Source organism: Cornus florida, unplaced genomic scaffold, assembly GCF_030987335.1.
Source record: "Cornus florida cultivar Cherokee Brave unplaced genomic scaffold, ASM3098733v1 CherokeeBrave_3.0.0_Hap2_Chr04, whole genome shotgun sequence".
Taxonomy (NCBI): Eukaryota; Viridiplantae; Streptophyta; class Magnoliopsida; order Cornales; family Cornaceae; genus Cornus; species Cornus florida.
Genome location: NW_026775574.1, coordinates 24,972,150 through 25,116,328, shown reverse-complemented (window position 1 = coordinate 25,116,328; position 144,179 = coordinate 24,972,150). Strand labels below are relative to the sequence as shown.

The 144,179-nt window shown below is 34.4% G+C and overlaps 5 protein-coding genes across 5 annotated transcripts; 2 read left to right on the top strand and 3 right to left on the bottom strand.

The window, feature by feature from the left end:
• The first annotated feature begins 21,193 nt into the window (after positions 1-21,193).
• Positions 21,194-22,417, top strand: LOC132304851 (uncharacterized). The gene has a single exon (XM_059802560.1). It carries the CDS (start codon positions 21,194-21,196, stop codon positions 22,415-22,417), a length of 1,224 nt encoding a protein of 407 aa, XP_059658543.1.
• Positions 22,418-85,262: 62,845 nt separating this feature from the next.
• On the top strand, positions 85,263-87,411 carry LOC132304850 (WAT1-related protein At3g28050-like). The gene is made up of 7 exons (XM_059802559.1): positions 85,263-85,444; positions 85,592-85,654; positions 86,009-86,122; positions 86,286-86,517; positions 86,631-86,789; positions 86,934-87,085; positions 87,258-87,411. Exons 1-7 carry the CDS (start codon positions 85,263-85,265, stop codon positions 87,409-87,411), a joined length of 1,056 nt encoding a protein of 351 aa, XP_059658542.1.
• Positions 87,412-90,728: 3,317 nt separating this feature from the next.
• Positions 90,729-93,431, bottom strand: LOC132303015 (GCN5-related N-acetyltransferase 5, chloroplastic). Its single transcript, XM_059800029.1, has 2 exons — positions 92,705-93,431; positions 90,729-91,297 (listed from the first exon to the last, which is right to left on the bottom strand). The coding sequence occupies exons 1-2, from the start codon at positions 93,370-93,372 to the stop codon at positions 91,027-91,029; spliced, it is 939 nt and encodes a 312-aa protein (XP_059656012.1). The 5' UTR covers positions 93,373-93,431; the 3' UTR covers positions 90,729-91,026.
• Positions 93,432-104,186: 10,755 nt separating this feature from the next.
• On the bottom strand, positions 104,187-116,302 carry LOC132303014 (wall-associated receptor kinase 5-like). The gene is made up of 3 exons (XM_059800028.1): positions 115,019-116,302; positions 105,689-105,862; positions 104,187-105,615 (listed from the first exon to the last, which is right to left on the bottom strand). The coding sequence occupies exons 1-3, from the start codon at positions 115,983-115,985 to the stop codon at positions 105,566-105,568; spliced, it is 1,191 nt and encodes a 396-aa protein (XP_059656011.1). The 5' UTR covers positions 115,986-116,302; the 3' UTR covers positions 104,187-105,565.
• Positions 104,759-105,349, bottom strand: LOC132304849 (wall-associated receptor kinase-like 1). The gene has a single exon (XM_059802557.1). It carries the CDS (start codon positions 105,347-105,349, stop codon positions 104,759-104,761), a length of 591 nt encoding a protein of 196 aa, XP_059658540.1.
• Positions 116,303-144,179: the final 27,877 nt, after the last annotated feature.

Here is a 144,179-nt window from a genome sequence, read left to right as displayed (position 1 = left end):
TAGATAAAGGTACTAGAATGGTTAAGCTTAACGGGTTTAAATGCGCACTTTTCGGTGCTCATCAGACCTCAAACCCGAACTCAAAATTTGGCCAAAAACGAGTTCTAATAAGGGTGAAAGATGCGCGTCGTCAAGACAAACATTAAACGCTAAGGCACTACGATGTTTCAACAAAAGGAGGTGGCCGGAAAATGAAGAATGTAACTGCCCGGTCATTTACCTTCCTTTCATTTTTTCCGAAAATTTAACGGATAAATTTTTTTCGTTTAATTTTCTTTTTTGAGCTCTGTTTCTTGTCACTTAGTGTCGTCTCGAGTGCTCAAAAATGGTTTCTGAGACTCTTTCATGTGAATTGACAACTTCCTTTGAGGACCGAGTCATTTCTGCATTTTCACTTTTCGAACACTATGCACTATTTTGTCCTTTTCCCTATTCTGTCTTATCTCTATTTGCCAGTTTTTGGCACAACCTCACTTTTCATGCTCGGAGTTAGTTTTTAACTTCACGTGTCTTCATCTTGAGTGGTTTTCTCAAAATACGTATCTTTACGTTTGCAAGAAAGTACTCTGGTTGCTCCCGGTATCCATAGGGGCATGGATGCACAATTCTTTAAAATCTTTTTCTTTTCTTGGGGTGTTTTTCATAAATATCTTTTGAAGATATTTTATTTTAGGGATATCTAAGAAAATATCTTTTGGAAGATATTTTCATTCTGGGGCAGTTTCGTAGTTAACCCTTTTTGTAGGAGCCATTGTGCAATTAACGAAACATATTACAAAATGCCTCGTCTAGAGCCTGGATCCTCGTACGGGATTCATTTTCACATTTTGTCAAGTCGTGTACTCTTCGAATTTCCTTCTGCTCGTTTTTTCTCCAGTTTCAGAGTTTCTAGACCCGGTTACCACCAAACTTGTTTGGGGCATATCTCTCTGCTCGGGACTCAATTTTTGACTCCATTTCTTCCGTTGTTCATATTTTCTTATTTTGAATCTTTTTCACTCATAGAGTTTTTCTGTTTGAGTGCGTTTGCTCAAATTTCACTTTTCCGGACACGGCAGGGCCCTTTCCGTGCACTTTTTGAGACTTACTATAAATAGAAAGTCACAAAGTGAAAAATTACTTTTCACTTCATCTTCCTCCCTCTTTGGCCGGCACCCATGGGAGATTCTTGGGCTGCCACCCTTTCTCCTTCTCCTCTGCTTGATTTCCTAAGTGAAAACTCTTCGGCCTTTACGTTTATTGTTCCCCTCGACGTGTTCTATCTTCCCCCTTTACTAGAATTCATTTCTGACCATTTCCTGAGTTCAGGTTTGAAGTCAAGTCGTGATTTTCATGGGACTTCTTGGGGATTCATATAGATCGTGTTGTCCCCGACAAAACCTAGGAGTTTTAGCGAATTCGGAACACTTTTCTTCCGGTGGGGATTTGAGATTTTCATCTCAAATTGAGGTAGGGGGTGTTATAATTTACTTTCTTGTTATATTACATGCTTGTGACGTTTATACAACTTGATTACATGCTTGAATCACAAAATCTAGAGATTTTATTATTTATTTTTCTTGTGAAGGATTTAATTTTATAGGTAGTCCATAGTTTTGTTTAAACATATGGCATGACAAAATATTACCCCTTGACATGTTCATTGACATATATTAAATTTAGAACATTTGGACATGCATTGAAGATTTTATTTAAAATTTATCTTGAACAAAATATTAAATCATGTGGTCTTAACTAGCTTGAAATCAATATGTGTTAACATATTATATTAGGTCTTAGCATGCTCTTCAACATAGGTGAAATTGAGAGTAATCGGAAGTGTTTTGAAATCTAGTAATATTTAATTAATTAGATTAATTAAATTGCTCCAAGTGCACTATTCACCTCATCGGATTTCTGACTTGATATTCTTGATATGCATGCCATGTAGTTTAACATATATTTAATCTAGAATATTTGATTAGGTTTTGAAACCTAACATTTATTATTTTTCTAGTATTAAGGCTTAATACTCATGGCCGTTCCTTGCATGAAATATACTTGTATTGTATTCTTAAATCAAGTTATGACATGTTGTATAACATATATTAAACTGAGGTCATTTTGATGACTTTCAAAATCTTGAGATTTTAATTAAATGAAATAATTAAAATCCATTCAATGGTTTTATGCACTTGATTAAGTTTCTAACCTTGTATTTATGATTTCCTTGACAAGTTCCTTCACGTGCATCAATTGTTTTATAGAGTATCCCATCCTTGTTCATTGCATAGATTTTATGCTTCATTCATAATTTCATTCCTTAAATGTCAAGTGTTGCATTTCTTGAAGATTTAAGAATCCTTTCGTGTTTTATGAAATGATCCAACTTAGTTTCATTGCATAGATATTATGCCTTGTTCTTGATTTCATGTGTAACTCTTTTCATGTTTCATGGAATGTTTTGTCTTTGTTTAGTTGCATAGATATTATGCCTAGTCCCTGATTTCATGTATCCTTTTATCGTGTTCTTGGATTATACCAATCTTGACTTGTTTCATATATATATATATATATATATATATATATATATATATATATATATCATGATTTTTGTTGCTTATACTCTATGGTAGCTTAAGATGTTCCCTGAGTCTCATCTTGACATAGACGTTAGGTGGCATGACTCTTTTGAACTGTATCATGTTAGTCTAAAAATCTGGAAGAAATCGAGTCGATGCATGCTCATTCTCTACGAGTAAACTTGTTTACTCACCCCGAAGTTACGGGGGTTTTGATCAGGTACGAAGTCTTGGTTCGTGATTCTTATCATGCTTGGATGATTTGTAGACTTGAAGATTTCAATTCTTGTAAAGGTCGACTTGAAATACCATTTGTAGCCATTTTGTCAAATGTGTATATTTGATTCCAAACTTATATTATGTGCTTAAGCACACTTTTTGGTATTCATTCTATGTATATGGTATGTGGCCAAGGGCCAAACTTCATTTGTAATCCATGTATATTAAAAAATGTAGAATTTTGCCTTTAACGGGAAAAACATGAAAACTTGGGTTTCAGTATGTCATTTTCGCACCGACGTGTGCATTGTGTACGTAATTCATCCTTTAGCATTCATTCGCCATATGTGAGGTGTGGCCAAGGGCCAAACACCATTTAGTATTCATTTTTTCATTTTAGTTCACATATTGCATTTTTGGGCTAAAATAGTAGAAATCGATCCTTTAAGGGTTCATTTTCAAATTGGGTTGTGTAAAGTGTATTCTGGCACCTCTACTAGGTCTCATTAATCTTGTATGAAGTGTGGCCAAGGGCCAAATGGTCATTTGAAAGCATTTTATAATTTTAGTTTTCAAATTTCCCTTTTCTTGTTCATTTTCGCCTTTTTGGGCGTCGGGGGGTCGAATTTTGCATCGGCAGTATTTTTAAGCCGTAGATTATTGTAGCACATCCTAATAGGTAAGTTACATCCGCGTGCATAATCGTTTCTGGGAAAAACCCTTTCGTTTGCGTTTTGAGCTTCTTACGGACTCATTTCACCTTTTTATTGAAAAATCTTGCTTAACGGCATTTTGGGAATGTCCTTTGGGAAATAAATTCCGTTCTTAACTCCGTCACATAGAAAATGTGATTTTAGGGGGAGTTTCTTCACGACATTTTTCGGGAAAATGTCATCTTGGTCACGAAAACCATGTTGCAAACTCATTTTTTTGCTTTTTGCATTGTTTCTGTAATTTTTGAGGTTCCATCCCACACCACTGCCCCATTTGGCTGGCCCCTGTAGCCATTTGGCGGGTGCTCGTGGGTTTCTGCGGCATTTGGCGGGCCCTCGCAGCTTTTGGGCGGGCCCCTGCTGGAACAGTTCCTACTCCAGACATTTTTCTTTAACGGGCCATATCTCACTCGTTTTAACTCCGAATTGGTCCGTTCTTGAGTCTAAACTGACCGTGTCAAAATAAGCTTTTCAATGCTACCAATTAGAGCTTCAGAATCCATTTGTAACTCAAGATAGTCAAGTTTTAGTAATATAGTGTCATGATTTGGTTCGAACCGAGATAAGGTTTCCCTTTCTTTGACTTCAGGACTTGATATCTTTTCCGTCCGGACTCCGAATCATGCAATTCTTGAGTCCATCCTTGTTAATTTTTCATTGGCTATCCAATGGTGTACACGGGGGTATTCAATTCAGTTTGGAATTACCATTTTACCCGTTTAGCCTTAAGTGCTCGTTTTTCTTCGTCTTGCCGTTTCTCCTTCGTCCGGACTCCGAATCTTGTGATTCTTGAGTCCATCTTGATTAGTTTTTCATTGTATTTCCAGTAGTGTGCTCAATGGCACCCGAACCTTTATTCTCATAAATGACTATTTTGCCCCTAGGGGCTTAATTGTTACCTTTCTGATCTCTTGCTTCTGCACTTATCCCTTTGGGTTCCATGACCTCATGGAAGGTCATTTTAGGGTCTTAGAGGTATGTTGTACCTTGGGAGACCGTTGTATTGTTTCTAGCTTCCGCATCTTGGATCAAGTTCGGGTCATCACAGGACACTGGGTTAAAAAAAATCTAGGGTCGTTACAAGTGGTATCAGAGCGTTCGGGTTTGAATACCTTGGACGATGGGTTTTGGGTGCACATCATGCTCACGTTGTTTTGCTTTGATATGTCATTTGTATCTTGATAACATGTCTTGTATGATAACATGTTCATGTGCTCAGGTGTTTTGAGACATTTATTATTTGTTAAGCATACTTTTTGTGCATATATGCTTCCTGATAACATGATCTGGGTCGCTATCATGTCTTGGTGTGATATCATGTCTGCGTGCTTATGTTAATATGACCGTATGCAACGTATGTCGGCATACCTTACGTTTTTCATTCATGTGTATCGTTGTACCATGTATATACGTGCTTCTTGATAACATATTTTGATTTGATAACATGTCTGGTTGCTTATGTGGCACCTTGAGTAAGTAATCTGTTGCTATGTTGCATGCTAGCTATCTACTTTCATGTCTGGTTTTGGCATTATCACTTGGGGTTTGTCGTCTCCCTTGGATGCGTTCTTGTTTTACGAGTTTCTTCCTTGGATAGGAGGAATTCATTCCGTAAGGACTCATGTAGGGAACCTTCAGGTATGTTTTCTTGGTTGGGTGTTTCGCGACCTTAGTCTGATGGTTGATGCGAGTAAGGCTCATGCTAGCGTAGAGGACTGCGATTCATTTCCTTTTCCTTGTCTCATGGAGTGAGACGTGTGCTAGGGAGGCCCTGTTTCATTTCCTTTTCCTTCGTGGCTTATAGATCTAAGGCCTTAAGCGTAGCGGTGCCTATGACATTGTTGTCAGAGTTTTGGGATTAGCTACCCCAAGTCTCGCAGATGTCTGGTTTCCGTAGTGCTTTTGGTAATGATCATTTTTGACATTGATGTCATCTGTATTAGGTTTCTCAGAGTTGACCTTATTCGAGGCATGTTATGAACTAGTGCCTTATACTGTCATGTTACCTTGCTGACGAGCAAGTGTGGGCGGGTTTTGGTCACTGTTTGTACTGCCTTATCACTCTCTTCTTCTATCATGTATAAACGTTTCGTTGTCTTGGGATTCTCTCGGTAGTTGATGTTGAGTTAACGTGTTGATTCGTATGAGGTGTTGTCTCGATTCGTGGTTTCGCGTTCCTTCAGTAGATCTTGAGACTTCTAGAGTTGTCCTTCAGTGCTTTATGAGCTGTCCTTCATTTGACCTTTTGTTCTGTCCCTGTTCTATTCTTTCCTATATGTTTCAAATTTCGGGGACGAAATTCCTTTAAGGAGGGTAGGTTGTAACGACCCGGTCATTTACCTTCCTTTCTTTTTTTCCTGAAATTTTATAGATAAATTTTTTCCGTTTAATTTTCTTTTCTGAGCTCTGTTTCTTGTCACTTAGTGTCATCTCGAGTGCTTGGAAATGGTTTCTGAGACTCTTTCATGTGGATTGACAACTTCCTTTGAGGACCGATTCATTTCTGCATTTTCACTTTTCGAACACTATGCACTATTTTGTCCTTTTCCCTATTCTGTCTTATCTCTGTTTGCCAGTTTTGGCACAACCTCACTTTTCATGCTCGGAGTTAGTTTTTGACTTCACATGCCTTCATCTTGAGTGGTTTTCTCGAAATACGTATATTTACTTTTGCAAGAAAGTATTTTGGTTGCTCCCGGTGTCCATAGGGGCATGGATGCACAATTCTTTAGAATCTTTTTCTTTTCTTGGGGTGTTTTTCATAAATATATTTTTAAGATATTTTATTTCAGGGGTATCTAAGAAAATATCTTTTGGTTTCGTAGTTCACCCTTTTTGTAGGGGCCATTGTGCAATTAAGGAAAGTTATTACAAAATGCCTTGTTTGGAGCCTGGATCCTCGTACGGGATTCATTTTCATATTTCATCGAGTCGTTTACTCTTAGAATTTTCTTCTGATCGTTTTTCTCCAGTTTCAGAGTTTCTGGACCAGGTTGCCGCCGAACTTGTTCGGGGCATATCTCTCTGCTCGGGACTTAGTTTTTGACACCGTTGCTTCCGTTGTTCATATTTTCTCATTTTGAATCTTTTTTGTTCACAGAGTTTTTCTGTTTGAGCGCATTTGCTCAAATTTCACTTTTCCGGACCTGGCGGGGCCCTTTTGGGGCACTTTTTAAGACTTATTATAAATAAAAAGTCATAAAGTGAAAAATCACTTTTCACTTCATCTTCCTCCCTCTTTGGCCAGCAACCATGGGAGATCCTTGGGCTGCCACCTTTTCTCCTTCTCTTCCACTTGATTTCCTAAGTGAAAACTCTTCGGCCTTTACGTTTATTGTTCCCCTCGACGTGTTCTATCTTTCCCCCTTACTAGAATTCATTTCTGACTATTTCCTGAGTTCAGGTTTAAAGTCAAGTTGTGGTTTTCATGGGACTTCTTGGGGATTCATATAGATCGTGTTGTCCTCGACAAAACTTAGGAGTTTCGGCAAATTCGGAACACTTTTCTTCCAGTGGGGATTTGAGATTTTCATCTCAAATTGAGGTAGGGGGTGTTATAATTTACTTTCTTCTTATATTACATGCTTGTGACGTTTATACAACTTGATTACATGCTTGAATCGCAAAATCTAGAGATTTTATTATTTATTTTTCTTGCGAAGGATTTAATTTTCCCGGTAGTCCATAGCTTTGTTTAAATATGTGGCATGATAGAATATTACCCCTTAACATGTTCATTGACATATATTAAATTTAGAACATTTGGACATGCATTGAAGATTTTATTTAATATTTATCTTGAATAAAATATTAAATCATGTGGCCTTAACTAGCTTGAAATCAATATGTGTTAGCATATTATATTAGGCCTTAGCATGCTCTTCAACATAGGTGAAATTGAGAGTAATCGGAAGTGTTTTGAAATCTAGTAATATTTAATTAATTAGATTAATTAAATTGCTCTAAGTGCACTATTCACCTCATCGGATTTCTGACTTGATATTCTTGATGTGCATGCCATGTAGTTTCACATATATTTAATGTAGAATATTTGATTAGGTTTTGAAACCGAACATTTATTATTTTTTTAGTATTAAGGTTTAATACTCATGGTCGTACCTTGTATGAAATGTACTTCTATTGTGTTCTTAAATCAAGTTATGACATGTTGTATAACATATATTAAACTGAGGTCATTTGGATGACTTTCAAAATCTAGAGATTTTAATTAAATGAAATAATTAAAATCCATTCAATGGTTCTATGCACTTGTTTAAGTCTCTAACCTTGTATTTATGATTTCCTTGATAAGTTCCTTCACGTGCATCAATTGAGAATAATCGGATAAGTTTTGAAACTTATATTTAATTATTTATCATTTATGGAACTTAACTCACATGGTCGCGTTTTGTATGAGATGAACTTGCAACTTGGTGTTAAACTTTTTTTCGATATGATCTTTGACATGCCTTGATCGTAGAACATATGGACTTGCTTTGAAATCTTGATAATTTAATCCTGTAGGTAGATTAAATTCCCTTTTATGTCTCCCTCGAGCTAATCATGCCTTGATATCATGTATCTAGACTTCTTGTATCTTGATTTCATTAATGTGTTTAATGAATATGTTCATTTGTCTTGGAATGGTTTATGTACACATGTGTTGTTTAGTATGCAATTGATATCATGTACCTTATACTTGTGGTATATTTGCTTCGATGGATTCCATGTGCTATTTATCTTGGTTGTGGTCTATAAAAATGCACACTTTGATTTCTTGACATTTCACATGCCATCATAGTTGAGAGCTTATGGCATGACTTGTGTGTTCCAAAATCTTGATTGTGCATGATATGTGGTTAATGCATTTCTTGTATTTTGATACAGTCTTGACTTGCACAACTTGTTAATTTTGGAACTTGTGATATCAATCAAGAATTGACATGGCTAGGACTTGGTTCTAGTACGGGGGAATGTCCTCTTACACTATAGTGCGCACTAGGGGAAAGGTACCCATGGGTTAGTAGCCCTAAAGTGATCTCAAGAGTACGGTTTTAATCCGGGCGATATCCGAGTTTTCCACATTGGTTAATTTCACTCTTTAAATTTTAAGTTGCTATTCCTTGAAGATTTAAACTTGTAGTGTATGTGAAATGCTCCAATCCTGTTTCATTGCATAGATATTATGCATTATCCTTGATTTCATGTATTCTCCTTTTCGTGTTTTATGGAGTATCCCATCCTTGTTCATTGCATAGATTTTATGCTTCATTCGTGATTTCATTCTTTAAATGTCAAGTGTTGCATTTCTTGAAGATTTAAGAATCCTTTCGTGTTTTATGAAATGATCCAACTTAGTTTCATTGCATAGATATTATACCTTGTTCTTGATTTCATTTATAACTCTTTTCATGTTTCATGGAATGTTCCGTCCTTGTTTAGTTGTGTAGATATTATGCCTAGTCCCTGATTTCATATATCCTTTTATCGTGTTCTTGGATTATCCCAATCTTGACTTGTTTCATATATGTATATATATATATATCATGATTCTTGTTGCTTATACTCTAAGGTAGCTTAGGATGCTCCCTGAGTCTTATCTTGACATAGACGTTAGGTGGCATGACCATTTTGAACTGTATCATGTTAGTCTAAAAATCTGAAAGAAATCGAGTCGATGCATGCTCATTCTCTATGAGTAAACTTGTTTACTCATCCCGAAATTACTGGGGGTTTTGATCAGGTACGAAGACTTGGTTCGTGATTCTTATTATGCTTGGATGATTTGTAGACTTGAAGATTTCAATTCTTATAAAGGTCGACTTGAAATGCCATTTGTAGCCATTTTGCCAAATGTGTATATTTGATTCCAAACTTGTATTATGCGCCTAAGCACACTTTTTGGTATTCATTTTATGTATATGATATGTGGCAAGGACCAAACTTCATTTGTAATCCATGTATATTGAAAAATGTAGAATTTTGCCTTTAACGAGAAAAGCATGAAAACTTGAGTTTCAATATGTCATTTTCGCACCGGTGTGTGCATTATGTATGTAATTCATCCTTTAGCATTCATTCGTCATATGTGAGGTGTGGCCAAGGGCCAAACACCATTTAGTGTTCATTTTTGCATTTTAGTTCACATATTGCATTTTTAGGCTAAAATAGTAGAAACCGAACCTTTAAGGGTTCATTTTCAAATCGGGTTGTGTAAAGTGTGTTCCGGCACCTCTACTTGGTCTCATTAATCTTGTATGAAGTGTGGCCAAGGGCCAAATGGTCATTTGAAAGCATTTTATAATTTTAGTTTTCAAATTTCACTTTTCTTGTTCATTTTCGCCTTTTTGGCCGTCGGGGGGTCGAATTTTGCATCGGCGGTATTTTTAAGCTGTAGATCATTGTAGCACATCCTAATAAGTAAGTTATATCCGCGTACATGATCGTTTCTAAGAAAAACCCTTTTGTTTGCGTTTTGAGCCTCCTACGGACTCATTTCACCTTTTTATTGAAAAATCTTTCTTAAGGGCATTTTGGGAATTTTCTTTGGGAAATAAATTCTGTTCTCAACTAAGTCACATATAAAATGTGATTTTAGGGGGAGTTTCTTCACGACATTTTTACGGAAAATGTCGTCTTGGTCACGAAAACCATGTTGCAAACTCATTTTTTTGCTTTTTGCATTGTTTCTACAATTTTTAAGGTTCCAGCCCACACCACTGCCCCATTTGGTGGGCCCCGTAGCCATTTGGTGGGCGCCCGCGGGTTTCTGCAGCATTTGGTGGGCCCCCGCAGCTTTTGGGCTGGCCCCTGCGAGAACAGCTCCTACTCTAGACAACTTTCTTCAACGGGCCATATCTCACTCGTTTTAACTCCAAATTGGTCCGTTCTTGAGTCTAAACTGACCGTGTCAAAATAAGCTTTCCAATGGTACCAATTAGAGCTTCAGATTCCATTTGTAACTCAAGATAGTCAAGTTCTAGTAAGATAATGTCATGATTTGGTTCGAACCGAGATAAGGTTTCCCTTTCTTCGACTTCAGGACTTGATATCTTTTCCGTCCGGACTCCGAATCATGCGATTCTTGAGTCCATACTTGTTAATTTTTCATTGTCTATCCAATGGTGTACACGAGGGTCAATTCAGTTTGGAATTACCATTTTACCCTTTTAGCCTTAAGTGCTCGTTTTTCTTCGTCTTGCCGTTTATCCTTCGTCCGAACTCTGAATCATGTGATTCTTGAGTCCATCTTGATTAGTTTTTCATTGTATTTCTAGTGGTGTGCTCAGTGGCACCCGAATCTTTATTCTCAGAAATGACTATTTTGCCCCTAGGGGCATAATTGTTACCTTTCCGATCTCTTGCTTCCGCCTTTATCCCTTTGGGTTCCATGACCTCATGGAAGGTCATATTAGGGTCTTAGAGGTGTGTTGTACCTTGGGAGACCGTTGTATTGTTTCTAGCTTCCGCATCTTGGATCCAGCTTGGGTCATCACAGGACACCGGGTTGAAAAAAATCAAGGGTCGTTACAAAGAAGAATGGTGGTAGCCCCTTGGCTGCCATGGCTGCAGGTGAAGAGAGAGGAGAGAGAGAAAATTTTGATTTTTCATCTTTAAGTCCCCTATTTATAGAAAAACCCTAAAAGTGCCCCGGAAGGGTCCCGCTTGGTCTGGAAAAGTGGAATTTGAGCAAACACGCTCAAACGGCAAAACTCCGTGAATGAAAAAGATTCAAAATGAGAAAATATGAACAACGGAATGTCATATTATGGTCTTAGAGGTGTGTTGTACCTTGGGAGACCGTTGTATTGTTTCTAGCTTCCGCATCTTGGATCCAGTTTGGGTCATCACAAGACACTAGGTTGAAAAAAATCAAGGGTCATTACCTTGGGAGACCATTGTATTGTTTTTAGCTTCCGCATCTTGGATCCAGTTTGGGTCATCATAGGACACTGGGTTGAAAAAAATCAAGGGTTGTTACAAAGAAGAAGGGTGGTAGCCCCTTGGCTGCCATGGCTGCAGGCGAAGAGAGAGGAGAGAGAGAAAATTTTGATTTTTCATCTTTAAGTCCCCTATTTATAGAAAAACACTAAAACTGCCCCGGAAGGGTCCCGCCTGGTCCGGAAAAGTGGAATTTGAGCAAATACGCTCAAACGGCAAAACTCCCTGAATGAAAAAGATTCAAAATGAGAAAATATGAACAACGAAACAAACAACGTCAAAAACTGAGTCCCAAGCACAGAGATATGCCCCAAACAAGTTTAGCAGAAACCGAGGCCAGAAACCCTGAAACTGGAGAAAAATAACCAGAAGGAAATTTTATTAGTGCGCGACTGGACGAAAAGTGAAAATGAATCCCGTACGAGGATTCAGGCTTAAAACGAGACATTTTTGTAATAACTTTCGTTAATTGCACAATGGCCCCTCCAAAAAGGAAAAATTGCACTAATGACTCAGAATGAAAATATATTCTAAAAATATTTTCTTAAAAACCCCTGAAATAAAATATCTCTAAAAGATATTTATGAAAAACATCCTAAGAAATAAAAATATATCTGAAGAACTATGCATCCATGCCCTATGGACACGGGGAATAACCAGAGTACTTTCTTGCAAAAGTAAAGATACATATTTCGTGGAAACCACTTAGGATGAAGGTACATGAAGTCAAAAACCAACTCCGTACACAAGAGTGAGGTTATGCCAACAAAGTCACAAACGGGAAAAAGACAAAATAGGGAAAAGGACGAAAAGTGAATAGTGTCGAAAAACGAAAAATGTGGAAATGACTTGATCCTCAAAGGATGTTGTCAATCCAAGGGAAAAAGTCTCAGAAACAATTTCCGAGCACTCGAGACGACACTAAGTGACAAGAAACCGAACTCAGAAAAGAAATTTCAACGAAAAAAAAATTCATCTACAAAATTCTGAGGAAAAAGGAAAGGAAGGAAATGACCGGTTCATTACACATCTTTTCCTTTTTCGGGATATTTATTTCTTTATTTATTATTATTATTATTTAATTTTTTTTTCGTTTCTTGTCACTTTAGGACTTTTAGAGGACCCGAGGTAGGATTTAGCGTCCGAGATTGATTTTTGACACTTCATGCATTTAATTTAGTTGATTTTATCGTTAATGTATAATTTAATTATGTGGCAAAGCATGCTTATTTTATTATATTTCCATAGGGGTATATGTGCATTATTTCTTCGGGGACATTTTTATTTTTGGGGGTCTTTGTGCGATTAGCTTTTGGAGATATTTTGTTTAGGGACCTTTGTGTAAATATTTTTGGGAGATATTTAGTAGAAGGACTTTTGTGCAATTTGGAAAAAGTTGAGTTAAGTGACTCTTTTTCATTAGACCATGTGTTGGCACTTGATTGGTGACATATGGAGGGCTTGGATTTATCACTTTTGTTCTTATTTGATTTATCTTGTATATAGGAATGCTTCTATGTATAAGTCATCTTGAGCATTGATGTAATTCTATTTCAAGTATATTGTATCTTGGAAAACATTTGAGTAATGTAATGAGGTTAAGGGCCATTTTATTTCAATGTTCAATTTTGTTACTTCAATGTACCCATGTAGGTATTTATCTAATTCCATGCTTCATTTCATTTGAGATTAACCTTAGAAGCCTTAGGGATCAGTTTTGAGCAAAAGGAAACAATGTACAAAAATTGAGTTTTCTTTTTTAGCAATTTTGGTTACGGTTACTATTCATCGATTTATTTTTGACAACCTTACTGACCACTTCGGGACATCCGGGGGTCATTTGGGTGTATTTGAACAACGCCTATTCAATGTAGGCCTTGGGAAACCTTTTCGGCTACCTACTTTTTGTCCTTGGGCAAAACACAATGTTACTGTTCATATTACTGCTCATGCATTTGACATATTTTTCACCTGATATTACAACAATCATATCTCCCTCATTCCAGATCCAAATTAGGTCATTATTGAGTCTAAGTTCAAGGATTTTGAGTTAGCCTTCCAATGGAACCAATCTAATTTTTAGATTCCATTCATACTGAGAGATATTCTTGTTTTAGTGGGAGAATGTTGAAAAATCACTTAACCGGGAGGGTTTTTTTTTTTTTTTTGAGGAAACCATGACTAAAGGTTTTAAAACCTCTTGGGATGTTATGAATTGAATATATTGGATTGAGTATACTTCATTTGACTTGTTTTGAGTCAAATATCTCCACCACTGGGTAAAATGACCATTTTACAATGACCATTTTACCCCTAGTTCCGTATTTTGTCCGTTTTGACCCTTTTACCCTTTTGACCTTAGCTTCCGCATTTGTTTTCTACTTGAGTCTCGTGACTTCTTAGAAGGTCACTTTGTTGTCTTAGAGATAGTTTCTATTTGTAGAGACCTTCTTTCTTTTCTTGCTTTCACGTTTCGAACTCGTTATCGGGTCAGTTTTCGGGTTACTCGCTTATGCTCCGGGTTATAGAAATTTGGGCCGTCACAAGTGGTATCAAAGCATCAGGGTTTAAATACCTTAGAACAACGGGTTTGGGTTTTCTTCATGCTTCTTATTTGCTTAGCATTTGTATACTTATGTGCTTAAGTGTTTAAAGCTATTATTACATGACTTAATATGATTTAAGTACTTATGTGTTTTGTCATGTAGGGTTTATCGATGCATTCATTTGGTGGGTTGCATTGGTTCATGAGAACTTGAATTTGATGAATGACTCACATTTGTGTTAATCTATTTTCTTAGTCCTCATTTGTCTTTGACTTAGACGAATTAGTGGGGTGTGAGAGGGGTATGTGAGCTTCTCAATTGTTAGTCTTTATGCATTGTTAAGTGCATTTTGTAAAACAACATGCTAGTCGGTACTTTTATATGCTATGTGCGTATGCTATTTGTCTCGCGTCTTTCAATTTTAATGTAATGAGCATGGCATATGATGTATGATTTATTGGACTTATATATGCATGATTATTGTAACATACTTGGCATGACATGGGATTGGTCATTGAAGGCATGAGTTGAGGTTGAGTTGCATGGTGAGTTAGACAATTGGTGTTGTAACGGATGTGTTTAGTTATTGCTTCGGCACTTTTCCTTGAGGTTTGATTGTGATTATTGTCACGGTTTCGTGGTGGTATAGGTTGTTGTTGATCTAGTATTGGTTTTAGGTTAGGTAGAGAGACACCTTTTGTTAGGCTCTTGTGACATGATTCTCTTGTCTTAGTTGTAGTACTTTTTGGATTGTTTATGAGATTGATGGTTTTGGACTCTCGGTATCAAGATGGATTTGTTGGTTTCGGGCCATGGTGAGGTTATGGACCTCTTAGTCCTCTGAAATTGTAGTTTTTGTGGGTGGGTATGTTTGTGGGCAGGTCTATGGCACTGGCATGTTATCGTACTGGCTAGCTACGAGTGCAATTTGGATTGAATAAGTGTTGGCTTTTGTTTTGATAGGTATAATCCTTTTGATCGATGATGATGACGATATGAGTTTGAGATTGTTAGAGGTGCAGGGTCTCTTGAGTTTTGTTTCAAGCATCTTGTGTTGGGACGGTGATTGATGGTTATTTTGATGTCAGCCGTAATGATTGATTTGTTTATTGGATGGTATGGCTAGGGTTTCCATTTCTTTTAAGTTCTTCTTGCATGACGACGCTATTAGAATTAAGTCGATTGATTGATGTTTCAGGTAGTGAAAGCATTGCATTGCTAGTATCACTTATAGTGTCACCTTGAGGTTTAGAGATGGATTGTTTGGGTATTACCATTGTGGTAAGGACTCACGTTTGTTTTGAGACATGTTGTTGATATGTTGGTCATTGGAGTTGGATCATGATTAGGACTAATCTTCCTTTTTACTTACACACATTAGGACACGATGTCCTTAGGGTTTATTTGTTGCATCCTTTTTTGTAGTTTTCATTTATTACTATGTTAGTAGTTATAATTGTGATATCATGAACTATGATATATGTGAATGTGGAAGTATGTCTACATTTATTATTTTTTTTCCCTCTATGTGTAGGTAGATTTAATTATTGTTTTATTTTTTTTATAGTTGCATTCTGTTGTTATCTGCATTGATTGCCATGTCTACTGTTACAAGTGTTTCATTATCGCATGATATATGGTATATAGGCGGAGTTCCTTTTTGGTTCATTTTGGGAGAGCACGAGCTGGGTGTCGTGTTCCTTTTGTTGCGCGTAGCGTGCAAACGGGTTTTTGTAGTTGGTTACATTGTGGAATTCCTTGCGAAGGAGTTGCCACACATTATTTTGTCATGGGCTGTCCACTTCTCTAAGGTGAGGAGAATGTTTCATTTATTGTGATACCTCTTGACTTCGAGACATAGGTTGATCAGGCCCAAGCCCAAACCCGAAAGAATATCAAACAATTAAAGCATTTAAACGAACATAGAATACAAAATGAAATAAGAATAAAGAATAATGCTGAAAGAATACTAAATAATAAATCCTCATTAATTAATCCAATAATAAACATCTAATAACAAAATCCTCTGATACCAGTAATTAATTAAAATTACAACTTGAAAGTCCATCATGTGGACCCCTAATCCAAAATCCAACTGAAATAAAATAATATCTGACTAAAACAATAATAAAGAAATCCTATGTTAAGACGGAGGAGTGATTAGATTGTCTCTGCTCAGCACGAACAATTCCTAAGCCTAGAACTGGCGAACACTTGAAAAATAATGGTGGGTCAGGCCCACAAACAAGTTCTAATATACTACATCCCAAACAGAGACTCAGAACTCATATATATCCTAGTCAATCCAACAATAACTACATAGTCCGTATATATATAGATACACACTAAAGGAATCTCACTAGACTATAGGGTTGTCTCAACCTGAATAATAAGCAACATGCAAAATGCACATATTGTGGGCATGAGTACCTAGACCTACTAGGGTACACAACTGCACTATATCTAGCTACACATCCTTGGCAATATACACACCCTAACCATGATCCTGAGACTCAAGCTCATATCATGGCATATAATATATATATATATATATATATATATATATATAATCCATCCTATCCAAACATAAAACAAATATCCGGTATATCATCCAACTGATTCAGTTGACCTGACATGAAAATATGTATGATCTAACATTTTAGTTAATCCATTCCGTTATACATGAATAGGTAGGACTTAACGTTTTTAGTTAATCCGTCCCTAATATACCACAATCCCATACTGGTGCATATAATGCATACTATCCATAAATAATGCTACAGTTAGGATATCATGTCAAATAAATCCATACATAACATAATATAAATCATATAGATATTCATTTGCATTTAATTAAGCAAAATATAACAATTCTAAGTAGCATGCATTGAATTTATCTCATAAAAATTAACATGCATCTCAAATAATTTTACTCCTCCACAATTTGATCAAATTTATTTAAAACCAAATAATTGATTAAAATAATTTAATCCAACCATATTTAATTAATTTAAATTAAATTAATTAAATTTCATACTTAACATGAGTACTTAAATCATGTTTTTAAAATCCTCCATAATCTAATTTAACAATTTAAAAATCATTAAAACCGATTAAACAATATATATACACACACCGTATACAAAAACCCACTACATAAATTATATACACTGTAATTTCAGAGTTTATCATGCAAATAGGTTCAATGAATTAAATTAAATATCCTAGAATTAATCTAGGTCTGTACAGAATATGAATCAAAGGGGAAAAGAAGAAAAGAACTTGCCTCAAGGATTTTGATAAAAAACTCTAAGTGAAGGGCATTGTTGTATTTTGAAGTTAATAAGTCAATGGTAGTTTTGCAATTCTACAATAGTCAATAAGGTTAAAAATATCATTTCAAGGATTAGAAGGGCAAAATTGACCTTCTATCCATTTTTCCTGCTGTCATCAGCATAAACTATCAGTTGCTTAACGGCAAGGGATAACTTGATACATAAACCCAACCTCAAGGGAGGTATAGGTGGAATTATGAAACGTAGAGGGGGTGCAAGTGAAATATTGACAAACCTCAAGGGGTGTAAGTGGAATTAACCTTTTTTATTTTATAGAAAGGCTATCTTCTTCTTCTTCTCTTTTTTTTATATTTTATATTATATATATATATATATATCCTAGTAAACAGCCTAACGGCACTTACAAAGAAACAGTACAAACATCCACTACAACCCACAGAGGGAGAATCAACATATCCAAACAAGCCAAACCCCCCAGACAACCACCCCCAACTAGGGCTGCAACTCGGGCGGGTTGGGCGGGCTGGAGACTTAATTCGGGCTCAGCCCATGTACAAAATCTTCTGCCCAAGCCCGCCTAAAGCCCACTCCCAGTCACCCAAGCTAGCCCATAGTTAACTTCTCCTGCCCAAGCCCGCCCATGAGCCCACGCCTCTGTATTCAGAATGTAAAAAATAAGAAATTTATGTAGCTACAAGGACTCGAGCAACATTCCTCCAAGAAAAATCCCAAACACACTACCAACTAGGCTATTATACACTTGTGAAATAACATAGTTTTAAAATAAATATACCCTTTCCGGACTCGGGCTGGGCTTCGGGCTTTATATAATATCAACCCAAGCTCTGCCCAAATTTAATTCGGGCTCAGAATATCTAGCCCAAGCCCAGACCTATAACAGAAAAACATTGCCCAAGCCTTGAAAATTTCGGACTGAGCTCGGGTAAATTCAGGCTGGCCCAGCCCGAGTTACAGCCCTACCCCCAACACCAAGCTAATCAAAGCTTTTAAAAGTGTTAGGAAATCTGGGTTGGCTAGCCCCCACTATGAGTGCAATTTGATTATCAAAGGACTTAGGAAGTTTAGACTTAAGGACCCACAACTCCATCGAAGACGACCTTAGAAATGGTAAAACGAGGAGCCACATACCCCAAGGTAGTAAGGTGGACATCATTCAGAGCATCATACAATAGTTGTGGGCCCCCATATGAAGAACCGCCTTGCCGTGCAACTTCTTCCATACTCACCTGCAGAAGATCAAATACATATATTCAACCCAACAACATCCTTTGCATGAAAAATGCAAAATCTCAAAAAGTTGCAAACACTTCTGTTTGATCAAGTTATGTTTGCTAGTATTAATTTCTAACAAGCCTCCTTTGCCGTAAAGTCTCTCTCTCTCAACTGGAAAAATGCAACCAAATCAGTCTAAAACCCATTCCAAAACATCTACAATCATCTAAACCAATCCAAGACTCCCTCGTTAAAAAATCCCATCCCAAACCATTTGAAACCACCTTTCATTCCCAAGCAAAACTCAACACAGACATACCAAAGAAGAATTGTTCAAACCACCTCTAAGCCACAAGCAAGCATCTTACAAACAAAAATCTTTCACCCTCCAATCCCATCATCTTATTCTGGTAAACCACATGTACATTTTCCTTCATCTACAACTAGTCTAGTCCGGGTTCAAAGCAAAGTCATTTCAGGCACAAATGTCATCCCTAAATCACCAAATAAATCCTCACAATGCACGGCAGTAGCTTCCCCAAAACCTTACCCACCCAAGAACTTCAACCCCCTCTTGTACAGCTCTCCAGGCCACCAAATTGAAAGACTTCAAGAACAGCTCGAGTGGAAGGACGAAAACCTAGGGAAAGCAATGGATATGTACAAAGAACAGAAGAAGCTTGTTTCAGAATTGAGAAAAGATCTAGCTAAGGCCAAAAAACAACTGGAACAATGCAACCAGCTATCACCAATGAGTGAGCCTACTGCAGCAAGGCCACATGCAGCAAGTGAAAAGGCTCCACATTATCAGCATCAACAAGTAAGTCCTCCACCACCAGTCCCAGCCATCACCACCACCACTACCACCACCACCCCAGCACATAGACAACCTGCACAGGAAGCACCAGAAACAGGTTTGAATTTGAATTCAAATTTAAATGATAGTCCATTGGTCAATAAAGTGCACGAACACACTACCACCCCTATACACCAAAATGGCAAAAACTCAGACTGCTTTCTCCCACACACCCTACACTTCCAACAGAGCTCACCAAATAGTGCTCAACCCCTCCTACTATCAAACCTAACCCATCACATCACTGAAAAAGCTATACCTACCAAGTCAAATGAGCCAACCAAGTCAAATGAGCTAACTAAGCCATATGAACCTACCAAGTCAACTAAGCCATATGAACCTACCAAGTCAAATGAGCTTACCAAGTCAAAGAAATGGTCTGAAGTAGTCTCCCAACAAACCAACTTGATGGTCTTAGATTACATTAAACCATCTTCCTCTTACGGTAAGTCTGTCATTAAACCTCCAAAGGAAGTGGCAATGGAAGGCATAAGGTTTTGGCAGGAAACCCACCTCATTGGACTACCCACACACAAAAGACTTCCTTTCAAAGTCATTCAATCTTCAGTAACTAAGATATGGAACTCCTATGGACTCACTAACACAATACTTGGAGACAATGGTTCCTACATTTTTAGATTTCGCACCAGCCATGAAGCTGAAAATGTCCTCACAAATGGCCCTTGGAACTTAGCTGGGCATCCCTTCTCCCTCAAGAAATGGAGCCTTCAGCCTCCACCATACCACAGCACAGCCTCTTGTATCCCAATTTGGGTTAAATTCTTCAATATACCTACCCATTACTGGACTGCAACAGGTCTTAGTCACATAGCTAGCTCAGTAGGGGTCCCCCTTTATGCAGATCAAGCAACAGCGAGCAGAACTAAACTCAAATATGCAAGAATTTGTGTTGATATTGACATCTCGCAGCCCCTTTAACTGAAGTTGAACTCATAATGGAGGATGATACAATTGAAAGAATTGGTATTGAGTACCAATGGCTACCCAAAATATGCAAAAGGTGCAACAAGCTCAACCACACAGAGTTCTCATGCCCACTGAATGTCACTGAACACACCCCTGCAAGGGATAATAGCCCAGCCACCAAAAGCCCCTCAAATGATTGGATTACTGTCAGGAAGAAAAGAAGGCAGACTGGGAATAAAGCTCCAGCAAATGATTCTCACACTAATAATCGATTCTCCCCTCTTCTACAAGCCAACCATGACACCAATCCACACCAATCCTCACAACACTCCCCATCACATGTATCTCCAACCCCTCCATCTTTACCTTCCAATCCCTCTACCCACTCTAAGCTGCAAGACAATGGCAATGTATCAAAATCACCTCAAAGATCAGCATCTCAAAATCCTAAAGTCCTAGTGAGAACACAACCCTCACCTTCATGCTGTAAAAAGCTATGCTACTCAAACCATAATAGCCCCACATCAAACCCTGCATCCTCATCTACTATCCCAACTTCACCAACAGCCACACATATGAAGGTTCACACAATCCCAAGGAACTAAGATCATCACAGTGCTCCTGAGCTTATTCCAAAAACATACACAACCACCACATCACCAATTACAACACCTGCACAGTTTCATTCTGGTTCAAGAGATCATGATCATCACAGTGCTCCAAGTATAACCCCAAGAAGATCCACAGTCAGACTTATGAAGTCTCAAGCAAGAAGAAACAAAAGCCTTAGCCCAGGCTTGATATCTTATGAGTCCCATGGGATTCAAAGGTATCCAGATCCCTCACTTCCCACCACTCCCCAATGATTTCCATCCTAGCATGGAATATTAGGGGGCTAAACATGCCCTCTAGACAGGCTGAGATCAAGAAGATGATCTCTGAGAAGAAACTGGATATACTATCTATTATAGAAACTAAAGTCTCCCCAGTTAATGTGGATGCAATCCATAATAAAATTGCAGCTCACTGGCACCTTGTCCACAACTACTCTTTCTCCCAGCTTGGCAGAATATGGGTTATGTGGAATCCCAATACCATTGATCTTGATGTTGTATGTACAACTAAGCAATCCATCCACTGCTCTATATCCATCATCGACCAAAATATCACCTTTTACTCCTCTTTCATTTATGCTTCTAACTTTGCTGCAGAAAGGCTCTCCCTATGGAAGGATATCAACCACCATTCTACTCTATTTGGCAACTCCCCTTGGCTGGTTATGGGTGATTTCAATATCATCTCTAATTCAGCTGAGAAGAATGGTGGTTCTGTTAGATGGAATCCAGCCATTAATGCCTTCTGTGAATGCTTACAACAAGCTGAACTTGAGGATCTTAGGTACACTGGCATCTTATACACCTGGAACAACAAAAGCTTTGGCTCAGCCTGCATTACCAAAAAGCTTGATAGGGCCCTCATCAACAAACAATGGAACACCTCATTTCCAAGATCAGAGTGCACCTTTCTTACCCCTGGAGTATCTGACCACAGCCCCATTTTAGTTACAATTGATACTAACTCCCACACAAGATGTTTACCTTTCAAGTTCTTCAATGCATGGTGCTCTCACCCTCTCTTTCTACCATCAGTTCAGAGTACTTGGAACCATTATATTCCTAGGACAGCTATGTTCCAAGTGGTTAAAAAGCTGAAATCTCTAAAGCACATCCTCAAAACCAACTGCAAGGTGGACTTCTTAAATGTTGATTCCAAGCTACAGGCAGTTAAAATGGAGCTAGATACATGTCAAAAGGATCTTGATCTCTCCCCAAGTGATACTCAACTCAGACTGCTTGATCTCTCTCTTACTAAGGAGTACACAAGACTTTCAGATCTTCAAGAATGTATGCTCAAGCAAAAATCCAGAATGGTGTGGCTTAAGCTTGGGGACTACAACTCATCCTACTTCCATAAATCAATTGCCTCTAGAGTTAACAGGAAGAAGATTTGTAGCTTAACCAATGCAAATGGAATTCGACTTGATAATGCAGATGGAATTATTCATGAAATTGTCTCATACTTTCAGAATCTGTTTGGTATAAGCCCTCCAACTACCCACACTTAAGCTGAACTCTCAAGAGTCATCACCAAGGCAGTTCCCTCACATCTTCACCAGATTTTGGATTCTATCCCATCTTCACATGAGATTCAATCTTGCATGTTATCTCTAAATAAGGACAAAGCTCCAGGCCCTGATGGCTACAATGCCATGTTCTTCCACCAAGCATGGAGCATTGTAGGTAATTCAACAATTAAGGCCATCTCTGAGTTTTTCAGGAATGGTAAGCTGCTAGGTGAAGCTAACTCTACATACATTTCCCTTGTCCCAAAGTGTCAAAACCCCTCCACCATCAATGATTACAGACCTATCTCATGCTGCAACACCATCTACAAATGTATCTCAAAGCTTTTAGCTAATAAGCTACAACTGGCTCTCCCTCACATCATTGATCACACCCAATCAGCCTTTGTTCAAGGCAGGAAGATTACTGACTCAGTATTACTCACTCATGAGCTATTAAGAGGTTATCACAGAGACATTCCCCCCCCCCCCCCAAGGTGTGCTATCAAGATTGATCTTAAGAAGGCTTTCGACTCAGTTAAATGGGAGTTTACACTGGACTGTCTTTCCCATCTCAACTTCCCTCCAAGATTCATCAAGCTAATCCAAGCATGCATCACATCCCCATCCTTCACTATTGCTATTAATGGAGAATTCAAGGGGTTTTTCAAAGGGAAAAGAGGCTTAAGACAAGGTGATCCTATTTCCCCATTCCTATTTGTCATTATCATGGATATTTTTACTTAAACTGTTAAGAATATTATCTCTAGAACCCCTAGATTCAGATACCATTGGAGGTGCAAAGAGCTGGGTATCACCCATCTCTCATTTGCAGATGATCTTTTTCTCTTTTGCCATGGTGACATTACATCTGTATCCATCCTAAAATCAGCCTTGGACCACTTCTGCACCATGTCAGGACTCTCCATCAACCTGTCCAAAAGCTCAATATTCCTCTCAGGGGTAGATCCCTCTACTGAAGCAACTATTTTAAGCCTACTAGGAATTAATAAAGGTTATCTCCCTATTAGACACTTGGGGGTTCCTCTAATCTCAACCTGTTTAAGGGCAGCTGACTGTAGGCCTCTCATTGAAAGGATCACCCACAGGATAATTCATTGGACCTCAAGGTCACTATCCTATACAGGTAGGCTACAATTGATTAAATCTGTCCTAGTCTCTACCCAAGTCTACTGGTCAAGTATATTCATCCTTCCTAAAGGGGTTTTTGATGAGATCAATAGAATTCTCATGGCATTCCTTTGGTCTAGCATTGAAATGAAGTCCACAAGTGCTAAGATTGCTTGGATGGATATTTGTAAACCTAAGGAGGTAGGAGGTTTGGATATCCCTAACTTGGTTATTTCAAACCAAGCTGCAGTTATTAGATATATATGGGATCTTCTAACAGACATGTCAGATAGAGTTTGGATTAAATGGTGTAAGACTTACCTCATCAAAGGCAAGAACTTGTGGGCTTTAGCAATTCCTCAATCCTGTTCCTGGAGTTGGAGGAAACTCCTTCAATAGAGGCACCATGCAAGAAACTTCATTAAGCACCAAGTTGGAAATGGCATGTCTACTTGTTTCTGGTACGATAATTGGCTTCCTGCTGGACCATTGAGCACTCGTTTCCCTTCCCAAATCCTCACTGCAGCTGGTCTAGACCTTTCAACCACAGTAAGCCACTTCATTTCTGGTGGAACTTGGAATTTCCCTGCATCAATCTCTTCGGCAATCCCAGAACTCCTTGCACTTGGAGCTCCAAATAATTCAGGGAATGACAAATTGATTTGGGCAGCCTCACCATCTGGAAGTTTCAGCCACAAGCATACTGCAGCTCTCTTATCACCTTCTTCTCCATTGGTTTCATGGTACAACTTGGTTTGGAAATCTCCAGCTATACCACGAATGAAATTCATTATGTGGCTAGCTGTTCAAGGTCGCCTCCCTACTTTGGATAGAAGATCAATGGCTAGATTTGACAATGTATGTGCTCTGTGCAATGTCAACCCAGAATCTCATTCTCATCTGTTCTTCTCATGCGAGTATACTTCCCCAATTTGGACTTTCTTCAAGGCGAAATGCAAGATTTCTATTACAGCTCTGACATGGCTGGAAATTGCTTCAATCTTCAGTATCCAGTGCTCTTCTCCATCACCATGGAATCTACTTAGAAAGCTCTGCCTCGCGACTTTGGTATATCACATTTGGGAGGAGAGAAATACCCGTATCTTCCGTGGATCAAAGCTATCACAGAATTCAATTCGGGCAAGGATTTCCCACTCCATCACCTCTATCATGAAATTAGGGATCTTCAGGGATTCCATTGCTGCGCATCACATTCTCAAGGACTGGGATCTTTCGCCGTCTTGTTGCCGGCCGCCGCCGCGTCCACCTGATTGAAGATTTGAAGCCTTAAGCTTCAATCGTTGCAAAAGCCAGTCACCGGATATGTATCAAACCACCATTAACGGCTAATTAGCCGTTATTTGATGCTCTGTTGTTTATTTCATTGGGCCTAGCCCTTGTAGCCTTGGGGCTTTGGTTTCCATCATGTATGGGTTGTTTGGGCCAAAGGCCTCATATGTACAGCTCCTTTAATTATTATAATATTAGCTTCATTCTCCGAAAAAAAAAAAAAAAGAAAAAAAAAAAAGAAAAAAAGATCAAATACATATGGTCTACAGTTTGACTCATCGCAGTAGCACACGGAACTTGAGGACGACTTTGGTGCGTTAGAGGAACAAACAAAGGGCAACAAGATATCGCCGGCAAACCACCATCACCAAGCCGATGACAACAGAAGAAACAGAAAACCACTCCCAAACATAGAGAGCAACAAAAACACCACGCTGCGGATTCAGACCATCAAGACCACTTATTCCAGCAACATCGGTCTACAGTTTGACTCATCGCAGTAGCACACGGAACTTGAGGACGACTTTGGTGCGTTAGAGGAACAAACAAAGGGCAACAAGATATCGCCGGCAAACCACCATCACCAAGCCGATGACAACAGAAGAAACAGAAAACCACTCCCAAACATAGAGAGCAACAAAAACACCACGCTGCGGATTCAGACCATCAAGACCACTTATTCCAGCAACATCCAGCCACGACCCAAAGTCAGTGGCTACCGGAATAGACGCAGCGCTGACCAGACAAACAATGGTTACTGTAGAAATCCGCCTAACTCGTGAAATCTGTAATTGTACCCCCAGCGGTGACACACCCCCAAACAACAAAGTGCATGCCCAGGCCAACAGATTGCACCCACCGGACGAAGAAAATCGGCAACACCAAACCTTATCCTATATTCCATGGTGACCGACGGAATCCCAGCACTAACAATCGATGAATCTGCCATGGAAAACCAAAACAACCCAGAGAAAAGACATTATCCAAACCAACCCCCAAATAATTGTAGAACGATAGGATACACGAAGGAAACCAACACAATACCTAGGTCAAAAGTTAAGATCGATGGATATGAATATGGACCCAACAGATTTCCACCGAGCAAAACTCTAGTTCCAACAGATCGCGTAAGCCATGAACCCATCCAGTTCGACCCCCTACAGAAATAACGAACCTGAGACTGGAGGGTAGAAAACCCCATCGGAAATAGCATGGAAACTCTGATAAACAGATAAACCTCTACGGGGAGAGGAAAAACACAACTCTGATGAACAAAGAACAACCAAAAGATAGAAGCAAGAGAGCATTGGGAAGAGTTTGGCCGAAAAAGGGCAAGATCAGATTGGAACGTGATGTTTCTCTCTCTAGAAGTTAGAGAGAGAAAGTCCCTCAATTTGGATATGAATTATAGAAAGACTATCCAAAGAGAACTCTCATGACAAAAAAAAAAAAAAAACATATTAGTGTACTAAATATTGAGGAGTGAATTAAGACAGAGATGTGAGATAAAAAATAAATAAATAGATGAATCTATTAATACGTCAATCTATTTGACCATTAACAACAACCTCGTAATTTTTGTCGTCAGAAATATCTCTTGAAAAATTTATCAGTATTCCAATTAAATCGACTATGTAGTACTTCTGACTCTGATAGATAGTTATTTCCTATTATTTTAAAAATTATTGAATATCCATGGTCAAACACACTATATCGCCACCCAATATTTTTTTGGTTCTCCTAATAACTCTTTAATGTAAGGTGTTTTGGCATGTTTAATTATTATAACAAATCCATTTTAAATCAAGAAACTTGATGATGTGATTTGTGCACGAATTTTATATTATAAGCTTAATAAGTATTAATGATTGATATTGAAGAGTATTAGTAAATGAATTGAGATTTTAGATTTTAGAAGGCTTTTATCACGGGTTAGGAGGATGAGTCGGATGATACCTCAATAGATCCGCTTATTTAGAATTAAACCTTTTTGTAGTTTTGCCAAGTGGATATAATTTATTAGATGAAACTGAAAAAATACATATCATACAAGATTCCTTTGGATTTGATGAATGATACACCTAGTCAACAGTGAACAACTATCAAGTCAGTAACTGACATGGTATTTTGATATATATATATATATAGTAATCTGGACGTCGAATGCTGAATTGTTAATGCTAGTACTAGTATCATTTTAATTTTTATTGATAGTTTGATGTGTGCTCTCTCTCTCTCTCTCTCTCTCTCTCTCTCTATATATATATATATATATATATATAAAAGTGGAATTGACTCATGTTTATCCTAAATATTAGTTTACATTAAAAGCATCTTACTTAGCTTATTGAGGAAACTCCTAACTTAGCTTACAGATGAAACCCTTATTAGCTTAGAGAAGAAGTTTTTTACATAGCTTTCAGAAGCCTGTTTTTGAAGCTATATGTATATATATATATATACACACTTTTATGGATGTACTTGACAAAAGAAAGCTTTTTACTTCACTACTTTGTGTTTCATTATTATTATTATTATTTTTTATCTTTGTTTAAAAAGCTCTCATCTTGGTATATCTATAACACGCTATCATCAGGAATTGCTCACCCGCTGAGGAGATCAAGGGTATTGTAAGTACATATGTAAGAAATATTATTATTTTCGTTTTTATTAAGTATGTATTTATTTGATTTTTTAAAAAGAGAGAATAAATAGTGTTATTTCCATCGAGAATGCAAATTTCTAGGAACGAGACGTAATCAAGAATTAAATAGCAAAACTTTCTGGTTGGGCTCAAAGGATTTTGTAAGAATAGATTTGTCATGAAACACTTTAGTCCGATCTTTATAATTCTTGGCATTCTCATATGCCTCATTACGAATTTCTTCTAACTTATTAAGTTGCAGTTTACGGTGTAGCCCAACCTTGTGCATATCAAAATTGAATGTTTTGATAGCCCTATAAGCACAATGTTCTAATTCCACAGGCAAGCTTTGCCAAAGACAAGTCTATAGGGGAACATTCCAATCGGGGTCTTAAATGCGGTCCAATAAGCCCAAAGAGCATCATTTAAACGTTTTAACCAATCCTTGCGATCGGGTCGAACTGTTTTCTCCAAAATGTTTTTAATCTCTCAATTGGAAACTTCTATTTATCCACTTGTTTATGGATGATAAGCGGTGGCAACTTTATGAGTGAGGAGTACTTTTTCATGACTGACTCAAATGGCTTATTGCAAAAATGAGCACCACCATCACTTATAATTGCACGAGGTGTACCAAAACGAGAAAAAATATTATCTTTCAAGAATTGGACGACGACCCTATGATCATTTTTCCTACAAGGTACAGCCTCGACCCATTTGGAAACATAGTCAACAACGACAAAGATGTAAAGGTAACTAAATGATGGAGTAAATGAACCCATGAAATCAATGCCCCAAACATCAAATATCTCAATAATAAGAATGTGAATGAGTGGCATCATGTTCCTACAAGAAATACTACCCATACATTGACACCTATCACACGTGGAGCAGAATACGTGGGTATATGTGGGTGTCACGAAAAAGAGTAGGCCAATAGAATCCGTATTGCAAAATCTTTGTAGCAGTCTTTTTAGAACCAAAATAACTACCACATGCATGGTTATGACAAAAGGAGATGATACTATAAAACTCACTCTAGGGAGCACACCTCTTAATGATTTAATCAAGACAGAACTTAAACAAATATGGATCATCCCAAAAGAAATTTTTAACCTCAGCAAGAAACCTAAATCTATCATGTTTGGTCCAATGACTAGGGAGTTGACCGGTAACAAGATAATTGACGATATCTGGAAACCAAGGTAATTGGGAGACAACTAGAAATTATTCATGAGGAAAGGATTCATTCAAGGGCATTGAATCCTTATCAGGCTCTATGATAATTCTAGACAAGTGGTTAGCTACAACATTCTCACACCCTTTTTTTATCCCGAATCTCAATATCAAATTCTTGTAACAATAGGATCCAATGAATCAAACGAGGTTTAGCATCTTTCTTCGAAAATAGACACCTCATAGCGGCATAGTCAGAGAATAATATAACCTTAGATCCTAGGAGGTATGATCGAAACTTGTCTATAACAAATACTACAGCCAACAACTCTTTCTCGGTGCTTCTACTATTTCTTGTATCATTGGTAACAATGCAATTAAGAAAGCTATCCTTAACTTAAGAGCTAGTGTTAATCTTCTTCCTTACTTGGTATACTTGTAATTGGGCTTGGGAGAACTTAAAACCATGTCAGTTGTGCTTCAACTTGCTAATCATTCTATGAAGCAACCACGCAGGATCATTAAAGATGTTCTTATACAAGTTGATAAGTTCTACTTCCCACTAGACTTCATCATTCTTGACACAAAACTCGCCCATGATCCTTAGAGACGCATACCCATAATCTCTGGCTGTCCTTTCTTAGCTTCAGTGAATGCCTGCATTAACTGTAGGACCGGGGCTATGGATATCACTTTTGGGAACATGCAAGTCAATTTGAACATCTTCAATGCCACTTCACAATTCTCTTATGAGAATGAGTGTTTTTTCCTTGATTCACTCTCAGTTCTTCTATCGAAAAACCCTCTTCCATTGATCTCAAGCATTCCTCCTCATTCTTCTCGTAAGTCTATAAACAAACTTGAGCCTAAGCCACCACCAGATAAGCTTAAGTACTCTTCCTTGGGTCTTAATGGAACCACACCAGTTCATATTGTTTCAGATTCTGCAAGTACCCAAAGGATTAAGTTTGCAATGATAGAGGTAAAAGAGTTGTTGGATACGGGATAAGGAGAGACATTTTGTCTACTAGAGATGTTAAACTTAGCATCCTATGGGGGTACATCATGTTTCCTTTGTATTTGTAGGAATTAGATTTTTTTTTTTTTTTTTTTGCTTTCATTTTGAAAAATAAAAAATAAAATTTCATAACTGATGAGTGCTAAATATTGCATATTCGAGCCCCTAAATATACATATGTAAGACCTAAAGTAATACTTCTATCCATTATTAGACTGATTTATATTTATTATGTGTTTACAGGTACTTTCCCAGAGAAACGGTTAAAACCGAGATTTTATGATGAAAAGACTGATATCGAAGCTTACAGAGTCGTTGGGGTCATTCAAAGCAAGCCGAGAGCTTAAATGGTGAAGTTTGGAAGAATTCAAGTACCAAAGCTCAAGCTTAAGTTCTGAGGCTCGAGCTGTAACGTCTCGAACCCGTAGGTCCAAACCGTTAGCCGGGTCCTTACCCGAACCTGAGGTTACCTAGGTCAATCCTATCAAATCTAGTGTTATGACCTCATCATTACATCCTAATTATAACCTATGCAGGCATCAAATGACCTTCCAAGACTCGAGATTAACTCCACCAAGAGAAGAGGACAAGGTGCACAAACAGTAGCTAAACCGGTCGACTGAAGTGGTGCTTCGGCAATCGAAATAGCACCTGTACTGGTCGACTGAAGTGCTCATTCCAGTCGACTGGTTCTGATCTGGGTAGTAAATGAAGTCTCTGGACAATTCGGTCGACCGAAGTGCTCATTTCGGTCGACCGAAACAATACATGCGAGCCATAATTTTTAGAGAATATAACAAGGACTTGGGAATGAACAAAGGTCTATCATGGAGGCTTAAAACTGAGCATGACCTGTCCTGAAACACTTGGAGTCATGAATACAAACTTTCAACACCTAATCCACAATGTAATACATGATTTACTACATAGATTAACGGCCTTAACTAAGGTACTTACATTAATATCAAATTCCAATCTCTAAGCAAAACCAAAAATGTACAAAAGAACCATGATTTACAATTTTAACAATTAGCTAATAGGCTTTACAATAAAGACATGGCTCATAGTTCTATACAAAAGAGAGCAAAATGCAAGTTCCAACCCTTTCTAGAATCGTGGTGGATCGTTGTCCGCCACCTCTTTTCCCAAACCTGAAAAATGATAAATAATGGGGTAAGCATAAGCTCAGTAGGAAGTGTCTAAGACACACTTCTTGGATCCCCTTGAATCCACGCAAAGAGTAGATAAAAAGCGACAAGGTCATACCATAGGGAATACATGATGACAACCATAACGACAAGTATATTACAAATGTCATCCAACATATACACACCATAGATGCTAATGAAGTGCAATGACATGCAAATGTCGCTCCCCATATCCAAAACATATCCTTTTCAACTTCCAAACCATTAGTGTAATCCGACCCAAGGTACCTCCAAGGCGTCACGAAGGAAGGGTTGACTAATTATCCACGACCACAAGGCACCTCTAAGGTGTCGTATCCGGCCTAGTTAGCTCAACCGCACTCCCTTCTAGACTACAATAACATCACGGACCACTAGACACCTCCTAGGCATCCAATTTTTCGCAACCACTTTTAGAAAACTTTTTCCCAAAACAATTTCATTTGTTTTGAAACACTTTTCCCCCTTTCTCTTTCTCAATGAATGCATGAAATGCTTCATACTTCAATCAATTAATCCAACCATAAAAACTTTCACACATGCTATGCAAAGCAAAATTTATAACGACATACTAAAACTCTCATTTAACATTAACTTTGCATAACTAGTATATAAGGCATGGATTTAACTTCATGTAAGCATGTTTAATCACCATAAAGCAACTAACATGTTTAATTATTCTAAAACAACTAACAAGTAGTCACATATATTCCATGCTTATCATTTACACAAAGTTTTGCACAAGATTCTACATCAATTGATCATGTTAGACATCAATTTAAGCTAGAAAACTCACAAAAGTATAAGAATTCATGCATTAGAACACCCCTACCTCAATTTGTAGAAAAACCTCCAAATGGGTTCAAATTTTCGAAATCCTAGGGGAGGCCAAAAGTTGAAATTGTTTACATAGACTTAAAGATCTCGCTTAGCTCTTCGATTTGTCGCAAACAGTACCCAAAAATTCTAAGGAATGAGGAAGTAATTGAAGTTTAAAAATTGTAGCAAAAGAAAAAGAAAAATGGAGAATGGAGAGAGAAATGAGAGACCAAGTGTGGTCTCTAGACCACTAAAGTGATAGTGGTGGATCCCACCACTTACCAAAATCCCACTTAATTGATTTTTCACCACAAAAATATATATACATGTGTACCAATTACTACAACCACACAAAATAACTTACAACATTAAAATTATACACAATTAAACATGTATGATATGCAAATGGCCCAAGACACAACTCCCTTACATAACAATTCCGGTAGCGTGTCCCACCCGGGACCGTCCGGCCCAAAAAATGAAAAAATGTCGAAATAATAACCCTTGCATTTCCACAAGCCTTGAACTCAATGGAATGCTCCAAACAACTCTTCGAAACACCCGGCATACCCCACGGTGTTTGGCACGCAAAACGTAAAAAGACGAAAATACCCTTGCCAAAGACAGAAAATTCCAAAATGGAAAAATGATGAAAAACGGAAACATTACACGAGCCCTGCAAGAAAAAGAAGAAAAATCAACAAGGCATTAAAGGTCGAGACTTATACCTCCAGAGTTCGAGCCCTACTTAGTGGTACTCGAACCTAACCCCAGGGTGCTCGAACCTTGCCCTTTAAGCTCGAGCATGAGGCGTCGGAATTTGAAGAGTTGATTTTAAAGAAAGCCAAGCTCCCAGGGCCTCATGCCAAACCTCAAGGATCGAACACTGTCATCCAGAGCTCGAGCCTGAGGCCCAAAAGCTCAAGCTTTGTACTTAAAGCTCGAGCCCTATGAAGCTTGGATCGAGTAATGTTAAAACAAGAAAGCCCCAAAATATTCTAAGTGTTGATGGAAAAGGTGCTTTAAAAAATAGTTGAAGAAATTTGACTAAGTACAAAAGTGAAGATCGAGCACCATTCCTTGAAGCTCGAGAAATAATTCAAGAAAGCTTGAGCTTTACTCCCAAAGCTCGAGCCTGAGCCCAATAGCTCGAGCTCTACTAATTAAGCTTGAGCCTTCCTGGACAGATTGGATTTATAAGTTACGGGGATTATTCTTTTCCAAGTCTTATTTTATTCCAGATGGGCCAGAAGACCTAAAAGCCCACCAAACCCTTATTTCTTCTATAAAAGAAGGCACAGGCCTTGATAGAAGATGTTTCTTTTTCTCGTATTATTCAGAAGGCTGATGTGACGACCCTAAATTTTTCAACCCAGTGTGTCCTGTGATAACCCAAAACGGATCCAAAATGCGAAAGCAAAAGATAGAACAATGGTCTCTAGATATACAACACTCCTCTAAGACACCAATGTGACCCTCAACGAGGTCACGAAACCCAAAGGAAGAAAATGCAGAAGCAACATTTTAAAAACGAAAAAGAATGAACCTAGGGGAAAAATGGTCATTCCACCCTGAAATGGGTGCCACCGTGCACACCATTGGAAAGACAATGAAAAATTAATAAAGATAAACTCAATAATCACTTGATTCGGGGTTTGGACGGTAAAGATATCAAGTTCTGAAGTCGAAGGAAGGAATAACCTATCCCGGTTCGAACCAAAAACAGACACTACCATACTAAAACTTGAATAATTTGAGGCACAAGAAGAATCTGAAGCTCTAATTAGTACCATTGGAAAGCTTATTTCGACGCGATCAATTTAGACTCAAGAACGGACCAATTTGGTGTTAAAACGAAGAAGTTATGATGATTTGAAGTCGGAGGTGCAGTGCTGAACCAAGACACACACACCCGTGAACAGTACTTCGAGTGCTCGAACAAGGACTTTGAGCGCTTGAAATTTGCCCTAAGAAATCTGCCCAAAGTTCAAGTGCTCGGGAATGGTCTACGGCTCCCAGAAATGGTCGAGTCAAAATCCGACTCCCCGACGGCCAAAAAGGCGAAAATGAAAATGAAATGGAAATTTTGAAAACCAAAATTAGTAAATGATTGGAAATTACCATTTGGCCCTTGGCCACACTTCATACATGTTTAATGAAATCCTATGAAAGAGTAAGAATGGATTTCCCACACCCGATGCAAACATAGTGAGACAAAAACTTAATATTGTTCAACATTTTCATAATATTTCATGAAGTTAAAACTACTTAGGATACAATTACATGTCATTGGCCTCCGGCCTCATCTCATACATGTCAAATATATTGTAAGGAGTGCACTCATGTACACACTACATGTTTAAATTCAAATATACATATTTTGACATATAAGGCAAATGGCTTTCTAAGCCAACCTTTACAAGAAATGAAAATCTTCGAGTCCACCAATCATCCAAGCATGACAAGAATCGCAACCTTGATTCTTGTACCTGAAATATGCCCTAGTATCGTAGGGGTGAGTAACATAAAGCTACTCGTAGGAAATGAGCATGCATCGACCTACGTTTTACAAGTTTGCATGATTTAGTTATTGTGGTTCATTCCACCTAACGTCTATGTCAAAGGTGAGACTCAAGGAGCATCCTAGCTACCTAGGATCATTTCTAGCATCAATCACCTCATTCATGCAATTTTAGCAACATAGGGTCATGCTTACACAAAGCAATAACATAGGAGCATGCTTACACAAAGCACAACATATAGATTCTCAAGGTAATCAACTTGAAGTCTAAAATGCAACATCAACTAAATATAACAATTTAGCATAATTAGAATATCTAATACCACATATCAAGACATAGGTTCTCTAGGTTATCAACTAGAAATCTAAAAGTGTGAAATCAACTAAATATATCAATTTAGTATGGATGTACTTAATAACATCAAAATGATTTATTAAAATCATATACATGGATGTACTTAACAACATCAAAATCGCCAATAACTAAAACCACAAGTTACAATATAAACATGATTGTTAACTTGGAATTGAATGCGAAAACAAATAATGGAAGACTTGGACATCTACACTCAGAATTCTGCCGAGACCTCAATGGTTATTCCGGGCACTAACCCGCAAGGAAGACCACCCTAAGTGCGCACTATCTCAATGACTTAAAGGACTCACGTCCCCGTACTAGAGCCAAACCCTAGCCATCTCAACTCAACAATGTTCCAAGATTCCAAAATTAAACCAAATAAGTTCATAACTTATATAATGCATGAAAACACCTTCCATGCACAAGTAGGTTGAAACCACACAATCCATGCCTTAGAGTTTCAATTCTAAAATGACATACATAATGTCAATTATAAAGTGTGTTATTCACTACACATGGCATCAATATATTCTATAAAGAAAACATGCTCTCATGAATATAAATATAACAACAAAGTTGTCCAATACTCAAAACACAATCAAGTGAATACATAACAAGTTCAAGTCCATGATTTGAATATAGAAACAACTTCTAAAGTACCAATAGATCCATGGAGCCATTAGATAGAATTTAATTAAACAAGGTGATTAAATTCTCTAGATTTCAAATAACCTCAAATTAATATATGTTAAGCAACATATCATGGTCTTTACATATATCAAATCAAAAGTGCAAGATAAGCAAGATATCATCAAATAGAATTTAATTAATTTAAATCAATTAAATCTCTAGATTTCAAAAGTTGTCCAAATGATCTCAAATTAATTTATATCAAGCACTAAGTCATGGTCATACCATATATCAAGTCTAAGATAAATTACAAGCAAAACACAATTTACTAGAATTTAAACCAAATTAAATCCATTTAATCTCTAGATTTGAAAACTCATCTAAATCAACCCAAATTAATATATATCAAAGATCAACTCATGGCCATGCCATTTACCAAGTCTAAAATGAGTTATAAGCAAACTACCATTAATCATAATTTCTCAAATTAATACACCACATGCATACAAGTTGTATAAGCATCAAAAACATGCAAGACAACAAACATATAATCTTATAACATTCCCTACCTCACTAGAAAAGTGTCTCTCTAGAATCCAAGGCAAAATCAACACAAAATGGAAAACCCTTCTAGGGTTATGAAGAGGAAGATGAGGGGAACAAAATGTATTCCCAAGTTCAAGCTTGGAAATCAATGGAAGGCTCTCAAAAATCAAAGTCAAAGCTTAAGGTTTTAGGCTCCATCCATGGAGGCTAGGGTTTTCTTTACAAAAGAAGGAGGAAATGAAAAATGATCAAGATGAAATGTGAGTGGAGGGGATAGAGATCCTCCACTCACTATGTGCTCTTACATTACTTCTCACACACACACTAATGCAAGATCAAATTGTGAGCCTACACTTGTCACAAATCCAAGGCTCCATCCTAGGTTAAATCTCAAGCCTACACTTGTCAACCATCCAAGCCAACAAGTGCACCAATCCTAGGCCAACAAGTGGTTAAATCTCCACCCTCCACATGTCCTCATCCAAGGCCTCAAAGTGTTTCCACACACATGTCAACAAGTGGACCAATGAGAGTGTGACACTTGTCACACTTCCTAAAAATTGCAAAAAAAATCCTTTTTGAAAATATCTTCCAAATTAAATTGCAAAATGGTCCCTAAGACGAAAAATAATTACTTTACAGTAATTACACAAAAAACCCCTAAAGTTTGGAAAATTACAAAATAGTCATGCATCTATACCCTTTACAAGAAAAGTAAGCACTTAGCATGCTTTTCTACAAAAGTGAAAATACACGTAGAATGGAATTTAAATATCGTGGATGCATGCAAAACCGGAATCAAATCCGAACACGAAAAGTGAGATTATGCTAACAAGGTGACAACCGAGAAAAAGACGAAAGTGAATAGTGTCACAAAAGTGAAAATGTGAAAATGACTCGGTCCTCAAAGGAAGTCGTCAATCCACTGAAAAGAGTCTCAGAAACCATTCCTGAGTACTCAAGATGACACTAAGTGACGAGAAACTGAACTCAGAAAGGAAAAGATCAACGGAAAAAAAATATCCGTAAAAATCTGAGAAAAGGAAAGGAAGGAAAATGACCGGGTCATTACAACCTTCCCACCTTAAAAGGATTTCGTCCCCGAAATCCAGGCCCAACCAACAAAAGGCAAAACCAGGAAAACCATAGAGTACATCTCCGAGTATCCCACACAACACGCTATACCAGCGACCTCAAAGTTGAAAGGAACCCCACAACCCAGTGTCATTTGCACCCACGTGCTTATGACAAGACAACCTCTCAAAGGAAAAGTGATTACATGGCCACACAACAAGTCAAAGGTCACACACAGAACCCAAGGTCAAACAAAGGAACAGAAGACCACAACCGTAAGCATCCCTCCTGACGAACTATCGTACGGATCTGAAAACAACCACCAAAAGAACTCCAAGATATCTACGTATCAAATTAGGGTACAGAACAAACACAACGTGGCAGTACGAATAGTGACCAAAACCCGCCTACAATACACTCAAATATGTGGTAGCAATGACAGTACCTAGTGCCCGCCCACACTTACTCATCAGTAAGGTAGCATCGACGGCAACTAGTACTCGCCCACAACACACAACTTTGTACGGTAGCATGATAGTATAAGGCACTAATTCATAACCTGCCCCCCACTAGGTCTACCCAAGAAACCTCTCGATACAAATGACATCAATGTCAAAAAAATGATCATTGCTAAAAGCACTACGGAGACTAACATTTTGTGAGAGTTGAGATATGGTCCAAAGATGTCCAGCCGGACCATCCTAGCCAATCCCAAAACTCTGACAATAATGCGATAGGTACCGCTATGCTTAAGGCCCCAAACCCTCAACACAGCAATACCAACATCTCCAATGTCTCAAAATACCCCTATTAACAACATTAATCAGGAATCCAAAACCTGACAAGCAAGTCAATGCCTACAGAAATCAAAACAAACCTCACAATAAGACATTTCATCGAAAGTCCTTCATATCTCCCTGAAACAGATCAACTACAAGACTACACTGTAATCAAACATCAGATCCGCATCCCAAAAGCATCACCACACAAAGAGAACTCAAACAAAATGGTTACTTTAGCCGTACAATCAGACAACCAATTCAATCTCCAAAATCGTCCTCAAAACGACCATCAATCACCGTCTCAACACCAAACGCCCAAAACAAAACTCACATCATCACCAACCAAAAGGACAACGCCTATCATAATAAAACCAACATTGATTCCATCCGTACTGCACTTGTAATTAGCCAGTAAGATAGCATGACAGTGCTATGTATCCGCCCACAGCATACCCGCCTACGAAAATTGCAATATCAGAGGAACCTTCCAAAATAATTAAGGATCCTAAAAGGTCCATAACCTCATCGTGGCCCAAAACCAATAATCCAGCACCATGGCAACGCCAAAGGACTCACCTCACGAGAGCCTAAACAAAAGGTGTCTCACCACCTACCTCAAACCAATGCTAGGTTGACAACAACCTATACTACCTTAAAAGTATGTGGACAATCACCAACAACCTCAAGGAAGAATGCCAAAATGAAACCAATTTCACCAACCATAGTACTAAGTGAAAACTCACCAAACGACTCAAGCTCAACTCAAACATCCAATGACTAATCCCAAGTCCTGCCAAATATGCAACACAACAATGCATATATAATTCTAATCTAGCACACATCATATGTCATGCTCTTTACACTAGAATAAAATCATGCTTAAACAAACGGCATACTACATATACCACATAAGCACATAAGCATATAAACATGTTATCATGAAGCATATAAACATATAGAGCATGGCAACATAAGCATGATATGCACCCAAACCCATCGTCCAAGGTATTCAAACCTAGGAGCTCTGATACCACCTGTGACGACCTTGGATTTTTCAACCCAGTGTGTCCTGTGATGACCCAAAACGGATCCAAAATGCGGAAGCAAAAGATAGAACAATGGTCTCTAGAGATACAACACTCCTCTAAGACACCAATGTGACCCTCAATGAGGTCACGAAACCCAAAGGAAGAAAATGCAGAAGTAATGTTTCAAAAACGGAAAAGAATGAACCTAGGGGCAAAATGGTCATTCCACCCTGAAATGGGTGCCACCGTGCACACCATTGGAAAGACAACGAAAAATTAATAAAGATAGACTCAAGAATCACTTGATTCGGGGTCCAGACGGCAAAGATATCAAGTTCTGAAGTCGAAGGAAGGAATACCCTATCCTGGTTCGAACCAAAAACAGACACTACCTTACTAAAACTTGAATAACTTGAGGCATAAGAAGAATCTGAAACTCTAATTAGTACTATTGGAAATTTTATTTCGACACGATCAATTTAGACTTAAGAACGGACCAATTTGGAGTTAAAACGAAGATGTTATGATGATTTGAAGTCGGAGGTGCAGTGCTGAACCAAGACACACACACCCATGAACAGTACTTTGAGTGCTCGAACAAGGACTTCGAGCACTCGAAATTCACCCTAAGAAATCTGCCCAAATTTCGAGCGCTCGAACTCCCTATTTAGAGCGCTCGAACTCCTGTAGGCTGCGCTTGAAATGCTGACTTAAAATGCAATTTTGAGAACTTTCTGAGCTTTTTTGAGAAAAACACAAAGAAGAAACTACCCTCAAAATCATGTTTCCTAGCAAACCATGCCAAAAGAAAACTTTAATTTTTAAGTAAAAACCCCAAAATGCCCTTATGCTCAGTTTAGGCTCAAAACGGCAAAAAATGTAAGTTTGCACCAAACATACTTTTGACCCCAAATACACTTTTAGGCTGAAACGAATATGCACACAAACGTAATAAACGATTTTAAGCACGCGCGAATGGTCCGCGGCTCCCAGAAATGGTCGAGTCAAAATCCGACTCCCCGACGGCCAAAAAGGCGAAAATGAAAATGAAATGGAAATTTTGAAAACCAAAATTAGCAAATGATTGGAAATTACCATTTGGCCCTTGGCCACACTTCATACATGTTTAATGAAATCCTATGAAAGAGTAAGAATGGATTTCCCACACCCGATGTAAACATAGTGAGACAATAACTTAACATTTTTTAACATTTTCATAATATTTCATGAAGTTAAAACTACTTAGGATACAATTACATGTCATTGGCCTCCGGCCTCATCTCATACATGTCAAATATATTGTAAGGAGTGCACTCATGTACACACTACATGTTTAAATTCAAATATACATATTTTGACATATAAGGCAAATGGCTTTCCAAGCCAACCTTCACAAGAAATGAAAATCTTCGAGTCCACCAATCATCCAAGCATAACGAGAATCGCAACCTTGATTCTTGTACCTGAAATATGCCCCAGTATCGTAGGGGTGAGTAACATAAAGCTACTCGTAGGAAATGAGCATGCATCGACCTACGTTTTACAAGTTTGCATGATTTAGTTATTGTGGTTCATTCCACCTAACGTCTATGTCAAAGGTGAGACTCAAGGAGCATCCTAACTACTTAGGATCATTTCTAGCATCAATCACCTCATTCATGCAGTTTTAGCAGCATAGGGTCATGCTTACACAAAGCAACAACATAGGAGCATGCTTACACAAAGCGCAACATATAGATTCTCAAGGTAATCAACTTGAAGTCTAAAATGCAACATCAACTAAATATAACAATTTAGCATAATTAGAATATCTAATACCACACATCAAGACATGAGTTCTCTAGGTTATCAACTAGAAATCTAAAAGTGTGAAATCAACTAAATATATCAATTTAGTATGGATGTACTTAACAACATCAAAATGATTCATTAAAATCATATACATGGATATACTTAACAACATCAAAATCGCCAATAACTAAAACCACAAGTTACAATATAAACATGATTGTTAACTTGGAATTGAATGCGAAAACAAATAATGGAAACTTGGACATCTACGCTCGGAATTCTGCCGAGACCTCAATAGTTATTCCGGGCACTAACCCGCAGGGAAGACCACCTAAGTGCGCACTATCTCAATGACTTAGAGGACTCACGTCCCCGTACTAGAGCCAAACCCTAGCCATCTCAACTCAACAACGTTCCCAGATTCCAAAATTAAACCAAATAAGTTCACAACTTATACATAACTTATATAATGCATGAAAACACCTTCCATGCACAAGTAGGTTGAAACCACACAATCCATGCCTTAGAGTTGTAATTCTAAAATGACATACATAATGTCAATTGTAAAGTGTGCAATTCACTACACATGGCATCAATATATTCTATAAAGAAAACATGTTCTCATAAATATAAATATAACAACAAAGTTGTCCAATGCTCAAAACACAATCAAGTGAATACATAACAAGTTCAAGTCCATGATTTGAGTATAGAAACAACTTCTAAAATACCAATAGATCCATGGAGCCATTAGATAGAATTTAATTAAACAAGGTGATTAAATTCTCTCGATTTCAAATAACCTCAAATTAATATATGTTAAGCAACATATCATGGTCTTTACATATATCAAATCAAAAATGCAAGATAAGCAAGATATCATCAAATAGAATTTAATTAATTTAAATCAATTAAATCTCTAGATTTCAAAAGTTGTCCAAATGATCTCAAATTAATTTATATCAAACACTAAGTCATGGTCATACCATATATCAAGTCTAAGATAAATTACAAGCAAAACACAATTTACTAGAATTTAAACCAAATTAAATCCATTTAATCTCTAGATTTGAAAACTCATCTTAATCAACCCAAATTAATATATATCAAAGATCAACTCATGGCCATGCCATTTACCAAGTCTAAAATGAGTTATAAGCAAACTACCATTAATCATAATTTCTCAAATTAATACACCACATGCATACAAGTTGTATAAGCATAAAAAACATGCAAGACAACAAACATATAACCCTATAACATTCCCTACCTCACTAGAGAAGTGTCTCTCTAGAATCCAAGGCAAAATCAACACAAAATGAAAAACCCTTCTAGGGTTATGAAGAGGAAGATGAGGGGAACAAAATGTATTCCCAAGTTCAAGCTTGGAAATCAATGGAAGGCTCTCAAAAATCAAGGTCAAAGCTTAAGGCTTTAGGCTCCATCCATGGAGGCTAGGGTTTTCTTTACAAAAGAGGGAGGAAATGAAAAATGATCAAGATGAAATGTGAGTGGAGGGGATAGAGATCCTCCACTCATTATGTGCTCTTACTCTATCTCTCACACACACACTAATGCAAGATCAAATTGTGAGCCTACACTTGTCACAAATCCAAGGCTCCATCCTAGGTTAAATCTCAAGCCTACACTTGTCAACCATCCAAGCCAACAAGTGCACCAATCCTAGACCAACAAGTGATTAAATCTCCACCCTCCACATGTCCTCATCCAAGGCCTCAAAGTGTTTCCACACACATGTCAACAAGTGGACCAATGAGAGTGTGACACTTGTCACACTTCCTAAAAATTGCAAAAAAATCCTTTTTGAAAATATCTTTTAAATTAAATTGCAAAATGGTCCCTAAGACGAAAAATAATTACTTTACAGTAATTACACAAAACCCCTAAAGTTTGGAAAATTACAAAATGGTCATGCATCTATACCCTTTACAAGAAAAGTAAGCACTTAGCATGCTTTTCTACAAAAGTGAAAATACACGTAGAATGGAATTTAAATATCGTGGATGCATGCAAAACCGGAATCAAATCTGAACACGAAAAGTGAGGTTATGCTAACAAGGTGACAACCGAGAAAAAGACGAAAGTGAATAGTGTCACAAAAGTGAAAATGTGAAAATGACTCGGTCCTCAAAGGAAGTCATCAATCCACTGAAAAGTGTCTCAGAAACCATTCTCGAGTACTCAAGATGACACTAAGTGACGAGAAACTGAACTCAGAAAGGAAAAGATCAACGGAAAAAAAAATATCCGTGAAAATCTGATAAAAGGAAAGGAAGGAAAATGACCGAGTCATTACAGCTAATATTGTGGTGGTGGCTTTTAGGGTTTCTAAAACCTTAAAAGGTGAAGATCCTGAGAAGAGAAGTGTTGTCCGTGATAATGAAGATGACAACAACACAGATAATATTCTGCATCGTCATGAGTTGCAAATTCCTCTCTTAAGGCATTGATGTCACTCAATCTAAGTATTATGGTTTGATTATTTTAACTTTGGGATATTTTTAATATGTTATATTTTTTATTACATGATTATGGGCAATTGAGACAACTCAATTGAATTTTAAAGTTTTAAATAGTTTCTGAAAATTTGTTACCTTATCTTAGATATAACTGTTCTTAAACTATTCTCACTCTATTCTTATTGGACGGTATCTGGCGGAGCCATGCCAAACATAAGAATGGAAATCATGTAATGGTGTTCCAATGCTTTTTATAAATGAATGTTTTCATAGTCTATACTTAGGAAAGATAGATTGTTTACAAAATTAGTTAAAGTAGGTAGGTGGATAATCCATGCTAACCGCAGATAGGTTATAATTAACTGAAATTTATAAAGCATCTTTCTTTAAAACCGAATTGAACGAATGTTATTGAGTTCAATTCATTTGAAATATAAATTGTTAAATCCCCAGAGTTGAACAATTAACCATAGTATGAAGGTTGTGGTGAAGTCAAAGCCCTAAGACTTTTCTCTCTTTTATCTCTTTAATTTAAATTTAGTTTTATTTTATTTTATATTCGTGACAACCAAATCAATCAATTCAACCAGTTACCTATAAACCAAGAAACAAGTTTGATTAGTTAAAAACAAAGCAAAGAACACTCATCTCCCTGTGGGATCGATACCCTCTATATAGTATTATCCTACAAAGATTCGTGCTATTGCGAGTGGTAATAAACTGAACACATCAATAACGCTTGGCTCTACATGATGATATTGTGCAATGATTTCTTATTCTTTCATATCTTTGTCACTTTCATGTGGTGGTGTCTAGTTGCTTTCATTGACAGGTTGTTCATTCAAGTTTTGGGGTACCATCTTGCTTGACAATTGCCTATATGCTTTGGACGGTTTGATTTTGACATTCATCACTTCTATAGTAATATTGTTCTAACCCTTCTAATAGTTTTGTTCTCATTGCACATTCAGCACAATGTGCAGTTCAAGTTTGGGGGTAAGGCAATAAGATTGCCAGTTTGTTAATTAATTCTACACTTTTGAAAATTTGCTATTTGCATGGTAGAGTTGAGAGCATGTGGTTATAATGATGATTTTATGCATGTAAAGCTAGTTTGGTGTCCTAAGTCGATCTTTAATGGATTAATATTTCATGTATGCGGAACTGTTGCTAATTTTGGGAAGAAAAAAAAAATGAAAAATTTTAACATCATGTTTTCATATAGTGGTCCACATTATTGGTTTTTCCACAATCTCATGATTTCTAATTTCTATAGTACTTCACTTTGCGTATGAGCACACTTGCATATATTTTGTGTGGTATAAACTTGAGATCTTGTTATGTTTTGTAATTGACTGAGATGAGTTGGTAAATTTTAAAAATTTGAGAACTATGGCATAATGAGAGGTTTTTATGTAAAAATTAGACTATTTTTCACTGAGTTACTGGGACTCTTGCCTCATTGAGCATTGTGAATTCATGTCAAAAGGAGGAAAACTTAGGAAAAATGAAAGTTAAAGAGTTAGTTTGGATTCGTAGCCTAGTTAACTCGAATGATTAAATCTTTTTGGGTGTCTTGACATCTAATACCCTAAAATCGATCGGTTTGGTAGTCATTGATCTAAAGCTTGCTACATGGATTTTCTAGAGAGTTTAAGTGATCTGAACATTGCACAAGACTCTTGTTGGAAAAAAAAAAATTAAAATTGAAAAAGAAAAAAAGAAAAAAAAATGCATACACGTGTTAGAATTGTTAGTTATGCCGTGGGTCTTTGAATTCGAAGAATTGCCAATGAATTGAGGAATGTTATGGAATATACACGAGCATGGATGGTAAGCAAAATAAATGGATGTAAATTCACTTTTATAAAGATGCTAGAATTTGAAATTATTTGATATATGGATTTGAACTTTATGTGAGGACCATTATTGTTTTGCATGATGTTGAAGATTTGAAATTATCTCTGGATAGTCATAATCTACATACCTATTGTATTTCTCTATTTGATGATTGTCGGGATACTTTGTTATGCTAAACATGTGATGAATGAGCTAAAGTGCATCAAATGCACAAGTTTTGGATGTTTATGGGTACCATATTTGGAAACCCTCACGAGACTACAACTCGTCCACTAAGGGTAACCTAGGGGTTTAAAGGCTTATTGCATACGCTAAATGTAACCGTGATTCCTCCGAAAGCGGACTTTATATTTTTGTTTTCTTTTTTTATTATTTTGATTTTAGTAAGTTTTGTATTACTAAGAAACTAACAATATGTAAGTTTGGGGGTGTGATAAGTGTTAAATATTGAATATTCAAGCCCTTAAATATGCATGTGTTAATGCCTTAGCAATGCCTTTATCTCAGTTCTTATGTTTATTTTCCTTTATTTGTTATTTGTAGGTCTTTACCCAAAGAGACAAGAAATTTCATGTATTTAGAGCTTATGGCGATGATTTTGATGCTTAAGGAGATGTTTGGGGCCTTTCAGGTCAATTTGAGACTCAACCGGGGAAGATTTAATGAAATTCAGGTTTTTGGGCTCGAGCATTGCCTAGTGCTCGAGCACAACTCTTTAGTGCTCAAGCACTGATAAAAGAAATTCAAGAAAAAAACTAAGTATGGAAGAAAAGACGCTTTAGAAATTTTTGGATCAAAATTTGGCTAAGTATAAAAGTAGTGTTCGAGCACAAGCACTAAGGGCTCGAGCGCTAAACCCAGGGCTCGAGCACTAACATCCTGGGAGTTGTTAATACATGCAGAAAAGTTGTAAAACTTGTCTTTTTTTATTCCTATATGGGCCCAATTATCCCAAAAAGCTGTAAAGCATATCCAAGGGGGAATAGGACTTGTTCCTCACTATAAAAGAAGATGATAAGACACATTATGGCACTCAAAGAGTTGTTCTTCTTCTCCAACGTTGTGGCGGCTTTTAGGGTTATGAGAATTAAAGATTCCAATTGGTGGTCCATTAAGATGTCTTCTACACCAACAATGATGATATCCTTCTTTTCCATAAGTAGCTAAAAGTATTCCTTTAGGAATTGATGTAACCCTAGTCTGAGTAGCATGGTTTGATTGATCTTAACTTTGGGAGTTTTTATATGTATACTAATTGCATAATTTTAAGCAATTGACTTAGTTGTACTAAGCAATTGGGTTTTAATGAATAAAATCAGTTTTACTGAAATTAATCTCTTGTCTAAGATTTAATCTTGTTTTAATTGAATTCAAATATCTTCTATTGTGAGAGATTGGCTGCTAAGGGCTTCTCTTAACGGTAGAAGTGAATATCATACAATGGTGCTTAAACGAATATATGAATGAATGCTTGGGGAAGACGATTTGTACTACATGTTAAATTAGAGTAGTTAGGAAGAAAATTTGTGCCAAGTGAAGATGAGTTATGGCTTAGTGTTTATTCATGTATATCTTCTTAATTGAAGTATTTATTTATGTATACCTTTTTAATTGAAGTGTGCTTATAGCCACTTCATTCCCGAATATTCATAAGTGTGAATTTTTCCATAGTTGAAGCAATTGACCATGTTATGAGGCTAGTGACGAAGTCAATCCCTAAGTTCTTCTAACTTTGATCTCATCATTTGTTAATTTAGTTTATTTTCATTTTTATTGCAATTTAGAAATCGAAAATACATCAAATTTCTTTCTCTTGAATAAAATAAAGATTAATTTTATACTTGACAATCTGCCACAGTTCTTGAGGTTCGACGCCCTCAACATAGCCCTATCATACAAGAATTCGTTCTATTGCGAGTGCTTTTATCATTGATAATACACACATCACCAGGCTGATTCTCGCAACTCTCCGTCCGATTGCTGTAGACTTTAACTTACTCCTCAATCTTTGTAGAAGGGTTGCTGGCAGATCACGAACACTCTGCGAATACTTTGACCTTTTTGCAGCTCGATCGCTTCCTCATTTTTTTCAAATCTTGAATTTTATGAAGGCAAAATAGAAACCCCTACTTTTGTTAAACATAATCAAATAAATCTTTAATATACTTGAACTCTGATTAGATAGAAAACACCACCCTAAGATCACTATCGTGTTATAGTGTGTGATCTTAAGTATATAAAATTATACAAAAAAATTAAGGATGATTTTTTGTTAAAAATACTTTGAAAAATCTCTCAATAACAGAAATATTTCTCCTTAAAACCCTTAAAAATTTAGGAGAGAAAGTTTATATAGACTTAGAGAGTCCTTACAATAGGTAAAATGAGCTTTTAAAATCGTGCAAGGACAACCCTACAAGTTTGAGTGAAAACGGGAAACAAAAAAGTTACCAAAAATTGATTTTTTTGCGCATTCAGGAAAACACAACAGATTGGACTTTTCCAGTAGTTCTAACATTGGAAGTGCAACCGGTTGAACACTAACGTGCAACTGATTGGAAAATAAAGTGCAACTGATTGGAGAATAAAGTGTAACCAGTTGCACTTTGCTAAAAGATGTTTCCACTCTTTTACCCACTTTAAAAATACTAACAAGTATTCCACACTTATGTACCTGTTCTAAATAATGCTCTCATCAAATCGAATTAAAATAAGCATGCACTTGTTCCGCTTCCGATATCGAGACACTAAAATTTGTCAATTATAAAATATATATGTCACAATAATGTGAATCAAATTGACAGCCTAAAATTCATACAACAATATATTTTTATACATGTTTTGATCTTTATCATTATTCTAGTGGATTTAATTGGTTAGATATATAATACTTTATACTTTTTACAAGATTGAGGGAGTCTTTATATATCCAAAAGGGGTATCACTTATTTTATTAGAAAAAACCATTATGATATATAATAGACAAAGGATGGTAATCGATTTTTTGTCCACATCAAATATAGCCTTTTCGACAAATTATTAAACATATCGTACATATAGTCTTTTTTATTACATTTCATATTAATGTTGCATTTTTTTTTCCGTCTTTGGGTTACTAATAAATGAATTTTTATTTAATTTACTTTTCAAAAGTTTCAGCTAACATTGCTATTTTCTTGTTAAATAATTACAAATAAAATACAATAAAATATAAATATATTATATACAGTTTATAATCAACGTGAGTGCCATACAACCTCTCTCACCATTCTTATTATACAAAAGTACTATTAAAAAAATGGAATGATTTGTGCGTCAAATAATCTGTTGTCAAAGATATTTTATTTTCATATTTTCCTCCTCCTCATTAGAAGCTTTAGTCAAATTTTATATTCCATTTCTTTCAACAAAATTTGATCAAAGCTTCATCTTTTATGGCTTGTATAATTTTTTTTTTTTTTTAAGGAATTAAGACATCAAAAGAGAACTCTCATAGACAAAAATTATAAGATGTTTGTATTGAGGACTAAATTTAAACAATTTTTGACATTAAATAAAATTTTAGTACATCCATCTATTTTGATTCTAGTTATAAGAAAAATATCTTGAAAGAGCATAGTGAACCCAGTCCAGAATCTTAACAAATGACGTGGAGTCCAATGTTACAAAAATAAATTGGCTCATTAAAACTATAGCCAATAATACCAAAACTTAATCAAACACAATTTCAATGGTACGAAGGTTTTTATTTGAATTAGTCTACCAAGTGTTAACAGATCAGAACCATCTAATAATTTCTGATTTCAATAGGGCCATTTAATGATATAATTAGGGAACATATATATATATATATATATATATATATATATATATATATATATATATATGTTTTTATTTGAATTAGTCTACCAAGTGTTAACAGATCAGAACCATCTAATAATTTCTGATTTCAATCGGGCCATTTAATGATATAATTAGGGAACATATATATATATATATATATATATATATATATATAATATACTCCGTATTTATCTATCTATTAATCCAATACTTTCTCTCGTATAACATATGCTATATAAGTTTCCCATTTCCTTTTGTTCCCTTTTGTTTTGGTTTTTACACTAATTAAGGTGAGTGAAGAGAGAGAGTTTAGAGAGAGAAAAGGTAAGCTCTTTGATTTTTTATTTTATTTTATTTTATTTTTTATTTTTTGCAATTTTAATTATATTGTTTGTTATTTTTATTTGAATTTTAGCTGTGAATCTATTGAGATATCTTAAAAATATATCTTGTTAGACTTTAATTTTTGTGGCTTCTTTATTTTATCAGTTCTAAGTCATTTTACTTTTCTTTTAAGACTTATTTGTAGCTAAAATCATGTTTTCATTTCTTCAAATTCTATGTTTTTTCCTCTGGCCAATAGATTTTTCAGATCCTAATATTTTCTGGAATTTTTATTTTGAAAGGTTATTTTCTAGAAATTTGCTTGAGGCTTAGGCCTTCAAATTTGTTTGTTTAATTAAGAGTTCTTTAAATTTTGGCATAATTTTATTTGTGTTTTGTTAGGGAAGAAGTTTCATAAAAAGCTTCTTTAAATTACTAATTTTTTTCTAAAAAAAATAATTTGGTAAAATTTTGGTTAGATATATTTTTGTATTAATATAATCAATAGTAATTTTTTTTTTTGGGTTTAAAGTGGTATGTAATGTGCTCGCTTCAAATTACCAATTGTCATTTAAGAATGTCATGATGTGACACTTCCTTAGCAAGTCATTCAATCCTTCCCATGCCTCACGAAACATTTCCCCTTCCCTTTGAGAAAATTCTCGAATTGAAGTTCTCATTGCATTGGTCTTTGAAACCGGATAGTACTTTTTCAAGAATTCTTGTTGCATCTCTGCCCAAGAAGTTATCGAAAAAGGCCTCAAATTGTTGAACCAATATTTTGCTTTATCTTTAAGGGTGAAAGGAAAGAGTTTTAACCTCAAAATCTCTTCTGGCATGTCCGTGTATTTTACGGTGGAACATACTTCAAGAAACTCATCCAACTGCTTCTAAGGTTCTTCACTTGGTAGCCCATAATAATTGAGAAGCATTTGAATTGTTAGTGGTTTGATTTTATAATGGTGTACTTTAAATGGAGGTAATTGAATTTATATCGATGCATTATACTCATTTGACACATAATGATCTCTCAAAGCAAGAGGAGGATTCACAATTGGTGGCTCGACACGAACGTCATGATTTCCTTGGACAACAAGAGGTGGAGGTGGAACAAAAATTGGCCGAGGCATTTCCATTGGAACATGGCCTTGTTGTTGTGGAATGAAGGTCTAGGCACGCCTAATGGTACTTGAATATTGTCATGATGGTGATGCACATTAGGGTAAAGGATGCCTTGTTGGTTGATGTGACCAAGGTCCTCCACATGATCCTCATTATGTTCCTCCATTGATGAAATGGAGTCACTAGAATTACCCATTCCCTTAGGATTATGAACAATGGCTTCAAGATTCAAATTAAGTGGGACGAGTAGGATTCAATGATTTACGACCATGCATGCATAATCAAAACAAACAACAAGTTAACAACAAGCAAATAGTAAGCACTTCTCCTCCACAACAAGTCAATTAACAAACCTACACATGCATTGGTCCCATACTCCCATGCTTTCAACAATATGCAAGAACAATAAATTGCCTTCACGTGGGCCGACAATCTATCTGAAAAATTAAAACTTACCACCACGCGGGCCGATGATTTAACTAGAGATAGAGTTAGGAAAGCTCACAAAGAGTCCTTAAGCAACTTTAAATTATTTTTCAATTTTTCTTTGCCTTACTTTGCTTTGCAAATTTTTATATTTTTAGTTTTTTATGTTTTTGCTTTGCTTAGCTTAGCTTACTTCCTTACTTTAGAATCCGTTTACTTCACTTTTCTTGGTTCAATGCACCTAGCCAACCAAGAACAAACACAACAAGTAACCAAAAATAAAATAAAATAAAGACAAGATCAAAAGAGTACTAATTCCTAATTGGTTCCAAAATATGGCGTTGCCAATCCCTGGCAACGGCGCCAAAACTTAGTGTGTGTTGTCGTCGCGGCACCAAAGCACAAAGGTGTGGTGTGTGAAATGTAATGTGGCCAAGTTTGAAGTTATAGAATGCCACTAGCACTACTAACTATTAATGTAACTAGAGTAAATAGGGATCGTCTCAAGGGAAAGGAAACGTATTCTTGGAATCAATGGCGGATTAGTAGGTCGAATGAACAAAAGATGGTTTGATTGATTGATTAAATAATGGTTCAATTAAAACAATGAAAGTAAGAAACAATCTAGAAATAGAGAAAATATATGAGAGAAGAGTCTTGGGTCATAGAGTTTACCACTAAGCACTACCTTCCTAGATATTCAATATTTGATGTATTAGGGGGATTGTGTGTTGTAAGTGAAAGTGTGTGCCATTAAATGAAATATCAAGCATGGATGGCTAAGTAAACATACATTGTCTAGTTAATCTAGTGAATAGTACAATATATCAAATCAAACCATTAATCCTTCCATAAGTCCACAATTAATGCACACTCATTAAATTAGAGAAATATAATACTTGCATTTATAAGCATGGAACATCAAACAATAAGAATGGATTCTCCACCTATCTAAGAAAGTAAGGCAATTACACTACTGACGACAGCCACTCGTGAATGCTAAAATTGATGTAGTGAATGTGCGGTTCAACAAAAGCCTTTTGGGTCAAGTTTAAATTTATAAAAACCACTACCAACACTACTACTACTAAAGTAGCAAGAGTGAGTAGGGATCGTCCCAAGGGATTATACGTGTTGGAATTTAACTTCAACTCTAATGTATCACAAGATTGCAAAGAGAGAGATTGGTTTGATTAAATGAAGGTGCAATGAAATTAAAATGCAAGTAAAGTAAACTAGTTAGAGATAGGGATTTAAGAGATATAAAGAGAGGTCTTAGGGTATTGGAATCACCACTAAGCTCATGTAATTAACCATTTGCTTTCCATTCATGGGGAATACATTGTTGTGAACAAAATACGACTACCAATTGCAATATTAAGTATGGACCATCTAATTTAAGCATGAATTGTCTTACCTAAACTAATTGTAGCACAACCCATCTAGTTTAAGCATGACCCATCTAAGTAGCAATAATTGTAGCACACATCAATCTAGAGAATCATGGAATTTGCAATAATAAGCCATGGAATATCTAAGCAATCATAGATTGTCTACCTACCTACAAGCATGAATTAAATTGTAGAACAACCCATCAAGCATAAGTATAAACCATCTAATTAATTGACAAACCTATTCAATGAAAACCCATGCTTAGCCATCACTAAATCCTTAATTAATCATACATAGACATGCAACCAACATAGAGAATCTAGTGTAGAGTTCAATTTTCCAAATAATCACACATGAGACAACATGTAATTAAAATAGAGAATCAATAGAAATAATTAATCCATATGAATCATCTAAGAAATAATTCCTAATTTAATCACACATAGACATGTAAATAAACTAGAAAATTAATAGGAAGCATTAAACCATAGAAATCATAGAAATATACCAAGATTCATGAAATTCACAAGGCTAGAACACTAATCACAACAATATATATAAATCCCCAAAAATACAAATACAAGGGTTTAGATTACACAAGACTTAGGGCTCATCCAAGCCCTAAGTGTAGATCTAGCCAATCATGGAGGAGGTAGATGTGGTCATAGAATTAAGCTCCAAATATGGCTCCATCTTCTTCTTCCTCTTCTTCTTCTTCTTCTTTGAAGTTCTAGAGATGGAGAGAGAGAGTGGTCTAGAGATGGGTCTTGAGATGTGCCTCCACTTCCCCCTTTTCTTCTAACCCTAATCTTTAACTTTCCTAGAGAGAGAAATAAAAAATACAATGTAAAAAATAAAAAGATAAAAAGCTCTTTACAAAATGGGTCACTTCCCTTTATATAGTAGGTCCTTTTCTTAGTCACTAAGTTAGGAATATAGCTCCAAAAATATCTAATTCCGTACTATGTGAAAGGTGGACTTTTGGGCGCACACGGGAATAAGACAGCTCGCTGCCAGCAAAAGTTCGATCAATCAGAGAAAAAGTTCAATTGATCAGAGAAAAGTTCGATCGATCAGACTTTGATTGATCTCACTTTTCTGATCGATCTTACGATCGATCTCACTTGGCAGCTTTTTAGGATCAGCTTCTTTTTGCTCCAAATCAGTCTCTTTTTGCTCCTAATCCTCTCCAAGACTTAGTTTGACTCCAAAAAGGCCTCAAGAAACCATTTTTAGCCCATTTTAACATTATTGACCTGAAATAGACAAAAACACAAATAAGTACTAAAACGGGTAAATAAGATAGAAAAAAGTCCTAGAACACTCAAGCTTAAGGGGTTTAAAAGTGTACTTTTCAGCGCTCATCACACCCCCAAACTTAAATATTGCTAGTCCCTAGCAATGAACTACAAAGTAACGAAATGAAATGAACAACTAAACAACTATAACTAGAAAGCAATGAAATGATAGCGCCACTTTCGTAGGGAACACAATTGCACTTAGCACATGCAAGAAGCCTTTTAAACCCCTAGGTTACCCCTAGTGGACGAGTGAAGTCTCGTGAGGGTTTTCAGAAATGATACCCACAAACATTAAGCTCATTCTTTTAAAAGAGGTACCAATATTACAAACAAATATTGGGAGAAAACTACATCAAGTATGCAATTTTTCAACCCTTTCCAAGCAATCTCCCAAAATCTCAACATCGAGTAAGCAAATATGGTCCTCCACACATCAAGAAAATGATCATGCAAATCAAAACAACTCTAGAATCCTTTTGAGTGGACCGGCATCAAATATGTTGCTATCTTAGCCAACTAAAGAATTAATCACATCCTTACCCTCAAACTAGCATACAAATTTAGTACCAATTATCAAGACAAAAAGTGGACATTTTATTAAAGCTTTATTCATCTAGGTGCGCTTATTCTTTTCATTCATTTTTTTTTTTTTATTTATTATTGAGGATCAAAGATGGAAGTATGGTGCAATGTGTTGATCTATTAAGCTTTCTAGCGATTCATGAGATCGAACGTTAGGTCAATGACTCCCAAACCAGACGGCTTTAGGGCATTAGGCGTTCAAACACCCCTACGGACTTACAAGCTCAAATCAACTAGGTTACAAATCAAAACAACTTCCATCTAATCATTTCCCACTTCTCACCTTTTGGGAAAAGTCCTCACTTCTTTTCTTTTCTTTTTTTTAAAAAAAAAAAAAGGCAAGTTCAATTATTAACCTAGAGTTTGGGCCCTCCACCTTTCGGCTCGAGAAGTTCAGTGCTTGATGAGGCTAGAATCCTGACTACTTAGTGAAAAGGGGTTGTTATCCACCTTTATTAAGAATGAAAGCTTTCAATGCACTACTAGCTCAATTGGGATATAACCAATTCAATAATCAACAAAGCATGTACCCCACAAATGAATGCTAGTGTGCGCCGGTGCTAGTGTAGAATCCCAAAGTGAATCTCAAAACAATCACAAAATCAAGATGATGTGGACCACAAGTGCAAGTAAGATATCAATCTTTCAAAAAATTTACTCCTAAATGGTATCCACAAGGCATACAAGAATATTGGACTCTCAAGTCAAGCAATTTTTAAATTTTAAGCAATATAGTCATCAAAAGATTAAAATCATCGCTAATCATAGATCTCTAATCTCAATCATGCATTTAAAACTCAACTTTAAGTAGAATGCAACAAGACACCTTACCCCCAAACTTAAACTGCACATTATCCTTAACGTGCAATGAGAACAATGGAAAAAAAAATAGAAAGAGTATACCGTGGTGATGAAGACATGAAGCTCGGTCATTATCCAATTCGAAAGATGTCTCCCCCAAACTTGGAATCAACAACCTATTTGAATAATCCATACTAGCAAACTCACATCAAATATCAAATGCGATAAGAATAATCAAGCATTCTAAGGCAATATAGCATATGATGCAAGAGAGATATGAGATCAAGTCCAAAATAAATCATAAAGTATGCATGGCTACACATAAGGACACAATGGTGAATTTTTTTATATTTTTCATTTAATGAAAACAAGTATATACAAAATGAAAGAAAAATAAAGAATAAAATGTATGAACAAAATATAAAAAGAAAAATAAAGAAGGTAAATGTAATGAAAGAATATGTACAATGCAAGAAATGAAAAACAATATATTCAATGCAAGTATATACAAAATTTTCTTTCTTTTTGCTTTTCATTTTATTATTATTATTATTATTATTATTATTATTTTATTTTATGACATAGCAAGTATATACACACACACAAAAATAAAACAAATAAACATGTAAGGAATAAAAATGAAAGGAAATAAGGGATGCAAATTTTTTTTTTTTTTTTTTTAGAAAAGTATGTACAATGAAACAAAATGCAAGAAAAATAAAGAAATAAAAATGAAAATGAACATGTATGAAACAATAGATAAATGACACAATGTGTCATGTGGGTGCTAAGTTTAATGTCTCTAGCAAGACGGAATGCTTATTTGAAAAACCATTTTTTTTTTTTTTTTAGACAAAACAAATATGCACACAAATAAAAATAAAAAGGCAAGTAAATAAAAATGCAAGAAGTAAAAATGTAAGGAAATAAAGAATGCAAAGAAATATATATATATATATTTTTTAATAGAAAAATAAAATAAAATAAAATAAACTAAATAAAATAAAATAAAATAAATATTTTTGGGATTTTTGAAATATAAATAAAAATAAAAGTAAAAGTAAAAATAAATTTTCAAAACCTGTAGACATGTTCGATCAATCTCACAAAATGCTCGATCGATCTGACAAAGAGGTGAAATATGCAGGTTTTCTGGGTTCAGAAATTTTCTAAGTGCTGGAACTTGAGATTGATCCAATGATGTAGTTGGATCGATTGAAGAACTTCAGATCAATCTAGGAATATTTTCGATCGATCGACCATGTGAAAACATGCTCAAATGAAGATCCCGATAGTTGACATTTATGGATTGAAAGAAGGCTCAAAATTTTTCTAAGTGTCAAAACTCAAGATCGATCGAATTTTGAAATTGGATCGATTGAAGACTTCAGATCGATCTAGGAATGAATTTCGATTGTGGACAGAGAGGTAATTTGGATGCAAGTGGATGCAGGTCAAAAAATTTTCTAAGTGTTGAGTGCAATCCACAGTTCGATTGATCAAACTCCAATTTGAGATCGATCGAACTTGTGACAAATGCTTAATTATGACATGAAAGTGCATGCAATCCTTATCACAATTCCTTGAAATGCATATAAACCCAAAACAAATATCTAGGCTTCGCAAGAAACGAAAAACAAAAAGAAATGAGGGAGGAATAGAGTTGTGAAACTCTACGAATACTAGTGTTTAACGTCTCTAGCAAGACGTTGGGTCAACTCACTAATCAAATGAATTAAAAACTGGATATGAAACATCCTTATTAACCCTCTTTTGCATTTTCTCATTTGATGCCTCACTTATGACAATGAAATCATCCTCCAAAAGAATGACTTGAAAAGAAATGAAAAAGTTGATTTCGTTCCTTTCATCCACGGTCTTGAAAATAAAATCAATCATGGTTAGCCTTGCCTCAATTTTGTGCTCTTGAAGTGTAATTAAAGAATCACTTCCTTTGTGAATTGGCAAGTCAATGTCTTTCAAAGACTCATTTGGAATATCAAGGAACACCTTCTCTTCATCCTTTTTCTCCTCCTCAAAAATCACCATCTCCTCACATTCCAAGTTAGCTAAGGAGTCCATTAGAGAGTTCACTTCATTTTTGGAGCTTTAAAGGTCAAAACCACAATTTTTATACATTTCAAAAAGACATGTCTTAAGAGGGTCATTAGAGATAATAGAAGGAAGGCACTCTTTTACGAGTTCCTCCTCCTTCTCTCCTACCTCAAGTGTGGTCAACATCTCCTCACTCTCTAAGGCAGCAATGTCAGAGATAAAATCATAATCAAAACAAAGAAAGTCCTCATTAATCATGTTATGCTCTATTGGATTAGCCACTAACTCACTTGCCACTTCCTCGTCTATACAAGATAGAGTGCTAGACATTAGCTCACTTATCTCATCATCCTCTTCACTCTCATCATCCTCATCTATATACATTGAAGTTCTTGCCATTTTTTCATTTGCCTCTTCCTCCTCCTCTTGATGAGAAAGAGTACTTGCAATTTGCTCAACTTGAGCTTCAAGAGTGACTAAAGTTTGAGAATGAGAATTAATAAGTGGAGTTTGTGAAATATGCACATCAAGTAAAGCTAACACTTTTTCTTCAAATCCGGGTGAGTACCTAGAAGATGGTGGAGTTGGTTCATCATAAAATGATGGTGGAGGGCAATAGTCATAAGAAGGATTAAATGAGTGATCAAGTTCATAATAAGATGATGCATGTTGAAATGAATTGGACTCAATCTCATAAGGATTACAATATGATGGAGGAGCATAAGGTAAGGGGATATAATTTTCCCCCAAACTTGGATCAAACAATTCCTCCATTCACAATTAAAACCCAAATGCAACAAATAATGGCCTCAACAAGGGCCTATGCTTGGACAAAGATAAAGCAATATAATGAGCCTCAACAAGGGCTATCACAAGCATGCAAAGAAGTGAAACAATTAAAATACAAGAGTTCCAAGAATTGCTCACAATGGTCCTTAAGCAACTTCAAATTTTAATATTAGCTTTAAGCTCCAATTATTGTTTCAAGTTCCAAAGTTTGCCTTCCTTGTAGTCAAGTACCTAATTGAACAAATAATAATGAGAACAAGAGAAAAGAATATACAATAGAAAATAAAATAAAAATAGAAGCAATCAAATAAACACTATTGTCTAGTTTAATTCCAACAAAACCGTTAATCCCCGGCAATGGCGCCAAAATTTGACGACGGCCACTCGTGAACGCCAAAATTGATGTAGTGAATGTGCGGTTCAAGAAAGGCCTTTTGGGTCAAGTTTAAATTTATAAAAACTACTACCAATACTACAACTAAAGTAGCAAGAGTGAGTAGGGATCGTCCCAAGGGATTATACGTGTTAGAATTTAACTTCAACTCTAATGTATCACAAGATTGCAAAGAGAGAGAGATTGGTTTGATTAAACTAAGGTGAAATGAAATTAAAATGTAAGTAAAGTAAACTAGTTAGAGATAGGGATTTAAGAGATATGAAGAGAGGTCTTAGGGTGTTGGAATCACCACTAAGCTCATGTAATTAACCACTTGCTTTCCATTAATAGGGAATACATTGTTGTGAATAAAATACGACTACCAATTGCAATATTAAGCATGGACCATCTAATTTAAGCATGAATTGTCTTACCTAAACTAATTGTAGCACAACCCATCTAGTTTAAGCATGACCCATCTAAGTAGCAATAATTGTAGCACACATCAATCTAGAATCATGGAATTTGCAATAATAAGCCATGAAATATCTAAGCAATCATAGATTGTCTACCTACCTACAAGCATGAATTAAATTGTAGAACAACCCATCAAAAAAAAGTATAAACCATCTAATTAATTGACAAACCCATTCAATGAAAACCCATGCTTAGCCATCACTAAATCCTTAATTAATCACACATAGACATGCAACCAACATAGAGAATCTAGTGTAGAGTTCAATTCTCCAAATAATCACACATGAGACAACATGTAATTAAAATAGAGAATCAATAGAAAGAATAAATCCATATGAATCATGGAAGAAATAATTCCTAATTTAATCACACATAGACATGTAAATAAACTAGAAAATTAATAGGAAGAATTAAACCATAACAATCATAGAAATATACCAAGATTCATTAAATTCACAAGGCTAGAACACTAATCACAACAATATATATAAATCCCCAAAAATACAAATACAAGGGTTTAGATTACACAAGACTTAGGGCTCATCCAAGCCCTAAGTGTAGATCTAGCCAATCATGGAGGAGGTAGATGTGGTCATGGAATCAAGCTCCAAATATGGCTCCATCTTCTTCTTCCTCTTCTTCTTCTTCTTCTTTGAAATTCTAGAGATGGAGAGAGAGAGTGGTCTAGAGATGGATCTTGAGATGTGCCTCCACTTCCCCCTTTTCTTCTAACCCTAATCTCTAACTTTGTTAGAAAGAGAAACAAAAAATACAATGTAAAAAATAAAAAGATAAAAAAACTTTTTACAAAATAGGTCACTTCCCTTTATATAGAAGGTCCTTTTCTTAGTCACTAAGTCAGGAATATAGCTCCAAAAATATCTAATCCCGTACTATGTGAAAGGTGGACTTTTGGGCGCGCACGGGAATAAAACAGCTCGCTGCCAGCAAAAGTTCGATCGATCAGAGAAAAAGTTCGATCGGTCAGAGAAAAGTTTGATCGATCAGACTTTGATCAATCTCACTTTTTTGATCAATCTCACGATCGATCTCACTTGGCAGCTTTTCAGGATCAGCCTCTTTTTGCTCCAAATCAGCCTCGTTTTGCTCCGAATCCTCTCCAAGACTTAGTTTAACTCCAAAAAGGCCTTAAGAAACCATTTTTAGTCCATTTTAATATTATTGACCTGAAATAGACAAAAATACAAAAAAGTACTAAAACGGGTAAATAAAATAGAAAAAGGTTCTAGAACACTCAAGCTTAAGGGGTTTAAAAGTGTTCTTTTCAGCGCTCATCAACTACAACTAAGCTAGTGACATGAAAATTAAACTAATTAAACTAAGGAAGTGGCACAATCCATCAAAAAATAAGTATGAACTATCAAATAAACCACAAGAGTAATCTATTTAAGCACTATGCTTTGACCATCACTAGATTTATAATATCAACACAGATAGACATGCATTAATGTCACAAAATCTAGAGATAAATATATGAACATTCATTCTAGCATACATATACATATGGATAGAATTAAATGATCAATTGAAAGTATTAAACTACACAAATCATTGTGGAAACAAGATTTATATATATAAGATGTCAAGACAAGAATTACAACACAAATCCCCATTAATTACAAAACATCAAAGTCTAGGAGGCATGCTTAGGGTTATCTCTAGCCCCAAGAGAATGGTTTAGCCACTCATTGATGTTATCATCCAACCCTCAAGGGCTATCTCCATGGTAGAATTCATTCTCCTCTTCTTGTGTTTTTGGTAGAAATCCTAGATGAGTGGAAGAACTTTTCTCAAATTGTATGTTTCTCTCTCTAATCTTTAGCCAAGTCTCTTTCTCTAATCCAACCTTGTTTACTAAAAATGACCAAAATTCTTATATAGGTAGCTCAAATGTCACACGCAATGGTCAGACCTCGTGCACTAGGACATCCAAATGATTGCACCACGAGCACACCTTTAATTTGGCTGGAACTCTATTTTTCACGCAACTCGAGACAATTCGATCAATCACAGGGTTGCTCGAATCAATTGAATATGGCGACGCACGTTTTGGATAATGACAAAGCTGAGATATTTTTGGGAAAATAACAAAAGTGGTTAGTGAAGATAAGATCAAAAGGTTCGATCGATCGAAGGAAAGGTTGGATCGATCGAATGGGAAATTTTCCTGAGGATAAGGACAAAAGGCTCAATCCATCATGGCAGTATTGGAACGATCGATCACACTGTGATCGATCGTAGCTTAGTTTGATCGATTGGAGAATGGTTCTTTCACCACTTTGCTCCTTTCTTCTACTAGGCTTGAGATTGCTTTTTTAATGCCTTAATTCAGCTGAATTAACTTATTTTGGGGATAAGTGCCTGAAAAGAGAAATAACTTGAAATTACATTAAAATGGAAAAATAAGATAGAATAAGGTTCTAGGACATTCAAAATTAAGGGATTTAAATGAACACTTTTCAGCACTTATCAACATTAAAATTTGTCAATTATAAAATTTATATGTCACAATAATGTGAATCAAATTGACAGCCTAAAATTCATACAACAATATAGTTTTAAACATGTTTTGATCTTTATCATTATTCTAGTGGATTTAATTGGTTAGATATAATACTTTTTACTTTTTACAAGATTAAGGGAGTCTTTATATATCCAAAAGGGGTATCACTTATTTTATTAGAAAAAATCATTATGCTATATGTAGGGGTTCGTTTTTAGTAACACAATAAAATAAATATAAATGGTGATATCATACACAAATTTGAATGATTCAGACAACATAATAGAATTCGAGGTGGATTGAGAATGGTGAAAGCACAGGCAAACTCGAGAAAGAGACGGCGAAGATGGCAATGTAAAAGTACACTATTGACTCCCTTTATAAAGGTGTATGGAGAAAGTGTGGGTGTAAGTGTAATACCCCTAATTTTCAAAAGGATAGTCTCGGTATTTTGTTTAATTGTTTTCTGTTCATTAATTGTTTTTGGTTCATTAATTGTTTTGAATTGTGTTTTAATTGACTGTTTTAATTGACTTTTTAATTATTTGATTTACTTGACTTATTTGTGTTATTTGAATTAATTAGTTGGTTTATTTGTTTTCTTTGGTTTAATTAATTATTTGAATTATTTACATTAATTGTGATAATTGTGATTATTTAAGTTAATTGTTTTAATTATTTATTTGGCTTTAATTTTCTGTAAATTATATGTTATTTTCTATTTTACGTTAACTTGGAATTTTATTGTTTCTTTAATTGAATTAGTAATTACATGTTTTAATTTATGACTAGGTATAAAAGCGTGGTTAGGGTTTTAGTTCTGTTTAGGTTTAATTTAATGCGCCGACAGGGTTTATAAACTAGGTTGTGTTTATGGGCCGCGTTTCAGACTTTAGATGTAATTGGACTTAGGGTTTTGGTTGCCTGTAAATATATAAGATAAGTCTGCTTAGGAAAAAAAAATAATAAAACCAAAACACGTCTGTGGAATTAGAAACGAGGAACAGAGGAAGTTGTAGGAGGAATCGCCGGAGATCGTAGAAGACAACGTAGAGATATTTAACCTTACTCTCTCCCTTATACTCGTGTTCTTTGCATACTCAATAGTTCCAGGATGAATTACATGTTTAAAAAAAATAAAAACGTTAGCTGTTTCATGTTCGGAGTTTCACTGAAACTGAATTTGTTTTAAAATTGTAAACTGTTTAAACTTTGAACTTTCTTGTTTAATTCTTGGTTTAATCCATATTAGTAGCATAATAAGGACTGAATTAAGGGTTGGAATCTTCTGGGATTAAGTTAAACTCTCTGAAAACCTATACTGTGAAGTATCGGAGGCGTAAACGGCGACCGAAGAGGAGAACACGAAGAAGAGGAGGGAGAGAGCCGGCTCCTATTGGATTGGAGCCGGCTCTCCTTGGACTGGAGGCGGCTCCAATGGTCTAGGAGCCGGCTCCAGGGCCATTGGAGGCGGCTCCAATATTCTGGAGCCGGCTCCAGGTTGTTTGTTCGTGGGTTTTTGGTTTCTGTTGGTTGTTTTTCCAATTTTCAGTGATTAGGCTTCCTAGTGATTGTTTTAATGTGTTTTAGTGGAGAATAAATACTATAATGGATGGTTTAGAAGTGGTCTAGAGTAAACATAAATATTCAAAGATCAGATTAACATAGAGTTGGACACAAAGCATTAATCATTAGGATTAATTACGAATGTCTTGCAGACTTGTGTGGGTTTGAAGTTTCTAACTTCCAGATTATAATGTAAAATTTCTTGTGAGAGTTTGTGCACTGCTAATTGAAAATTCTTAGAGTATACCTACATACAAGGAATCTGTATTTTTGCTAAAGATTAATTGATGATTAAACTTAACATTTAATTCGTCAATTTTGTTGAACAGGAGCTTAACAGTATGATAAATTGTCTAGATTTATTATGCATGCCATGGAAATAAATATTATAACATTTGTTTAAGCTCTGTTAATTATGGATACCGGGAATAAACTTGTATTTACAGACACAGTCCTGTGGGTGATCAAGTAATGGCTTATTGCTGGATTAATTAAGCATGTTTTCCTAGTATACTTTAATGTGCTTAGTTTGGAACTGTGGGTTTTGACACTGATACTGTTAGTACTTAATCAGTGATTGGATTTATTAAAGCATGATGGTGGTTTTGGCATTTATAAATTAGTTAAGTGCGTGGAATAGAGTAATTAATATTGATATTTATGTTTCCAATGTTAATCAATTTGTTGGGACTATTCAAGAACGGTTGTTACTACATTTTGATATGCTTGATATGGACTCGTTGATATTGTTATGTACTTGTATATGCTTTATCAACTATCGGACGGATTGGATTGTAAGTACCGGTATGGGACGGTGACATACTAGGTTTGGATTAGCTCAAATTGCTAAGTCCTACCTATTTTGGAGTAAGGGCACGGGTTATAAAATACAATCCTCCTTATATATATATAAGTCGGTACGGTTGAATACGCCGAGTGACTTACTGGATTTCTTGTGGATGGTTAGAAACGGAGTTTAGATATACTTTTATGTTACCGTGTCATGAGCTTGAGTCTCAGTGTCGACGGTTAGGGTGCGTATATGCAGTTGGATGTGTAGCTGACTGTGAAGGTTGAGGTATACCCTGTTTAGGTTTAGGTACTCATGCCCACTCAGGTGCGTATTGTGTGATGCCTTCTATCCAGGTTGAGACCCCCTTCATGGCCTAGCGAGAGTCCAGTAGTGTGGATATATTTATGTACGGATTATTAGTTATTGTTGAACTATTTAGTATGTACATGCGTATCGAGTCTCTGCTTGGATTGTAGTAGGATAAAACTTGTTCGTGGGCCTGACCCACTCCTATTTTTCAGGTGTACGTCAGTTCCAGGCTTGAGCTTGTTCGTGCTGAGCAGAGACGATCTTCCATTCTACCGACGATGTAGGATTTCTTTCCAGATCTTGGATTTGGGTTTTATCTTTCATTTTACTGTCATTCAGTGTAAGATTTTTATTAGGGGTCCATTAGAGATGGATTCCCGAGTTGTTCAAATTATGGATATTTGGTTTATCAAATTTAAGTAGTTAATTATTTAAGGATTATCTTTTAGTTTCTTTTCAGCTTTAAACTTTCATTTCTTAATTTATTTTGTATTCCGTGTTCGTTATAAAATATTAATTGTTTGATATTCCCTCGGGTTTGGGCCTGGGCCTGATCAACCCGTATCTCGGATCCGAGGGGTATCACAGTAAGAGAGCGTGAGAGCTCTTTCTTTCTGAGAGGTTATTTCCTCTTCCCTTTTTTGCTCTCTCTTTACTTAGTTTTGGAGCACATCCTTATATAGGCCAAGTGAGAGGTTGGGTGATGTCATATGACATCATATGTGCGGCCCATTAACATTATAAAATAATGTTAATTAAGATTGGTCTAAAATGTATGGGAGTCAAAATGGTGTCTCTCTCTCTACGAGTCAGGTCAAGTGTCAACTCGACGAGTCCTGAACTTCAACCACCAAACCAAGAACCTTCTTAGATCCCAAGTAACCCTGAGTCCTGCTCCCAACTCAGGTCTTCAAGTCTTCGATTTTCTGTTCGAGGTTTACTGATATGGTAAGTGTCACGTAACTTAGATCGTTTGACTTGTGGGCCATCATTTCTGATGTGGCGTCGCTTGTTGACCATTTGACCAAGCTTTATGGGTTATTGTTGATAATGTGGCATAGTCCGTTGACCGTTTGACCAAAAAATGTGAGTCATCTGAAGTGAGATATATTCAACACCTACAATATATAACAGACAAAGGATGGTAATCGATTTTTTGTCCACATCAAATATAGCCTTTTGGACAAATTATTAAACATACGGTACATATAGTCTTTTTTATTACATTTCATATTAATGTTGCATTTCTTTTCCGCCTTTGGGTTACTGATAAATGAATTTTTATTTAATTTACTTTTCAAAAGTTTCAACTAACTTGCTATTTTCTTGTTAAATAATGCGAATACAAATAAAATATAACAAAATATAAATATATTATACACAGTTTATAATCAACGTGAGTGACATACAACCTCTCTCACCATTCTTATTATACAAAAGTACTATTAAAAAAATGGAATGATTTGTGCGTCAAATAATCTGTTGTCATAAATATTTTATTTTCATATTTTCCTTCTCCTCAGTAGAAGCTTTAGTCAAATTTTATATTCCCTTCTTTCAACAAAATTTGATCAAAGCTTCAACTTTTACGGCATGTATAATTTATTATTAATTTTTTTTAAGTAATTAAGACATCAAAAGAGAACTCTCACACACAAAAAATTATAAAATGTTTGTATTGAGGACTGAATTCAAACATTTTTTGAGATTTAATAAAATTTTAATACATCCGATTCTTGTTATGAGAAAAATATCTTGAAAGAGCATAATGAACCCAGTCCAGAATTTTAACAAATGACGTGGAGCCCAACGTTACAAAAATAAATGCGCTCATTAAAACTATAGCCAATAAAACCAAAATTCAAACAAACACGATATGAAATTATTGAATTAATTCATCAAGTATTAATAAATTAAAATCATTTAATAATTTAACATTTCAAGGGTAGCATTTAATGGTATAACCAGGGGACACACACACACACACATATATATATATATAATATACTCCATATCTATTTATCTATTACTCTAATACTTTCTCTCGTATAATATATGCTATATAAGTTTCCCACTTCCTTTTGTTCTCTTTTGTTTTGGTTTTTACACTAATTAAGGTGAGAGAGAGAGAGAGAGAAGGTAAGCTCTTTGATTTTTTTTTTTTTTTTTTCTTTTGCAATTTTAATTATATTGTTTGTTATTTTTATTTGAATTTTAGATGTGAATCAGTTGAGATATCTTAAAAATATATCTTGTTAGACTTTAATTTTTGTGGGTTCTCTATTTTATGAGTTCCAAGTCATTTTACTTTTCTTTTTAGACTTATTTGTAGCTAAAATCATGTTTTGATTTTTTCATATTCTATTTTTTTTTCTCTTGCCAATAGATTTTTCAGATCCTAATATTTTTTGGAATTTTTATTTTGAAAGATTATTTTCTGGAAATTTGTTTGAGGCTTAGGCCTTCAAATTTGTTTGTTTAATTGAGAGTTCTTTAAATTTTGGTTTAATTTTTTTTGTGTTTTGTTAGGGAAGAAGTTTCTTTAAATTACTAATTTTTTTTAAAAAAAAATAATTTGTTAAAATTTTGGTTACATATTTTTTTGTATTAATATAATCCATTGTAATTTTTTTTTTTTTTTTTGGATTTAAAGTGGTATGTAATGTGTTCGCTTCGAAATTTGGCCCCGACCATACAATCTTGACTCGGTTCTGGTAACCTCACTTTTTTTAAAGGAGGATGAAAGGAATTTGAGTTCCATTGTGAGCAACGTGTGTGGGAATTACCTAATAAAAAAATAAACAAAATCAAACAGAATACTTCACATGCACCATAATGAAATATTTATTCTATCGTCCTTTGTTTAGATTCATCGTCATCACCTTCTCTAGCATAGACGTGATCATGTGGAAGACTAATGATACAGTGAATGACTAGTTCGTTGTACTCCAAATATACTAGTTATAAAATAGAGAACTTTTATCACGGGGCAGGAGGAGCATGATCCCTTAATAGATCCGCTTATTTAGAATTAAAACTTACTGTAATTTATTCAATGAAGGTGAGAAAAATGCAGCTCTTAAAAGTAAAAAATGTCATTATTTTAAGGAAAGATTAACTGTAATTTTTAGTGTAGTTAGGCGAATATGTCCAATTTAATAACTTTAACACAACTATTACTTTTAGGCCCAATTTGACATCCGTTTTGATTCTGGCGTTTTTATTTTTGATCTGCTACAGTGTTAATTTTGGTAACAAAAATATGTTTGGTGTAATCTTATTTTATTTTACATTGTGTTAAAACACTTCGTGAATAGTGGCCCAAAACTAAAACACAAAAAAGTTATTTTTTCTTATTTTGACAACTGTTCATTGTCTAAAACCATAACAATATACAACTGTTCAAAATCAACATTTTCATATCAAAACATCGTTCAGCCAAAAACAAAATGCCTAAAATAAAACGCATGCTAAAGAGATCCTTAGTTTTATATACAATGAAAGATTATATAATCTTTTAAAAATAGATAGATAAGGGTTCAAATTTTGTTGTGATTAGAGTGGGGTCTTAACGTGTTTATTGTGAACTGAAAAAAAAAAAAAAAAAAAAAAAAAAAAAAAAGTAGTAATCATGAAAAAACTTTTATTACGGCACTTTCAACCTCAGCCCACTCATTCAATATTAAAATTGGTTATGACCACCTTCTCAAATTTGGACAATGGAAACGAAGCATTATACCGCGATAAATTTTGACACACAACAAATATAGTCATTTTGGTTACATCCTATATTAAAACTATTTTTGTTCATTACAAAAAAACAAATAAATAAATAAAAAATATATGAGCTTAATCGTTAAGGAATGAATTAAGACAATTTTTTAAATCTCGAACAAAAAATCACAAAAATCTTTTAATACATTTATCTATTTGACCTTTAACACAAACTCGTAATTTTTATCATGAGAATTACATGATGTGCACCTTAGCGCAACCTTATTCTTTTATAAATTCCATTAAAAAGAAAAATGATAAGGAGGGTGATCCCCAGCATTAATTCATGATCCCTCTTTCTTCTTAGGTTAGATTTTTCATGAAAAAAGAACAGTCAACCAATAGACCATTATGGATAATTTGTATGAAAAAGCATAGCCGATAATTATGTACAGTGAAAACTGAAGAGCACACAATGAACCAGGCATAGTATTTTTACAAAAAAAAAAAAAAAAAAAAAAAAAACCAATTGGAGCTCAACAATACACAAAGGGAAAGGGAGGGGTTTGAGTATTGTAAGTAATGCGTACGCAAATACATACATATCTAATATAAAAAAATAAAAAAGAAAAAAAAAATTCAAACAGAATACTGCACATGCACGTTGTTGAAATTTATCGTTTTCTTTTTAAAGATTTTTTCATATTTTATTTATTGATTTATTTATTTATTTGTTTATTTTTATTATTTATTTTTTACACGAGATCATATAAACGTGGAAGACTAATATTACAGTGTGTGACTTATATTTTGTACTACAATTGTACTAAAAAAAAAGAGTGCTTTCATCATGGGTTAGGAGGATGATCCTTCACTAGACCCGCTTATTTAGAAATAAACCTTCTTGCAATCCTTCTAGTGGATATAATTTATTAGATAAAGTGCAAAAATACAGATCTTACAAGATTCCTTTGGATTTGATGAATAATATTCTTAGTCAACAGTGAATGACTAACTAGTAAGTACTAAGTAGTCTTTTGAGTTTGTGTGTGTGTGTGTGTGTGTGTATAGTACCCATTAAACTATCAATAAATATTAAAATGATACTAGCATCTTACAAGAATAAAGCATTAACAATTCAACATCCAACATCCACATCATATTTCTGATCATTTTAACATATCATTCGACTTTGAGGAAAAAACTAACCCATAGTGCTGATTAAAAAAGAGAAACAATATTCAAGAAAAACATATATATATATATATATATATATTTTAACATATCATTCGACTTTGAGGAAAAAACTAACCCATAGTGCTGATTAAAAAAGAGAAACAATATTCAAGAAAAACATATATATATATATATATATATATATATATATATATATATATATATTATCCTAACAAATTACATTTTGAGTGCTTGAGATATAGTTGTCCATCTACCAAATAAATTATTAGGAAGAGAGGAGTCGTGGTGGTCCCCACAGACTATCGAGATCTCACATATAAATTAAAAATTAGATTTACAGTGAATTTTATTGGAATCCCCCTTTTATCTTTCTTAAGAGTTGTGGTGATTCCTACAAACTATCGAGATCTCACAAATAAATTAAAAGTTGGATCTACAGTAGATTTTACTTGAATCGCCACATATATCTTTCTGATATTTTTTTTTTTGTTACAATCCTAATTGAAACAAGAGGAGTACACCTACTAATATGTCTTAGATAATTGACATAGTCAATGATGCGGGTTGAATAAGATTAAAATGGAGGGAATGTTTGAATTTTCCAGGTTGTGGTCTTTATATTTTGAAAATGAGAAACTTGAAATTGTTTCTTTTTTCTTTTTTATCTTTCTTTTTTTTCCTAAAACAAAAGACTAACCAAGTGCAATGAGCCCTCACTACTACCCCTTAACAATCCAATATCAATATATGAAATTATAATATAATTTTTTAATTAAAATCAGTAAGGATCGAACCCTTTTTGTGCAGAGGGGATCATGTGTCACTGCTGAACACAACGCGATTAACGCAGAACTCTAACATGGGTGGCGTCACTGCTAAACACAACGCGACTAACGCAGAAGTCTAACATGAGTCTGTTTTGGGCTCTATGCTTGTGCACCACAGTTTCAGAGCTCAGGATCCCTGAGTCCTCCCAACTCTTGACACCTGCAATTATATAAAATTTAAAGTTAAAGAAGCCCTTATTTTAAGGTAAAGATTAACTCATTTTAGTGCAGTTAACCCGTACGTCCAATTTAATCACTTTAATTAACTCGTGTGAAGACAAGAGCTTTGCTTTTATTATATAAAGCTAACTTATGTCTCTATACATCTGATACAGTAGATTCAGGCTGAATGCAGTCTGAGCTAGAGAGAGAAGATGAGGAGCTCCAAGAATGTGCTTCCATTTGTGGGCATGGTGATTTCTCAGTGTATAGCGGTGGGAGCCATGATAGCAGGCAAAGCAGCCATGTCAAATGGAATGACTAACTTCACCTTTGTCTCCTACTCAAATGCCATTGCCTCCCTCATTCTTCTTCCTTCTTCCTTTCTCATCCACAGGTATATACGCTCTGTGTCTCTATATGTATTTGTTTAATATGTGTGTGTGCACAAATCAAACATATGTTATGTATGCATGTAATTAAACATTCAATTGCAACTGCAATTTTGGAATTACTGATTTTTTTGTCTTCTCATTTCATGCAGATTAGGCCGTCCTCCAATCACTTTCTCTCTCCTCTGTGCCTTTTTCTTGCTTGCCTTACTCGGGTTTGTTAATTGGTTCTATAATTCTATTATTATACTATCAACTAGAAATTACATCATGGGTTTGCTTATTTATTATTATTCTTTTTCAATTTTAATGTGGTGCACATATATATGTGCCAATCACTTTCGATCTCCTCTGTGCCTTTTTCTTGCTTGCCTTACTCGGGTTTGTTAATTGGTTCTATAATTCTATTATTATACTTTCAAGTAGAAATTACATCGTGGGTTTGCTTATTTATTATTATTCTTTTTCAATTTTAATGTGGTGCACATATACACGTGTGTGTGTGTGCGCGCTCTGTGCTGAAAGAAAATGAATTTCTCTTCTAGGAATGCATTTTTTTTCTTTTTTTTTTGTAAGGGTCATATGTATGCAATTAGATAAACAATATGTAGTCATTCAGGCATATGTTACAAGTAAATGCACAGTACATATATAAGTAAATGCACATGATTTATGGGTATTATTGGAAATCATATCTATAAGTTGACTCAATGATTGTAGCAGATTTATTAGGTCTTCAATATAGAATAATATTTAGGGATTTTATTTTTATTCTGATTTGCTTTTATTCTCTTTATTCTGATTTGATTTTATTCTCTTTCCATATTTGTAATTTTCTTATTGTATATAATGATAGTCAAGCTCTCAAATTGAGTACGCCAATTTTACCAAGTTACTTTTTGGTATCAGAGCCTCAAACCTACGCCTCCCCCCTCTCTCTCTCTTTCACCGCCTCTTTTAATCTCTTTTTCTATCTCGTCATAGCCCATTCCCTATTTCTTTTTTTCCTTTGCTTCACAGACCCTCTCTCTTTCTTAGGCCGCTGTTGCGACAATCATAAGGAGAGCCAATCTCCTCTAGGTTCGACCCCTGTAGGGGTATTCCCTTAGTCTTTTTCATGCACTAAGGGTCAGAAGACGTGTTTGTAATTTTTGAGGCTGCCGAGATATTCGGCAGCATTTTCGGATCAGACCGCCGTGTCTCCGACTTCTTGGTTTGATCAAAATCAGGTTTATTCCTCCTTTATTTGAAGTTATTGATAATCTGTTGAATTGTTCTATTTAATATTATGGCTGAATCAAGTAATAATAAAGAAACTCTCTTTTCGACGCAACACACACCGGCTCAACGAGTTACTAGTGTGCTATTGAATGGCCGTAATTTTGCATCCTAGGCTCGTTCCCTCTGTCTCTATGTTGGTGGAAAAGACAAATCAGAGTGGATTTTGGGTACTGAAAAGATGCCAGATATTAAAGATCCTAAATATGCTCAGTGGGATATGGACAATTGCACCATTTTAGGATGGATGTTTAATTCTATGGAGGAACACATTTATAATATATTCATATTTTATGACTCTGTTAATGACTTGTGGACTGCTTTGAATCAAATGTATGGTCATTCTATGAATGATGCTCGTATTTTTGAATTATACCAAGATATTGCTAAAGCCTCGCAGGAAGGCCTGAATTTATCTGTAGCTGATTATTTTGGGTATTTGAGATCTCGCTGGGAGAAACTAGCTCAATATGAGCCTCTCAGTGCATTTTCTTCCGAGACAGCCTCTCTTCTTGTCAAACGTCTTGATCGTCAGCATACCTATTAGTTTTTAATGGGATTACGCCCAGAATTTGAACCACTAAAGTCTCAGATCTTGAATGCATCACCAATGCCATCCCTATTGGATGCCTTTGCTACTGTTGATGGTGAAACACGCAGGCACCGTTTAATTCAACCCTCACTTGTTCCTCTATCAGTGTTTGAGCCTGTTGTGGATAGTATGGCTTTTGCAGCCAACTTTAGATCACGAGCTTCTGGAGGTTAGATTATTTGTCACTATTGTGGAGGGGTTGGACCTGTTAAGGCTCGTTGCTTCAAACTTCATCCTGAACTAAAGCAAAAATTTTCTAGGAACCGTTTATCTGGAACTGGTTCTTTTCGTACTGCAGCTGTTGCAGAAACTCCTGTTACTACTGGTGGATCTACTGTATTTCCTAGACTGAGCCAGCTTCAGTCTCAAATTGGGCAGATCCAGGACCAGCTTGGCTCCCTTGCTTTTAAAGTTGGAGCTCCTTCAGCTGCTCCCACTGCCACTATTGCTACAGGTACTCCTACTGCATTTCATGTTAAGGCCAAGCAGCCCACTTGGATTCTGGATTCTGGGGCTAATGATCACATGATTGGTGAGTTATCAGTTTTTTCTTCTAATGTCATACCTGTTACCCAATCTGAGAGGTTATTTCCTCTTCTTTTTTTTGCTCTCTCTTTACTTGGTCTTGGAGCACATCCTTATATAGGCCAAGTGAGAGGTTTGGTGATGTCATATGACATCATATGTGTGGCCCATTAACATTATAAAATAATGTTAATTAAGATAGGTCTAAAATATATGGGAGTCAAAATGGTGTCTCTCTCTCTACGAGTCAGGTCGAGTGTCAACTAGACGAGCCCTGAACTTTATCCACTAAACCAAGAACCTCCTTGGATCCCAAGTAATCCTTAGTTCTGCTCCCAACTCAGATCTTTAAGTCTTCGATCTTCTGTTTGAGGTATACTGACATAGTAAGTGTTATGTAACTTAGACCGTTTGACCGTTTGACTTGTGGGTCATTATTTCTGATGTGGCGTCGCTTGTTGACCATTTGACCAAGCTTTGTGGGCCATTGTTGATGATGTGGCATAGTCCATTGACCGTTTGACCAAGAAATATGGCCATCTGAAGTGAGATATATTCAAAACCTACGATATATAGCTGACAAAGGATGGTAATCGATTTTTTGTCCACATTAAATATAGCCTTTTCGACAAATTATTAAACATACGGTACATATAGTCTTTTTTATTACATTTCATATTAATGTTGCATTTCTTTTCCGTCTTTGGGTTACTGATAAATGAATATCTATTTAATTTACTTTTCTAAAGTTTCAACTAACTTGCTATTTTCTTGTTAAATAATGCGAATACAAATAAAATATAATAAAAGATAAATATATTATACACAGTTTCAAGGCCGGCCCTGGCCCAAGGCGACCAAGGCGGTGGCCTAGGGCCTCAAAATTTTGGGGGCCTCAAATTTTATAGGCCCATGTATGATGGGCTACAAAAGAAGAAAAAAAAAATTGTAACTAAATGCATTAAATCATTTAAGGGCCTCAAATTTTATAGACCCATGAATGTTGGGCTACCTAAAAAAGAAAAAAATTATAACCAAACTGTAGCAATTGAAACTCGCCTCCAAATTTGGGGCCATCAAAATGGAGCAAGAATGATGGGCCAGCCTCCAAATGCAGCAAGAATGATGGGCCATTGAAAAATAAAATAAAATAGGGCAAATGCAACAACAATCAGATTTAGGGCAAATTTTTTAGGGCAAATTTAGCCTCTCAAGTCTCAACCTCTCTCTCACTCTCTGCTCTGCAACCAACGGCAACAATCAGAATTCAGAAGCTTTTTCAGTCTCACTTAATGTCTGAGCTCTCTCTCAGTTCCTTTTTTCCCGGGTTCGTAACTCTGCATTTGCATCATCGATCCCTATCAACACACTCAATTAATGGCAACAACACTGTAAGTTTTCTTTTCTACATCTAAGTTCTAACTCTAATTCAAGTCTTCAAGTAGTTATTTTGATGAACTTAAATTAAATCTTAAACCAAAAAATTATTTTGATGAACTTAAATCTATATCAATTGTTCTTAAGGAAATAATGGAATTATTGTTTGACAAATGAATTTATTGTAATACAGAGAGTTGATGACTTATCATTTAGACTTCTCATGAGGTATTTTTATTTTTCTGTAAATCATATGATTGCATATTGAGCTATTGAGATTGAGCTAATCTATATTTTCTTTCAGCAAAGTATTTTTTTTTTTAAAGTTTAGTTTTATGTTGATTGTGTTTCTTGTTATTTAGATTTCTAAGATTGCAAGATTTTTGACAATTATGTCTACAAGAAAATTAAAATCAGGGTATGAAAAAAAAAAAGAAGAAGAATTGATTGAATCTCAAAATGGCGATATTCATAAGTTTTTCAGGAACAATGCACAAACTGAGAGTTTAGTTGAAGTTTTGAAGATTTGGTGAAGGAAGAACATAGGAATGAAAAAAATCTTAATGAACATGGAGATTTAATGAATGAAGATAGGAAAGAGAATCAAAATGAAGGACATGTGAATGAACTTTAAGATTTGGCAAATGAAGAATATATGAATAAGAATGATAATCTTCCTTTGAACATTGATGATCCAGGAATTGGAAATATATTGATAAAAAAAATAAGAGATTTATTAGTTGAAAGAGGTTCTTCAAGAAATGCTAAATTTGAAATTTTTTTCTAAAAATTCAAAAAATAGACATTTCTCGTCTACATATTACATTCGACACTTGTCAAACGATGAAAAACATGATAAGAGATGGCTGATTTATTTGAGTTCTTTGGACAGAGTCTATTGCTTTTGTTGTAAGTTGTTCAAAAGTGATGAACAAAAAACTCATTTGGCAAATGAAAGAGTGAATGACTGGAAAAATCTTTGGGATAAATTTAAAAGTCACAAAACTAGTCGTGAACACATTGTTAACATGGGGAATTGGATTGAATTAGAAATTAGATTACAAAAAAATGCAACAATCCATAAAAGCGTGGAAGAAAAAATCAACAAAGATAGAGAACATTGGAGGCAAGTATTATTGAGATTGAATGGATTGACTATCTTATCTATTGAAAAATATATGTTGGAGAAAGTTGATTTGAGCACTTTAATTGATAATTTTGCAGCTCAAAATGTAAGACGATCACATTTACTTTAATGAAAATTTCACACTTTCATAAAAAATAAAAAATAAAAATTTATGCATGTGAAATTTATTTAAAGGGCCTCATTTTAAGTTCGTCTAGGGGTTTTCAAGAATTTTTCAATCTCAGGGCCGGCCCTGAACAGTTTATAATCAACGTAAGTGCAATACAACCTCTCTCACCATTCTTATTACACAAAAGTACTATCAAAAAAATGGAATGATTTGTGCGTCAAATAATCTATTGTCATATATATTTTATTTCCATATTTTCCTTCTCCTCTTTCAACAAATTGCTTGTATAATAATTATTATTATTGTTATTATTATTTTTTAAAGTAATTAAGACATCAAAAATGAACTCTCATAGACAAAAAATTATAAGACGTTTGTATTGAGGACTGAATTCAAACATTTTTTGAGATTAAATAAAATTTTAATACATCCATCTATTTTGATTCTTGTTATAAGAAAAATATCTTGAAAGAGCGTAGTGAACCCAATCAAGAATCTTAACAAATGACGTGGAGCCCAATGTTACAAAAATAAATGGGCTCATTAAAACTATAGTCAATAATACCAAAATTCAAACAAACATAGTATGAAATTATTGAATTAATCCATCAAGTATTAATAAATTAAAATAATTTAATAATTTAACATTTCAAGGGAAGCATTTAATGGTATAACCAGGGGACATATATATATATATATATATATATATATATACTCCATATCTATCTATCTATCTATTACTCCAATACTTTCTCTCGTATAATATAATGCTATATAAGTTTCCCACTTCCTTTTGTTCTCTTTTGTTTTGGTTTTTACACTGATTAAGGAGAGAGAGAGAGAGAGAGAGAGAGAGAGAGAGAGAGGGTAAGCTCTTTGATTTTTTTTTTTTTTTTTAAGTAATTAAGACATCAAAAGAGAACTCTCATAGATAAAAAATTATAAGATGTTTGTATTGAGGACTGAATTCAAACATTTTTTGAGATTAAATAAAATTTTAATACATCCGTCTATTATGATTCTTGTTATGAGAAAAATATCTTGAAAGAGCATAGTGAACCCAGTCCAGAATCTTAATAAATGACATGGAGTCCAACATTACAAAAATAAATGGGCTCATTAAAACTATAGCCAATAATACCAAAATTCAAACAAACACAATCTGAAATTATTGAATTAATCCATCAAGTATTAATAAATTAAAATAATTTAATAATTTAACATTTCAAGGGAAGCATTTAATGGTATAACCAGGGGACATATATATATATATATAGTATTAATAAATTAAAATAATTTAATAATTTAACATTTCAAGGGAAGCATTTAATGGTATAACCAGGGGACATATATATATATATATAATATACTCCATATCTATCTATCTATCTATTACTCCAATACTTTCTCTCGTATAATATAATGCTATATAAGTTTCCCACTTCCTTTTGTTCTCTTTTGTTTTGGTTTTTAATCTAATTAAGGTGAGTGAAGAGAGAGAGAGGGAGTTTAGAGAGAGAAAAGGTAAGCTCTTTGATATATTTTTTTTATTTATTTATTTTTTTTTTAAGACATCAAAAGAGAACTCTCATAGACGAAAAATTATAAGATGTTTGTATTGAGGACTGAATTCAAACATTTTTTGAGATTAAATAAAATTTTAATACATCCATCTATTTTGATTCTTGTTATGAGAAAAATATCTTGAAAGAGCATAGTGAACCCAGTCTAGAATCTTAACAAAAGACGTGGAGCCCAACGTTACAAAAATAAATGGGCTCATTAAAACTATAGCCAATAATACCTAAATTCAAACAAACACAATATGAAATTATTGAATTAATCCATCAAGTATTAATAAATTAAAATAATTTAATAATTTAACATTTCAAGGGAAGCATTTAATGGTATAACCAGGGGACATATATATATATACTCCATATCTATCTATCTATCTATTACTCTAATACTTACTCTGGTATAATATAATGCTATATAAGTTTCCCACTTCCTTTTGTTCTCTTTTGTTTTGGTTATTACACTAATTAAGGTGAGTGGAGAGAGAGAGAGAGAGAAGGTAAGCTCTTTGATTTTTTTTTTTTTTTTTTAAGCATCAAAAGAGAACTCTCATAGACAAAAAATTATAAGATGTTTGTATTAAGGACTGAATTCAAACATTTTTTGAGATTAAATAAAATTTTAATACATCCATCTATTTTGATTCTTGTTATGAGAAAAATATCTTGAAAGAGAATAGTGAACCCAGCCTAGAATCTTAACAAATGACGTGGAGCTCAACGTTACAAAAATAAATGGGCTCATTAAAACTATAGCCAATAATACCAAAATTCAAACAAACACAATATCAAATTATTGAATTAATCCATCAAGTATTAATAAATTAAAATAATTTAATAATTTAACATTTCAAGGGAAGCATTTAATTGTATAACCAGGGGATATATATATATATATATATATATATATATATATATATATAATATACTCCATATCTATCTATCTATCTATCTCTTACTCCAATATTTTCTCTATATATATATATATATATATATAATATACTCCATATCTATCTATCTATCTATCTCTTACTCCAATATTTTCTCTCGTATAATATAATGCTATATAAGTTTCCCACTTCCTTTTGTTCTCTTTTGTTTTGGTTTTTACACTAATTAAGGTGTGAGAGAGAGAGAGAGAGAGAGAGAGAGAGAGAGGGGGGGGTAAGCTCTTTGATTTTTTCTTTTTCTTTTTTTTTTTTTAAGTAATTAAGACATCAAAAGAGAACTCTCATAGAATTCAAACATTTTGTGAGATTAAATAAAATTTTAATACATCCATCTATTTTGATTCTTGTTATGAGAAAAATATGTTGAAAAAGCATAGTGACCCAGTCCAGAATCTTAACAAATGACGTGGAGCCCAATGTTACAAAAATAAATGAGCTCATTAAAACTATAGCCAATAATACCAAAATTCAAACAAACACAATATGAAATTATTGAATTAATCCATCAAGTATTAATAAATTAAAATAATTTAATAATTTAACATTTCAAGGGAAGCATTTAATGGTATAACCAGGGGACATATATATATATATATATATATTCCTCATGTATCTATCTATCTATTACTCCAATACTCTCTCTCGGATAATATAATGCTATATAAGTTTCCGACTTCCTTTTGTTCTCTTTTGTTTTGGTTTTTACACTAATCAATGTGTGTGTGTGTGAGAGAGAGAGAGAAGGTAAGCTCTTTGATTTGATTTGATTTTTTTAAGACATCAAAAGAGAACTCTCAGACAAAAAATTATGAGATGTTTGTATTGAGGATTGAATTGAAACATTTTTTTGATGTTAAATAAAATTTTAATACATCCATCTATTTTGATTCTTGTTACGAGAAAAATATCTTGAAAGAGCATAATGAACCCAGTCCAGAATCTTAACAAATGACATGGAGCCCAACGTTACAAAAATAAATGGGCTCATTAAAACTATAGCCAATAATATCAAAATTCAAACAAACACAATATGAAATTATTGAATTAATCCATCAAGTATTAATAAATTAAAATAAATTAACATTTCAAAGGAAGCATTTAATGGTATAACCAGGGGACATATATATATATAATATACTCCATATCTGTCTATCTATCTATTACTTCAATACTTTCTCTCGTATAATATAATGCTATATAAGTTTCCCACTTCCTTTTGTTCTTTTTTGTTTTGGTTTTTACACTGATTAAGGTGAGTGAAGAGAGAGAGGGAGGGAGACAGAGAGTTTATAGAGAGAAAATGTAAGCTCTTTGATTTTTTTTTTTGCAATTTTAATTATATTGTTTTTAATTTTTATTTGAATTTTAGATGTGAATATGTTGAGATATCTTAAAAATATATCTTGTTAGACTTTAATTTTGTGGGTTCTCTATTTTATCAGTTCCAAGTCATTTTACTTTTCTTTTTAGACTTATTTGTAGCTAAAATCATGTTTTGATTTTTTCAAATTCTATTTTTTTTTCTCTTGCCAATAGATTTTTCAGATCCTAATATTTTTTGGAATTTTTATTTTGAAAGATTATTTTCTGGAAATTTGTTTGAGGCTTAGGCCTTCAAATTTGTTTGTTTAATTGAGAGTTCTTTAAATTTTGGCTTAATTTTTTTTGTGTTTTGTTAGGGAAGAAGTTTCTTTAAATTACTAATTTTTTTTTAAAAAAAATAATTTGTTAAAATTTTGGTTACATATTTTTTTGTATTAATATAATCCATTGTAATTTTTTTTTTTTTTTTTGATTTAAAGTGGTATGTAATGTGTTCGCTTCCAAGTTTGGCCCCGACCATACAATCTTGACTCGGTTCTGGTAACCTCACTTTTTTTAAAGGAGGATGAAAGGAATTTGAGTTCCATTGTGAGCTTAAAAAAAAATAATTTGTTAAAATTTTGGTTACATATTTTTTTGTATTAATATAATCCATTGTAATTTTTTTTTTTTTTTAGATTTAAAATGGTATGTAATGTGTTCGCTTCGAAGTTTGGCCCCGACCATACAATCTTGACTCGGTTCTGGTAACCTCACTTTTTTTAAAGGAGGATGAAAGGAATTTGAGTTCCATTGTGAGCAACGTGTGTGGGAATTACCTAAATAAACAAAATCAAACAGAATACTTCACATGCACCATAATGAAATATTTATTCTATCGTCCTTTGTTTAGATTCATCGTCATCACCTTCGCTAGCATAGATGTGATCATGTGGAAGACTAATGATACAGTGAATGACTAGTATGTTGTACTCCCAATATACTAGTTATAAAATAGAAGAGAACTTTTATCACGGGGCAGGAGGAGCATGATCCCTTGATAGACCCGCTTATTTAGAATTAAAACTTTCTGTAATTTATTCGATGAAGGTGAGAAAAATGCAGATCTTAAAGTTAAAAATGTCATTATTTTAAGGAAAGATTAACTGTAATTTTTAGTGTAGTTAGGCCAATATGTCCAATTTAATAACTTTAACACAACTATTATTTTTAAGCCCAATTTGACATGCGTTTTGATTCTAGCGTTTTTATGCGTTTTGATTCTAGCGTTTTTATTTTTGATCTGTTACCGTGTCAATTTTGGTAACAAAAATATGTTTGGTGGTCTTGTTTATTTTACACTGTGCTAAAACACTTCGTGAATAGTGACCCAAAACTAAAATACCAAAAAGTTATTTTTTCTTATTTTGACAACTATTCATGATCCAAAACCATAACAATATACAACTGTTCACGGCCCAAAACCGACATTTCCACACCAAAACATCGTTCCCAAACGTACTTCCGATTTTTTTTCAAAATACTCCTACAACAAAAATATTATTTTTGTTTTAGCCAAAAACAAAATGTTCAAAACAAAACGCATGCGAAACGGACCCTTAGTTTTATATATAACGAAAGATTATATAACCTTCTAAAAATAGATGGATAAGGGTTCAAATTTTGTTGTGATTAAAGTGGGATCTTAATGTGTTTATTGTGAATTGAAAATAAAAAAAAAAAAATGTTTTTATATAAACAAAGGAAAGTAATCATGAAAAAACTATTATTACGGCACTTTCAAGCTCAGGCCACTCATTCAATATTAAAATTGGTTATGACCAGTTTCTCAAATTTGAACAATGGAAACAAAGCATTATACCACAAATATTAATAAGGATCGGATGAGTTAGAAATTCCTAAACAGAGAGTCAAATATAACCATTTGCGATAAATTTTTAAACACACAACAAATATAGTCATTTTGGTTACATCCTATATTGAACCTTTTTTTGTTCATGACAAAAAAACAAAAAAATAAAAATAAATAAATAAATATGATATGAGCTTAATAAGTATTAAGGAATGAATTAAGACAATTTTTTAAATCTTGAACAAAAAATCACAAAAATCTTTTAATACATTTATCTATTTGACCTTTAATACAAACTCGTAATTTTTGTCATGAGAATTACATGATGAACCTTATTCTTTTATAAATTCCATTAAAAAGAAAAATGATAAGGAGGGTGATCCCCAGCATTAATTCATGATCCCTCTTTCTTCTTTAAGTTAGATTTTTCAGAAATAAAGAACAGTCAACCAATAGACCATTATGGATAATTTGTATGAAAAAGCATAGCCGATAATTAAGTACAGTGAAGACTGAAGGGCACACAATGAACCAGGCCTAGTATCTTTACGAAAAAAAACAAACAATTGGAGCCCAACAATAAAGGGAGGGGTTTGAGTATTGTGAGTAATGCGTACGCAAATACATACATATCTAATATAAATATAATAAATAAATAAAAAAAAAAAAAAAAATCAAGCAGAATACTGCACATGCACGATGATAAAGTATTTATTTTATCGTCCTTTGTTGAAATTTATTGTCCTTCTTTTTAAAGATTTTTTAATATTTTATTTATTTATTTTTTACATGAGATCATATAAATGTGGAAGACTAAGGCTGCGTTTAGTAACGAGAAACATTTTTTGTTTTCTGTTATCAACCTCTAAAAAGGCAAAACGAAAACAAAAATCGCGTTCAATAAAATATTTTTATTTTTCTATAACAAAAAACGTTTTCAATTTTTGTGAAGAAAAGAGAAAATATCAAAATGATGTTTCTTATGTTTTCGGTACTGTAGCAGATAAATGTTTTTACTAATGTTACTATACAGGCACTATTCATTTCAAATAAAATTCATATTATTTGTGTTATATACTAAGTTGCATATTAAATGTTAATAAAAATATATATTTTTAATATAAAATAAGTTAAATATTATATATTATTTTTTTTTTGATAAAAATATATTTTAATATATCATATATTAAATAATAATGTAAATTATTTTTTGTGACAAAATAATTTTTGATATAGAATATAATGTTATTAAATTATTAAGCAGTAGATATTTTATATTATTATATATCATATCTATATTATATTATATGTAAATATTAAAATATAATTAATTTACAATATTAAAACACAATATATATTTTATTACATATAAGATATATTATTTAATATTTTTTATTCATAATAAATTATCATATGCTAAATATATTATATATCACATAATAAATGTATACATCATACATATACATGTATTTATATACATAATTGGTGAGAATGTTTTTGTCTTGATATATCTAATTTTGTACTTATGATGTACTAGGTAATTTTAAGATTTATAATTTTAAATTAGATGCTCTAGATTTATAGTTTTTTTATTAATAGAAGTAAGTGTCGTACCTGACTGGTTGGGTTGCTCCCTGTGTCCGAGAGTTTGTGTTTAAGTTATCTACCCTCTCCCTCACCCTCCAATCCCTGTGTCCGAGAGTTTGTGTTTAAGTCATCTATGTTGGGAAACGTGCAAGTTTTAAAAACTTTTCGAGGGATTTTCTTTCACAGATCTTAATTCATCACATAGAGACAAGTTTTATGCAAAAATAAAATATGATCTATCATTCAATTAAAAGATTGAATACTTACATCAAGATTTGAGTAAACCTTAAATCTCTCCTCTAAAGTGAATGTTCTCACTTATTGTAGATCCCTTTTGCTAAACACCTTTTCCATGGATCTCCATCTTCTTGGTAATTGTTTTGCCTTTAGGAATCACTCATAAGCCTCCATGAATGACCTTGGAAAACTAGGCTTGTGGGAGCCTCCATTAGATGAGAACATAAACCCTAATTTTCTAGAGAGAGAAAATATTTATTCCTTTTTCCTTCTACTAAAAATCACCCCCACCAAATATACATAGATCATGTATATTTATAGGCAACATAAAAATAAAGAAAAGAAAATAACAAATCATTCTCCATCTCTAATTCATATGTCTCAAATCTAATATGATTCCAATATCAAGTTGGGCTATGAGTGAGAATCCATTGGGCCTATTATTTTATTGGCTACAATGAATTAATAATTGGCCCGGTCCATGGACCCAATTCAATTAATTCATAAATTAATTTCTACTCCACTAAAAGAAATTAATTGAACTCCAATTAAATAATAAATAACCTCTAAGTCAATATTGCACTTTGACCCTTCTATGCATAATTAGTTATCGGATAAATAAAGCCATCAATCCGACTACTTAATTAATATATCTATTTTGGTACCTCTGATTATTTCTGGCTCGATCACAATAAAACATTTGTTTGACAAAAATAATAATTTAAATAAATAAATATATAATAAATCATTTTTTCTAAAAACACACGAAGGCCTTCGAATTTATTTTGTGATCAACCATAATCAATACAAAATAAATACAAGTAGCAATGATGCAAATATTGAAAATATAACCCTCTAACTATTAATTACATAACTACCCAAAGTGTCGGTCTAAGGATCCCGAAGAATCCGCCGAACAAATCAAAGTAATTATTAATTAATAAAAGAGTCTATACTTTTCTCATGCTTAAGAGTCAAATGCCATGACGGTGATAGGGAGTAATTGCATACGACGGCTCTCGCAATATATCTCAACCTAACGCGGATCCAGTTCAAGTCTTAATTAATTATGAGTCCATCCATAATTACCGACTATGAACAATTTATAATTACTATTTATATATCATGCATTGATTGCCATCACATACATATATATAAATATTTCTTGTAATTACATGGACACTATCAATTTCATAGTGAATCGAAACATAATACATTGAATTCACCAATTATATATATCATAAATATTTCAGATATGTCAGGAACATATGTCACTATAATCTAGATGAGAATTTGCTATGCCAGGGCATATAAATCCCAACAATCTACCCTCCCCCTCACCCTCCCCTTTAATCACTAACTCTTAAATTTCTTGCCATGAAAAAAATAAAATAGAAATTAAAAATAATAATAATAAAAAATTGAAAGAATATTATGTATATTTTGTAATAGATATATTGTATTACTAAACACAATTATTATTTTATGTTTTAAAATTTGTGGCAACAACACGTGTTAATAAACATTATTTTTTATTTTTATTTTTATTCAAGAAAACAAAATTATATTTTTACTTTCTTAAGACTGCACAAACAGAAAATGAAAACATTACTAAATGTACCCTAATATGATCTTGTGTGACTTGTATTTTGTATTACAAATATACTAATAAAAAATAGTGCTTTTGCATGGGTTAGGAGGATGATCCTTCTGTAGACCCGCTTATTTAGAAATAAACTTTCTTGCAATCCTTCAAGTGGATGTAATTTATTAGATAAAGTGCAAAAATGCAGATCTTAAAAGATTCCTTTGGATTTGATGAATAATATTCTTAGTCAACAGTGAATGACTACCTGGTAACTACTAAGTAGTTTTTGAGTTTTTGCGTGTGCGTGTGCGTGTATATATTACCCATTAAACTATCAATAAATATTAAAATGATACTAGCATCTTACAAGAATAAAGCATTAACAATTCAACATCCACATCCACATCCACATCCACATCCTATTTCTGATCATTTTAACATATTATTCAACTTTGAAGAAAAAACTAACCCATAGTACTGATTAAAAAAGAGAAACATTATTCAAGGAAAAAAAAAAAAAAAAATTATCCTAACAAATTACATTTTAAGTGTTTGAGATATAGCTGTCCATGTGCCAAATATATTATTAGAAAGAGATGTGTCGTGGTGGTCCCCACAGACTATCGAGATCTCACAAATAAATTAAAAGTTAGATCTATAGTGAATTTTATTTGAATCGTCCTATTTATCTTTACGTGGAGTTGTGGGATCCACACAAACTATCCAGATCTCACAAATAAATTAAAAGTTAGATCTATATTGGACTTTACTTGAATCGTCCCATTTATCTTTCTGATGAAAAGTTTTGTTGCAATCCTAATTCAAATAAGAGGAGTATACTCCTAATATGTCTTAGATAATTCACATAGATAATAATGCGGATTGAATAAGATTAAACACATGCAACGAGCACTCACTACTACCCCTTAACAATTCAATATCTATATATGAAATTATAACATAATTTTTTAATTAAAATCAATAAGTATCGGAACCCTTTTGTGCAGCGGGATCATGTGTCACTGCTGAACACAACGCGATTAATGCAGAACTCTAACATGGGTGGCGTCACCGCTGAACACAACACGATTAATGCAAAACTCTAACATGGGCCTGTATTGGGCTCCGTGCCTGTGCACCACAGTTTCGAAGCTCAGGATCCCTTGAGCCCTCCCAACTCTTGACACCTGCAATTATATAAAATCTAAAGTTAAAGAAGCCCTTATTTTAAGGTAAAGATTAACTAATTTTATTGCAGTTATACCCGTAGGTCCAATTTAATCACTTTAATTAACTCGTGTGAAGACAAGAACATTGCTTTTATTATATAAAGCTAACTTAGGTCTCTATACATCTGATACAGTAGATTCAGGCTGAATGCAGTCTGAGCTAGAGAGAGAAGATGAGGAGCTCCAAGAATGTGCTTCCATTTGTGGGCATGGTGATTTCTCAGTGTATAGTGGTGGGAACCATGATAGCAGGCAAAGCAGCCATGTCAAGTGGAATGACTAACTTCACCTTTGTCTCCTACTCAAATGCTATTGCCTCCCTCATTCTTCTTCCTTCTTCCTTTCTCATCCACAGGTATATACACACTCTGTCTCTATATGTATTTGTTTAATATGTGTGTGTGCACAAAACAAACATATGTTATGTATGCATGAAATTAAACATTCAATTGCAACTGAAATTTTGGAATTACTGATTTTTTTGTCTTCTCATTTCATGCAGATTAGGCCGTCCTCCAATTACTTTCTATCTCCTCTGTGCCTTTTTCTTGCTTGCCTTACTCGGGTTTGTTAATTGGTTCTATAATTCTATTATTATGCTTTCAAATAGAAATTACATCATGGGTTTGGTTATTTTTCAAATTTAATGTGGTGCAAATGGATATATGTGTGTGTGTGTGTGTGTGTGTGTGTTGTGTTGAAAGAAAATGAATTTCTCTTCTAGGTATGCATTTTTTTTTCCGTTTTTTGGTAAGGGTCATCTGTATGCAATTACATATACAATATGTAGTATTGTAGTCATTCAAGCATATGTTACAAGTAAATGCACAGTACATATATAAGTAAATGCACATGATTTATGGGTATATATACCATATAACATTGGTATATGTTTGTGTACTGACTTCAGTTATTACAGTTGCACAGTTCAAGTATCTGCGTATGCTGCAATTCAGTATACCTCTCCGGCCTTTGCATCAGCCATGCTTAACCTCATCCCAGGTTTCACCTTCATAATTGCCATCATATTAAGGTTTTACTCTTCTCTCACTATTAGTCTAACAAAACACAAACACATCATAAATTCGAATAATTGTTTCCTCCTATTATCTATCGCTATAAATCAATTCCGATTGCAATTAATTCATTACATTATCTCAAGGCTTTTGCCTAAATCTTTCAATGATTTATTCAAGGATGGAAAAACTAGATTGTAAAAGCTCTAGTATTGCTAAATCAATCGGAACAGTAGTGTCGATCATAGGGGCATTCGTCGTGACTCTCTACAAAGGCCCCTCGATTATGATGACCTTCTCACATTCAAATTCCCCTCATCGGCTTCTTCTCATTCATTTTTCGAAATGGATCATTGGAGGATTGATCCTTGCAGCTGACTCTGCATTGAGTTCATTGTACGGTATATTAGTGGTAAAGTATTCTTCCATTTAAACTCTCACAGAAAGTCGAAACCACTTTCAATATATGATTCACATACATAAAATTGACTACGTTTTTTTTTTTTTATTGGTGAATGTTTTCAGGTATTGATCCTTCGGAAATTCCCAGCACAGCAGATTTTAATCTTCTTTTACTGCTCCTTTGTGGCCATTCTATCTGCAGTAGTTGCTTTGATTATGGAAGCAGACACAAGTGCTTGGAGTTTACAACCTAATATAAGGCTGATTGCTGTTCTGTACTCGGTAAGCAGATTCAGCAATCTCTTTCATTGTGAAACTAAAGACCGAAAACAGATAATATTCGTGGTTAATAACTTGAGTTTAGATATATATTCAGTTTGGCAATAAAATTAGTTGGAGTTTCGACATTTTTGTGTAACGATGCAGGGAATAATTGGCACCGCATTGCAATTCACCATCACTGCATGGTGTCTGCACAGCGCAGGGGCCCTTTTTGTTGCTATGTTTCAGCCATTGGGGATTGTCATTGCAACTGTTATCGGCATCATTTTTTTAGGTGATACTTTCTATCTCGGAAGGTATGAATTCTCCTTTGTTTTTCTTTCTCTTGTTTCCGTAAAAGAATGGTGTCTAGATTTTGATTTATTATGTTGTAGAGTTAGTTTCTCTTATATTCTTGTGTCAATCTCTTTTATAAATTTGAGAATGCAAAAGGAATATGTGTCACCAGTGCATTTAAATTTCATGCAGTTTGGTGGGATCAATTGTTATTGTTATTGGATTTTATGCCGTGATGTGGGGAAAATTCAGAGAAGGCAATGACGTTAAGAGCTCGGATTCGACCATTGAAAAGGCCCCTCTCTTGCAAAACAATGGTGAGGAGACAGAAGTTTTGACACAGTGAATCAAATAAAAAAGGTCCATAACTCCCCATTAAGAGAGTTATGGAAGGATAGCGAAACTTGTTTCTGTAATAATTTCGAAAGTTGTATGAACTTGAGGTTCATTAGTGCTTGATTAACAAGAATAATTGTCTTAAATTAATGAGTGAGCAACACGATTGTTTAGAAGATCAGTTTAGCCGATTTCTCATTTCAATGGTCTGAAAACAATTTTCAAGTCCACGGCGTGACATTTGGATGTAGAAATTCACTATGAAAAGAGGGGCTATTGCAGAATAAAAGGACTTATTTAGTTTGTAACTCGGAAAACAGTTCTAAACAGGCATGCTTGGTTCATAACTCTAAATATAATTGTTAAGAACTCAGAAAATAGAAAAAAATTCTCAGAGAACAATCTTTTATAATTTCCTAAAAACAGACATTTTTATAACTAAGTTTTCAGAAAATTGAACCAAATTGAGTTTTTTTTTGTATAATTTTCAGTTCTGAAATCAGAAAACTGTCCTCAGAGTATAAACCAAACAGAATTACTATTCAGAAAGCTACTCAAGCAGTTTGTTCAAGAAACCAAAACACCTATTTGGATATTTGTGATGTCTGTAGTTGTCTATTCTATGGCCATTTCAGATGGTGGAGTTTCTATCCTGAAATGACAAGCAAAAGCGGAGGATAGATTACTCAACATTCATTAACACTTATGAGTATCCAACCTAGTAACTCCAAAATGCATTGCTTGTTCAGGTTGTACCTATATATGTTATTGTAATTTTTGGATTTGCCAAATAAAATTTAGAGCTAATTTGACGATCTGATGATGTGTGATAAAATTTGTATGAAATATTATATATCCTCTAGAGTCAAAACAAGTTGACTAGATGTTGTGTGACTAGGGGTGTAAGTCCCACTATACTCTATGCGCTTTTATTCATATTTTTATCCTATATAATTTAAATTATGTCGTTTTCACTCTCCCGGCTTCACGTGACTTAATATGAAACCTAACCCCTCGCACCCCCTATTTACATTTTGGAGCCACTAGAGTTAAGATTGCTTATGATAATTATAAATGAAAAAAGAATGATAGAAATATATAGAGAAAGAATACGTACTATATGAATTGTATGTATTGAGTTCAAGTGATAGCAATATACTGTACAAGAGTACATTAGTTTATGTAGCGGAAACTAAAGGTGTGTGAGTGTGGTCCAAACAGCTATATACCCATGCATGAAAATTGTATACAGCGACTGCACAAAGAATAATTCTTGCCTCAAATTATGTAAGAAAATACCTTCTCTTTTATAATATCAATGTAACGCCTCTACAATTTTTTTTTTTTTTATTTATTTATTTAAAAAAAGGACAAATAGTGCTCATTTCAATTTTTTTATATGGAATAATTATATGAATGCGGGTTTGAATTTAAGGATGGCCGACAAATAGTGCTAAAGATTAAGGACTATTGTAGGATACTACATTAGGTAATCAATAATCATTTAAAGGCAATATATATATATATATATATATATATATATATAGATAAAGTTTCTAAATTATAATTCTTATAAATTTATTATTATTCCTCCATCTATTAAATTTTATTATATATAAATCCAGTTTTTAATTATGATCAAGTGTTTTTTTTTTTTTTTTTTTTTTTTTAATAATAATGCCAGGTTCAAGAATAAGATTTTGATTTTTGGAGCACATTATGATGAACCACACAAAACAGTATATAATAATAATACCAGATTAACCTTAACCTTAGTGGGGAGACATGTTAGAGTACTAACAGATGCATCCAGGTGTAATCAATCGAAACATGAAAAATAAAAAATAATAATAACAAATTTGCAACAAGACCACTGCCATCAATTATCTTGTAATATACATATACATCTATATACAATTACCAGGGACAAAAAATAAAAACATGGGGCTGGACTTTAGTTAATGTTAAGGCTCTTAGGCCCAATTTTGATTATCTTGGGCCAGAGAGCCCAATGCAATAACGCTTGTTTCTTGGGGGTATAGCCTGTTTTGATTGGCTTGGGCCTGTCCAGCCCAAGACCACTAACATCAATACCCTTGTAGTATACATATCATTACAAGATTCTTCTTCCCCGGTCTTACAGGATTGTCTCTCTCACGCACACACATAGTCAGGGGAGTGCTTGAATACCATAGTAACATGAGGCCAAAGTGCCCCAACTAAAACTACGTCATTAACGGTGACTTATTGGACAACACATTAAACTAATGTCAGTGTAAACAATCTTGTTTGAATCAAAAGCTTGACAAGGGATGGATCCGAAAGTATGAGATTGATTTCTCACAAGAAATCTGATCACTCCTATTAGGTGTCAAAATAATCTGAGGCTTATTTTTTTTTATTTATTTAGACAATCTGAGGCTTATTTTATTTATTTATTTATTTTCTTTTTCAAAGGTATTGTCATTGGATGACCCTACCAGTCCTAGTCCCACGACACCGGTGACATTTAGGTTGCGAAATTACGTTACAAAGGATTGCGGACTTACGTTACAAAAGAGATTCGAACCCAAACTCAATACACTAGATATGATTCAACCAAACACCAAAGATCCGTCTACCATCCAACCCACGACATCTCCATGTGTAATTTTAGAAGGGCCTTTTCAGTGTATGTCAAACATTTTGAACTTGGAATTTTATTTTATTTTATTTTTTTACTAATTATTATTATTTTTTTTAACCAATATATATCTCCTGTGTCTAATTCTTGTTGTCGCCAGAAGATATGCATGCTCAACCCGTGTGTTCATACCTCATAAATACAAGTAAATTCTTTAAAAAGAATATGAGAATTATAGTTTGAGACAGGCTTTGTGGCTTGAGTTTTCTATGAATTTAAGCATGCTTCTTTACGGAGGCAGCTTTCAAGATTTTCATGGCATGCGTTATTATATTTTTGACGCTAACCAGAAAAGAAATCAAACAATTCCAACAAAGTAAGCATTCAACGAAGGATGGAGGTTGGAGGTTAGGCATGTCCAAGTGTCCATCTAGAAGAATTCTATCACGTTTATTCTTTTAAGCAAAATAACCCCAATTTAACTTGCGTTGCCATTGTGGGCCGATTGCAACACTCTCGGTGGTCCAAAGGACTTTGCCCAAGAGAGTTCCAAGTTCCAAAAAAAAATAGTCAAGTTTCTCCAACAATGGTATGATAACAATCACTACTGCAAATCAAAACTTCGACTTAAATTTTTTCGTTCAACCCAATAGGTCTTGATTAAACCTGATAGAGCAACTCAAGATGATTCAGTATTCACCTACTAGCCAAAAACCAAATAAACTTTATATTGAACACAACCAGATTAAACTACATCTGACTAGGAGAATCCAAAATGGGAGTAAGGAAGCATTTTGTGCCCAGATAAAAGTACAGATATTGAATAGCATCATCTATGTACCGCTTTCATACATTAATTTTTAGGAAAATATAATATAAAAGATACAGGATAGAAGATTGTATTCTATAATTCGGATAATTTACAACATTAAGTCACACTGAGTTGTTATAACGTTACAATCCCATGTACTTTCACAGTAGTAGTGATTTTTGTTTATCCATTCACGACGGAATTTTATCAGTAGGATCAGAAACATCACTCTCTGAAGGGCTATCTAGCATTGGAAGTTTCTTCCACATCAAGTGTTTACGTCTCTGGAGTGTCAACCAAATCAAGATGCTATCTGTCTTAACAATGCCATAACCTGCTTTTATATACATGTTGAATGGAACTGCATCAATCATTCTGCAATGCAAGAACACATCTCTGGAATAACTCATATGAGAAATTAGTTCCTCACTTGCCTTAAGAAGATGCCAACCAATGCCCTTCCTGAAATTTTTTGAGAATATTTAACTTAAATTTTATTTTCAGGGCACAACGACATGTACAAATCCAGACCATTCATTGTAAAGCAAAGGAAAGTAAGAGATTTGATCATCTCCAAAATATTAAAGCTCTTACTTTCACTCTAACTGTCTTGTGGCGTTTGTGTTAGCTTCCTTTCAACTTCTCTTGTCACGGGTACACTCACGCGTTGATTGCAAATGAGACAATCATTCCATCCTCCTCAAGGGCTACGATGAATTATAGGCTAAAATCTTGATATTTACAATCTCTACAAAACACTCTATATCCTTCTAGAATATTTCTCCAATTTACAAATTCCTACAAACTCTCTGTTATTCTAAAATATGTCATCACTCTACACAAATGTGGAAGACTCTACAAGTCAACCCTCCACATAAGCCATGTAAATGCATTGCAAATACCTCTTCTTACGCGTGGCATAATCTCCAGCATATTGGTGGGACAAGAAATTATGGGGCAAGTTTGACTCAACTCTCCTGTGAGTTTCTTTCATACATTAAGAATCTCAAATTTTTGGTGCAACTACAAAATGTGCACTCAAGTGCAATGTTATTTAGAAATGGATAATCCTATATATATTTAATTATTTTTGAGCATATTTAACATCAATTCAATTTGAACAGATTATGAGAACAAAATTTTTTTATAATTTGTGTGTTTTTTCAAACAATGTTAACATATTAAACATTATCTGTAACAAATCATTTATAATTTGTATTATAAATGTATGTTAAATGACTATTCAACTTTTAAACAACTATTAAACATTATCCATAACAAACTAGGCAAATATTTCATATTATTGTGGTATTATGAAACATTATTCACATCTTAGAATAAAATTTTTTTTACCATTTAATAATCTAATCCTCAACTCATACTAAATGCTACCCGATACCCTCATAATAGAATTCCAGTTGCAACCTTCAAAAAGACTCTATTTATACTATAATACTATGGGATACTTTTAAACAGTACCATCCAATTCTCATACAATTTTTATCCTTTTATGTTAAAATTTATACACAATTCTAAAAAAAATTTAGAAGATAGAAAATTAGGAAGCTATATAAAAACTAATAAAATCTAGATTGATTCATCAAAAATTTATGATCTACAATGTGAGAATTGAAAATTCTAGAGAAATTAAGAAGTGGAAATGGGCTATAACTTTGAATTTCAATATCCAAAACTCTGTTTCAAACAATAATTCTTGTACTAAGTGTTCTAATTATCCACGAAGTTGAAGTTATTATCTACCATCTAAACAATTCCATGGAATAAACAACAAATACTTATAATGAATTAAGTGAAAAAATATCTAAAATATACTGATTTCGATCATGTTTAGAGAAATTTAGATTGTACCTTCGAAGTGGCTTCTTTACAGTCATATTACAAATATATGGTGATTCCTTGGGAGGGGTTGGCGTTGGAGGAGAAGCATTAGCACCCCTCTTGTTAAAACAAAGCTCTGCAGTTGCAGCCAATTCTTCATCTCCTTCATCCTCTCCTCTATAGAACCCAATAAGCGTAACAGTGTGGGGTATTAGCGTTCTCCTCTCAATCAAGTACTGCTTCACCAAGAAACCCAATAGATTCACATATGCCATAGGCAACAACATGGATTCCGCAAACGATTCAGATAAAAGTCCAACAGTCATGTCAATCTCATTTTCCTTCATCACACGAACCCACATCGATCCAGATCTCAATTCTTGATAATATCTGAAGTTTTCAAGAAATTGGAGCTTTTTCAACTCTTCGGCGGTGAAAAATCGACCTGAGCGAACCGAATCTTGCAGAGTTGATGATGATGAGGTTGGAGAAGAAGGGTGGGAGGAAGAAAAGGAAAGAGTGAGATTGTAACGACTAGATTTGTTAGAGGCGAGGAGTGGGTTTGTGTGTTTGGGGGCTAAAAATGGGGTTTGGTGAGGCTTGTACAAAGTAGTGGAGTAAGGAGGGGGGTGGTGGTGGTGGTGGTGGTGGTGAGATTGAGGATCTAAGGAGAAGGAGAGAGATATGGTTCTGGCCATTGCAAAGAGAATGCTTCGATGCTTGCTAAGGAGGATATATGACACGAGTGTGTGTGAAAAATGGTTTTAAGGACTAATAAATTTTTTAAACGCTTGCTAAGGAGGATATATGACACGAGTGTGTGTGTTAAAAATGGTTTTAAGGACTAATAAATTTTTTAAGGAGGATGTATGACACGAGTGTGTGTGTGAAAAATGGTTTTAAGGACTAATAAATTTTTTAAATGCTTGCTAAGGAGGATATATGACACGAGTGTGTGTGTGAAAAATGGTTTTAAGGACTAATAAATTTTTTAAATGCTTGCTAAGGAGGATATATGACACGAGTGTGTGTGTGAAAAATGGTTTTAAGGACTAATAAATTTTTAAAAAAAAATTTATCTCTTTAAAGTTTATGTAATTTTTTTTTTCTTTTTTTTTTTTTTTATCTGATTTAACGATAAAGAAAATGACATATTTAATCCAAGATTAATCCAAGATAAGAGTAGATGCAGTAAAATAAAGAACGGCAAGTAAAACCCCTGAGTTGTAACTTTTTCCAATAAATTCCTCATCTAATTTTTTATCAAAGAATCCCGACTTGTAGTCCTTTTCAATAAATCTTCATTGTCTAATTTTTTACAAAATAACTCCCCTCAACTATTTAAAGGGTGTAAAAGAGTTGATATTTAGACCAAAATGTCATTTTATTTAAATTTTAATTTTCTCGAACTTTAAAAATTCATATATCGCAAATCGTACATCCAAATATTACGAGTAATATATGCACGGAAAGCTTATAAAACAAATATTCCAGAAATATAAGATTGGTCTAACAAAACTTCATAACTAGAAAGAAATAGATAAGCCAAAAATCTACTGCAATAATTTTATTTTATATAAAATACTCGGGTTATTTGTAAGAAAATTTTCAAAATTATTCACTTTCATATAGATCATAAGATATAAAAAAATTAGCCCCAATAGAGACTGAATATTCATTTTTATATTTTATTAAATGACGAGTCTATAAAAGAATGAAAATACTTTGACGCAAAATATGATATCTCATTAAATTGATTTCTGTTGGGGTTAAATTTTTTATATATTTGACTTCATATGTAAATGAATAATTCTGAAAAAATTTTTGCAAATATCTCGAATATTTTATTTATTAAAAATAAAATAAGATTGTTGGACTAGATTTTTTGATTTTCTATTTTCTCTAATTATGAAGGTTTGTTGTAAAAATCTTATATTTCTAGAATCCTTATTTTATAAGCTTTCCGTAAATATATTATTTATAATTTTTAAATGTACAGTTTGTGAGATATGCATTTTTGAAGTTCAGGAGAATTAATATTTAAATAAAAGGGCATTTTGGTCCAATTATCAATTCTTTTACCCCCTTCAAATAGTTGAGGGGGGTTCTTTGGTAAAAAAAAATAGATAAGGGAGATTTATTAGAAAAATGATACAAGTCGAGGGAGGTTATTTGGTAAAAAAATAGATAAGGAGGGTTTACTAAAATAGATTACAAGTTGAGGGGATTTTTTGTACTTTGCCCAATAAAGAAAAATGAGATGGGTAATCTAATATGAGACTAGAGGCAGAGGCGGAGGTAGCATGTGCCCAGGGGTAGCTGCCCCCTGCCCATGCTGCCCCACAAGAAATTTTTATTTTTTTATATACAAATTTGTAAAACGGCCCCCCCCCCCCCCCCCTTAAAGTTAATAAAATTGTCCTTCTGTCCTTGAATCCACTAAATTTTATTTTATTTTATGCGTATAATTGTAAATATATATAAAACACCCTCATAAAATTTATAAATTATCTTCATAAAATTATCTATATTTAAAAGTGTCTTTAGTTCTTTATTCATTTTCCTTCGTATTCTTCAAATTTCTTTTTATTTCATTTTCTTCTTAAAAAATTCATTTTTCTTCTTAAAATTTTCTTTTTTCTTGCACTAATGCATAGTTTATGTGTAATAACCTTCTTTTTCTTTTTTCTCTTCTAATTTATTTTTTATTCACTTATTCTAATGCACTGTTGTTATACTATTATATTTTCGGCCTACTTAAAACATATTATATCAGTGTTAACATACCCCCCTGAAACAAATTCCTGGCTCCGCCCTTGACTAGAGGAACACAATAATAATAAGGTAAAATAAAATCACATAACAACCTTATACTATAACATATTTTATTTTTCTGTATCATTATTTACCCTATCCTTATATTTCTCTAAGCCTGTTCACTATTAAAAAATATGCAACGACCCAAATCCGTGGATCCGAACCGTTACCGGGTCTTAGCCCGAATCCGAGGGCAACTTGGTCAAACTCTTATTTCCTATGTTCAAACCTGTCGTAAGGCTCACTCCGGGACTCAAAATACTCAAGGAAACAAGCTTACAATGCTGGTAAACACAACCAGTCAAAATGGAGCAATCAGCTAGCTGGTAGCTCATGGTCGGCCGGCTGACAAGACAGGATAGGTCGACCGACAAGGCAAGATTGGTCGGCCGAAACGATGGTGAGGAAAATGGCTCTCGGGACTTTCACTGCGCAGGTCATCGGCCGACTGGAGTTAAGGGTTCGGTTGGCTGATGGAGAGGATCAGCCGGTCGAAACATGCAAACCTGGGATTAAATTCACTGGAATGCATACTGTCTGTGTGAAGTGCATGCTAAACCCGTGATGAACCTGTTATGAACTGAAAATCCGTATTCACGGCAGCAATACATGATTAAACACAATTAAATGCTTCAATAATAAATAAAAATTTGATCACCATTCCCATTCATCATTAAGTGTTTACATCCTATCAAATTTACATCTAAAAGATCATCAAGCATCTAAATTATATTACATGACCATGGTTTACAAAATGAATACACTTTTCTAAAACATAGGACTTTACAAGAGAATGGGAAATATACAAAAGATGACAAGATGCAATTTCAAGTCTTCATCAAACTTGTGGTGGAATATCATTCGCTACCTCTTTCCCGAGCCCTGAAAAATGTTAAATAATGGGGTGAGCAAATTGCTCAGTAGGTGGTACTTAAGACGCACCTCTTGTAACCCCGTGAATCCAACTATAGAATAGAACAATAGGAAACGGGGTCATACAAAGCAGGGTAAAAATACCGTATCAAATCAAAGTTCAAAATAATTAAATGCCATGCCGTGAATGCAATGTCATGTATGTCACTCCCCATGTTCAGGAAAATCCATCACTTCACAAACTGTTAATATAACTCGCCCTTTGGTTACCCCGCAGCGACACGAGAGAAGGTTTGGCTACTGTCCCTGACCTTTGGTACCCCCGCAGCGTCATTTTGGGCCCAGATAGCTCAACCACGCTAGGGTAATCTCCCTAATTCCATCTAGGCTATATTAATACGCCGGCCCTTTGGTGACCCCGCGGTGATCGGGTTTTTTCAAAACACTTTATCAAAAAATTTTCCCAAAACCCCCTTTCACTTTTATTTCAAAACACTTCCCCTTTTCTTTCATGCCCAATGCTATGAAATGCTTATCATATACTTTACCAATAATATGAGCATAAAAGAAATTTACATCACACAACTTAACATGTTCCTTCATAGCATCTTCTAAAAAATTAATAAACACCATAGGCATGTAAATTAACATCTAAGCATACTTTTCACACAATTTCTTTAACACATACAAGTATAGATTGCAATTACAACTAATATATCATTCTCAAGACAACTAGTTTAAAATTTAAGTATGCTTTGCAACAATTAAAGAGAGATGACTCACAAAGGAACAAGAAAAGTATGAATTAAGAACCCCAACCTTAAAATGATGCAAAACCCCCAATTTTACACTTCAAACCCTAGGATTAGAGATCCTCCAAATGGTGGCCAAATGAGAATTGGCTACGATTAACTTGTAGGCCTCGATGTGCTCTTTAATTTTCCTTAAACGGCACTTAAAAATAGTAAATATAGAGAGAGAGATCTAACTTCAAAGAATTGGAGCGAAAAGGAAAAATAAAAGAAGAAGAAATGAGGGGGAGAGAGAGCATGCGGGAGTGAGAGAGAATTGAGAAGATTTGAGACCAAAAGTGGTCTCTAGCCCTTTTTATGCAAAAGTGGTGGGTCTCACCTAATTATTTTAATTTTCCTTTTTCTTTTATCTTCAATTTACACCACATACATATACATATACACAACCATAAAAAATGCACATAAGGCACATCAAATAAAATGCATGGAGTGCAAATGGACCTAATCAAAATCCCTAGATCCAACAATACCGGCTGCGGATCCCACACGGGGCAGTTCGGCCCGAAAAACAGAAAAATGGAAAAATCGCCACCCTTACATTTCAAAGAGTCCTGGACTCAATGAAATGTCCCAAATAACTCTCAGACACAACCGGCACACCCCGTGGTGTCCGAAACGCAAAGCGGTAAAAGACGAAATTGCCCTTGCGGCGACAAAATTCCAGAAAAATGAAAAAAAAAACACTGAAATTTGGAAACATCACAAAATAATTCATACTTTCACTTTCACAAAAAAATAGAATCGTGATTTTGATTTTTAAGAGCTGAAACAAAAACTAAATTTATTGATTGTGAAGATTTTTTAATTATTTTTTTTTGTCACATCTCTTTTAATTAAAATTTGAGATATTAGAAAAAAAAAATTATAATGTGAATGTTTCATAATTTGAATTATATTTCCTTTATCCCAAACTATTTTTGTATATTTCTCTTAGACTGTTTGCTTTGGAGGGACAGGGAAAGAAAAGAAAGAAAGGATAAAACTTAATTGTGTTTGGATGGTTTAAAATGAGAGAAAAGAAATGATAGGGAGGGATAGGGAATCCCTCATTTCCTATTTCTCCAAAAATGAGAAAATATAAAGAGAAAAAATAGTATTTGAGTAGTATTTTTATAATTATGAAACTGCACTTAACAATTAAAAAGAAAAAATTATTATTCCACTCATATCCCTTTTATTTAAAATGATACGATAGTAATTTAGTTGTTATCATTTCTCTTCTTTTCTCCCGTTTATTATATCCGAATACCATCATTTATTTTTTTCTATCTTCTTTCTAGCCAAATATAAATAAAGATTATTGCTATCTTTTATTTATTTGTTTGTTTTTCTTTCCTAACTAATACGGTTCTTATTTATTATTATTCTTATTTTTCTTTCCAATGTATGCAAACAAAGTCTAGAAACTAGTTAGTAGGATTATACACTCCCACTCCTGTCCTTATATTAGGTGAGCGTATCCCATGGTTCCCTCTCGCGTTCTTCCTAGTTCTTTTGCTTCTAATACACATTCTCAGCCTTTTTGCTATTAATGTCATAGGCTCATAGCCGTTATTAATGTCATAGCCGTGGAGGATGTTAAAATATCAAAATAAAAATCTGGTCAAATTTAAGATAGAAGGGAAGTGAATGAATTAGAATTTTAATAATGATAAAAAGAATTGGAAGTACACAAGAGGAAAATTACAATATTAAAAATAATCGAGTCAAGCTTGTGTAGTGAGTGTCTTTTGAAAAAAATTTGAGAGGGAGCAACTTGAGGATATCACTGGAGTCCCAAGCCAATTCATTTTTTTTGGTTCTTCTCATGACATTAGAATATTTAATTTACTTATTTATAAAAATAAAAATAAAAATATTTTCTTTACTGTTTCATAGTTGCTGGGCAAGTGTTTTTTGCTGGTTCGTTCATTTTTAATTCTGAAAACTTCTTGGTTTTTCTATTGATTTCACACCTTAAATCTCTATTTTTTTCTCTCTTTTTTCTTGTTTTTTCTTCTTCATTCCTTTCCCTTTCTACATCATATGTGTTATCTGTTTTCCTTTTTTTATGCAAATTTGATTTGGGTATTTTTCAAAGTAAACACACAAACAAAAAAAAAAGAACCAACAGTCTCCTCTCTGTCTCTCCCTCTCTCCTCAACAAGATCATATACTCAACCCATCAAATCTGTTGAGCACAATGAAAGCAAATCAGTCAACCATTGAGCACCACATCCTTCAATTCACTTGCCAGTTTGTTCCTGCCTTTCAAAAAGAGGAAATTTTCATTAATATAAAGAGTACGGACAAGTTAATCAACTAAAATCAAGAAAAATCAAGAAAGTCTCATCTGCTGTAATATGGGGCGTCAGCGGTGGTGATTTTGTTAGGGTTTTATGCAGAAGGGGGAAGAGAGAGGGAATAGGATATGGGGTTAGGCTTTCATGTACATTCTGTTTTGGGGTAAAATAAGAATAAAAAGGGTAAAATGGAATTTTTATATTTATTTTTTTTTTTGTTAAAAAGAGGTTAGAGGTGTTTATTTGCATATTTTTTTAATTTTATGGATTAATGCGTATATTTTCAAAAAATAAGAAATAATTCTGCACAAACCCTGTATATTAAGGGATTTTTTTACACTTTACTATTATTTTCATGCAAAAAAAAAATTCCCACTAAAATTAAAAACCCACCTGAACTAAAGAAATGCGTTAGCTATACACGTGACCGACCCGTTTATTAAGTTGTGAAATGACAAAATTAACATTATAATTTAATATTAAATTTAAAATTGCTATTTATTATTGTGAAATTCCCCTAACCCCTTACTTCATCCTCTTCACTCTCTCTCTCACCCTGATAAAAAAGAAGCTTCTCCACTCTCTCTCTCTCTCTCTCTCTCTCTGATAAACGGGTCAAAAAAGGGGGAAAATTCACAACCTAACTCCACTCTCACTCTCTCTCTCTGATAAGAAGCTTCTCCAACGTTGGCCATTAATTTTTAACATTGTACGTAGGGTCTGAAAGGAAAGGATGCGGCTATGATCAAACGCAATAATACCCAGGAAAGTTTTCATGCGTCTACAATCTTCTTTATTTTTTTGTTTTTTTGTGATTTTTTCTATGCGATTCTTGCTATTATTAATGGACTAACACATTATTGGAATTTGAATTGAGGAATCTTTCTAATTGGATATTTGGAAAATATATAATATATGCGCGTGTGTATATATTGTGTTGTTAGGTTTTCTTGATTGAATCTGAATAAATCTTGAACCAAGTTCAAAGCTTTTCCCGTATACCATTACTTAACTTTCATTGTTGATACTTAATTGAGTTGTTAATTAGATTAACTTGTTTGTTTGAGTTCAAGAGCTTGTCGTAATATTGTTTTTCCTTTTCTATGACTTTCTAATACTTCAAATTTTTAAAAATAATAATATATATAGTTAACTTTACTAAAGCAAATTAGTGATTTGTTTACCCAAAAAAAAAAAAAAAAAAAAAAAAATTGGTGATTACAACTACTACTCTTAGGCTTTATATAATTTGTTAATCTATTCATTGATACCCTTTCTTTTTTGCTGGGTTATGGTACAGATTGAAGTTTAAAACTAACGCTTGAGCATGATTTGTTAAACAAGTAGTCTTTGAGGCTTGTATGCTCGTACTTGAGTAAGTGAATGAAATCCATTGCTACTAAAAAGCTGTTTTTTTTTTTGACAGCCCTGAATTTGGGGGTGTTAATAGGACTGTATTTGTGAAATTCTTTGTATGGTTTCAATCGATATCATTAGTTTTATGATTATGAAGGCCTGCGGTTTATTCTCATTAACTATTTGGCTGTAATTCGGAAAAAGAAGCTTCTTATCAGAGAGAGTGAAGAGGAAGAAGAAGATAAGGGGTTAGGGGTATTTTTATAATATCATAATAATAAATATCAGTTTTAAATTTAAATTTAATATTAAATTTAAAAGTTAATTTTGTCATTTCATAACCTAATAAACGAGTGGTCAAGTATGTGGCAACTTATAGCATTTTTTTAGTTGAGGAACTTTTTAATTTAAGTGAAGTTTTTTATATTAAAATAATAGTAAAAAGGGTTATGTGATTTTTTTCCTTTTATTTATAACATAATCCGTTAATAAAAAAAAGGTTGCAAGTGTTACGAATGTTACATTTTTGAAGTTGGTGTTTTATATGTTACATTCTCTGTAATGGTGTATGTCTCTTGATGTAATGAATGTTGTATCTTTGAATATCAATAGAAAAAAACTTTTAACATAGCTCTATAGGCTGCACAAAAAACTTTTGAAAGCAAAAAAATTGGTGCGAACAGAACCAACACTTTAATTCGGTTTCTCTAACGGTTTGATTTTGATTCCAAAATTAAGAAATTGATCCTTACTAATTCTTCATTTGATTTCCAAATTATTTTTATTTTTCACCTGAATTATTTTACTATCTCAAAATACAATTGAATTCTAATCACGGCATGTGATTTTAACCCGTACTCTTTTTGTCCCAAATTAGTTATCCATCTTTATTTCTTTCTTCTTTTTCTTTTCCTTTTTTCTTTTTTTTTTTTTTTTTTTTTTTTTTTTTTTACACCTTCCAAAAATAGTGGTCTCATTGTAATGCATTTTCTCATCAACACTTTTTAAATAAAAAAAAAAAAAAATTCATTTTTATGACATGGCTCATTCAAACTTAAAGTATAATATAGTAATTTTAAGAGGGGAAAATATAATTAAGAAAAATGTTATATTTCACGAATTTTTGATTTGTGATTTTATCTTGAATTAGATGGCTACTTATTTGTCAACTTATTTGAATGTTTTGTGTGCTCTAAAATTAAACTTTTTAATATAAAAAATATCTTAGTATAGAGAGAGAAAAATGACAAAACTTATAATTATAGGATCCAAACCCTCATATAACTTAATAATTTGAATTGAATTTTGTATATATTTTCGATTTTGGAGACCCTTTCTATTAAATCTTTAAATTATTAAAAGTCTAAGTTACAATTTTTTACCATGAATGAGTGACATCTTTTTCGCGAATAAAAATTCTTTCGTAGGAAATCGTTTAATGATTTAAATTAGAAGTTACAATTTTTTTTTACCATGAATGAATGATCTCTTTTTTCGTAATAAAACCCTAATTTACATAATTAACTTAAGGTTTATGTTATTATATTTTAATTTAGTATTTTCTGATTAATTTGAGTAATTGAAAAATATAGAGAGTCCATAAAAGAATATATATATATATATATATATATATATATATATATGTAATAAAAAATATTAGCAGAGGAAAGCATAAAAGAATATATATATATATATATATATATATATATATATATATATAATAAAAAATATTAGCAGAGGAAAGCAAATTAGAGATAGAGAAAGAAACCTAATCTAATTGTTTGGTTCTTTCCTTTTTCTTTCATTGACAATTTATTTAGTTTGCTAAAATAGGTAACACAAATGCATATAATATATATTAAAATAGATGATATTAATATCTTTTTAATTATTACCACATCAGAATTAAGATCAAATCTTAAATTTTATTTAGTGGGACAGAGGGAATATATAGTAAAGGCTAATGAAAGACTTCTACCAGGCAAAGCTATGCAGTGGAAATAAATGAAGAAGAGGCTAGGGATTCCCTTAATCATAAAACACCACCTAAAACAAAAGTCAAGTTGGAATGGCAACAACTGACTCCCGCTGTATTTAAGTTGTTCAAAGTATTACAGTGAATTATAAAATTAATAATTTATTACAGTGAATTATAAAATTAAAAATGAAATTAGAGTTTATTATTATTATTATTATTTTATCTTGAAAATAAATTAAACACTCACTTTTACTCCTACAGAGAATTTGAATTCTTGATATTTTACCTTGGATGGTGAAAAAGTATTAAGCTACTACAATGATCTAATGAATTTACAAATTACTTACAATAATACATCCTATTAATTTACCTTGAAAAAAAATTAAACACTCACTTTTATTCCCACGGAGAATTGAATTCTTGATATTTTACTTTGGATGGTGAAAAGTATTAAGCTACTACAATGATATAATGAATTTACAAATTACTTACAATGATATAATGAATTTACAAATTACTTACAATAATACATCCTATTAAGCCGAAATAGAGGTTTTTATACTTTCTCAGAATTTTTTTATCTTGATTCTAAAAGAAAATGGTGTCACACCCTAAGTAACATAAAGGGAGAACAAGAGTAAGAGCAGGAGCCACAGAATTAAGTCATAAGCTGTTGAGAAGAATTAATTGACTTCTCACACCAATGTCACACAAAGTCTATGATTGCATAGTGTGGGTCTGACGGCTGAAGTTGGATCCATGTTGGGTCAAGCCTAACGCATGGCCATTGGCCAAAGCTTTATCTGAGAAGACTTTGGACCCACGAGCCCAATTTACATCCCTACCTGGTCCGGAACTAGCTTTGATTGTAAACGTCAATGTTGCAAAGTTTGATTTTAGATGTTGCAACTTTTATGTTATGAACTTATGACCATCACACACCAGAGAAAAAATAATAATAATAATAAAAACTTATGACATAAGTCAGAGGGAGAACATGAAAATTACAAAATTTAAGTCATATAAAATGAAAATTAGTAATGCGTGCAAAATGGGAGAGCGACACCTGTTTCAAAAAAAAATTATGTGGACTTAGCTTGTGACCACGGGAATTGATAACAACATACTTTGCTTTGGCTTAAGATATGTGGTTTTTCCTGGTGCTAAATATTATGCAATTTAATACTAGAATTGTATGTTACTAAATTATGTCCTACATGCTCCCTTATAATTCTTTCAGTCTGATATAATATTTTGGGATATGGTTGAATGAACAACAATTCCCAACTCCAAAACCAAAAAAACATCAATCAAATACAAAAGAACTGATAATTTCTCATCCCAAAGGAAGGGAAAATGGAAAAGAAACAGTTCTTTATGGCACATCTTGTAAACTACACCTCTGTTGAAGTTGAATATTTCCATCAACAATTCAACATTACTTGGCCAACCATTGAAAAGAGAAATAAGAAATAACCAAATACAAAGCAACAATTTCATAAAATATACATGCATTGAACACCACACAACTGACACCAATCAACTTATCAGAGTACTCTAATATGTCTGCCTATTAAAGTAAAACTAATACACACTAAAGGGAACCAGCTTCACTCCAAAATTTTATGGCCAACAGATTTTAAAAATTTAATTACATGCAGTAAAGATTGAAATTATAAGTGGACTATTATTTTTATTCTTCAACTGCATCAATTGTGTCAGAATGGGACCTTTCACTTGCCGAACCGTAGTTGTCTTCGCTGTTCTGCTTGAGTAGTGGCTGCTCTCTTATCTTTCTCAATTGATCCAGTTCTGCTTCTACTTCTTTCATATTTGGCCTCTTCCTTGCATTCAGTTTTAGGCATCTTTCAGTAAGAGTAGCGATAGCTTGAATCTCCTCTTCCTTACCGTCATTCACAACCAGTGGCTCTAGAATTTCAAACAAACGATTCTGTTTCATTGACGATTAAAAATGAAGTACAAGACCTTCATCAAATTTATCAGAAGAGACGGCTTTTTCCCCCGTTAGGAGTTCATCAAGAACTACACCAAAGGCATAAACATCACTTTTATCAGTAAGCTGCCCTGATCGAAAGTACTCTGGATCCAAGTAACCAAATGTGCCCCCAACGAATGTCGTCAAATGAGTCTGGTGAAGTGGCACTGACCTTGAAAGTCCAAAATCAGATACTACAGCCCTATAATTTTCATCCAACAGTATGTTGCTAGACTTTATATCTCTATGAAAGATAGCTGTAGAAGCATACGAGTGCAAATAGGCAAGTGCTCTAGCAATTTCCCCTGCAACTCTCAAGCGATTATCCCAAGACATCGAAGCATGGCCCTCATCATGAAGATGCTCGGAGAGGGTGCCTTTTGAGACATATTCATAAACTAGTATTGGAACTTCAGTCTCTAAGCAGCACCCTAACAATTTCACAATGTTTCTATAGTTTATTTGAGAGAGGATAATAACTTCATTTATGAACTGACCAACTTGATTTTCATCAACTTTGTTAGATTTCTTAATAGCCACAATGCTTCCATCCGATAACATCCCTTTATAAACTGTACCAAGCCCTCCCTTGCCAAGAAATCGACTATTGCTAAAATTGTCTGTCGCCTTCTCCAACTCTTCTATGATGAAGAGTTTTGTTCTCGCAACACTATTAGTACTAGAAGAGATCTGTTGTTGCAATAGCAAACCTCCATTCCTCTTAAATAAATTCTTTTTTAGTTTGTTTTTCTGTCTCTTCTTATGCTCACCGTGCAACTATAAACCTGTAGCAATCAATAGCAGAATGCCAATAGCAATTCCGAAGCCTGCATGTGTAGAAATAAAAGTGAGCACAATTTCATGGAGAGGAGGGCAAAATGGTATGTCAAAGGATTTTACTTAAAGGAATAATTAGAGCTAATAATCGCCTCCCTGGGTCAGTTATGCATCCAGTACCATTTCCATCAATCTTGTGACCAGCTGGACAAGGGCACGAGTAGCTACCTGCAGTGTTCTTGCAAAGAGCACCCTTTGGGCAAGGATATCTTTTTGTGTCTTTGCACTCATCAATGTCTTTTGAACCAACAAGAAAAAAATGTAAATTAAAAGTTGTACATTTCAAGTATAAAAAAATCATTAGAGCTAATAATTGTCTCCCTTGGTCAGGTTTGCATCCAGTTCCATTTCCATCACTCTTGTGACCAGAAGGACAAGGGCATAAGTAGCTACCTTCAGTGTTCTTGCAGAGAGCACCCTTTGGGCAAGGGTAATTTTTTGGGTCTTTGCACTCATCAATTGTTGGGATTTATATGCCCTGACATAGCAAATTCCTGTTTGGATTAAAGTGACATATGTTCCTGACGTTTATGAAATATTTATGTTTTATACAATTGGTGAATTCAATGTATTATATTTCGATTCATTATAGAATTGATAGTGTCCATTTGATTACAAGAGATATTTATATATATGTTTGTGATGGCAATCAATGCATGATATATAAATAGTAATCATAAATGGTTCATAGTCGGTAATTATAGATGGACTCATAATTAATTAAGATTTGAACTGGATCCGCGTTAGGTTGAGATATATTGCGAGAGCCGTCGTATGCAATTGCTCCCTATCACCGTCATGGCATTTGACTCTTAAGTATGAGAAAATTATAGACTCTTTTATTAATTAATAATTACTTTGATTTATTCGGCGGATTCTTCGGGATCCTTAGACCGACACTTTGGGTAGTTATGTAATTAATAGTTAGAGGGTTATATTTTCAATATTTGCATCATTGCTACTTGTATTTATTTTGTATTGATTATGGTTGATCACAAAGTAAATTCGAATGCCTTCGTGTATTTTTAGACAAAATGATTTATTATATATTTATTTATTTAAATTATTATTTTTGTCAAACAAATGTTTTATTGTGATCGAGCCAGAAATAATCAAAGGTACCAAAATAAATATATTAATTAAGTAGTCGGATTGATGGCTTTGTTTATCCGATAACTAATTATGCATAGAGGGGTCAAAGTGCAATATTGACTTACATGTTATTTATTATTTAATTAGAGTTCAATTAATTTCTTTTAGTGGAGTAGAAATTAATTTATGAATTAATTGAATTGGGTCCATGGACCGGGCCAATTATTAATTCATTGTAGCCAATAAAATAATAGGCCCAATGGATTCTCACTCATAGCCCAACTTGATATTGGAATCATATTAGATTTGAGACATGTGAATTAGAGATTGAGAAGGATTAGTTGTTTCCTTTTCTTTACCTTTATGTTGCCTATAAATATACATGGTTTATGTATATTTTAGGGGTGATTTTTAGTAGAAGGAAAAAGGAATATATATTTTCTCTCTCTAGAAAATTAGGGTTTATGTTCTCATCTAATGGAGGCTCCCACAAGCCTAGTTTTCCAAGATAATTCATGGAGGCAGGCTCCCACAAGCCTAGTTTTCCAAGATAATTTATGGAGGCTTATGAGTGATTCTTAAAGGTAAAGTAATTATCAAGAAGATGGAGATCTAAGGAGAAGGCATCTTGCTAAGAGATCTACAATAAGTGAGAACATTCACTTTAGAGGAAAGTTTTAAAGGTTTACTCAGACCTTTGATGTAAGTATTCAATCCATTAATTGAATGATATATCATATTTTTATTTTTGCATAAAACTTGTCTCTATGTGATGAATCAAGATGTATGAATTAAAATCCCTCAAAAAGTTTTTAAAACTAGCACGTTTCCCAACAGTGGTATCAGAGCATGGTTTGATTCATTATTAGAGATCATGATTTTATGAAAATCATCATTCATGGATCTAAAATTATATTCATATATATTTTTATTGATGTATGTTGATGTATGATTTAATATGTTGATATATATTGATACATGATGATGTATGAATAATTGTGAATGAATGATGATGTATGGTTGGGTCATGGATGAAGCTTATAGGTTAAATTAATGTAATTTTATTTTTGGATGAATGTAATTAAGGCTTTGATTTAGCCGTTTGAAAGTTCAATGATGTAATTTAATTTTTTCCATTGTATTTCAAATTGTAAATATTTTTAAAGCCATGTAATCTTCGTCAAAGGATGCTATGAAGCTTCAAGAAGGTCCAAAACGGTTAAATTAGGCTTCAGGAATTTTCTGGGATTTTTTAGAAATTTTCTGGAATTTTTCTGGAATTTTTTTTAAGGCCTAATTTAATTTCTGGAATTTTTCGGCAATTTTCCGGTGACCGGAGAGTTGTTGGCGGCAAGGTTTTGGCCGGAGATCAAGAAGGATTGATGGGAAATTATCCCATGTGACGCGGCTAATGATAGACCCTCGCGCAATACTTAGAGCAATTAAATGTTAAAAGCTGAATCCATTGGCCATTTAATTTGCTTTATTTGTCATTTATTTATTGTTGTATGTGATGCATGAAATAATTAATTGCTAATTATTATTGTTCATACATTGGATCCATGATATTTATTTAATGGTTTGATTTATATTAGTTAAATTATGAAAATTAATTGGATTTGATTACTAATTAATTAGAGGGCACTTATTGGGAAATGAAAAATTATTTTTGTAAATTATTTTAAAAAAGTGTGCCTCAAATTAAATATTAGTGAATCATTTAAAGTCCAAATATTTTCTAAATTTAATTGGATTAAAATCAAGACGTTTTGCATGCATTATATCATGTAAATGAATAAAATGAAAACCCTAATTATGAATGATTAAAAATTGAGTGGGAGCGGGGATTTTTATACATTGCCCCATGGCCTTTGTTATTAACACCATTGTAATTAGGTCTTCAAAAATAAGGCCCCACGCATGATTTGAAGAGTCTTAATATTACAAGAATGGTTATCTCATGAAAATAATAATATTAAATGTTCATTCTAATTAGATCTTTAAAAATAAGGCCCTACGCATGATTTAAAGAGTCTAGATTATAATGACAAGATATTTAATATTTTATTTTTCATTAGAGTTTTAATAACGTTATACACTCAATCTAAAATCAATAGTGTTAGCTCCCCAACGGAGTGGTCTATACTAGGTGATTTTAGAAAGGCTAAACATAATCGGGAATTATTTCATATAGATAGACAATGCATTGTCTTAAGAGATATGGAAATGATGGGATTTGCCCGCCAATAGCAATAATGAACTTCGTCAACCGAATAAGTTATTGGCGTATTGGTTATTCGATTTTTCATGCAGTGGTTAAGGGACCCACATACTATTTTAATGGAAGTGCTCGCTTAATAGTAAATGAATCTCAACAATAGTAATAATGAACTCCTCCAACAGGATAAGTTATTGACATATTGATTGGTTGATTTATTATGCTACAGAGTTGAGGGACCCGTATTAATTAAAAGGGATTGTTCACCAATAATGATAATGATCTCTTGTTCGATTGAGATTTATTGTATTATATGGTTAACAAGCTCATTTTAATTTTAAATATGCATGACAGTATTAATAATTCACCTTGCATATTGTATGAATGCATTTATATTCAGATTAATTATGTCTAATCCAGTTTATCTACTTGCTTACATATTCAATGTATGTGGACTTCATTTATAATGACTAGAAAAGGAATTTAGATATTTTATTCACAACGTGGTGGTACAAATGTATTTACTACTCCTAAAATCTAATCCTTTTACTTTAAAATACCCAAGAGAATATTAATACTTTGAATAAGTGAAATAAGGCAAATGAGATGAATTGGTGCAATATTCTAGAGTTTACATCGAATACGCTCCAAAGCTAACATTTACATTATTTTATTTTCTTAAAGCATCATGTTAAATGTCAATAAGATGTTTTGGTGAGATTAGATAGAGAGTATGCTAAAGTACTATATCAGACTTGAATAGCATCAAGATAGCCTAAGGAACTCCAGTATGAAATCGAATTTTGGAAAATGATTGTTTATTATTTAAAATTAGCTGGAGATCAATAGGGCTGACTTGGGTGGTAAGTTTCAAGTTGACATGATTATTGCCTTGTTACCAAACTCGTTCGACTCTGTTAGAGTGAACTAAATAAGGAATCAGTTTGAGTTCACACTCGCTGATATTCTTATAGAATTGGTAACAGATGAAGGGATAATTAAGAGTTTGGGCGTTCCTATCAATCTAACCTAGTCTATACCATCTTCTTCTAGGCCCAAGTGGACGGGCAAAGCAAAGAAGAAGGATGATAATAGGACTAGGCTAGCACAAAACATAGGTATCTAAAAGGTTAAAGGGAATAAGGCAGTGTATGTTGAGGGCGAATGAAACTTTTTCTTTTGCCGTTAACTAAAACACTATAGGACGAACTGTCTAAGCAATGACGTGGCATAGGAAAATATATATTTAATCATTGAGCTATGTTATGTGGTTGCATCTATTAATTCCTGATGGATAGATTCTGGAGCCACTAAACATGTTTGCAATTCATCGTAAGGATTTCAAGAATCCAGAAGCCTTGATGATATGGATATATATTTATCTTTTGACCTGATGCCAAGGTTGTAGTTAGGTCAGTGGGAGTATTACATCAGAAATTAGAGAGTATGAGGATATTAGTATTAGAAAACTATCTTTATGCACAGAAGTTAGACGTAATCTAATTTTTGTTTCACTTATGGTTTATAAAAACTGTGTTGTTATTTTGTAAAACTGGTTTTATAAAATTAAATAGATATGCTATTGCTTCTGGTGTATTGAAAGATGGTTAATATACTATAATCACAAACTTTTAAGATTTGCAGGATATAAAAACTAATGTTACACCTTCTAGATTGAATGTTAAGAGAAAAATTGTTATTCTTGACTCATTGTATTTTTAATGTCTATTTTTAGGTTGTTATGAATCAAAATAAGATTCAAAGATTGGTCAAAGAAGGCTAATTACCTAATGAGGCAGGAGAGCCTAAACCAAACTTGTGAACCCTGTTTTGAAGGATAGATAACTCTTAGGCCTTAATCATCCAGATGAAATAGACATAAAGGACAATTGGAGTCGATACACACTGACACGTGTGGTCTTATGAACATCCAAGCAAGATTACTCACGTTTTGGATAAGTTTATCTGATGCAACACAAGTCTTAAACTCTTGGTATATTCTGAGAAGGTTAAGACTGATGTGGAACACATATTAGGTAAACTTATCAAGACACTTCGATCTGATCGAGGATATGAGTATTTCTTGGGATAGTGCAAAGACTATATGGTCAATGAGGGTATTATGTACCAGTTTTCCGCAATTGACCCTAAATGTATTTAGGTGTCAAATAGGAATAACAGAATTCCACTTAACATGGTTAGATCTATGATCAGTTATGCTATATTATCTCTTTCATTTAAGAGTTTAGCGTTAATTACATCGATGCGCATTATGAACTGCATTCCATCTTAGTCTGTCTCAAGGATACCGTTGAGCTGTGTTTTTTACTAAATCTTAGTTTGAATCACATGTACATATTGGGTAGTCTTGCACATGTGCGCTTGATATAGACAAGTAAGTTGGAAACAGATCATACGCATGATAGATTTGATAGCTACTCTAAAAGTCACTAGGATGGATTATTTTATGATCTCAATGATAAAAGTTGATTGTTTACACTCACTGTTTATCTATAGGAGGATCATATTATGAATTACATACCTAGTAGCATAATGTTAGAGAATATGGTATGAGTACCAGATGTACCATATGTGAACACACTTATTATAGAGATTGAGAATAATATATGAATTCTCTATTGATGCGTCAGCATCATCTATTACACAGATTCCTCCATCGGTACATTAATGTAGTGGGAGGATTATCATCCAACCGATAGAATCATGTTTTTAGGTGAGACCATTATGGACATCCCTGTTAAACATGAGTTGGACCCAGTAAGCTACACGGAAGCGTGAACCGATATGGATACAGATCGTTTTGGCGAGTTACTATGAAATCAGAGTTGGAATCTATGTATTCTAATAAATTCTGGAATCTTGTAGAACTTTCTAGTAGGGTGATACCTATGGAAGGCAAGTTAATCTACAAAAAGATACTAGAAGATTTCTTAGTGAATAAATCATGAGTGTACAAGGGAATGTCATTATTTTTCTTAATTCTATATATTGATGACATCCTACTTATTTATAATGACGTGGAAGTTTTGTCATCAATAAAAAGGTAGTTGTTCAATTACTTTTAAATGAAGGATTTTCAAGATGTAAGTTATATTCCTAGGATCAAGCTTTTGCAAGATCAGGTTAAAAGGAAAATATGCTTATCTTAATAATCCTACATTAATAAAGTTTTGACCAGGTTTGGTATGTATAACTCAAAGAATGAGTTCTTGCTTTATTGATATGGATTGCTCTCTCTAGTAAGTAGTTTTCCAAGACTAGCAGAGGAGATTGAGCAAATGAGACTGAAACTATATGCTTTGGCATATGAGAGTCTCATATATGCCATAGTCTATACCAAATAGGACATCCGCTACATTGTAGGGATAGTCAGATGATATCAGTCCAATCCTGGACTTGATAACTGGTCTGTTGTGAAAAATATCATTAAGTATCTAAGGAGGACTAAGGATATCATACTTAGTTATGGATGTGATGATATGGTCCTAGTCAGGTATGCTAGTTCTGATTTTCAATCAGAAGTAGATACTATGAGGTTCATGACTTAGTGTATGTTCACTTAATGGAAGGAAAATCAGTTGGTAGATTATTAAGCAGATTTCAACTGCTGACTCAAACCTGCAGGTGGAATATATTGCAGCCTTAAAGGCGGCAAAAGAAGCCTATTGGTTTGATCTCACTGATTTAGAGGTTGTGGAGCATACTAGCCTGCCTATCGAGCTATATTGCGACAATAGTGCAGAAGTAGTCCAAACCAATGACCCAAGGTTCCATAGATGAACAAAATACACTGATAGGAAGTATCATGTTCTACATGATATTGCCCGGCAAGAAAATGTACTTGTGGCTATAACATTACATTGGAACACAACTTTGTTGATTCATTAACAAAAGTGTCGTTGATCAATAGTTTTGATCAACACTTGGATAACATTGGAGTTAGATGCAATTTGAATTGGCTATGAGGAAAATGTACTTGTGGCTAGAACATTGCATTGGAACACAATTTTGTTGATCCATTATCAAAGGTGTTATTGATCAATAATTTTGATCATCATCTGGATAACATTGGAGTTAGGTGCAATTTGAATTGGCTATGAGGGCAAGTGGGAGCTGTTGGGATTTATATGCCCTGGCATAACAAATTCCTGTTTGGATTAAAGTGACATATGTTCCTGACGTTTATGAAATATTTATGTTTTATACAATTGGTGAATTCAATGTATTATATTTCGATTCATTATAGAATTGATAGTGTCCATTTGATTACAAGAGATATTTATATATATGTTTGTGATGGCAATCAATGCATGATATATAAATAGTAATCATAAATGGTTCATAGTCGATAATTATAGATGGACTCATAATTAATTAAGATTTGAACTGGATCCGCGTTAGGTTGAGATATATTGCGAGAGCCGTCGTATGCAATTGCTCCCTATCACCGTCATGGCATTTGACTCTTAAGTATGAGAAAATTATAGACTCTTTTATTAATTAATAATTACTTTGATTTATTCGGCAGATTCTTCGGGATCCTTAGACCGACACTTTGGGTAGTTATGTAATTAATAGTTAGAGGGTTATATTTTCAATATTTGCATCATTGCTACTTATATTTATTTTGTATTGATTATGGTTGATCACAAAGTAAATTCGAATGCCTTCGTGTATTTTTAGACAAAATGATTTATTATATATTTATTTATTTAAATTATTATTTTTGTCAAACAAATGTTTTATTGTGATCGAGCCAGAAATAATCAAAGGTACCAAAATAAATATATTAATTAAGTAGTCGGATTGATGGCTTTGTTTATTCGATAACTAATTATGCATAGAGGGGTCAAAGTGCAATATTGACTTACAGGTTATTTATTATTTAATTGGAGTTCAATTAATTTCTTTTAGTGGAGTAGAAATTAATTTATGAATTAATTGAATTGGGTCCATGGACCGGGCCAATTATTAATTCATTGTAGCCAATAAAATAATAGGCCCAATGGATTCTCACTCATAGCCCAACTTGATATTGGAATCATATTAGATTTGAGACATGTGAATTAGAGATTGAGAAGGATTAGTTGCTTCCTTTTCTTTACCTTTATGTTGCCTATAAATATACATGGTTTATGTATATTTTAGGGGTGATTTTTAGTAGAAGGAAAAAGGAATATATATTTTCTCTCTCTAGAAAATTAGGGTTTATGTTCTTATTTAATAGAGGCTCCCACAAGCCTAGTTTTCCAAGGTAATTCATGGAGGCTTATGAGTGATTCCTAAAGGCAAAATAATTACCAAGAAGATGGAGATCTAAGGAGAAGGCATTTTGCTAAGGGATTTACAATAAGTGAGAACATTCACTTTCGAGGAAAGTTTTAAAGGTTTACTCATACCTTTGATGTAAGTATTCAATCCATTAATTGAATGATACATCATATTTTTATTTTTGCATAAAACTTGTCTCTATGTGATGAATCAAGATGTATGAATTAAAATTCCTCAAAAAGTTTTTAAAACTAGCACGTTTCCCAACAATTTTTTGGGTCTTTGCACTCATCAATGTCTTTTGAATCAACAAGGGGCAAAAAATCATAAAATTAAATAAGAAACTTGTACATTAAGTATAAAATTTTCATTTAAATTCCTTCTTTTTCTTTTTCTTGGTAAATAAAATTATAATGGGAACTATAAAAAGAAAGGGAAGAATATACAAAGCAGACAAACCCAGTAAGGCCAACAAGCAGCAACAGATTAAACCAGCCACAAGGCCAAAAACAGAGCAACTAGTGTGGATTCAATTAGCTTAATTGTGATCTCATGTTATTATGTTTAAAAATAATAATAATAAAAAAATAAAAAATAAAAATAAAATTTTGGTATATATAGCATCTGTACTTCCTTTCCCTATCTAGTATTGTTGAATGTTGATACCAACCAAAAAACCACGGAAGGGACACCAGGTAGCATATACAGCATCTGTTTATTCAGATATGCAAGCTGAATAAATAAAGTAGTACATATACATATGCATATATACATATATCTGTATTACGTACCTTGGCATCCATTAATTTGGAGGTAAGGGTTCCCTTGGTATCCTTGAGAGCAATGACATCTATATCTTATGCCGTAATTACTACTGGATTCTATGCAGTAACTGTTAGGGCCACATACATAGTCTGATCTTGCGCGAGCGTCATGACAAGAGATATTCCCAACTGCCCAGTCAATCACCGTTGGGACACCAGGCAAGACACTGAAATGAGTAACACCAGAGATGTTGAATTTTCTGAATTCTGTGAAGTTGTTTTCTGCAATGAAAGCAATGCTACATGGCTTGAAGGCCCAGGACCGTCCCTCTGTATTGATGGAAAGGCTGCGCGCCTCGAAGGAGATGAGATCTTTTGGAAGACTAGTCTGGCAGCAACCAATGCCTGAGCAAGAAGAGTGATTTATATTATGATCAAGAGAAGGAGGGACGGAAATGCTATCCCTGCTTGTGTTATAGCAAAGTGATGAACAACCACTTATGTATTCTGCACTTTCAAATTCAGTGATATAAGTAAAGAAGTCACATCCTATGGCAACCAACTTATTTTGGGTGCCAGAGATTCGGAATTCTTGGTCCAAACTTGAAAACACAGACTGAATAAAACTTTGTCCAGATTTGTTGTCGTGACAAAGAACAGCAGCCTGGCCATCAATAGTTGCATAGTGATGATCCAAAGAGAATCGGAACACTTGTAAATGGGAATGGGAATAGTAGAGAGTAGATTTATTGCATGTGACTTCAAACTTCTTGTTTAAGTAACATCCTTTCCCTACGCCAAATGGATATGGAATCCTCAAATCCCCGCATTTCACTGGGCAGTTGGGCTTCACCATAGAATAATTAGAGGCTGAACTTGCTTCCTTAATTAGTAGGACGACAACGACGATGATAATAGATATTAGATGAACCAGCTGGAACATTTGCAGTACTGGCATTCTTTTGCTTCCCCTCATTCCTATTTTAATAATCATTTAGATCGTTTGCTTGTAGAGAACAAATGAGCCCTAGTTCTATCCAATCCTGTGTGGAAGGTCTGTCCACAAAAGGATTTTTTTTAGTGCACAACACAAAGTCCCAAGTGGGCTCCCAGTAAGAGCAAGTGCACTCTTTCATTAAAAGACAAGGGGAATAGGAAAATTGCTTCAAAGCCAAAAAAGTTAGCCCAACTGGGTCTTCAGGAGTGGGGACAGCTCCTATACACATTGGCTAAGACTATAGTCGTAAGGCAGTACGTACCTTGCGAATCCAACTTCCGACTATCAGTCACTCAACCAAAAATCTTTCTGGCAAGAATACTACATGCATTTGGTATCTCAAATTAGATTCGACACAAAATTCAACGAATTAAAGCGAAATGGGATGAAAGTTTTTTCCTCAAATTTGTCCAAAGTTGATCCTAAAATTGGAATTTAGCAGCGGTTGGGACTTGTGACAAGCATAGTGGATGAATATAATGGTGACGTATATGGTAGTGGTATGCCGTAAAAAGAAAGCAATATTACACTTAATACTTGGACCAAAATGAGCCAAGGCATGGGCAGCCCCACTGGCTGACCTAGAAGCAAAGCTCACAGAAAAATCGTTAACTATGAAGCCACTGTTGAATGTCCTCCACCACTGGTTGAAGATGAATGGGACAAGAAGAGGATCAGTTAACAGCATCTGCAACGACTTTACCATCAAGCTCAATTACAAAATGGACAGTACTTATCACACGGGTTCTCAACGGGTTAGAATCCATCTCAAATCCTACCATAGTATATTGTTTACACCATTAGTTTTAGTCCAATGAAAAGGCGACATGTGGCGAGATCCAATGAACTTGCCCCATTGGATTGGTATTCTAAAAGGAACATATGAGTTGAAATTGTTGAAGGGAAATTAGATGCAATCTACCAATACAGAAGAGGCACGTGTAAAGTTCCAATGGAACTTGCTATGGTGGATCACAACTCTGGAAAATTCCATTCAGAGTATTTAAATTACGTGATCTCATATGGAATTAAGCAAGGAATGCGTGGACCCACCAAAGTCTTACCATGTGGAGCTTTCTATTTTAAAAGGAAAGAAGCAAGTCCAATTGGGAATTGGACTTGTCATCTTTAAATCAAGGGTCCACATTCTCCTATTTTGGAAAGGGAAATTATGACATGGAAATATTACCATGAATACAATTTCAGGTAATTTCTCAAGATTAAGTCAATCAATTGACTCTTGACACATGGCGAGTTCTATGGAACTTACCACACTTTATAATTCTTTAGAAAATTGTTGTTGGAAATTATCTCCTAAATTGTAGGAAGCTTCAACGGATATTGCTGGCTATTTCAAACAAACGTGGCTGATATAAAGAGGAGGTTGGTTGTTTGTTGAAAAGGCAAAAAATGTATTTTTGGATATATATATAGATATACCGGAATATTATCCACGATAAGGAAATTGCTATAATAAAGGAATACATGGCTCCATGAACTCCAAAACTCAGAAGGAAAGTTTCACGATGGAAGGAGGTCGCTAAAATTAAGGGGGTGCCACAAACACAACCCACGCTATGAAGTCGGTGGAACCATGGAAAGGAACCATGATGCCATGAAGCCAGAATGGAAAGTCCAACCAAAGAAGGATACTTGAAATCAAGGAGACGTGGGTCTGCAACACAAACAGATATAGACATATATGCATGTATATATGGAATTATAGGGAAGGACTGAGTCTGCAGATGGAAGAGAATATAAAGATCGTGAGTTACTTGGTCAAACAATAATATATATATATATATATATATATATATATATATATATATATCAATTGAAAGTGGTGGTGCTTCAAAAGGTAACCACCACTAACTGAAGTAAGTTGTTAAAAATTATGGGTGTCAAGGCTAAAATCGTGTCTGAAAGAGAAGAAATTCTATGGCAGAAGAAAAATAGCAAGGAAACGTGGGACATATGTCAGCCTTTGAAGAGACCAAGTGGAAAATTGATTGCAAGAATTACTATCCGGTTGAGGCTGTCTTATGATCCAGTGAGAGTCTATAGTGTGTATACTTATGTACATTGACCTATATAGCTATTGCATGAGTCGGACTAGGATGGATTGTTATCGGGTCTCTGTTTGGGATGTAGTAGAAAGGGCGTGTTCGTAGGTTTTGACCTACTTTTGTTGTTATCTTTTCAGGTCCTTGTCAGTTCCAGGCGTAGAGTCAGGTTATGCAGAGCTGAGGCCGGTCTTCTTCACTCTTTTGGTGTCATCAACGTAGGACTCTACATTATATATATTTTTTATTTATGAGATAGACATTCACTATTTGTTTAGCAGTTTGGGATTTTTATTAGAGGTCTACATGGTATGGATTCCCGAGTTATTCTTTGGAGATTTATTTATTTTTAGTATGGGAATTTATTGGTGGGAATTTATTAGAGATTATTGTATAAGAGGATTGGTTATTTAATTATTAATTTAGATTTTCTTTTCAGCATTATTTACTTATTTTATTATTTTCCTCTTGTATTCTGTGCTTATTTGTTATTGATTGGCTAATATCCCCTGATTTTGTGTGCGGACCTGATCAACCCATGTTCTGAAATTAGAGGGTATCACAATTGTTGACACCCTTTTTGGTAAATTACATGGGTATTGACGTGACAGTAAGCATTGGGCTGAAATGGAACATTCGGTAGTACTATGGACCAATGACGTGGATATAGTTTGAACAAAAGAGAAGTTATATTGTTTACGTGGAAGACAAATTGCACGCAACAGAATATGAGGTATTTGAAGTAGGTGATAGATAGGGATAACAATTGTAGTATTTATCCTTTAGTTAACTTCAAAGGAATATTTATGTTTATCTTTAGATTAGGTTATTTTAAATTTATAATTAGTTTTGATAGAGTTGTACTGCAAGTAAAATACTTGTATATAAGAGTTTGTTTTACGTTCTATTTTTCTATAAATAATTGTAGAGGCATGCTAAGATAGGGGTCCAGCACCCTTAGAATCATGTTATTATAGTGTTTGCTTTCTCAAGCTTTTTCCCTAAATGTAATATTTCTAAATTTCGCCATTTTCCATTTTTCTAGAATTTTTCGTTCTTGCAAGGGCATTCTCGTCTTTTCTCGTTTTGCGTGCTAGACACCGTGGAGTATGCCGGTTGTGTCCGAGAGTTGGTTGGGACATTTTATTGACTCCAGGACTCTTTGAAATGCCAAGGTTTTCATTTCGGCATTTTTTAGTTTTTCGGACCGGACAGTACTGTGTGGGACCCGCTACCGGAATTATTGCATACAGGGATTTTAATTGGGTCCATTGGCATCCCATGCATTTTATTTAATGTAATTTATGTGGGTGTTATATAGTTTGTATAGACATATATTTGTGTGGTGCAAAAAGGAAATTGAAATAAAAAGAAAAAGAAAATCATTTTTGGTGGTGGGACCCACCACCACCATTTAAGGCCAAAGAGGTCATTAAGACCTCACATTTCCTCCCTCATTTTTCTCTCTCCCGTAACTCCTTTTCTCTCCCTCTTCTTCTGGATTTTTCTTTTCCTTTTGGTCTCAAAGTTCATTTCTTGATTTCTCTTTCAATTCATGGTATTTTTAAGTGCCGTTTGCGGCAAATTAAAGAGCATGGCGAGATCTTCACATCCATATAAGCAATTCCAGTTTTAGTGCACTCTAGGCATTCCGCTTTTGAGACCTAATTGGGGGGTTTTTGGCTTAATTTGAGGTAGGGGTTTCTAATTCCCAATTTCTTGTTCCTTTGTAAGTCAATTTTTTTTGTTAATTATTGCTAACATATTTAATTAATGTTAATTAACTCTAGAATGATTTTATTGTAATGTATAAGGTTCTTGATTTTATGTTTTAATTGATGTGTATGAAAAACATGCTTAAATGTTGATTTCCTATGCCTATTGTATTACTAATTGCTAGAAATGATGTATGTAAGCATGTATAAATTTTTTTAGAATTTCTTATGAAGCATGCCTTATTTAAATTGTTTGCCTTGAAAATGATATAATTGTTGTAATAGAAAGTTTATGCTTATATGTGTTGATGGTATTATGTGAGAAGCATGCCTAAATGTTAATTTTCATGCCATGGTGTTTATTATTTTCCTAGAAATTCCTATGAAGAAGCATGTTAAATTGTGAAGTGTAAATTTCTTCTATTTTCATACTATTGGAAAAATACGTGGCATGCTTCCATAGCATTGGGCAAGGAAAAAAGGAAAGAATTGTTTTGAAATGGAAAAATAAGATTTTTGGGAAAAAGATTTGATGAAATAGTTTTGTGATAAACCTGGTCGCCGCGGAGCTACCAAAGGGCCGTGGAGTTCATATAACCTAGACGGAACTAGGGAGATCGCCTTAGCGTGATTGAGCTATCTGGGCCCAAAATGATGCCGCGGAGGTACGAATAGTCAGGAACAGTAGCCAATCATTTTCTCGTGTAGCCGCAGAGTCACCATCGGACATGTTATATTAACAGTTTGAAAAGTGATGGATTTGGATTTTGAAAATGGGGAGCGACATTCATGGCATCACGTATCATGGCACGGCATTGTGATTTTGGAATTGGAATTAATGTTGTATTCCTTCCCGGTATAGTATGACCTCGCTTCCTATTTCTATTTATTGTTTGGATTCACGGGGTCACAAGAGGTGTGTCTTAGGCGCCACCTACTGAGCTTTATGCTCACCCTATTATTTTAATATTTTTCAGGACATGGAAGGGAAGTGGCGGACGACGTTCCTTTACAGGGTTCGATGGGTTAGTAGACCGTTTTGACATACTTTGTATCTATAATCTCATATTATTATTTATTTATTTACTTATTTATTATTACTTTTTTTTTTTTTTTTATAAATCCGGAATGACACGTATAATATGTATTGACGTAGGAAAGAATGGTGTTATCCCTAGTTGACCTCGGGTTCGGTTAAGGACTTAGCTAACGGTTCGGACCTACGGGTTCGGGTCGTTACAAGTTTGGTATCAGAGCGATGGTTCGAATACCATTAAGACGACGGGTAGAGGCCTACACAGGATTGCATGGGAAGTTGAATTGCATGTTTATATGCTTCTGTGCTAAGTGTTTAAATTTTTTTTTTTTTTTTAAAAAGCATGCCTAATTGCTTACTTGCTTACCTGCCTATGTGTTAATTACTCGTTGAGTTAGAGCATGCTTAAGTATTTAATGATAAGTTACAATATTTATGAGATTAATTCCATGGTTAAATTTTTAAAGCATACTAAAATGACAAGGTGTTTATTAATTGAGTTGTTTATCATGTGCATGGGTTCACTTACCTGGTTATGTACTTATCTTCTAAGTTGTTTATTGTTGTATAAGTATGCTATATGTGTTAAAATGACGAGTGTTAAAATTATGAAATATGTTATATGATGAGTATGACTATATGCTAGGTATCACACATGGTTATATGTTATATGTGTATAACACTGACATAAATGATCCATGAGTAAGTGTTATGTTTTCAGTATGTAATTATTTGGCAGGCACGTTTTTATGTTGTTATTACCTACGACTGGGAAAGGTATCAGCGTTGTGAGCATGGGTGATGTGAATATCACTATCTTTTGAGTCCGGTTTGATCTGGACATGTTATTCCATTAGGAGTCTTTTCCCTTAAAGACTGGTAACGGTGGAAGGGTTTGATCTTAGGTGTCTTCCGGGACGGAAGTCCTCATTTTCTTGCATGGGTGAGAGTTTGTGTTGTGTTTCCTTGGTGTAGTGAGTGGACTCTTCGGATGATGGATTAGTAGAGTATGGTGTGTAAGTCATGGGATCCTTTTATGTAAGTAAAGTTGATTAGATGTCATAGGACGTGAGGTGGTATATAATGTATGACTTGTGAGGTTCAGGTGTTGTGCGGGTTGAGCAAGGTTTGTATTTTGTTATTCATTTAGAAGTTCACTGATGTTTCGGGTTGCAAGTTGTCTCTTAGATTGCCATTTTGGGAGTAAGAGTAGAGGTTAACTTGGAATTGGTGACAAGATGGGTAGGTTGCACTTCTATTTTGATTTCCAGTGAGGAAGACAGAAGCTTAGTGTGATATTGTTTGGTGACCATAGAGTGTTGGTCACAGATTGTGTTGAGCCAGGATGAAGAGTGACCTCTTGGGCTTGGTGGCCTGTTCTATTTGATTTCTTTGTTTTGTGGCCCTGCGGGTGGGTGTGTGTGAGCGTGTGCAGGTGGCACTAGGAGGCTACCACACTGGGTGAGTTGCGGGCACATAACTCAGATGAAATCGATGTGGACATTTCATTGTGCTGGATGGTAGTCATGACGATTAGTTGGGAAATGATAGTGTCAGGGGCGTAATAGTTGTGTACCCTTTTGTTTGGTCGGATAGGTCAGTTGTAGGTATGATTTGAGTGTCCAGCTAAATACCAATGAGAGACCATTATTTTGTAGTTATCGTAGAGTATAGTTTGTGTGGTTAACCGTTTGGCATGGTGTCTGTTGTCCCTCTTAGGGATTATTCTTGTAGTATTGCCGCGTAAGATTCTTATTTTCTTATATCGGGTTGTCGACTATGGTGTCGGGTATTAAGAGTAATGATTATTTTCTTGTTATGATGATGTTGTCTTAAGGATGTTTGAGGAAGGATCGCTTAGTAGTGGTTTGATGGTCCGGTGGAATGATAGATTTGAACCGTTGTTTAGAATGAGTAACAGTGAAGGTGGAATGGTGTGATGTTTAGTGCTGATAAGCAGAACAATTTGAGGTATGATCCAAATGTGGTTTCGGGATTATGAGCTGTATGATATCAGAAAGGTGATGGGGGTTGTGCATCAGTCGAGGTGATGGTGGACAGTTTAGTCTTTAGAGCCAGTGAGAGCGGTGTTACCATATAGGCATCTCTTTCTTTTGAAGAGTTAGTAGGTTGTTGTGACTAAGGTCACGAGTATTGTGTGCACGGTGTTCAAAGTAGTGTCGCCTTAAAAGGGGAAAGTGGAATGGGTGGTAAAGTGTCATTTTACGACTTAGAGGTTGTCAATTGGGTGTGACTGATTCTAGGTAGAATGGGGCGTGGTGTCCGAAGGGCTGTGATTGTTTCTAGTGTTAGTGTCCCGTGAGCATCGGTGCTCTTATCTGATTGGTTTTGGTTAGCATGGGTGTTGTGGAGTAGCGTATGCGAAGTTCCGGTGTTGACTGTGTATGACGGTTTGTTAGTGGCGAGGTCGCCTGGGTTTACGTTCATAGTCCCATATGTGTTTCCAGTTGGTTCTTCTCCTTGTGCGTAAAGAGCTCTTTTCATCTCAGGTGAGATTGGGTGTCCATGGTTTGACGATTGATGAATAGTGTGTGATAGGTTATCGGGTGCACTCAGATGTGAGTTGTTAGTCTCTTGTAAGAGTGGGGTTCGTTACCCTTTTCGTTTGTTCTAGTCCTGGCAAGGACGTCGTTTGTCGTGAGTTTTGTTCTCTATTTAGGAGTTGTGCGCGTCCGTTGGTGGACAGACCTATGAGTGGTTTGTTATGCTATTGGGGTTTATCGGTAAAGGTTCAGGTCGAATGGGTCGACTTACTCCCACGAAGGGAGGTGGAGTCTTTGGGTTTAGTAGTGTTTGTTCTGAGAGTGGTTTTGACCGGTGGAGTGTGAGGCACGGGTTGCCGAATAAGAATTGTGTTTCCAGTATTTGGTACTAACGGTAATGGCTAGGGGCTGTGTCATAAATGGCAGTTGAGGATGATTAGGTGATGTGATGTGATTTGATGAGTGCTGAAAAGTACGCATTTAAACCCCTTAAGCTTGAGTGTTCTAGGACTTTTATCTATCTTATTTTTCCGTTTTGGACTAATTTCGTGTTATCTCCCTTTTTAGGTCAATAAAGTTAAAACGAGATAAAAATGGCTTCTTAAGGTCTTTTTGGAGTTAAACTAAGTCTTGGAGAGAATCTGGAGCAAAATGAGGCTGATTTGGAGCAAAAGGAGGCTAATGCTGAAAAACTGCCAAGTGAGATAGATCTGAGAAAAGTTTGATAGATCTGAGAAAAGTGAGATCGATCAGAGTTGGATCGATTAAACCCAGATCGATCAAAAGTTGGATCGATCGAAGAAAAGTCTAATCGATCGAAAATGTGCTGGCAGTGTGCTGTCTAATTCCCGAGCGCGCCGATTTCTACCTACCACATAGTTGCGGGATTAGTTATTTTTGGGCTACATTTCTGACTTAGTGACTAAGAAAAAGACTTTGTATTTAAAGGGAATTGAACCATTTTGTAAAAGAGTTTTTTCATCATTTTATTTTTACATTGTAATTTTATTTTCTCTCTCTTGAAAAGTTAGAGATTAGGGGTAGAAGAAAAGAGGGAAGTGGAGGCACATCTCAAGAACCCATCTCTAGATCCACATATACACTCTCTCTAGAGTTTCAAAGAAGAAGAAGAAGAAGAAGAAGATGGAGCCATGTTTGGAGCTTGCTCTTGAGGGTTTCATGACCACATTCACCTCCTCCATGATTGGCTAGATCTACACTTAGAGCTTAGATGAGCCCTAAGTCTTGTGTAATCTAAATCCTTGTATTTCTATTTTTGGGGATTTATATATATTGTTGTGATTAGTGTTCTAGCCTTATGAATTTAATAAATCTTGGTATATTTGTATGATTTTTATGATTTAATTCTTCCTATTAATTCTCTAGTTTATTTACATGTCTATGTGTGAATAAATTAGGAATTATTTCTTACATGATTCATATGGATTAATTCTTTCTATTGATTCTCTATTTGATTACATGTTATATTATGTGTGATTATTTGGGGAATTCATCTCTACACTAGATTCTCTATGTTGGTTACATGTCTATGTGTAATTAATTAAGGATTTAGTGATGGCTAAGCATAGGTTTTCATTGAATGGGTTTGTAGATTAATTTGGTGGATTATTCTTATACTTGATGGGTTGTTCTACAATTTAATTCATGCTTGTAGGTAGGTAGACAATCTATACTTGGTTTGATATTCCGTAGCTTATTATTGCAAATTCCATGATTTTCTAGATTGATGTGTGCTACAATTGTGACTAATTTGATGGGTCATTCTTAGATTTGATGGGTTGTTCTACACTTAGTTTATTTGTTGGTTAGGTAGACAATTCATACATAAATTTGATAGTTCATGCTTAATATTGTAATTGGTAGTCACATTTTGTCCACACCAATGTATTCCCCATTAAAGGAAAGCAAGTGGTTAATTACACGAGCTTAGTGGTGATTCCAACACCCTAAGACCTCTCTTCATATCTCTTAAATCCCTATCTCTCATTAGTTTACTTTAATTACATTTTAATTTAATTATTTTCTAGAGTAATCAACCAACCAACCTTTCTTTGCAATCTTGTGATACGCTAGAGTCGAAGTTAAATTCCAACACGTATAATCCCTTGGGACGATCCCTACTCACTCTTGCTACGTTAGTAGTAGTGGTGGTAGTGGTTTTTATAAATTTAAACTTGACCTAAAAGGCTTTTCTTGAACTGCACATTCACTATATTGTTTTGGCATATAGGAACGACCTCGTCAAATTTTGGCGCCGTTGCCGGGGATTAATGGTTTTGTTGAAATTAGACTAGATAATAGTGTTCATTTGATTGCTTCTATTTTTATTTTATTTTCCATTGTATATTCTTATCGCTTGTTCTCATTATTATTTGTTAATTAGGTACTTGACTACAAGGAAGGCAAACATTGGATCTTAAAGCATTCATTGGAGTTTAAAGCTAGCATTAGAATTTGAAGTTGCTTAAGGACAGTTGTGAGCAATTCTTGGAACTCTTGTAATTTAATTGTGCACTTCTTTACATGCTTGTGATATCCCTTGTTGAGGCTTATTTTATTGCTTAAATCTTTGTCCAAGCATCGGCCCATGTGGAGGCCATTATTTGTTGCATTTGGATTTTGAATGTGGATAGAGCCATTGTGTGATCCAAGTTTGGGGGAAAATTACTTCCCCTCGCCTTATGTCCCTCCACCACATTTTGATCCTTATGAGGTTAAGTTCAATTCATTTCAACATGTATCATTTTATCATGGACTTAATCACTCTTTTAATCCTTCTTATGACTATTACCCTCCCCCACCATTTTATGAAGAACCAAATCCACCACCTTTTAGGTACTCATCCGAATTTGAAGAAAAAGTTTTAGCTTTACTTGATGTGCATATTTTACAAGCTCCACTTATTAATTCTCATTCTCAAATGTTAGCCAAGCTTGAAGCTCAAGTTGAGCAAATTGCAAGTACTCTTTCTCGTCAAGAGGAGGAGGAAGAGGCAAATAGAAAAATGGCAAGGACTTTAATTTATATAGATGAGGATGATGAAGTGAAGAAGAAGAAGTAGAAAGTGAGCTAATGCCTAACACTCTATCTTGTATAGAGGAAGAAGTGGCAAGTGAGTTAGTGGCTAGCCCAATAGAGCACAACATAATTAATGAGGACTTTCCTTGTTTTGATCATGATTTTGTCACGGCCTTTGCTACTTTAGAGAGTGAGGAGATGGTGACCACTATAAAGGTAGGAGAGGAGGATGAGGAACTTGTTGAAGGGAACCTTCCTTCTATTATCTCCAAAGACCCTCTTGAGACATGCCTTTTCGAAATGTATAAAAATTGTGGTTTTAACCTTGAAAGCTCCAAAAATGAAATAAACTCTCTAATGGACTCTTTAGCCAACTTGGAAGGTGAGGAGATAGTGATTTTTGAGGGATGAAGAGAGGGTGTTTCTTGATATTCCAAATGAGTCTTTGAAAGACAATGTCTCACCAATTATCAAAGTGGATGATCATTTGAATGTGTTTCAAGAACACAACGAAGAGGCAAGCCTAACCATGATTGATTTTGTTTTCAAGACCGTGGATGAAATGAACCATATCATCTCTTTCATTTCTTTTCAAGTTATTCTTTTGGAGGATGATTTCATTGTTGTAAGTGGGACATTAAATGAGAAAAGTGAAAAGAGGATCAATAAGGATGTCTCATATCCGGTTTTTGATACGTTCAACTAGTTAGTCGAACCAACATCTTGCTAGAGACGTTAAACACTAGCACTCGTAGAGTTTTCAACTCTATTCCTCTCCCATTTCTTTTTATCTTTCACTTCTTGCGGTGTCTAGATTTGTTCTATTGAGCTTTATTGAAGATTTCATGCATGTTAGGCATAAACACTAGTTTTTCGTAGAGTTTTAAAACTCTATTCCTCCCTCATTTCTTTTTATTTTTCGTTCTTGTATACATTCTTCCATCTATTTTTCAATCTCTATTCTTGTTACTATCATTAGGGCCTAGCATATGATTTTCTGCACTTTCATCTCAAAATTAGGCATTTGGTGCCCGTTCGAACGATCGAACCTTTCTGCAGTCAATTCTCTGCAGAAATCAGCTCTCTGTGTATAGAGCGAATTTCATTTCAGATCGATCTGAGTATTCCAAGATCGATCTTCAGTCCATACTTAGAAAATTTTTGGTGCTCTACATTTTTCACCTTTCTGTGTATCGATCGAGCTTGTCTGCAGGTTTTCACATCTTCGATCAATCGAGTTTAGATCGATCATCCTTAGATCGATTACAGCTTTGCCCCTTTGACTTTTTGACTTTTTCTATTTTTATTTTATTTTATTTTTCATTTTCTTTTTCTAAAAAAAAAAAAAAAAAATTATTATTTCTTTGCATTTTTTATTTCCTTACATTTTTACTTCTTACATTTTTATTTACTTGTGCTTTTTTTTTTTTTTTTTTGTATATATTTGTTTTGTCTAAAAAAGAAAAAAATTAATAAAAAAAAGACGGTTTTTCAAAGTGGCATCCTGTCTTGCTAGAGACGTTAAACTTAGCAATCATTGTACATATTTCTTGCATTTTGTTTCGTTGTACATATTTTCAAAAAAAAAAAAAAAAAAAAAGAGTAAAAATTGCATTATTTATTTCATTGCATTTTCATTTATTGCATTTTCATTTCCTTGTATTTCATTCTTTTTGTTCTTGCATCATTTCTTACTTTTTGTTTTTCATTTCTTGCATTGTACATATTCTTTCATTACATTTTGCCTTCTTTATTTTTCTTTTTGCATTTTGTTCATGCATTTTATTCTTTATTTTTCTTGCATTTTGTATATACTTGCTTTTATAAAAAGAAAAATATAAAAACTTTTCACCATTGTGCCCTTATGTGTAGTCATGCATACTTTCTGCTTTAGTTAGGGCTTGATCTCATATTTCTCTTTCATATTGTGCTATATTATCTTATAATACATGATTTGATTATTCTTATCCCATTTGATATTTGATGTGAGTTTGTTAGTGTGGTTATTCAAATAGGTTGTTGATTCCAAGTTTGAGGGAGACCCTTTTCATATTGGATCATTGCCGGGCTTCATGTCTTTCACCACCACGGTATACTCTTCAATCTTTTTCATTGTTCTCATTGCACATTGAGGATAATGTGCGGTTTAAGTTTGGGGGTAAGGTGACTTTGTTGCATTCTACATAAGTTTGAAACTTTAAATGCATGATTGAGATTTGAGATTGATGTTAGCTATGATTCTGATCTTTTGGAGACTATATTGTTTAAAATTTAAAAATTGTTTGACTTGAGAATCCAATACTCCTTGTATGCCTTGTGGATGCCATTTAGAAGTAAATTTTTTGAAAGATTGATATCTTGCTTGTACTTGTGATCCACATCATCCTGATTTTGTGATTGTTTTGAGATTCACTCTAGGATTCTACACTAGTACAGGCGCACACTAGCATTCATTTGTGGGGTACATGCTTTGTTGATTATTGAATTGGTTATATCCCAATTGAGCTAGTAGTGCATTGAAAGTTTTTATCTTGATAAAAGTGGATAACAAACCCTTTTCATTGAGTAGCCGGGATTCTAGCCTCATCAAGCACTGAATTTCTTGCGTCGAAAGATAGAGGGCCTAAACTCTAGGTTAATAGTTGAATATAATCGAAAAAAGAAAAGAAAAAAAAGAAGTTGCAAAAGCAGTAAAAAAAGTGAGGACTTCTCCCAAAAGTTGAGAAGTGGGAAATGATTAGATGGAAGTTGTTTTGATTTGTAGCCTAGTTGATTTGAGCTTGTAAGTCCGTAGGGGTGTTTAAACACCTAGTGCCCTAAACCCGTCTGGTTTGGGAGTTATTTACCTAACGTTCGATCTCATGAATCGTTAGAAAACTTAATAGATCAACACATTGCACCATACTTCCATCTTTGATCCTAAAAAAAAAAAATAATAATAAAAAAAAAATCGAGTGAAAAGAATAAGCGCACCTAAATCAATAAAGTTTTAAAAAAAGGTCCACTCTTTGTTTTGATGATCGGGACTAGATTTGTATGCTAGTTTGAGGGATGTGATCATTTCTTTAGTTGGCTTAGGTAGCAAAATATTTGATGCCGGTCCACTCAAAAAGGATTCTAGTGTTGTTTTGATTTGTATGATCATTTTCTTGATGTGTGGAGGACCATACTTGCTTGTTTGATGTTAAAATTTTGGAAGATTGCTTGGAAATGGTTGAAAATTTGCATATTTGAGGTAGTTTTCTCCCAATGCTTGTTTGCAATATTGGTGTGTAACGACCCGGGTTTTGATTCAACCCGGTACTACAGTGATGAACCGAAGATTGACCTGTTAATGGATTCCAATGCGGAAGCAAGAAACAAAACAATGATCTCCCAAGGCATAACACACCTCTAAGACCCTTTGATAACCTTTCATGAGGTCACGGAACCCGAAGGAACAAAGTACGGAAGCAAAACAAAGACAAGGGTATGAAAACCCTACCGAAGGAAGGACTAAGGGTAAAATGACCATTTTACCCTAAGAGGAAGGAATTTGACTTCCAATAAGTCAAATGATATCAAAAACATTCAAAAACAACCTTTAGTAACTTCACATGAAGTCCCAAGGCCAAAGGAAGAGAAATCTCAAAAGAACCCTATCCCGGTTTGAACCAAATCCAACACCCTCTCACTAAAATGAGGATATCTTAAGGTAGGAAAAGAATCTAAAGCTGAAATTGGTACCATTGGAAAGTTGACTTCGACACGGTCAGTTTAGACTTAAGAATGGACCAATTTGGAGTTGAAACGAAGAAGTTACGTCAGATTGAAGTTGGAAGTCCAAAACTGAAAACTCTGGAAGACTTGAACCGGTTCAGCATTCTTGAACCTGTTCAACATTGGTAGTACACCCAAGCTGAACCAAAATGACATCTTGAACGGGTTCAACTATTCTTGAACCAGTTCAACTTGAACAGAATGCTAAAAATGCAGTAGAAATAGTGTTTTAGCAGAAAAATGAGTTTAGAGCACGATTTTCGAGGTCAAGATGACATTTTTTGGAAAAATGTCATGAAGAAACTCCCCTTAAAATCATATTTTCTATGTAACAAAGTCAAGATTGGAATTTATTTCCCAAAGAAAATCCCCAAAATGCCCTTGGACCAAGTTTTTCAACAAAAGGTGAAATGAGTCCATAGGAGGCTCAAAACACAAACAAAAGGGTTTTTCATGGAAACGATCATTCACACAAATGTAAATGATGATTTTGAGTGTGTGGGAATGGTCCGCGGCTCCCGAAAATGGCCGAGTCAAAATCCAACCCCCCAATGGCCAAAAAGGCAAAAATTGAACTTGAAACGGAAATTTTGAAAACCAAAATTAACAAATGACTTTAAATGACCGTTTGGCCCTTGGCCACACTTCATACATATGAAATAGGTCCTATAAAAGAATGAAAATGGAATTTTCACACCCGATACAACCATGGTGAGACAAATACTTTACATTTTTTTTAATATTTTCATAATATTTCATGAAGTTAAAAGTTACATAGGATACAAGTTACATGTCATTGGCCTTCGGCCTCATCTTATACATGTTGAATACAATGAAAAGGGTGTACTTATGTACACATTACATAAATGGAATCAAATATACCCATTTTGTCAAATAAAGCTACAAAAGGCATCTCATGCTAACATTTGCATGAAATGAAAACTTAAAAGGTACAAGTCATCCACAGAATGATCGACAAGCATCACGAACCAAGTCTTTGAACAAATCCCCCAGTAACTTCGGGGTGAGTAAACAAGTTTACTCGTAGAGAATAAGCATGCATTGACTCGATTTCTTTAGAGATTTTTTGGACTAACATGATATAGTTCAAAAGGGATCATGCCACCTAATGTCTATTTCAAAGATTAGACTCAGGGATCATCCTAAGCAACAAGAATCATGATATATCTACATATATGAAATAAGTCAAGATTGGGATAATCCAAAGAACATGACAAGAATAACGCATGGAATCAAGAACAAGGCATAATGTCTATGCAAGTAAACAAGATTGGGATATTCCAATTAACACGATATGAAGTATACTTGAAATCAAGGACAAGGCATATGATCTATGCGATTAAACAAGGATGAGACATTCCATGAAACACGAAAAGAGATTATACATGAAGTCAAGAACAAGGCATAATATCTATGCAATTATACAAGGATGAAATATTTCATGTAACACGAAAAGAGGTTATACATGAAATCAAGAACAAGGCATAATATTTATATAAGTAAACAAGTTTGGAACATTCCAAGTAACACGATAAAGAAAACACATGAATCCAAAAACAAGGCATAATATCTATGCAGTCTAGTAAGTTTGGAGCATTTCACATACACGACAAGTTTAAAACTTCAAGGAATAGCAACTTGAAATTTAAAGAGTGAAATCAAACAATGCGGAAACTTGGATATCGCCCGAATTAAAACCGTACTCTTGGGATCACTTTAGGGCTACCAACCCAAGGGTACCTTCCCCTAGTCTTGGGATCACTTTAGGGTTATCAACCCAAGGGTACATTCCCCTATTCTTGGGATCACTTTAGGGTTATCAACCTAAGGGTACCTTCCCCAATTCTTGGGATCACTTTAGGGTTATCAACCCAAGGGTACCTTCCCCTGTTCTAGAACCAAGTCCTAGCCATAACAATTCTTGATTGATATCCCAAGTCCCAAAATCAACAAGTTATGCAAATCAAGATAGTATCAAAATATAAGAAATACATTAAGCCACGTTCCATGCACAACCAAGATTTTTGAATACACAAGTCATGCACTAAGTTCATCAACTATCGTGGTATGTGAAATGTCAAAAAATCATGGTATGCATCTACAAAGACTACAACCAAGATATAAATCACATGAAATCCGTGGATGTAAATATACCGCAAGTATAAGATACATGATCCAATTACTTACTAAGCAACACATGTGTAATTAAACCATTCCAAGACAAATGTGCAAGTCTATGAAGTACACTAATGAAGCTAGGATACAAGGGGTCTAGATACATGACAAAAAGCTAGAAGCTTCATGAAGTACAAGTTACGACCATGTGAGCTAAGTTCCATACAATGGAAATAATGAAATATAAGCTTCAAAACTTATCCGATTATTCTCAATTTGATACACGTGAAGGAACTTATCAAGGGAATCATGAATACAAGGTTAGAAACTTAATCAAATGTTCTCGATTAAATATATGTGAAACTATATGGCATGCATACCAAGATTATCAAGTCGGAAATCCAATGGAGTGAATAGTACACTCAGAATAAATTAATTAATCAAATTAATCATTTGTCTCTAGGTTTTAAAACATCATCAAATATTCTCAATTTCACATATGTTGAAGAGTATGCTAGGGCCTAATTTAATATACTAACACATATCGATTTCAAGTTAATTAAGGCCATGTGATTTAATATTTTATTCAAGATAAATATAATAAATCTTCGTTACTTGTCCAAATGATCTAGATTTAATATATGTCAATGATCATGTCAAGGGGTAATTTAATATCATGCCACATGTTTAAAACAAGTCATGAGCAACCGAGAAAATTAAATCTTACACAAAGAAATAATTAATCAAAATTTCTAGATTTAATAACCAAGCATGTAAACAAGTAGTACAAGCATCCATAGCATGTAATATGACAAAAAAGTAAATTATAACACCCCCTACCTCAATTTGAGATGAAAACCTCAAAGGCCCACTGAAAAAAAAATGTTTCGAATCTACTGAAACCGAAGGGTTTTATCGGGGACAACACGATCTACATGAATCCGAAGGAAGCCCCATGAAAATCACAACTTGACCTCAAACCCAAACTCAAGAAATGGTTGGAAATAAATTCTAATAAGGGCAAAAGGTAGAGCATGTCGAGGGGAACATTAAACGTTAAGGCCGAAGACTTTTCACCAAGGAAAAGTGGATCAAAGGAGGAGAGAGGAAGTCGCATCCATGGCTGCTAGGAGATCCATCCAAGAAAGGTGGGGAAGATGATGAAAAATCTGATTTTTCTCCTTAAGTCCCCTTTTTATAGAAAATCTCAAAAAGTGCCCCGAAAGGTCCCCGCCGGGTCTGGAAAAGTGGATTTTAAGCAAACGTGCTCAAACGGTAATACTCCGTGAACAAAAAAGATTCTAAATGGGAAAACATGAACAACGGAAGAAACGACGTCGAAAACCGAGTACCAAGCAGAGAGATATGCCCCGAACAAGTTCGGCAGCAACCGGGGTCAGAAACTCTGAAACTGGAGAAAAACGACCAGAACAGAATTCTAAGAGTACACGACTCGACGAAATGTGAAAATGAATCCCATACGAGGATCTAGGCTCCAAACGAGATATTTTTGCAATAACTTTCGTTAATTGCACAATGACCCCTACAAAAAGGGTTAACTGCACTAATGCCCTAGAATGAAAATATCTTCCAAAAATATTTTCTTAGATACCCCTGAAATAAAATATCTTCAAAAGATATTTATGAAAAACACCCCAAGAAAAGAAAATAATTCCAAAGAACTATGCATCCATACCCCTATGGACACCGGGAGCAACCAGAGTACTTTCTTGCAAAAGTAAAGATACGTATTTCGAGGAAACCACTGAAGATGAAGACACATGAAGTCAAAAACCAACTCCGAGCATGAAAAGTGAGGTTGTGCCAAACAAGGGACAAACGGAGATAAGACAGAATAGGGAAAATGACGAAATAGCGCATAGCGTCCGAAAAGTGAAAATGCAGAAATGACTCGGTCCTCAAAGGAAGTTGTCAATCAAGAAAAAAAGTCTCAGAAATCATTTCCAAGCACTCGAGACAACACTAAGTGACAAGAAACAGAGTTTAGAAAGGAAAAATTAAATGAAAAAAATTCATTCGTAAAATTTCAGGAAAAAGGAAAAGGAGGTAAATGACCGGGTCGTTACATTGTGCCTCTTTTTATGAGAATGAGCTTAATGTTTATGGGTATCATTTCTGAAAACCCTCACGAGACTTTACTCGTCCACTAGGGATAACCTAGGGATTCAAAAGGCTTGTTGCATATGTTAAATGCAATCGTGTTCCCTTCGAAAGTGGTGTTATCCATTTATTTCTTTCTAGTTTATACTTGTATAGATGTTCATTTCATTCCTTTACTTTGTAGTTCATTGCTAGGGACTAGCAATATTTAAGTTTGGAGGTGTGATGAGTGCTGAAAAGTACGCATTTAAACCTCTTAAGCTTGAGTGTTCTAGGACCTTTATCTATTTTATTTTTTCGTTTTAGACTAATTTCGTGTTATCTCCCTTTTTAGGTCAATAAAGTAAAAATGAGATAAAATGGCTTCTGAAGGCCTTTTTGGAGTTAAACTAAGTCTTGGAGAGAATCTGGAGCAAAATGAGGCTGATTTGGAGCAAAATGAGGCTGATGCTGAAGAACTGCCAAATGAGATAGATCTGAGAAAAGTCTGATAGATCTGAGAAAAGTGAGATTGATCAGAGTTGGATCGATCGAACCCAGATCGATCAAAAGTTGGATCGATTGAACAAACTCTGATCGATCGAAGAAAAGTCTAATCAATAAAAAATGTGCTGGCAGTGCGCTGCCTAATTCCCGAGCGCGTCGATTTCTACCTACCACATAGTTGCGGGATTAGATATTTTTGGGCTATATTTATGACTTAGTGACTAAGAAAAGGATATTGTATTTAAAGGGAATTGAACCATTTTGTAAGAGAGTTTTTTCATCATTTTATTTTTACATTGTAATTTTATTTTTTCTCTCTAGAAAAGTTAGAGATTAGGGTTAGAAGAAAAGAAGGAAGTGGAGGCACATCTCAAGAACCTATCTCTAGATCTACACACACTCTCTCTTTAGAGCTTTAAAGAAGAAGAGGAAGAAGAAGATAGAGCCATGTTTGGAGCTTGCTCTTGAAGGTTTCATAACCACATTCACCTCCTCTATGATTGGCTAGATCTACACTTAGGGCTTGGATGAGCCCTAAGTCTTGTGTAATCTAAACCCTTGTGTTTTTATTTTTGGGGATTTATATATATTATTGTGATTAGTTTTATAACCTTGTGAATTTAATGAATCTTGGTATATTTATATGATTTCTATGGTTTAATTTTTCCTATTAATTCTCTAATTTATTTACATGTCTATGTGTGATTAAATTAGGAATTATTTCTTACATGATTCATATGGATTAATTATTTCTATTGATTCTCTATTTGATTACATGTTATATTATGTGTGATTATTTGGGGAATTCATCTCTACACTAGATTCTCTATGTTGGTTGCATGTCTATGTGTGATTAATTAAGGATTTAGTAATGGCTAAGCATGGGTTTTCATTGAATGGGTTTGTAGATTAATTTGATGGATCATTCTTATACTTGATGGGTTGTTTGACAATTTAATTCATACTTATAGGTAGGTAGACAATCTATACTTGGGTTGATATTCCATGGGTTATTATTGCAAATTGCATGATTCTCTAGATTGATGTGTGTTACAATTGTGACTAATTTGATGGGTCATGCTTAGATTTGATTGGTTGTTCTACACTTAGTTTATTTGTTGGTTAGGTAGACAATTCATACCTGAATTTGATGGTCCATGCTTAATATTGCAATTGGTAGTCGCATTTTGTTCACACCAATGTATTCTCCATTAATGGAAAGCAAGTGGTTAATTGCACGAGCTTAGTGATGATTCCAACACCCTAAGACCTCTCTTAATATCTCTTAAATCCCTATCTATCACTAGTTTACTTTAATTGCATTTTAATTTAATTATTTTCCAGAGTAATCAACCAACCAACCCTTCTTTGCAATCTTGTGATACGATAGAGTCGAAGTTAAATTCCAACACGTATAATCCCTTGGGACGATCCCTACTTACTCTTGCTACGTTAGTAGTAGTGGTGGTAGTGGTTTTTATAAATTTAAACTTGACATAAAAGGATTTTCTTGAGCCGCACATTCACTATATTATTTTGGCGTATAGGAATGGCCTCGTCATGAGTCACGTGTTCGGGTGTTTTTATTGATGATTGAATTAAGTAGTGTCTTGAGGATAAGTGTTGGTATTGTTTAAGTGCTAAGCGGTTAGAAAGTGAATGTGTGACTTCATTGAGGAATAATTGGAGTAATTGACTTTAGGTTTAAGGTTTCAGACATGAGATGGCCGTATTGTATGTTTTGACGTGGTCAGAATTGGATCAAAAGATGTTTTGGAGTTGTTTACCTGGTATAGTTATTATGAGAATATAAGAAAGCTTTGAGGTTGGTTGATGATTGAGACATTTGGTGCTGTGTTTTTTGTTTGTTAAAGTTATGTGATTGAGATATGATTGGGATTCTAAGAATAAGTAGATGACTGTATAGTTGCTATAGAGTGATGGATTGATATTGAGTGGATCTCATTGTCATTTTGCGGATTGTGTGAGATTGTATTTGAGGTGTGAACCTGAGAACAAGAACGACGTCTGTGCTGAGATCAGATCGAGGATGAGGATGGCCTGGCCAACCATTTCTCTTGAATCAATCCCTCTTTGGCACGATGTCGGGTCAAAGGTCAATGATTGTTTTAGGTTGTTACAAATAGTGAGAGTATGGTTTTGGGCGTGTGTTAGTGTGGTGGTGTGGATTCGAGAAGTTGTCTCGGTTGACGAGGTGTGTTAGGTGGGACCCAGTGCCCAATCCATTTGACTTTTAAAGATCTGGTTTTGAGGATTTGTGACCTAGGTACATGATAATACGTTTTATTATTTTGGTAACTCATGATTATGTAGTCGTTAGGAGATTAATTATTTAATCATCTTGAGGTTGTTGAGTGTAATGTTTGCCGAGTGGTGCTGTTGGTGGTTGTTTGTACTAATATGTGATGGTGTATTTAAGTATTGGGTAGTGAGTGTTTGGTCTAACAAAGATGTATAAGATAGAGTTGAACTTAATTGTGAGATGGACAAGGTTCTTTGTCTAAAGTTTAGTGTGTCCATTGAGGATGAATTGGGTTTGGATGTTGTCATGTGTGGTGGTATGATGACTGTTCTTTTCGGGCTTGCGAGCTTTCCGTGGTAGTGTAAAATGAATTGATGTCCGTCTTGAGTTAAGTATAGTGTAGAGCGCACCAGTTGGTTTTGCGTTGCGATGTTTTGAGTGATGGGTACCCTCATCAGGTGGTGAGCATTGGGTTATTGTGGTAGTGGTTTCTGGTTGCCTATTGGCATTGGGTGTTAAAGGCAACAAGGTTGTTGAGTTCTTCGTCTCGAGGTTTGGCGAGGTGTTCTCAGAAGGTGTGCGGCTGTGGGTTTCCTTTTTTAAGGAGGGTAGATTTCGAGGACGAAATCGTTTAAGGAAGGTAGATTGTAATATTTCTGATTTTCGCCATTTTCCATTTTTCTCGAATTTTTCGTTCTTGCAAGGGTATTCTCGTCTTTTCTCATTTTGCGTGCCAGATACTGTGGAGTATGCCGGTTGTGTCCGAGAGTTGGTTGGGACATTTTATTGAGTCCAGGACTCTTTGAAATGCCAAGGTTGCCATTTTGGCATTTTTCAGTTTTTCGAAACGCGACAGTTCTGTGTGGGACCCGCTATTGGAATTGTTGCATACAGGGATTTTAATTGGGTCCATTGGCAACCCATGCATTTTATTTAATGTAATTTATGTGGGTTTTATATAGTTTGTATAGACATATATTTGTGTGGTGCAAAAAGGAAATTGAAATAAAAAGAAAAAGAAAATCATTTTTGGTGGTGGGACCCACCACCACCATTTAAGGCTAAAGAGTTCATTAAGACCTCACATTTCCTTTCTCATTTTTCTCTCTCCCGTAACTCTTTTCTCTCCCTCTTCTTCTGGATTTTTCTTTTCTTTTTGGTCTCAAATTTCATTTCTTGATTTCTCTTTCAATTCATGGTATTTTTAAGTGCCGTTTGCGGTAAATTAAAGAGCACGGCGAGATCTTCAAATCCATATAAGCAATTCTAGTTTTAGTGCACTCTAGGGATTCCGGTTTTGAGACCCATTTGGGGGTTTTTGGCTTAATTTGAGGTAGGAGTTTCTAATTCCCAATTTCTTGTTCCTTTGTGAGTCAATTTCTTGTTAATTGTTGCTAACATATTTAATTGATGTTAATTAACCCTAGAATGATTTTATTGTGGTGTATAAAGTTTTTGATTTTATGTATTAATTTATGTGTATGAAAAACATGCTTAAATGTTGATTTCTTATGCCTATTGTATTACTAATTGCTAGAAATGATATATGTAAGCATGTATAAATTTTTTTTAGAATTTCTTGTGAAGCATGCCTTATTTAAATTGTTTGCCTTGAAAATGATATAATTGTTATAATAGAAAGTTTATACTTATATGTGTTAATGGTATTATGTGAGAAGCATGCCTAAATGTTAATTTTCATGCCATGATGTTTATTATTTTCCTAGAAATTCTTATGAAGAAGCATGTTAAATTATGAAGTGTAAATTTCTTCTATTTTCATACTATTGGAAAAATACATGGCATGCATCCATAGGGCAAGGAAAAAAGGAAAGAATTGTTTTGAAATGGAAAAAGGGGATTTTTGGGAAAAAGATTTGATGAAATGGTTTTGTGAAAAACCCGGTCGCAGCGGAGCTACCAAAGGGCCGTGGAGTTAATATAACCTAGAGGGAACTAGGGAGATCACCCTCGCGTGGTTGAGCTATCTGGGCCCAAAATGACGCCCTGGAGGTACGAAAGATCAAGGACTGTAGCCAATCCTTTCCTTGTGTCGCCGCGGAGTCACCAACAGACGGGTTATATTAACAGTTTGAAAAGTGATGGCTTTGGATTTTGAAAATGTGGAGCGACATTCATGGCACCACATATCATGGCACGTCATTGTTATTTTAGAATTGGAATTAATGTTGTATTCCCTCCCGGCATAGTATGACCCCGCTTCCTATTTCTATTCATTATTTGGATTCATGGGGTCACAAGAGGTGTGACTTAGGCACCACCTACTGAGCTTTATGCTCACCCTATTATTTTAACATTTTTCAGGACATGGAAGGGAAGTGGTAGACGACGCTCCTCCACAGGGTTCGATGGGTTAGTAAACCGTTTTGACATACTTTGTAACTATAATCTCATTTTATTATAATTATTATTTATTTATTTATTATTACTTATTTTTTTTATAAACCTGGAATGCATGTATAATATGAATTGACGTAGGAAAGAACGGTGTTGTCCCTAGTTGACCTCGGGTTCGGTTAAGGACCTGGCTAACAGTTTGGACCTATGGGTTCTGGTCGTTACACTAAATAACATCCTTGCTATTTTTCTCTATCTGTATCTTTCTCCCTCTCTATTTCAGTCTCGTTCTAATTCTCTCCCTATTTCTCCTCCTTATCACTTTCTATATCTATATTTTCTCCCTTTTCTATTATTAAATTGTTACTATAATTATTCACTGTTAAAGTTCTTTTAATTTAGGCAATACTGAACTCACAGAGGAGTATATTTGTTCTCTTTCTCTTCGCATCGCCTGATTATCAATATTCTCAAAAAGACTACAGTTGACAACTCACACTCGAACCATACAATTGGTTCTGGCACGCCCATATTACATCAATTCAAAATCGGCTCTAGCCAACCAATTTTAGCCTCAACAGAAAATAAATTAAACACTCAGTTTTACAAAGTATTAAGCTACTACAATGATCTAATGAAAAGTATTAAGCTACTACAATGATCTTATGAATTTACAAATTACTTACAATAATACATCCTATTAATTTGTTCTTGAAAAAAAAATTAATCACTCACTTTTATTCCTACGGAGAATTGAATTCTTGATATTTTACTTTGGATGGTGAAAAGTATTAAGCTACTACAATGATCAAATGAATTTACAAATTACTTACAATAATACATCCTATTAAGCCAAAATAGAGGTTTTTATTCTTTCTCTGAATTTCTTTATTTTGATTCCACAAGAAAATGGTGTCACACCCTAAGTAACATAAAGCGGGAGCGGGAGCGGCAGAATTAAGTCATAAGCAGTGAAAATTTGACTGAGCATACTCATGTGTGGAGCGTGGGAGCGAGAATGGGCTCGGAGCGTGGTAATGACACCTGTTGAGAAGGATTGTGTGACTTCTCACACCAATATCAAATCTTCATGTGTTCAATGACACAAAGTCTAAGATTGCATTGTGTGGGCCTGACGGCTGAAGTTGGGTCCATGTTGGGTCAAACCTAACACATGGTCATTGGCCCAAGCTTTATCTGAGCAAACTGTGGACCCACGAGCCCAATTTACATCCCTACCTGGTCCGGAACTAGCTTTGATTGTATACGTCAATGTTGCAAAGTTTGATTTTAGATGTTGCAACTTTAATGTTATGAACTTATGACCATCACACACGAGAGAAAAAATAAAAAATAATATTAATATTAATAATAAGAACTTATGACCTAAGTTAGGAGCAAAAACATGAAAGTTTTTAAATTTAAGTCATACAAGATGAGAACTAGGAGCGTGCACAAAATGAGAGAGTGACACCTGTTTAAAAGAATTATGTGGACTTAACTTGTGACCACGGGAATTGATAACAACATACTTCGCTTTGGCTTAAGATATGTGGTTTTCCCTTGTGCTAAAAATTATGCAATTTAATACTAGAATTGTATGTTACTAAATTATGTCCTTCATGTTTCATTATAATTCTTTCAGTCTGATATAATATTTTGGGATATGACTGAATGAACAACAATTCCCAACTCCAAAACCAAAAAAATATCAATCAAATACAAAAGAACTGATAATTTCTCATCCCAAAGGAAGAAAGGAAAATGGAAAAGAAATAGTTCTTTATAGCACATCTTGTAAACTACACCTCCGTTAAAGTTGAATATTTCCATCAACAATTCAACATTACTTGGCCAACCATTGAAAAGAGAAATAAGAAATAACCAAATACAAAGCAACACTTTCATAAAATATACATGCATTGAACACCACACAACTGACATCAATCAACTTATCAGAGTACTCTAATATGCCTGCTTATTAAAGTAAAATTAATACACACTAAAGGGAACCAACTTCACTCTAAAATTTTATGGACAACAGATTTTAAAATTTTAATTACATGCAGTAAAGATTGAAATTATAAGTGGACTATTATTTTTATTCTTTAACTGTATCAATTGTGTCAGTATGGGACCTTTCACTTACAAACCGTAGTTTTCTTCACTATTATGCTTGAGTAGTGGCTGTAACGACCCGGGTTTTGATTCAACCTGGTACTACAGTGATGAACCGAAGATTGACCCATTAATGGATCCAAATGCGGAAGCAAGAAACAAGACAATGATCTCCCAAGGTGTAACACACCTTTAAGACCCTTTGATAACCTTCCATGAGGTCACGGAACCCGAAAGAACAAAGTGCGGAAGCAAAACAAACATAAGGGTATGAAAACCTTACCGAAGGAAGGACCAAGGGTAAAATAGTTATTTTACCCAAAGAGGAAGGAATTTGACTTCCAACAACTCAAATGAGGTGAAAAACATCCAAAAACATCCTTTAATAACTTCACATGAAATCCCAAGGCCAAAGGAACTGAAATCCCAGATGAACCCTATCCCAATTTGAACCAAATCCGACACCCTCTCATTAAAACAAGGATATCTTGAGTTAGGAAAAGAACATGAAGCTGAAATTAGTACCATTGGAAAGCTTACTTCGACACGGTTAGTTTAGACTCAAGAATGGACCAATTCGGAGTTAAAACGAAGAAGTTACATCAGTTTGAATTTCGAAGTCCAAAACTGAAAACTCTAGAAGACTTGAACCGGTTCAACATTTCTTGAACTGGTTCAACATGGACAGAACGCCTATGCTTAACCAAAAATGACCCTTGAACCGGTTCAACTATTCTTGAACCGGTTCAACTTGAACAGGATGCTAAAAATACAACAGAAATAGTGTTTTAGCAGAAAAATGAGTTTACGACAAGGTTTTCGAGGTCAAGATGACATTTTTCAGAAAAATGTCGTGAAGAAACTCCCCCTAAAATCACATTTTCTATGTGACAAAGTTGTGAATGGAATTTATTTCCCAAAATAAATCCCCAAAATACCCTTGAGCCGAGTTTTTCAACAAAAAGGTGAAATGAGTCCATAGGAGGCTCAAAGCACAAACGAAAGGGTTTTTCATGGAAACGATCATTCACGCAAACGTAAATGATGATTTTGAGTGTGCGGGAAAGGTCCGCGGCTCCCGAAAATGGCCGAGTCAAAGTCCGACCCCCCAACGGCCAAAAAGGCGAAAATGAACTTGAAACGGAAATTTGAAAACCAAAATCAACAAATGACTTCAAATGACCGTTTGGCCCTTGGCCATACTTCATACATGATTAATGAGACCCTATGAAAGAAGGAAAATGGAATTCCCATACCTGATGCAACTATAGCAAAACAATAACTTGGCATTTTTCAATATTTTCATAAAATTTCATGAAGTCGAAAAATACATGGGATACAAATTACATGTCATTGGCCTCTGTCCTCATCTCATACATGTCAAATACAATACAAAGGGTGTACTTATGTACACATTACATCTATGGAGTCAAATAATACAAGTTTGACATATAAGTCTACAAAATGTTGTTTCATGCTAACATTTGCATGAAATGGGAACTTGAAGGCAACAAGTCACCCAAGGAACGATAAGTATCACGAACCAATTTTTCGTACCTGAAATATGCCCCAGTAACTTTGGGGTGAGCAACATAAAGCTACTCGTAAGAAATGAGCATGCATCGACCTAACGTTTTACAATTTATCACCTTAAGGTGAAACATGTTAAAGGGCTCATGCCACCTAACGTCTATGTTAAAGTGAGACTCAGGGAGCATCCTAAGCTACCCTAGAACATAAATCAACAAGAATCATGATATACATACGTATATGAAATGAATCAAGATTGGGATAGTCCAAAGAACACGATAAGAAGAATGCTTGAACATAAATTAACATGAATTGCATTTTCAATACAATTAAGCAAGATTTGGAATAATCCATACAACACGACAAGAAGATACTAGAATACATGGATCACATAAAATAATGCAATTTACAGGATTGGAATATACCAATTAACAGGATAGGGATAATACGCGAAATCAAGAACATGGCACAATATCTATGCAATTAACAAGATTAGTACATTCTGATTAACACGATAAGAGTTACACAAGGATTCAAGAACAAGGCATAATGTCTACGCAAGTTAAACATGGATTCAAGAACAAGGCATAATATCTATGCAAGTTAAACACGGACTCAAGAACAAGGTATAATATCTATGCAAGTTAAACACGGATTCAAGAGTAAGGCATAATATTTATGCAAGTAACAAGGATGGGACATTCTATGAAACACGATAAGAGTCATACATGAAATCAAGAATAAGGCATAATATCTATGCAACTAAACAAGAATGGGACGTTACATGAAACACGAAAAGAGTCATGCATGGAATCAAGAACAAGGCATAATATCATGCAAGTGAACAAGATTGGAACATACCAATTAACACGATAAGAGTTATACATGAATTCAAGAACAAGGCATAATATCTATGCATTTAAACATAGGTAGAATATACCAGATAACACGAAAAGAGTCTTAAATCTTCAAGGAATACAACACTTGAAATTTAAGGAGAAAAATCATGAATGAAGCATAAAATCTTTGCAATGAGACAAGATTGGTGCATTTCACATACATG

Bases quoted from the DNA above. Each gene is read 5' to 3' on its own strand.
- LOC132304851 (XM_059802560.1), top strand. From the start codon at position 21,194: ATGCCCTCTAGACAGGCTGAGATCAAGAAGATGATCTCTGAGAAGAAA.
- LOC132304850 (XM_059802559.1), top strand. From the start codon at position 85,263: ATGAGGAGCTCCAAGAATGTGCTTCCATTTGTGGGCATGGTGATTTCT. The intron at 85,655-86,008 runs GTTTGTTAATTG...CAGTTATTACAG, and splicing joins TTCTTGCTTGCCTTACTCGG to TTGCACAGTTCAAGTATCTG. The intron at 87,086-87,257 runs GTATGAATTCTC...AATTTCATGCAG, and splicing joins GATACTTTCTATCTCGGAAG to TTTGGTGGGATCAATTGTTA.
- LOC132303015 (XM_059800029.1), bottom strand. From the start codon at position 93,372: ATGGCCAGAACCATATCTCTCTCCTTCTCCTTAGATCCTCAATCTCAC. The intron at 91,298-92,704 runs GTACAATCTAAA...AAAAAATTTCAG, and splicing joins GTAAAGAAGCCACTTCGAAG to GAAGGGCATTGGTTGGCATC.
- LOC132304849 (XM_059802557.1), bottom strand. From the start codon at position 105,349: ATGTTATCGGATGGAAGCATTGTGGCTATTAAGAAATCTAACAAAGTT.
- LOC132303014 (XM_059800028.1), bottom strand. From the start codon at position 115,985: ATGATTATTAAAATAGGAATGAGGGGAAGCAAAAGAATGCCAGTACTG. The intron at 105,863-115,018 runs GTACGTAATACA...TTGGTTCAAAAG, and splicing joins CCAAATTAATGGATGCCAAG to ACATTGATGAGTGCAAAGAC. The intron at 105,616-105,688 runs GTAAAATCCTTT...CTACACATGCAG, and splicing joins AGCTCTAATTATTCCTTTAA to GCTTCGGAATTGCTATTGGC.